The following is a 144,179-nucleotide window of genomic DNA, read 5'->3' as shown; positions in this document are numbered from 1 at the left end:
GAAAAGGACAAAAACATATGATTTCACTCAAATGTAGAATATACAACAAAAAAGTAATGAACAAAGAAAACAAAACAAAAAGAAACCCATAGACACAGACAACAAACAGGATGGTGGTTAGCAGAGGGGAAGGAGGACATGGGAAAGGGAGTCAAACACATGGTAACGGATAGAAACTAGACTCACGTGGTGGGCACACAGTAGAGTATAAGGATATCACATTCTAGTGTTGTACTCCTGAAAGGGATATGGTGTTACTAACCAATGTTACCTCAATTTAAAAAATAAATTTGAAATGCAAACCTCTCCTGCTGTAGTGCAAAAGAAGTCATAGATAATAAGTAAATGATGGATGTGGCTGTTTACCAACAAAACTTATTTTACCAAAGCAGGTGGCAGGTAGAATTTGGCCCACAGGCTATAGACAGCCAACCCCAGCTTTACAATGAGCAAAGTGAAAACAAATGCAGGTGTCAACTGGAATTTTTTTTTAAGGAACTAGGTTGGGTGGGGTGGGATGGAATGGGATAGACTAGAATAGAACATACAGAGTTAATTGAATAAAGAAATAGGTACACTTTTGTGAATATTTTGTTACAAATGTTTTATCCAAACACACATATAGGTATGTGACTGTGTTCTAAATAATGATAATGATTTTCTTAATCTGAGTCAGGACCAGAAAAATTTGAAACGCACTAGTATAGTGGGTAGACTCTTCAACAGGAAGCCAGGGGCCCTGGATTAAAGTTTCTATTCTGCCGTCAGTTCACACTTTGATCTTCCAGAGGTCACTTCCCCTCAACTGGGCCTCAGTTTCCTCATCTGCCAACTGAGAGATTTAGAAGTAAGGCCCGAGTTAACTTCCGATCCTGAGATTCTGTGGAGCATTGTTACCATGTCGTACATGTAATCAGGGACACCTGCAAACTAGCTGCTCCAGCTCAGACACTTCCATGAAGTTCAGTTTCATCCCCAGAGTCTCTGCCCCTCCCAGGCCTATCTCTTTTTAGCTGAGAAATATTTGCTTCATTTCATAGCTTGAGGCCACATTTAACAAATCAGCCCCCGTGTGTGGATGAGACCAAAGCCTAGAGATGAGGGATTTGCCCAAAGACACTCATAAGTGGCTGAAACAAACTCAAACATTGCTTTGTTTGCTATATCTAAAGCCCCTGCCTTTTTCTCCCTGCCATGGTCCTCTTTGGAGAGATTAGTTTGCTGCAGCCTCAAACCCCAGCTATAGCTCATCCTCTGTACCTATGTGGAAATACTGCCTAATCAATTCCTAAACACTTAAAAATGAAGAAGTACCAGGAACCAGTGCAGGTTTACCAAGAGCAGGTAATGTCAATGCAAGATAATGCAGGTAATTCTTTCCTTTTTTCATGGGTTATTAGATCTACAGACCAGGGAAATTAAGTAGAGAGCATGTATCTGAGCTTCCAGAAGGTCTGACAAGGTGTCTTGTAGGGCCCTGTGGAGTAGCTAATGAGATAAAGGCTGGAGAATGAGTGAGTGAAGCAGGTTCATAGTTGGCAGATCAACTATAACCAAGAAGCATCATTTAATGGAGCAAAGAGTTTCAGGAAAGGGGACTCAGATGCCTATGAATGAGCAGAGGGAGGGGTGATGTTACTTGACTAAAGGTGTCCATTCACCTGCCCAGTCAAACATAAACAGGAGTTTGCAGGAAAGAAAGCAGAGGTTGATTAGTTTAGGAAATGCTGCCAAGCCCATAGTCACAGGTGAGCTAGTGCTAAAAGACCTGGCTCACCCATGGCTTCCAGGGGATAGGTGACATGGGGGAAATTATTAACTGTGAGGCTAAAGGAGATGGGTCATGAGCTCTACTGATTGTTTGGGGGCAGGATAAGGAGTAGCTGATCATTATATCAGGTCCTAATGTCAGCTATGGCACTTTTTGTCTGTTTTCATAAGGGTATAGTCCCTAGGGTGGTCTGCTTTCATGGGTCTGGGACTGAAACACAACTGAAGTCAAGATGTTACCTTTAGCTTGACCAAAACTCTCTTTGTGTGGTCAAAGGACCTGAGGCTTTGTTCCTAAAACAGTTTAATACTGACCAGAATTTGATGACCTAAGGGCTTACTGATTAAGAATGGGAGTGGACAGACAGAAAGGAGAAAGGGTCATGTTAAAGAAATGGAGTTTCTGCACCGTCAAAGTGAGGACTCTGGCAAATGAAAACTGTTACAATCAGTGTAACAGGAGCAGCTTCTATAGTAAAAAACAGTAAGGGCTTTGGCATCAGACAAACCAGGGCTCAAATCTCAGTTCGACCACTCATTAGCTGCTTAACCTTGGGAAAGGTGCTTGATTTGCCTAAGGCCCTCCCTTTCCTTATCTTCCCATTCTGAGAATTACAGGAGATAATGTATGTAAAGCCCTTAGCACAGTGCCTGGCATGTAATAGGTTAGTTTATCTTCTTCTCAATCATTTCCTCATTCATTTATTCAACAAGCCTTTATCAAGGCACTGAGGCACCGGTGGTGAATGTTGGAGTTGCAAATATGCATGACAAATAGCTCCTGGTCTGAGAATGCAAATTAGTAGGAGTGAAATAAATGTTTAAAAAGAAATTCTAATGCAGCATGATAAGTACAACAATAGAATCATGTACAATACACAGAGGAGAAAGTGATTAGCTCTGAAGCAGAAGCAGCCAAATAGACTTCCCAGAGAAGGTGATGTCTACAATGTGTTCGGAACATAAATAAGAGCTTTCCTGGCACTCAAGGAGGGAGAAAATAAAACAGTATGCTAGGCCTTGATGGAGTCTAAAGAGCAAATGGATCAGGGAGGACTTGAAGCTCAGCTTTTCCCTACCCTTCCCACCTGAACCCTAAGCTGCTCTGATGATCAGCAGGTGAACAGAAAAAGAAAAGTGGCAAAATGAGCCAGAAGCCCACAGGGGACTATGCCTGGCCACAGAGAAGGGAAGAACAAAGAGAACCTTCTTGCTTGTGGAAAAGGACAGCCCTACATCCAGTCCCTCATTCAGGAACAGCATTACCCCAGGCCTCTGGCTCAGGAAATTTGGAACTGACATTTGTAAAAAGATAAGGAATCTGCCAGAACCAAGATATTCACACATTCCACTAATGGTCAGGTACATCCCAAAGTGTGACTAACATGTTACACTCATTTCCATGAAGACCGAGGTTGGTCTCACTCACCACCAAACGCTCAGTGTATAGAATGTCTGGCGTGCAGTAGGAGCTCAGTGAATATTTACTGAGTCAACAAATGTATGGATTCACAGGAAGTCTACAGAGAAATCTGATAATATTCCAGAGTTCTGTGTCCTCAGCTCATCATCATTAATAATTTAATGAAAACATAAAGGGATTTCTGGAAAAAAATATATAAAATAAGAGTGGAGCTGAAAAATTTTTTGAATATATTGGTGAATCAACTCAGGATTCAAAATATCTGAAGAAGGCAAAGCAATAATGTGTATAATGATAAGAGATTTGAACAGACTTGCCATACCAGTTGAGAGATGTGATTTAGCAGCAATGCACTTGGAAAAGAATCATGGGACTTAATTGACCATACACTCAGTTGGAATTTGAAGTACAAGAAAGCTGCCAGGAAAGTAAGAGTGCTCTGAGGTACAGAATCCAGAAGTGGGGGAGGTGATGGTGCCAGAACAAGGTGTGCTGCTCAGACCACCTCTCCAGCAACTGGCTTGGTACCCGAAATATGCTCAAAGGAGGGAAACCAAGGACAGGGTGGAGATTGTACCATGAGAAACAATTGAAGGAGCTGGACGTGTTCAGCTCCAGGAAGTCTCAGAAGGTGTATTGGTTTCCTGAGCTGCCAAAACAAAGTACTACACACCCAGTGGCTTAAAACTACTGCAATCTGTCCCTTCACAGTGCTGGAGGCAGGGTCCAGGAACAAGGTCTTCACAGGGCTATGCTTCCTCGGAAGTCTCTAAGGAAAGACCCTTCCTTGCCTCCTCCAGCATCTCATAGCCTGAGGGGTTCCTTGACTCCTGGCTGCCTCATTCCCATCTCTGCCTCCATCATCACATGGTGTTCTCCCTGTGTGTGTGTGTGTGTGTGTGTGTGTGTGTGTGTGTATGCTCACGCACACGCACGCTCATAAGGGCTTCAGTCATCTCTGATTAAGGGCCCCTCCTGCTCCAGGGTGACCTCATTTTAATTTTAAATGCATGTACAATGACCCTATTTCCAAATAAGGTACCGGGGTTTGGGACTTCAACATATATTCAAAGAGCTCTCTTGTAGTGGATTTGATCTGCGTGTCTCAAATGGAAGAGCAAAGAACAGGGAGTGGAAGTTACAGGGATGCTAATTATAGCTACTTATAAAGAACTTTCTAAAAGTTAAAGCTGCTCCCCGATGACTGAGGAAGAGGCAAGACACCCATTAGGTGGCATTGGGTAAGTTCTGTCTGAGGAAGGGGATTGAGCAGCATGGCTTTATGTCACTCTCAGTCGACTTGATTCCATGTGACACTGCCCTCTGGGACCCTGGCATGAGAGAACCATTTGTAACCAAGCTATGATTTAAGTGGCTGTTTCCAAGAGGCAATGTAAGTAGATGAGCTCCATGATAATGCAGGCGGCTTATGAGAAATGGAGCATGAACTGCAGGCCCCTAAAATGAATATAAATTCAGCAGCTATTTTAATTTTTAATTGGGAAAAAAAAGCCTATCCCAGCCAGAAAGAATAGGGAAAGAATGTACTTCACACAACACTGTAGGAAGCATTTGTTAGCGCTGCCAAGATGAATGGTGAAACCCTGTCTCCTCTGCTACCCTTGCAATAGGGATGGGAAAGATTTCTACAGGGACTGCCACTGCTGGCCGCCTCCACGGATAATGAAGGTCATGGTTTGTGAGCACAGACTATTCCGCTCCAGACGCAGCGTCATTGGTATGCAGGCATGGAAACCCAGCAGCCAGCCCGTGCACTGATTAGATTTTGGAATTTAGTAATAATATACTCCCTCTTTAAGTCCCTCTCAATTTGGGGGACATTTTTGCACACACAAAGTAGGAACAGCTGGAAGACAGAAAGTGGTCAGGGGAAGAGAAGTGATATTTATTAGGTACCTACTTTGTGCCAGGCACTGGTATCATCAAATTATGGAGGCCTTAACTCTGTGGGTGTGTCAATGGATGTGTGTGTACATGCTTGCACATTTGTGATCTACATGGAGAACAGGAAGGAAAGGGAAAAGGTGCAATGTGTTTAGAAGATGGGAATATTATGGATCAAAAGATGTGTAAAGGATCCAGGACCAGCCTCATGGGGACAATGAATTGGCCAGCTTTTTAGAGAAGTTCCTGTCTCCAACAGGGGTATCCAGCCAGCACGGGATTCACAGGGTTAGCTCCAAGCAGTCATAGGGGTGCCTGGAATCAAGGTTTGAGACAGAAGAACACTGAAGGATCTGAGAGGATGGAAGGTCTTCCAACCCAGATAGATCCCTGAAGGACATGCAGGTATCTGTTCAGGATCCTGATGCATCCAGAGCCCTAACATCTGTCATTTTTTGTTCACTTTACCTGTGTTTATTTGCTTGATTACCTTTGGAACCTAAGTAAAATTATCCCCTTTAAAGTTCTGTGGTTCTTAGAGTTTAAATGCAAATGGATCATTGGGAGATTGTTTATAAAGCAGATTCCCAAATTTCACCCCCACAGAGAGCCAGTCAGTAGATTTAACCTGTACTTTTAACAAGCACCTCAGGTAAACAGAGGGCCATGCTTTGAGGAATGCTGCTTCAGATAATTTATGGCTTTGTCAGAAGAAAGAGAATGGGTCCATACCTGCCTAAAAGAGAAAAGAAGGGAGAGTGCCCCTAGTGGCCACCTGTGCTGCTGCCACAGTACCGGAGCCTCCGAGCTTCACAGGCCGCCCCTCCCAAAAGTTTGGAGACTCTTGATTGTGCCTAAAAACTCACCACTGCTCTCTTCCTCAGGGTAAGGGAAATTTCAGCTTTGTCCGCTATTAATACCTTAGCATGAAGTAGACCATCCTCAGCCAAATCCTTTCCCAGAAAAACACACAGAGAAACTAACTCCTGTGGAATGTTCCCATGGGTGCTGGCACTGCATTCACACTTGACGGTGAAGATCACCAAGTGGGTGATGCTCACACTGACCCTCTGAGATGGTGTTTTCTGCATTTGACACATGGTGAAATTAAGCTGAGAGAGATTAAGTATACTGTTCAAGGTCACTCGGCTGATGAGAACAGACCTCAGATGTAATCCAAAGTCTATCTGCCTCTAAAACCCCTCCTGTCCCAGCTGACCACTTTCCAACCACAACTCTAACAAGAGGAAGGAAGAAGGGGAAACCTACTGGGATGAGTAGACCTTCTGTGTGGGCTGCTACAGAAAGAGGGAGAGGGTAACCATGACAGGACACTGGCATGGAGGTAGAGGGTCCAAAGACAACTTGTACTTTTCTACATTACCCTTGATCTTACTCTCAAAGTGAAGTATCCATCAGTCTAAATAAGCACTGGTCTCTACCAAGAAAAGGCTAAGGACAGGAAACTCCTCTTTCTCTGGGGGGTTGGTACTACAAGAAAGAGAGGAAGACCTAGGGGGTGAGCAGCTGGTCCCACCTGGGACTGATGACAAGAATTGAGTGTGGACTGTTGAGAGAGTGTAGTGGGGACAAGTCACTCCATGGGCCAGCTCCCAGGGCAGGCTGGAAACCAGACTCAGCCTCACCTGGAAACATCCATCTGGCAGCACCAATGGCTGCACGTCATCCATCTCTGCTGAATGTCTTACCATTCCCCTAACCTTCACCTAGATTAAACTAAGCCCTGCCTGTCTCCAAACTCAGTGTTTACTGTTAATTTACTAATATCATCAGAGCACCAACATTCCTGGAGGTTCAACAGCTAGACCATCTCTATGGATTCCCTCTCCCCCAGATCCAGTCACTTTCCCAATCCTACTGATGGCTTCTGTATAGCATCTCCCCACCTTTGCATTCTCACTGCCATGTCCCTAGCCAAGGCCCAATCCACATATCCCTCAATTATAGAAACTCCAAAGTTGGCTGTTCAAAGCCTTTTACGATCTAGACCCAACCTAACTCATATACTAACTGCCCACTCTTCCCTTGTTCACTCAAAGGAGCCACCCCCTCCCATCAAAATGGCCTGCCGTGTGCCAGCCTCCATTCCTTTGCTCAGGACGTTTCTCCCATCTGGGTTTCCTTTTCCCCTGTGTATGTGCTCACCCCCACCCCCACCCATTTCTTCAACAAGCAATAATGAGTGTTACTATGTGCCAACAACATTCTAGGTGCTGGGAATCCAGTGATGATCAGGACAAAGTCCTCTGCTCTTGAGCTTTCTTCTGGTAGGGAAACTGCAAAATCAAGCATGTTAAAGGGGTAAAGAATGGTACTGGGTGTGTTCGTTTTAGACCCAGTAGTAAGGAAAGGCGTCTCCAGGGAGATGAGCTTGGATCAAGACATGAATGAAATGACAGTTAATCATGTGAAAACTGAAGTAAAAGGTCTTCTCCTTCTTGGAAGATCAAAATAAGCTATTTAGAAATCACTCTCGTCCCTGAATTCTAGGACTTGCTGCCTGAGACATTCATGCACCCCTGACCATGTCCTGCCCTAAATTGCTTTTAACTTTCTTGTGTCTAACCAATGGTAAGCCCTTTGAGGGCAGGAGCTGGACACCACTTCATAAAAGACACAGGTTAATGGGGCATTATTGAGAACGAGGATTCCCCAACTAAGGCAAAATAAAGGGGAAATCATTCCACTGTGCTTCTGAAAGTTTAGTGAGAAAAATACTTCTTCCTTGTGATTTGAGGAACCACTTTACAAGTGTCACTTATTCTGTTGTGGAGGTGTTTCTAACTGGAAACCAGGGAGGCAGCTAAGGCCACTCTGTCTGATTTTATTCCATTAGCAAATGATAAATTCTTTGTGACCGAGGCAGAAAATGCCACCGGCAGCTCTAGGATAGAAGGACATCTATTGTCAAGCTATCTTGAAATCACTGAGCTGAAGTCCCACAGAAAATGCCACCCTGAGGACGCTTCTGACTTTAAGATAATGATTCCAGGATAAATCAGTAAGAAATGTTTTCATGATGAGTAGCAGTTAAGAATCAATGGACAGGACACTGAGTTGCCTCTAGAGTTTATTGACTCGAACGTTGCTTTGTAAATACTTTTAAAGTATACATTGTTAATATTTCTAAGTGTGTAGTGTGTTTTTACTTTAATGCATTTAGCTGCTCTGAAAAAGAATTATATTTTTGCCAGTTAGAGGACACAGTGACTGAGCTCTTCTAATTGCTGTGAGGCAGGTACATTAGTGACTAAACAGATATAGTCCCTGTGCCGAAGGAACTACAATCTAGCAGAGAAGTGAGATGCTAAATAAATTAATATTAGTAATTCAGTGATTACAAGCAAGCAAAACACTACCTAGAGAAACGTGGGGGCCACTGCAGCATAGGGGAAGGGAGGATCAGAGCAAATTCTCTGAGGAAGCGACATTTCATGTAAGACAATGGCTGGCTGTGAAGAAAGGTAGCACAGAAGAATGTTTCAGCCACAGGAAACAGCATGTACCCAAGATCGCTGGTATGAGAGGAACATGATGCTTGAAGAACATCGAGGTCAGTGGTGCTGGGGTGAATCCTAGGGCTGGTGGTACGAGGAGGGGGATGCAAAACCACAGTAGGGCTTTGTAGGATTCTGACCTTACCCTATGAGATGTGGAAGGCCATTTCACATTTAAATATTGGAGAAGCATACTAACATCTGCAAAAACAAACAAACAAATGAAAAAAACAGAATCATATAAGCCCCCTTATCAAGGAAGAAAAATTTGAGATGAGAAATGAGTCACCTTTTAGGACGGGAATCAGCTTTAATTAAAGGGAACTGGAGAAAAATCACTTGGACTTGAAAGTACTTTTGTTTATCTAGGCATTAGGCTGTAAATTGCTTCCCTTGGCTGATAAGAGAAGCAGGAAGATAAAGATTATTTACAACCCAGGTAGTTAAAGAATCTATTTGCTTACAAATCAGACTGAGACAAGGTCCCCAGTAAAATCAAGATCATGCTCTACTAAGAGACAAATTTTTCAACCACCATTCTGTTGAGGTCCACCCTGCCTGGTTTTAGGAATCTGTAACCACCTGCAACTATGGCTGAGTAAGAGGCCTCTGAACCAGAAGACGCTAAGGAGACAAAAACTTATTTCCCTGGCATGAACGCTGCCTGTTCTAATGCCTGGCTCCCTTTGCATGATCAGCAGTCAATGACAGGTAACAATTCTCTAGGAAAGAGAATGAATCTAAGACAGACTCAATCACATGGGAATGCCCTAAGGGAAGAGACTCAGGGGGCTGTGGAAATGACAGGGTGATCGACATTGACCCCTGCCCCCTCGGCTTTGCCAAAGCCTGAGTCCTTGAGAAATCCAAGTCTCCCAGCTGCCTTTGTCTCCTCTGCCCGACTCAGGCCTGTGGAAATAACAGGAATAACAGGGGCAGTGCAGTCCAGACCAGAGTTGGTGGACCCCTAGGGTAATCAGTCCTGAGACATAGAATATGAAAGACCCTGTGAGATCTGCCTGCTGGAAGATGCTCTTTAATTAAAATATGAAGGCACAGGGAGGAAACAAAACTAAGTTTTTAAGTCCTGTAGTCTTTTTAAATGGTAAAACCCCAAAATCTCTGGCTTAGGATCCCAGCAGGAGATCTGCCAGTGCCTTTCAAAGCTAACTACTTGTAATATGCAAACGGTATTTGTATTCAAGAATAAAAGCCTGCTTGGGCAAAAAGACAAGGCGCTCCCCACTTGAGAGAATGGCCATTTTCGTCCCTATTTCTCCACAGGACTTGGTTGTCCGTGTGTATGTTTTTCTCACGTTTTGACGAGCCACCTGCAGCGTTCTGCAGTCACTGCCAGTTGGTGGCTGCAACACCATTCTATAGGAAGACATAAAAACTGCCAAGTTGTTTTGACATGCCTGTTTTTACCCATCTGATATGCAAACCCTTAATGTTTATATATGAATATCAAGAACTGGGAAACATGCACTAGATAGTCATGGGCAGTCCTAAACAGAACGAGGGGTTGTAGTAGCTGGAAATTTGGAATTATTATAGTAACTTCAGATATAATGAAACATAAAATTAATTCCATTTTTTCTGTTTTTCTTTTTCTTTTTCTTTTTTTTGCCTAAACCCCATTGTTGACCAACAATATAAAATCTCAGTGTACTATTTTGGGAGTTTGAAACAGCAGCTATCAGTCTTTCTTTTGAAGCTGTTAAAATAAAAATGAGAGCTTTGCTTGTACTTCATTCCCTCCAATTAACCTGTCTGTGTCTGTCTTCGCCACTCCTTCCCGAGCACCAGCTTCCACACCTTTGCTTGTGTCCTTGTCCCTGCCTTCCCTTCTCACTTGCAGCTCCAGAGCCTGCTATTTCATGCCAAATGACTAAGAAGACACTGCTACTTATGTGTAAGAAACTCATATGGCAAACTCTGACCTTCCAAGTGATGAGTAAGCTTAAAAGTTGCAATGTCAAATCAAATTTGCTACTATTTGCTGATTTCCTTCATTATGCAGGGAACAATAATGAAGAAAGGAACAGACTGAGACCACACAGTCAAATGACATGCCAAAGAAGCACTCACCGACCCACCCTTAATAAAACATGTGGTTTATGCTGCCCCTAGTGGCGGAGGAGACAGGGGCAGTGAGCTGCCTTCACTGCCCTTCAGTTCCCAAAGATCAAAGACAACCACTGGCGTGGCCCAGGTCATAGATGTGTTTGTAGCTAGAGTAAGACTGCCTGGCTCACATGTGAATTGCACCTGTTCATCTTGGCCTCAATTAATGCCAAGCCAAAAGGTAACGCAGGATTTGAGAATGGGACAATTCTGTGTATATGTCCTTTGGTCAATCTTGTAGTATTATTAATACCAATGCCCAGATCATTTAAGATAAAACACTTGTACCTCTTCAAAGTTTCTCTCTGAGAAATGGGAAGGTGGCAGGACCAGCCTTGACTTGTCAGAAGACAGAGGTCAGATGAAGAGCAATACTCCTCATGCTGCAGGCGAGAGGATGAAGCCAAAGTGAGTGACTTCTGGGTCACTTTGCAGTACAGTCTTTTCAAGCATCGTCCCAAAGCTATATATGTTAACCACAGATCAAAATGGCACCTTGGAAATCTTCTGCTGTTTGATCTGGGTGGACATTACAGTCACATCAGATCATTCAAGTCAAGAACTTTCAAGTTTAATAATCCATGAGTCTTCATGGATCCTTCTTACTGGTTCAGAATATGTCCCATAGAGACAGACCCCAGGACTCCAACAGTTGGATGATGCCAACTTTGTCATTCCAAACCGCCACTGTGCAGGCCAGCTGCTACTCTCCAAGCTTTCCTAATTAGTAGCATGGCACTCATTAACAGCTGCTGCATGTTTAAATGTTCTCCCCCACATGGAGCAGAGCCTATAAAACCTCCCCAAAATACATTCTCCTGTGAAAGCAGAGCCCAAAGCATGCCATGGCAGCAGATGTGTGCTGACAATGGGCCTGATGACTCACTCTGCCAGGATTTAAGGCTCTCCCCCAAAGCCAGTCAGGACATTGTAGAATACCCCAGAGAGAACACCTCTCACACAGATTCTCGGTGCTTAGCTGAGCACCTGGCACACAGTAGGCACCCAATTAATGTTAGCTACCAGTAAGGCTTATATGCTGTTAATATGCACGAAGACAGCATAACAGTTGTCAAAATGTGGAAAACTTCCACATGGATGGTAAATATCAGCTTCACCAACTGCAATCCACTTAATGTACACAACTACCATCATGACCACCATCACAACCACCACCACCATCACCACCACCACTGTCACCACCACCACCATCACCACCACCATTGCCACCACCACCACCATCACCACCACCACCACCCCCACCACCACCACATGGTGGTGTGATAACCTTTCCTTAGGACTCCTGGAACCTCCTCATAGTCCATCATCCATTCTGATTGGTCAGTGCCATAGTTACCAGTCATTAAGTTCAATATCATATCTGGTTATCATCATCCTCATTGTCATTGTTATTACCTATGGACCCACATTCTCACAATTTATATATACCCAGAACCTCAGCCCTGCTTCCTACAGGTTCTCTCTGACTGCTCCTTTTCATTCTCTACAGTAGATTCCTATCCTCTGCCTATCTTTTCAATGATGATATTTTGCAACTCAACACAATCCCAGAGTCATCTCATCTATAGCCATGACTTCACTTACATTGCATGAAGATTTGTCATTCCCCATTGCTAGGGGTTTGCCATGTACACAGGATCTCAGTTTCCCATAATTCCTTTCCTTGCATAGTTTGGGTAGCATGGGACACAAGAGACATTTTACATGAGACTTGGAAAGTGCAAGTGAAGCAGAGATAATTTTTGTTTTATTCTCAGAAAGCCACTGCAGGGTGACAGGTGCTGGTACCACTTACTGCTGGCCCTCCTCACCTGTGTGGGCAGCAGCTCCTCCACCTCCTGCTGGATCTCTCCCTTCAGCATCTCACTCTGATGGGCTAGGTGCATATTAGCTCTCTGATGAAGATAACCAGCTTCTTCTGCAATGAGAGGGAAAGGAGGTAAGAGGTCAATGAAAGTTCCAGGGCTGTCTCATGAGTTCTGGCTCATCCTTGCAGATTCCCTTTTGTCTTGCACTCCCAGTGTCACATCCATCTTCCTTTCCTGACTGCCTGCCCTGCAGACACAAAGTAACAGCTGTACATGACTGTCGCCCTGGTTCCTGTATATAATGTCAAACCCCTACACAAAATCTATATCTATGTCTATGTCTGTATGTTTACCTATAGATAGATAGATAGATAGATAGATAGATAGATAGATGATAGATGTGGAAAAATAGATCTCTTAATGGTTCTGCTTCTCTGATTGAACTCCAGTTAATATAAACATCCACCGGTCACCTAAGCCATAAATCAAGCATCATCCCCACGTTGATGTCTCCATCATTCCCAACATCTAAGCATCTACCCAGAGAGCCATTCCACCTTCAGGCCTGTTTTGTTCTCCAGATACAAGGATCTTTTTTGCTTTGTTTTGTTTTATGTTGAGATTTGACAATGAAACTGTTTGTTTTATAAACAGCAAGTAGAATATTATGGAAAAGGAAATACGGAACAAAAGCAGAAGAAAATACATGAGTGACTCGACATCCTAAGTTCAGGCCAGCTTTCCCTTTCATCCCCTTGTGACTGCAGGAACGTGAAGCCACCAGACATGATCCCTGCAGAGGGCACAGCCCTAGAAAGGGTGCCCACATGTGCAGATCAGAGCATTTCATACAGAGCATCTGTGAGAACCAGTGACAAACACCGCACGACTGGGGGCTTGGCAGCAGCTTGAATATTAAGAGCACTTGTTACAGAAATGTGTCAGTATTTATTTATCATAAAGGTGACAGGAGTTGCTAAGCAAATTCATAATGCAAAAAACAGCAGAAATGTTAGTCTACTTCAGAGCAAGGAGCTTAAGCACCAGACTTTACGTTCACATAATAAATACGCTCATTACACGTCTTCCTACCTCTTTAATAACGTCCTGGCATGGATCCCTAACACATCCTTCCTATTCCCTTTCAACATTTGTCCTGTGCGTGCCTGATTGTAATGGAAATGCATTTCCTTACAAGTGGTCTGTTTCTCTAGCCTATCATTCATCATCCACTTGCAAAACATTTATTAAGTGCTTGCTGTTTGCCAGGTGCTGGGTATATGACAGCTTATTAGTACAGGATTTGTATTCATGGAGTTTTCATTCTAATAGATTATCTATCAAGAAGTAATCAAATAAGTTTCATTTAGTGATAGATGCCCATATATATATACACATACATGTATACACACACATACATATATTTGGATAAGGGAGAGTGAGTGTGAACACCCGTCAAAGAGGGCCTCTTGGAGGAGGTGACAATTAAGCAAAGACATGAACAATTGGAAGGAACTGGCCACGTGACCATTTGAGAAAGAGCTTCTCAGACAGAGGGAACCTCGGGGTTAAAGGCCCTGAGGTGGGAAATGTCCTGTCATGGATGCATTCTGTGACAAAAAATGGTAATAATGAGAACTGAACGTCTCTTCCTTCAGTTTCCGGAACAGTCAAAGCTCTTTTCTGCTTTTGCACATTCTGTTCCTGTGCTGGATCACCCTGTCCCTTACTCTCATCTGAATGCCTCTCTATTTTTTCAGGTTTCAGTCCAAATCCCTTCTTCAGAGAAGTGTTCCCTAACTATCCAGTCTCAGGTAGGGCCTCCTAACTCTAAGATTTTCTCTGATAACTCCTGCTCTTACCATCACAAAATATAACAGTGTGTGTTGTATTAGGCAGGTTCCTCCAGAGGAACAGAACCAATAGAAGAGATATAGATACAGGTACAGGTGCAGGTGCAGGTATGGGTACAAGTACAAGTACAGATACAGGTATAGGAGCAGGAACAGAAACAGGTACAAGAACAGGTATAGATATAAATACAAGTACAGATACAGGTAAAGGTACAGGTACAAACACAGGTATAGGCACAGCTACAGGTACAGATATAGGTCCAGGTGCAGATATGGGCACAGATACCGGTACACACTCTGCAGTCTGCACACTGGAGAACAGGAAAGCTATGATATAATTCCATTCAAGTCCAAAGGTCTAAGAAGTGCGAGGCCTGTTGTGTGAGTCCTGGTCCGAGTGGGAAGGCCTGAGAACCAGGAGTGCCAATGTCCAGGGACGTGGGAAGATGGATGTCCCAGCTCAGGAAAAGAGCAAACTCTGCCTTTTCCTCTGCCTTTTTATTCTACTCAGGCCCTCCGCAGATTGGGTGATGCCCACCCTTGTCAGCGAGATTGATCTTTACTCAGTCTTCCAGAAAGACAGAGACTCCCAGAAATAACCTTTTACCAACTATCTGGGCAACACTTAGTGTGGTCAAATCAGTACACAAAATTACACACGTATGTAGTTATTTAAGACAGAGAAAGAATTTAGAATAATTGCTGAATGAATGAACCAATGAATGGAGCATAAAAGAGTCATCCACAGAGCATTCACACCAGAGAGGTTAAGCAGAGAGGAAAACAGTGGGGTGGAATACAAAGTAAAGAAAGTTATTGAGACAAACTAGGATTTAAAGAAGAAGGAAAGAAGGTGGAAGGGAAGACTCTTAAGAGAAGCCAAGCAAAGGGGCTAGGCTAGAGGAAACAAGGCAGAGAGCAAGCCCAGCAGGACAGTGGATAGCAGGGGTGGAGAAAGCCTCACAGCAAAACAACAGCTGGACTGCAGGCCAAGTGCCAGCAAAGGTTTCAGCACCATTCAAAGGGGCAGTGTCATTCAACCCTGAGATGCAAGGCCTAAGGGACCTGCTACCTACCCCAAAATCCTCCTCTGCCCGAACACTTCTGGCAATGGACAGGTTGCTTACTCCCAGCCCCAGTTACCCATGAACCCCTACAGAGTGAGTCTTTTCTTCTCAAAGCATTCAGAGCCCCTTAGTCATTCTTCATGGGACAGTAGCTAAACCACCCGCCCTCTGGGTACCCACATACATGGCAGCTTCCATGCAGGGTGTTGCCCACAACAGCACCCACTGAACCACATGTGGCTTAAGCCGTAGGCAAAGGGACAACAGTGACATTTAGCATCGTAATGGCATGACCTTCTCAAGGCCTTTGTAACTGACAAGCTCGCTGCCTGAGAAAAGGCCTGAGATGACTTTGATCCCCTGCCTGCTTTGACAGGAGAGGTTACAGCAAATACTGTTGTATTTTATTGTGTGGCAAATTAATGCAATGTGAGAGGAGAGGAAAACAGAACCAGGGCAAGGGCATGAGCCTTTCTGGAGGGCCCAACAGATGGGGCCGTGCATAACGAGATAACGCAGGTTCCAATCTCAGGGCCAGCTGCTGAGGCGTGACTTTTTCCTTAACAGAAAAAACAGAAATTCTCCTTGAAATGAGAAATACAAGGCAGACAAATGTGCCCAAGGAGAGCTTGAGAATTGAATGCCCCCACAGGGCTCTTTGGGGAACCAGCAAGTTCGATTGAAAATGCCACCACAGGTGGAGGCAGATTCCTTTTTACCTGCTTAGACTGGATGAAAAACAGACCCTGAGCATCCTGTGTGCACCTTTTGTAGACACGGGGGCGTCTGCATCTCTGATTGATGTCGTGTCAGACAGCTTTCTCCTCGGAGTTATTATTTCCCCAATATTCTTATGCCAGAAAAATAACTAGAGAGCTCTTGTACCCTCCTTCCCTGGGACATTGTTTTTAACGTACCCATAAAAGTATATCTTTAAAAGGAGTTGCTCAGTTTTTGACATGTGGATAATTGACTTGTTACAACTCACAAAAGAGCATTTGTCATTTCAAAACAACCAGGACCAATGTTCTTCTTCCTCCCGAGATGAGCGTGGAGGCACTTGACTTATTGCTGCCATTAAATTGAAGTGTTCAGCTGATTATTTGGTATTTGAGAATTCCTTATAAATCACCACCTTATTTTAGTGATTACAATTTTAAGAAAAGACATTTGATTCATAGGTGACATCAGGGAAGAGGAAGGAGGAAGAAGGAGGGGCCAGGGGGGCAGACGAGACAAGAGGCTCGATGAAAATACAATTGGAACCATCTGTTTGATACATCACCCTCTTCTCCACAAATTGCAGCCCTGGAATGCGCCTATGCCCAGGAGATTTTCATTACCTGAGCTTTGGCAGATAAATATAGGATGAGTGGGGGTGCAGGGGTGCAGGGCTCTTTGCAGATTGGGATGTATCATTCCATGCAGGAGTCTGGTTTCTCCCCAGTTGGGGGCAGATGAAAGTGGAGCTTCAAAGTGAAATTTACCCTGTGATGCATGGGCAAGCCATGAGACCAGAGTCCATGTTCACAGAGGAAAACGGGCAAGTGGAGGGCTGGCTCCACCTGGACACAGCTGGATTCTGAGATGCAACAGAGTGGAAAACAACTTCTTAGGCCCCAGTGAGTCCATAAACCACCCGAATGTATTGGCAGTTGAAGGGAGGCAGACCAGTGCAGCAGGTTCTTAGGAAGGGCCGAGGAATGATCAAAAGTGCTGCCCACTTTGCATACACTTACAGCCTAACAGGGAAGACCTAAGTGACATGCTGACTGTCCCCATCAGGTTAAAGAGCATATAAAATGTGTCATGGATAGCTATGCATAAATGGCAGACAACCGGTTCATAGTGCCTGTCCCAGCTAGAAGTCAGCATCTGAAATTTTTTCCTCAGGGAACAAAGACCTCTCCACTCTATCAGTGACAGGTCAGGCTTGAGTTTCAAATGCCCCAGGAGAAGAGAGGACCCCGCCTAGTCCTTCTGTATCTTTAAAATTAGAGCATGTACAGACACCCTGGAGGCCAGGATAGTGAGAGCATTCAAAACAAGTCCTATGGGGGACATATCAAGAAAATAGGGCATTCAGCCTGGAAAAGAGAAGGGATACAAGAGATCGTGCTTATCTGAAAGGTTGTCACGGAAAGGGGGAAAGAGACTTATTTTGTAATCACTCCAGAGAGAAGAGTAAGGATTGCTGGTGGAAAGCTGCAGAAAGGCAGATTTGAATTCAACATAATCTAGCAATTAGAGCTCTGTGGGTGTAGAGAAATGGCAGACAGTGAGCTCCCTGACACGGGAGGTGTTAATAGATAGTCTGGGTGGTCATGTTAGAGGAAGTTCTGCATTTGATAGGAAGTAAATCTAGATGCAATTTAAAGTCCCATGTCATTGTAAGATTATATGATTCTGTGACTTCAATTCAGGTTCTTTCTAGAAAGCATGTTGTATTAAAAGCAAAGGAAATCTTATGAAAAGTGATGGGTATGTTAATGGATATATTATGTGCTCCCAACAGGAGAAATTGACTTAGAAATGTGTAGTGACTATGGGTGTCCATCCCAGTGATGAACTTGGGTCTGTCCAGAAGGTATCCAGCCATTTAATATGAAAAAGAGAGATTTATTGAAGAAGATCTGAGATACAAGAAACATTGTACACAGGACAATGATGCTTCAGTCCCCTTCAAAGTAGGCACCTTGGGAACTCACACAATTCTCCCAATTGCCATCAGCTGCCCCACCGTGTTTTCCTGAAATTCATCAATGATCTGAAATCTCTGATTTTAGTTTTGAGAAAAGCCAGAAGTCACAGGGTGCCAAATCTGGGCTGTAGGGGGCACTGAGGCACTTGGGTGATTTGATGTTTTGCAAAAAACTCGGCACAAGATGTGATACACGAGTGGGTATGTTGTCATGATGAAGCCGCCAATCGTCAGTTGCCCATAGCTGCGGCCTTCTGAATCATCCAAATAGTTTCTATGGAGGAATGCTCAAGCTTAATGCAAAATCTGATGCAGATTCGCTGCTCTACTCTCTCAGTCATTTTGAATGTGACGGCCACACAATACACATGCTCACTCAATGGCATCTACCACCCCCACTAATACAGTCAAGTCATCATTGTTCATGCATGTGCATTTCAGTCCACTCTCCTTGGCTACCAGGTTACATCAATGTCAATGTTACACAAACCATTCTCGTTATATTAACAATCATTGCACTTTTTCCAGACAGACCTCGTAGTATCCTAAATTGGAGTGGCAATAATGCAGAAGGATTAAGAACAAATACACTGGTATCAGCAAGTGATAATAAGTTCTGGTTCTATCACTTACTAGCTGTGTGGCCTTGGAAAAGTTACTAAAACTTTCTGAGCTTCGTTTTTCTCATTGGGCAAGTGAGGACCCTAATAATGCCATTCTCGTGCACATATTGTGAAGATTCAATCATACAATTCATACAAAGAATTTCACACAGTGCCTGGCACATAGCAAGCATTCAATCACTATAAGCTATTAAGAGTAATATAGCATTTTCTTAATTTTAGATGTGTAATTTTCTTTATTTTAATGTTTCTGAAATCAGAACATGTCTTGTAATAAATATTCACATGTATTATTTTTCTCCCCCCATGACACACACACTATTATTTCTAAATGCACAGCACACTTTGCAAATGGCAGCATCTTAGAATCGAGGTCTGCATCCTCCTCTACACAGCCTTTAATAGTTATCAACCTGAACTCCTATGGGGAGAATAAGAAATGAAATCTGCTAAACCAAGCATGCAGCTACATTTGTTTCTTCCATACCCCATGCAGGATCCCATTCAGAACCTGGTGAACAATATAAGCTACTGACTACTCCGCTCCTTTTGTGTGCCTGGTTGTGGTTCCATATTAAGTGACTGCACATACATCATCTCATTTAATGCTCATGTCAACCACGTGAAGGCAGCATTATTATTCCCATCTGGACACTGAGGCTCAGCGTGTCTAAGAAGCTGGCACAAAAGCATGTAGCTAGAATATAGTGCATCCAGTTTATAAACCAGGTCTATTTGACTTCATTGCCCAGGCTATTTCCCAGGATGCTATTAGAAAGGTGGGAATTAGAGCTCTTCTAACTTCCAGGTTATTAACTCCCAGGCTGAGACCTCATAAGTGGCTTTCAACAAAGAGTGGTTCTCTGGGGGCTGCCAAGAGGTGTGTAGGGAATGGGACTGGTGCCGGCTCCAGTGTCCCATCAACCTTTTATACACCCCCTGAAGGGGCCCATGTGTGCACACAGGCACACATACACACACATGTGTGTTCACATACCATGCACACATGCACAGACATGTACGCATATGGCAGCCGTCTGCAAGAAAGGCTGGGCGGAAGGGCGGGCCTCATTGGAGCAAGGATGCTGCTTGTTTCCCAACAGCCTGCCAGAACAGCAGCCACTACCGTAGCACAGTTCTGTTCTAGACTGCAGTTCTAGACTGTAGACCTCATATGCCGAGAACCAGGATTCTGTCTGTCCCCAGAGGACAAGGACTCAGGAAACCTGACTCAGACCAACACTCACAGAGGACTGACATCAAAACCAGTTGTCAGTATATTAATTTGCAGTGAGAGCTCTGAGTGACAAGTGTCCCGCACATGTGGGCCTGACAGGGCTCTGTGTCCCTGGAGACAACTTCTTACAAAGCAAATTACCAGCCAGTAGCTTAGTGAGCATGGAGTCAGGGCAGGGTGACAGGGAAGGCCTGATGCCTTGACCCCAGGAGGGGTGGCCTGCAAAAGCACCAGACTCCAGGGCAGCCCTCACCCTGCTCCCTCCCCCTGAATAAGCCCTGCCTCCTTTTCCCCTGTGGCTCCTACAAGGTGGTTCCTGAGGCTGACCAGCCCTGCTTCTCCTGACAGTCCCCACCTTTCCCAGAGGTGACAGCCTCAATGGGATGGCCTCTCTGAGCTCTGAGTGATCTCCACTCAACCCCTTACATGCTGATCACTGCCCAGGCCCAACAACCAGTGTGCACTACGCCCCCTACCCCCACCTTGTCTAGAGTGCCTGCAGTCAGAGGAAGAGGTGTTCGGCCTAGTTCCCGCTGCTGCTACACTGCTGAGTGAGCCCAAATGCAAGTTCCCCTCACCCTGTCCCACCAGGGTGGATCTCAGTAATTGTAGCTCCATCATCCTGAGCCTGCAAGGAAGTTCTTTTGCCCCAGACCTGACAAGGCAAACGTAGAGGATGAGCCTTGAGGAAGGACCCCTCTAAGCCCAGTTCACAGACTCTGCATTGCTTGTCCCAGAGGCTCCTCTCTCAACCCTCAGCCTGTAGTCAGCCATAATCCTGCCAAGTATCCCAACCTCTCTCCAACCCTGAGCCCAACCCTGAGGGACACCCACCACATTTCTGCAGCCACTCCCCCACAATGATCACCCTCCCTGGGGCTCCTCATGGCTTCCCGGTGCTGCCCGAGATCCCCGAGATCCCTGAGAACGGGAAATTCATCTGGATAGTAACAATAAACATTGATAATAGCATCTATTATACACATAAGAAATATGTACCATATGCCAGATACTCTGCTAAAATCTTTACATGTGTTAGAATCTCATTTAATCCAACAAACAACCCCAAGAGATGGGTGGTGTTCATATTTCATGGATGAGGAAACCAAGAAGCCAAGAGTAGAATCCTCAATGTCACCCAGCTAATAGGTGGCAGGGCCAGGCCTTGATCTCAGGCCTGGTGCCAGAGCTCATGCTTATAAGCACTACTCTATCTTGCCACCCACCCAGCAGTGACATCTGTCTAGTGGTGCTGTTAAGTGTCCTATGGTGGAAGGAATAGTATGAGGCTTTATCTTTTCCATAACTTATTCAGAAGGCTTAGGAAGCAAACAAACATAGTTCATTGGATAAGAGTAATGGGAGGTGCTATTTAGATGGGGTAATGAGTTTAACTCCATCAGCATCCCCATACTTTAATATGGGTTACTAAATTCTCTCTCTCCATTTATTTATTTATTTTTATTTTTATTTATATGTACAAAAGCAGTTTGAATCTCATTTCAATCAATTGTCACCCCCCTAAAGTCTTGCAACATGAAAATTCCTCCATTAATATCCAGGGCTAGGGCCACTCCCAGGTAAGCCTGCTCACCTGGTTATCTTCCTGGTACCAACATCTGTCTTCCCTAGGACTATCTTCTGTGTCCAGGACAGCTTCCACCAGACTGTGCCTCATGCCCTGGCTAGTGGCGCTATTCCAGGTCCCCCTAGTTCCCAGCCCATGAGCTGTGGGAACCTTCTGCACCCACCCTACCCTTTGTAGAGCTATCCCCATTCTGCATCCCGAAGCTCCTTCTTTCTCTTGGTTCATTGGCATTACATCAAAAAAGAAGAAAACTATAGTGAGAAAAAATAAAACTATGGTTTTAAGATTTCCTGGCATAACTCAAAGGAAGATTATACTAATTTGGGGCTGGGGGGAATCTTTATCTAAGGGACATTATAAAAATTTTCTACATCATTTAAACCTCTGTTATGATTTAAACCAGTGAATTTGTAAATATAATAATAATAATGTAATAATAACAACAACAATACCATTTAAAAAGCAACATGAAATGTACTTAAGCAAATGCCTGGAAAGCTATTCAGAATGTCTTTGCATGGGTCTTTCTTCTTTTCCAATATCAATAGAAACTGGTAATCATGGCTTTCTAAATAACCAGCATGAAAAGGAAATAGGCCTGAAAACCTTTCCTAGGACTATGGTGTACTCAGAAGGGAAATAGGAGGAACCACAATAAGATGAGGAGAAGATGGCATGTAGTTTCAGCATATATATATATATTTTTAATATTTTAGTTTACTTACTATTAGAGAAGGGAGGGAGGGAGAAAGAGAAACATCAATGTGTGGCTGCCTTTTGTGCACCCCCTACTGGGGAAGACTAGCCTCAGGCAGTTCCTAGTCTAATGGGGAGTGACACACTGGTACCCTGGCAACTATCATGTGATGAAAGCACAGGGGGCCCTTAACATACACAGGCAACAACTCTAGAGATCAACTGCCAACTCTTTGACTCAGTTGGGAAAGTCAGTGAACCCCTCTGTGCCTCCCTTTCCTCATTTAGATAGTGAGGAAAGTAATAATGAGCTAAAGGATGTAAATGCCCCAGAATAGTGCCTGCTACATGCTGTATGTTCCAGCCCTTATTGTTGTTGTTGTTATAACAGAGGGAACATAATCTACTCCACAACCCCTCACCCACCACCACCAACAGCAAGGTTTGGGGAAGGCTTGCTGAGCTTTGCTACCAAGGTTGGGGGAGTTGGCCAAGTGGAGAAAGTGGAAGAGGAAATAGCATGGGTGAAGAAGAGGCTTATTAAAGTGTATGCTGTGTGTGAGGAACTTTATCACAAGCATGATGAATACTGAGATTTAGAGAGAGGAGTAGTAGCAGATAAGGCAGAGAGGTACAAAGGGGAATCTTTCTTTATCATGCTAAAGACCTTGAGTGGTTTTGTTTGTGCATTGGAAGGTGTTGAAGAGTTTTAAACTGAAGAGCAAGGTAATCAGATTTGCAGCCTAGAAAAGGACATTGCATGGGAGAGCCTAGAAGAAGGGTCATCTGATAGAAGGTGACCAATTTCCCTCCTAAGAAATGATGAGGACTCAAAGTGGCATGGATCAAGAGATGAAATCAAAAGACATTTAGGATTTTCAGCCCAAGGTGGTGAACTAAATATGTGCATTTTTATCTCTGCTCCCTCCTAAAACCCTACTAAAGCAACAGTAATTTTTTTTAAGTATAAAGCCCAAAGACAAAAGAGAACGAAGAATCAATAGCAGGAGCTCCAGCAGCACAATCAGTTAGCGTGCGGTACTTATAAGAATCAATAGCAATAAATTTTGGGAAACTGAAAGCAAACAACTAGTTGGTAATTGACAAGGAAACCCAAGGAAACTGGACTCTAGCCAGACAATGAGCAAAACCAAGAACTGCCTGATCTGCACCGCAGAAGCCTATAGGCCCAGACCCGGGCAGCCTGGGGAACTCTGCAACCTCTGCAAGTGAGCGGGGGCAGGGCTCAGGTGGGAGGAGTGAAAGCATGTCTATTTAAGGAGCACTTAGAGAGTCAGTTCCAAGCTAAATTTAAAATTTTCTAGTAGTCTCATTTTTAAAAAGTAAAAAGAAATGTCGCTAATTTAACCCAATATATCCAAAAACATTATCATTATAAAAAAATTTAATGAAGTCTTTGATATTCTTATTTTTCAAAAAACAATGTGTAGTTTTTATACTCACATCAATTTTGACACTAAGTTTTCATCAGAAATACTTGATTTATATTTGGATTTCATAAAATCTACAGTAAAATGGACAACAGGGTGGGGACTGACTGTGGGAGCAGGGATTGAGTTGGGCAGGGGAGAGCAGCAGAGGGAAATTAGGACAACCATAATAGAACAACAATGAAAACAAAGATTTATGTACATCAAAAGATAATAAAACTTTTTAAAAATCTACAGTTAAAAAAGGTCATTCAAATTGTTATGAAATTTGTAAAAGTTTGCCTAATATCAAATAGAGTATACATTTTTAAAATAAATCAATTAAATTTTAAAATTTAGTTCCTTATTTACATTAGCCATGTTTTAAGCACTAAGAGCTTTTTGAGGCTGAGTGCTGCTATATTGAACAGCACAGGTTGTAGGATCTCTGGACTAAGGAACAAGTCCAGTTGAAACCAGAAACACCACACTAAAAACAGAGTGTTTGTCTACATAGTGGATGTTGAAACTCCAGCCTTCTTCTCAAAATGGACTCCGTGATTGCTGTTAAGCCAGGCTCAGACCTTCCAACTAGGAGACAGGAAGATTCTTCTCCAGGAAATCTGACCAGTCCAAGAGGAAGGCACAAACCTGTGACAGCAAGGGATCCAACTGAACAATCTAGCAAAAGCACCTTATGTTGAGGCCCAGGGTTGGTGAGGCCCAACCAGGAATAGGCAGACAGGGATCACCAAACAGGGAAGGAATGCCTCTTCCCAGAGACAGAATAAAACAAATGGGGAAAGCAATTCAAGAGAAAGAGACTATGCAGGAAAAAGAAAACATCCAATATTCATTGATAATTACCTTAGAGAGGTAGGTGAAGATTTTGAATCCACTGAATTAGAACAGGAAGTTATTTAAAAGTAATATTCAGAAAACAATAACACACGCAAAAAAAAAAAAAAGAGCTCTTGGAAATTAACAGAAACCTGTGAGTAGAAAAGAAAGATTCAGTACAAGGGCTGTAAGATAAAATTGAGTAAATCTCCCAGAAAATACAGCAAAAAGGTAAGGGGATGGAAAATGAAAGAGAGAAGATTTTAAAATTAGAGAGTTAGCTCAGAAAATCCAGTAGGTAAAAAATAGGAATTCTAGTATAAAGGAGAGAAAATGGTAGGGAAACATTTAAGAAAAAGTTCTTTTCAAGAAAATACCCCAGAGATTAAAGACATGAGTTTCAATAATGAAAGGGCTCATTGAGCACCCAGAACAATGAATAAAAATAGAGTCACTGTAAAGCATAGAAGGGAAATTTCAGAACCCTTGGACCAAATAAAATACCCTCAAAACTCGAAGAGAAGAGGGGAAAAATTATTTAAAAATTAATCAAAATATGATTGACATGAGACTTCTCACTGGCAACTCTAAAATCTAAAAAGAAAGAAAGAGAGAGAGAGCGAGAGAGAGAAAGAGAGAAAGAAAGAACAAAAGAAAGAAAGAAAGAAAGAAAGAAAGAAAGAAAGAAAGAAAGAAAGAAAGAGAAAGAAAGAAAAAGCAATGCCATCAAAATACTGAGGGAAAACAATGTTCAACTCAGAATTCTCTACTAATTCAAAATACCAAATAAATGTGACAATTGAATAAAAACATTGAAAGATTTTCCAAGTCAAGAAAAAAATCACCTCCTATGAACCCTTTCTCAGGAAGTTACTGGAGGATAGGACACACAAAAATGAGGAAGTAAATGAAGACGATGACGTGAGATCGAGGCAACAGGGGGCATGATACAAGTGTGGCAGGCATCAAGGTCAGTAGGGCAGCTCAAAGTTGGTCATAAGAAATTTGTTCAAGAAAACATTGATAATCTATCTTATATGTTTAAATATACTGAGAGAAAATTTAGACATCTGGAAAAATGCTTAGGGGATGAATTAGTAGTGAATACAATGAACACAATGGGAAAATATTAATAGAAGGTAATTATAAATTCCACAAAGAACAAAGAGTTGTGCAGAAAAAGGACAAGTGATAACTAAACCGAAAATAAAATTTAGTAGTAGTCATATAAATACAAATCTTGATCAAACTGAAATTATCATATGAATAGGAAGGGAGAATGAGGGAGTTAGAGAAATGTGTGGAGTGTGTACCTGAGGAGACAGGAGTGAAAAGCTAGGTGTCCAGCCACCATAAATGAAGTCAACAGATGAGGCTAAAAGTGAACTACCAAGAAGTAATAGTATCAACATATAATTCAGAACTGGAAGGAAAGGGGACTTCATTGGGTAGAATGACCTGAGGCAGGAACTTAAGTATTTTTGTAAAGAACTTGTAGAATTATTTGATTGTTTAAAGTACAGTCACTTTGGGCTTTGCTAAAAAATTAAAAATCTAAACAGGGAATTATTGAGGATTGACAGAATTTTCTCATTGTGGAGAGAAAAAAAAGAAAGAGTATCAGTCAGCTTGGACTGCCATAACAAACTATCATAATCTGGGTGGCAGAACCAATAGGAATTCATTTTCCCAGTTCTGGAGACTGGAAGTCCAAAACCAAGGTCCAGCAGGGTAGGTTCCTGGTGAGAGTTCTCTTCCTGGATTGCAGAGAGCCAATTTGCTGCTGTTTCCTCACATGTCCTCTTCTTATAAAGCCATAGTCCTAACAGATTGCTACCCTTATAATCTCATTTAACCTAAAGATCCTATCTCCAAATGTTATGGTATTAAAGGCTTGGGCTTCATCATTTGAATTGGACAGGGCATGGTTTGGGGGAAGGGACATGATTCAGTCCATAGCAAGGAGTCAGGACTGATTATGTATTTCTAGCTTGAACAATGGAATGAATGGGGATGTCACAACATAGATACAGAGCCTAGGCAGGAGGGCAGGGAGCCAGTCAATCGGCAATGACAGGTTCCTGTTTAGGCTAAGTATGCAATACCAGTGGGACAGCTAAGAGGAGCCATCCAGTTGATGATTGTACTTAAGAGTTCAGAGGTCAAGGTCTAGGTCAGAGCTAGAGACAGTCATTACAGTTAAAGCCACAGACATTCTGAGAATGGAGTGGGGTGAAAGGAAAGGCAAATACAGATGCCTAACAATCACCAAGGCTTAAGGGTCAATGGGTTTCACGAAGAGAAGGAGACCCCAAGGAAGTTGAGGAAGTAATCAATAGTTTAATGCTCCAGGGAGACTCAAGGATATAAGGATTGGAAATTGTCCGCTTGGTCTGATGGTGAGGAGGACACTTACCCAGACCAGGTTGGTGGGGACAGATGCACACTACCCTAAGTTGAGGAGCAAATGGGAAACAAGTGGATGGGGCATGAATAGACAGTACAGTGCTCTTTCCAGATGTTCGGCTGTGAAGGAAGAGAGATACAATGATATGTTCAATGATTATGTGTTTAGAGGAAAAAACATGACAAAGAGAAGCTACAGAAGAGACAAGTAATAACTGAAAACTGTGAGGCCATGGTAGATATGAAAGGGGATAGGATACAAAGCCATGGTGATGGGTTGTCTTAAGAAAAGCATGCTTCCATAGACATGGAAGAGAGTAGGAGCAAAGGGGTGGGGGGAAATAGGAGAAAAGGATACAATATAGAGGCTGGATCACCCCCATAATTTAATCTCTTTTGAGTTATGCTCCTAGGAGTTGCTGCATGAGAACACTTGGTCACCACACTCTGGTTTGTTTTGGCTCCTGTCTTATCCATCCTTCCCTCATCTTGTTCCTCTGAGTGCCAGCCTCTTGTCCTTTTCCTTTTCCCTGCCCTACTTGCCCATCATTGACATGGTTTTGCTGGGCCTCCACTGCCACTAATGACCAGCCTCACTGCACAAAAGCAACCGGGGAGAATTGGGACAAAGGCGTTGAGGTCCAAGTATCCAATACACAGCTAATGAGCACACCAGGGGGTACAGGGGGAAACAGCTGAAGGCATAGCTGGATCATAGTTGTCCTTCAGAGATATGCCCCTCTGACAGGTAGAGAAGACACTGCCACCTTCCTCAACATCTGCCTGATAGATTGAAGACATGGAAGAGTGCAAAGAAGGTCAGCCCACCAACATTTGAGTCCTTTGTCAGGTCCCTGGTCATTTCTGACCCTTGCAAATGAAAATGAAAAATTCTCAGACCCATAACTACACACAGTGGCTGTACTTTTAGTATTCATTGAGTGAGAAAACCTAATTCCAAAGGTTCCTCTGAATCTACTACTGCCTTTAAGTATTTTCTTTTTTACAAGTGCATTTACATATTTGCACCATAAGTGAATACATAATTTCAAGACATACCTGTCTATAAGCAATGCTTGGTGAGTGTGTGCATCTGTGGAACTCTTTGCAGTAAATCTACTTTTTCCCAGTCATCAGGGTCCAATTTCCACTCATAGGAAAAGACCACTCCAGACTTTGCCAGAGTTTGGGGTGGGAGGAGCACTCTGCTGTGGCAGAGAGCTACCTTCATGAGGTCAAACCAGATATCAGCAAGATCATAGAAAAAAAAAAAACTCCTACATGAAGATTGCCACCCATGTCTGCAGGCACCAAAGAATATCTTAATAAGCACATGATTCCCCATCTCTAAATAAATGTGTCAAGATCACTGGAGTGAATAAATGTTTCAATTAGGAACTGTGTCAGATATTGTTTGTATCAAAGCTCTCTTCAGTCTTAAGAAAATTGTCCTCATCCCTCCATCTCCACCCACTCAATTTTGCAATCCATTATGTGCCAGTCTAGGTCTGTATACATCATATACACAATCTCATTTAATCTTGACACCTTCATGGAGCAGGTATTATTACCCTCATTTTATAGATGGGAAAACTGAGGATCAGAGAGGTCAATTGTGCTGCTCAAGGTCATATAGCCAATAAATGATGGAGTTAGGATTCAAACTCAGATTCTTATGGTACAAAATCTCTTTTCACTACCATACATAGTCTTTTTTTACTCTGAAATTAGAGATTTTGTTGAGAGATAAAGTAGAGGTAAGGGGTGGGTGGTAGTCATTCTTTAAGCTGGTTCTAGGCAGAAGGAACTCCTCCTAATGGCATTTCCATAATTAGAATGCATTTTTTTCTGATAGTTATAATTCAGGCAATAGCAGCAACATTCAGCTGAAACCTGGCATGCAAGATGTTCATTTCTCCTAAAGTTCACTTGTAATTGGTCCCAGTTCTTTCCAAGTTTGAAAGAAGTGCACAATGGGTACTTCTGATGTTTCCAATGTTGAAGTCTGACAGTACTCAATCGCTGGAGCTCATTCTGAATTCCCTGATAAGAGACAGGGAGGACTGAGTGCAAGAGGCAGACAAAGAGGAAAGTAGCAGGGTGGGAGGAAGTTTGTCAGACAAGAGAACTGGCCCCAAAGGGACTCTAGAATCCAGAGTCCATTCTGTGAACCATATGGGGTAGGAAAACAGCCTGCAGAGGAGCTGGCACTCCCTCACTCCCCACAGATCTCCAGGGACCCATGGGCTGTAACCATGATTTTTCACTTCATCAGTCTGAACAGTCCTTGAGGCTTCCACCATAATTACAGTGGATACCCTCAAGGGAAGTTGGATTGTGTCTGGTCACATAAGGCTCTTCAAGAATTCTCAGGTCTCTGGACTTAAGAAATAGCGCAAATCCCCAAGAGTTCTACAGCTTGCATTAAATGAAGAGAGAAAACCAGGGAGCCAGAATAGCATGGTGGGGAGAACAGAGGATAAAGTAGGACCAGAGATGTAGATTTAAATCTACTGCTTGCTATCTAAGTAAATTCCTTGGGCCTCAATTTCCTGAGCCAAAGAGAAATTGAGTTAATAATCACATCTAGTGAAGACTAGATGTGGCATTATATCTAGCCTTGCTCAAACTACCGTTTCTTATTATAGCAGACTGGATGTTCTGACAAACCCTCTGACTGCAAAATAAAGTATGAGAATAAATGAGTTATGAAGAAATTAAAATTCTCAGAGTCCAAAAATTAGGTAAAGATGTTCAGAACCTGATGGAACACTAAAACCAACTTTCTCTTGGGGGCATTTGGCAAACCCAGGTGACAAGCTTCAGTATTCATGGCCCAGAAGCTTATAGGAAACAAGAGACAAACTCTATGGCCCACCCAAAGTGGAAAGTCTATATAGTAGAACCACCACCCCCTGCATAAAACCAGGAACTCAAAGCACTGTGTCCCTAATGGGTGAAGTAGAAATAAATATAAGACTCAGACTAAGAGTAGGGCAAACTATAAACATGACCAAACAGACTTAAAATAAAACAAAAGAAAGTATAATAATGGAAATCATAATAGATGTAACATGTTTAGACATATTTAATGAGAGATTTCATCAATTCTAAAGCAAATCTGAAAAACATTACCCAAAATGCAGCATAAAGTAAAAAAAATTGAATATATGAAAGAGAGGTTAAGAGATATGGAGGCTAAAGTGAGAAGGTCTAACAAACTTAACCAGTTTCTAGAGGAGAGATAGAGAAAAGCATTATTTCAAGAACTGATGGCTGAGACTTTTTCAAGACTTAAAAGACCTTAATCTTCAGATTCAGCAAATTTCAAGCAGAATAATTAACACTAAGTTCACTTCTAAACACAGTGAATCTACAAAACACCAAAGGCAAAGAAAGGACCTTTAAAATGACTAGGGGGAGAAAAACAAACAATCAAACTGACAGGTGACTTCTCAGTGAAAGCCAAAAGACAGTGGAATGACATCTTCAGATGCTGAGAAAAGAAATAAATTGCACACCCAACAAAAATGTCCAATAAGAATGGGGGTGGGGAGGGTGAAACTTCCAGACAAAAACTGAGACAGTCGTCAGCACAAGACCCTCACTGTGCCAGTTATCTACCTATCGTCTCTCAGCTCCAAATTTGTTCTGCTGATCCCCAAAAGAGGAGATGGACTGTTTAAATACTTTTTCTTTGCCAGCTGGCATCACATTATGTTTTGTCAATAAAGTACACTAGAAAGCTATTGCAGAGGGGTTTTCCTTCGAGGTTCTTGACCTCTCAGCCCAGCTTCTCAAGCACCTGACTCCTGTACAGCAGGGCAACCAGCAGTGCCTAGCAGCCAACACCTTCCCCCGGCAGCTTCCCCCAGCAGCTCCCCAGGTGGTGTCATAGCAGAGTGCCTCTGACGAGACAACTCCTGATGAACAGTGTTCCCTGGTAACCTGGAGGACAGATTTCCACAAGCTCCACCATTCTCTGCTGCTGAGTGAGCCACGGCCACACTCTCTCCAAAGAGGTCTGCATCTCAGGGTGCTTACTCTTAAACTTTCTAGAAGTGCTGGGTGCTCCCTAAACCCTATATTCCTTAAAATTCTCTTTGCTACTTATTACCTAATCTCTTATTTCTCCAATCCTCATTATAATTAATAATTCTTTATTATAAAATTCCCCTGCTCAAGTGACTGTGTGGCTTCTCTCTTCTGATTGGATCTTGCCCAATACATCCATTAAGGGGCATATTTAATTCAGAAGAACTGGAATCACAAATAGAAGGTCTAAGATGCAATAAGGAATGATAACCAAAGAAATCAGTAAATATGGACAAATTTTAAAAATACACATTCATTTCTTTCTTGCATCTTTGTAAATCTGGTGCCTTTAAAGCAAAACTCAAAAAATTTGTCCCATTGGTCTTCCCCTTCTAGGCAAGATAGAATGGTGGCACAATGAAAGTATGTGCTTTGGAATCAGACAGACCTCTTTAAGCCTGTTTCCTCATCCGAAAACTGAGATAACAATGGCTAAGTCACCCATGTGCCATGAGACTTAACTCAGATAATCTATTTGTAATTGCCTAGAACATGTCGTACCTTCTCTCTTTTAAGAAACCATTTCGAAAAAATTATTTTCCCCCAGAGAGCATAGAGTTTTCTTTTCTCCATGCTCTTGAAAGGAATTCTCCAATGTCCTTGTCCTAATGGGTTTATTTCATTAGCTGATGTCTGTACAGAGCTCAGAAAAAGTCAAATGTTGAGCCAGCTCTTTCTACCATCTGGTTCTCTTCCCTCCCTAATGGATTTCTAAATCTTAAATCTGAGCCCTGGATATTTGGCCCTCATGCTATAATCAGATCTGGGAGAGACCAGCTGTCCTGAGCCAAGAGTGAAGTGAAAAGGCAAGGTAAATGCTTGCACATTCTTTAAAGATATTTGTTATGCTGTGAGTTTTAAGCCAGTTTATCTTTGCTGGCACTAGCTGAGCCAAGCCATTATGTAACATACAGGGATGGCGGGGGTGGGAGGGAAGTTTGACATCAAGACTTCCCCAAATCCACAGAATAGTCTGTGTATCAACCAAATGTGCTCACCCACAGTATGATGAGTTTGAGTCTGGCTGGTTTGAATGGATGCCAACTAGACCTTGTACTACTCAGTCTTTTAGCTAGTTGGTCATCACCCTGTTAGTGACATAAACAGCATTCTGTGGGTGAAGCCTAGCATGAAGACCAAGGTGAAGCAAATGTAAAACTATACATGGCCTGTCTCCCCTGAGAGCTCATCCAAAAAAGAGCAAGTGAACTCACAGCTTCACAATTTCAGAAGTTGTCTAGTGCCTACTCCTCCCCAACCCAGGACTTTCAGCATCTGGTGGAATATTTCCAGAGATGGAGAGGTCACATTCTCCAGGGAAGAGTCTCCCATGAGAGAAGAGCTGAGCATTAGAAAGTTCTTCTGGGCTTGCAGCTGAAAATTTCCTTCCCTAAATAAAAGAGCATAACATACAATACCAACCTCCAAAGCAAACAGCAGGGTTAGTCTCTGAACTACAGATATTATATTCAAAAATAAATATGTGGGATGACTGGAGTATCTCATGACTGACAATCAGAGAGTATTCAGTGAGTGCTTCATGGCAGAAGTGACTACTTCTCTATTCACTTGAGTTGGGACCCTCCACTGATGTCTTCTGAATTAAAAAGTCTCTGCCCAGAGACTCACTGGAGTGGCATCAGAGGAAGTCTGGTGGAGAGTGAGGATTTTCACCACCTCTCAGTAACAATGAGGCCACCCCTAGGGTGTCAAAAGAGACGGGGTGAGGAATCTGCACTTCTACTTTCACCTGGCTGTAATAAGGCAGCAACCCTCCTACCCTGCCAGAGCTTTGTCAGAGAAAACCAATTAAAAGAAAAGGTTTGAGCAAGATCCACAGTCTCATAATATTATGCATGCAAATACATCCAGATTTCAAGTGAACAACTCTTATCATAACAAGAACCAGAAAAATCTCAAAATGTATGGAAAATAGAATCGAAAGTTGCCAACCTCAAAATGAAAGAAATGTTAGAATGATCTGACAAAAATCTCAAAGTAGTCAAGCTTTAAATTTTTAAAAATGCTTCAATGAGCAATTACAAACATGCTTGAAACAGCTGAAAAAAATGAAAAGCCTCAGGAAAGATATAGAAGACATAAAAGAGAAACAAGTGGAAATTTTAGAACTAAAAAAATGCAATAATGAAAATAGAAAGCTCAGTGGATGACTTCAATAGCAGAATGGAGGAGACAGAGGAAAAAAATAGTGAACTGTAAGATAGAACAATAAAAGTTACTCAACCTGAAAAACAGAGAGAAAATAGACTAAAAAAAGGAACAAAGTCTCAGATGCCTGAGAGACCATGACAAAGCATCTAACATGCCTTCTATTGGAGTCCCAGAGGAAAAAGAAAAAGAGGACAGATATCAAATAGAATTCAAAAAAATAATAGCTGAAAACTTCCTCAATTTGGCAAAATACATAAGCCTACAGATTCAAAAAGCTAAGGGAACCCCAGACAAGATAAACCCAAGGAATTTGTCTAAATGCTTTGTCTATATTGAAAAAAATTAGCACCCATTCATGATTTTAGAAAGCTTCTTGGAAAATAGAAAGAGGGGAACTTTCCCCACTTAATAAAAAGTATCTACAAAAAGGTCTACAGTAATATTATAATGATGGAAAACTGAATGCTTTCCCCCTAATACTGGGAACAAGTCAAGGATGTTTACCCTCACCAATTTTATTTAACATAAGAGCATGAAAGGCAGTGCTAGAAGATCTTGTCAGTGCAATAAAGCAAGAAAAAGAAAAGGCGTACAGGAAGGAAAGAAGGAAGGAAGGAAGGAAGGAAGGGATGGAGGGAGGGAGGGAGGGAGGGGAGGAAAAGAAAGAGAGAGAGAGAGAGAGAGAGAGAAAGGGAGAGAGGAAGAGGCAGGGAGAGAGGAAGGGAGGGAGGAAGAAAACTGCCCTTATTTGCAGGTGACATGATTGTCTATGTAGAAAATCCCAAGGCATCTACAATATAACTCCTAGCACTAGTAAGTGAGTTTAGCAAGAAAGATGACCATTAAGAAATCATTATATTTCTATGTACTAGACTGAATTCTCATATGTTACACAAAAATTAACTCAAAATGAATCATGCACATGAATGTAAAACAAAACTACAAAACTTTTGGAAAAAAACATAGGGGAAAATCTTGGGGATCTAGGTCTAAACAATGAGTTCTTAAGCTTAAAACCCAAAGTACAGGCCACAAGAGTAAAACTTGGTAAGTTGGTCTTCATCAAACAAATAAACAAACAAACAAAAAAAAAAACCTTTTGCCCTGTGAAAATTCCTGATTTAAAAAAAAAAAACTAAGCCACAGACCAGGAGAAAACATTTCCCAACCCCTTACCCAACAAAGGACTGTATTCAGAGCATATAGAGAACTCTCAAAACTCAATAATATAAAAACAAACAACCCAATTAGACAATGGACAAAAGCAAAAGCAATGAAGAGATATGTCACCAAAGAGAATATACAGATGGCAAATAAGTGTATAAAAACATGTTCAATCAACATCACTGGTCACTACAGAAATACAAATTAAAACCACCAAAATATATTACTGGGTAATATATTTTGTAAAGTAAAGTAAACGATCATGGCAATACCAAATGTTGGTGAGGATGCAAAGGAACTGAATCATGAATGGAAAGATAAAACAGTACAGCTACTCTGGTAGTTTTTTCCTTTTTAAAATATTTTTAACAGAGAGAAAGAAGGAGCTGTTACCCTTTGTGACAGTATGGATGGAACTGGAGAGCATTATGCTAACTGAAATAAGCCAGGTGGTGAGGGACAAATACCATATGATCTCCCCTTTAACTGGAACATAATCAACAAAAGAAAAAAGCAAACAAAATGTAACCAGAGACATTGAAATTAAGAACAATCTAACAGTAGCCAGAGGGGAGGGGGGAGGGGACAGAAGGGAGAAGGGTTTTTAGGAACTACTATAGAGGACACACGGACAAAACCAAGGGAGAGGGTGGAAGCAAGGGAGGGAGGTGGGTTTGGCTGGGATAGGGGGAGTGATGGAGAGAAAATGCAGACAACTGTAACTGAACAACAATAAAGTAATTCATAAAAAATAATAAAACATTTTAACTCATTTTTATTTTCAATTACAATTACAATATGGTAGTTTCTTTAAAAAGTCAACATTTAATCACCATAAAAGCTTCCCTCCTCTATACTTATTCCAAAGAAATGACTTATATTCACACAAAAACCTATGCATGGATGTTTGTAGCAGCTTTATTTACAACAGTCAAAAACTGAAAACTTGGATGTCCTTTAATGCATGAATGCTTAAGCAATCTGTGGTATGTGTGTACCGTGGAATATTACACAGTGATAAAAAGGAATAAACTATTGATACACACAATGACTTGGATGGATCTCCATAGAATTATGCTGAGTAAAAATAAAAATCAATCACAAAAGTTTACATACTGTGTGATCTCACTTCCATAACATCCTTAAAATGACAAAGTTATGTAAACAAGTGTTTGCCATGAGTAAAGAGGAGATGAGGAAGGAGTGAGGGAACTGTGGTTGTATAAGAACAGCGTGAGGGACCCTTGCAGTCACGGTTGCCATCTTCAGAAATCTGAGGGCTGTCGTGGAGAGGAGATATGTTCTGTGTTATTCCCTGAGTAATGGCTGCGATAGCCTGAAAGAAACTACAGAAAAACATATTTTTTTCTAAAGTTTCACAGCAGTGGAATGGGTTGTCTAGGGCCATAACAAGCTCTCAAAGCTAATGGAGTTGTTAGGGCTGATGGTCCTTTGAACAGAATGTTGGGGGCTACAGTCTTAGATAACTTACAGACTTTCAGAAGAAGTGTTGTAAGCCCTGGCTGGCGTAGCTCAGTGGATTGAGCATGGGCTGCACACCAAAGCATTGCAGGTTCGATTCCCAGTCAGGTCACATGCCTAGGTTGCAGACCACGGCCCCCAGCAACCGCACATTGATGTTTCTCTCTCTCTCTTTCTCCCTCCCTTCCCTCTCTAAAAATAAATAAATAAAATTAAAAAAAAAAAAAGAAGAAGTGTTGAACCACAGTAGGTAACTATGGGCCCTTAAAGCACTAATTCTGACTATAAGAAGCTAGCCAGGCTAGAGGTCAGGCCTGGTAGGCAGGCAGGATCCATGATCATGACAACCTTTAGTGGCCAAGCCCAGAAAACTTTGGGGCCAAGCCCCTGTCTTCCTCAGACCCAGACACCTTGTTGAAAACTCCTAAAGGAAGAGGAAACCTCACCTGATGAGAGCCCAAGGAGCTCTCCACCAAGGACACAGGTCCCTAGGAAGCAATAAAGTGTCCTGAGTAAAAGGCTTCTGTCATCCTAGTGTCATCAGTGCAAAGCTCTCTGGAGCTCCTTCACGTAGCATCAACAGACCAGCTAAAGCCAGCCAAGGTGACCCAAGCCTAGCCTGAACCACACAGGCCTCAGCAGAGGTGACCTTATAAACACACCTACAAGACACATGTGCTGCCCTGCCTGGCCCGGCCTTCCAGCTGGTGTTTGTATAAACCTGAAGTCCGCAAAGATTTTCTATAAAGGGCCCGATAGCAAATATTTTAGACTTTGTGAACCAAATAATCTCTGTTGTTGCAAACACGGAGTTTGTAGCATACAAGCAGCCATGGAAGCAAGTAAATGAACATGACTATACCCAATAAACCTTTATGTACAAAAACAGGTGGTGGGCCCATGAGTCACAGTTTGTCAACCCTGATATAAATTCATGACCATCTCAGGCTAACAGGCTGGATTCTCCCTGATTCTGAGTTAATTTCATCAAAGAGCTCTTCTCCTCTGTGCCTGGCCAGGACTTTTGACCATCTTGGGGCTAGTCAGGCCCAGAGAACCCATCCTTGGATATTTCCAACCTCCTCATCCCTGCCATTCCACTCCTTGCCTCTTGCTGTATTCTTTAAGGCACCACATAACTTGTGGTTGTCCCAAGTTTCCCTCCATCCCTTTTGTCATGCTGTCCCTTCTGCCTGGACTGCCCTTCCCCCTTCCCTTCACCAGCTGTTTCTTCAACCTTTAAGAAGCAGCTCAGCCATGTCAACCATTCAATCTTCTAGAAGGCCTTCTCTGTACCACCCCCGATCCCTCTGCACCTCAGGCTGAACCAGAGCCCCTCCTTTCCACTTTCGTAATACTCCATGATCTCCCCACTGTTTGAAAATTATTCATTTATTGGTCTAACTCTCTAATTAGATTGTGGGTTTTGGGAGGGAAAGATTAGTTTCTTACTCATTTATGTGTCCCTAGTACCCAACTATGGCTCAGAGTAGGTATCCAGTAATGGCTGAGAGAACTATCAGCTGGACAAATGAATTACCATGCCTTTTGCAGGGAGTCTCCGTGCTCTGCATACACATTTCCTCATCTCCTCGCATGTTGCCCTGGAGCTTCCTACAATCATTTCCCATGTCTGACTCTCATTTCCATCACTACCCTTTCTGCATGGCTAATGTTTTCACACTCATTTCTCTCCTTAGAGGATGAAGCCTACCTTCTGTTTCCCTTTTTCTCTAGACTCCAGGAGAACCTCACAACACTGCCACCGTAGCAACTCTTCAGAGGCGAGCATTTCAATAGCAGGCAGGATCAGGGGCTAGAGGTGTTTTATACCTTGGAATAAATAGGAACTTTTCAAACCTGAGAACATCATCACCATTAGAAGATGCCCTGTTATCTAATAACCAGTGGAGAGTGTGGGTGCATAAAGGTTGGCAATGTAAGAAGAAAGAAAACTGCCCTGGCCAGGTTACTCAGTTATAGTGTTTTCCTGATATGTTAAGGTTGTGGGTTCAATCTCCAGTCAGGGCACATACAAGAAGCAACCAAGGAATGCATAAATGAATGGAACAACAAATCAATGCTTCTCTCTCTCATTCTGTCCCTCTCCCTTCCTCTCCCTCTCCCTAAAAAATCAATTAAAAGAAGAAGAAAAAGAAAGAGAACACAAGGCCAGATCCCAGACAGAGAAACAGTTTTTAGGGGATAGTGGGGAAAGAAAAAATGGTGAGTTTTAGCCAGCAGAAAAGCAGAAGACTCTGCCTTTGCCAGCTCCTTGTAGCTGTTCACATTCAAGCCAAACATTTGTACATTCACCCATGACCAGTCCTTAAAGTTTCCCGAACCCAGATGGGGAGAAGGTTGGGAGTCTCAGGTCTGTTAGCAGGCCTTGCCCAGGAGAGCTCTGGACCTCCAGACCTCCATGTTATTATAGACTCATCAACTCCCCCGAGACCTTATCATACTGACTCAGGCTATAGACTTGGTTTCTCTCTCCATTTCCCTCCCAGTATGTCAGTTCTCTACCAGGACTGCCTGTGCCCTGAGCCCAACTTCCAAGGCTATAGTATGGCTCCTGACCTAGCACTCACCATCACTTCTCTGGGGTCTAGGGTCCTCCTCCTGTACTCTCTGCCATTACCACCCACCTGACAATAGCTATACCAACACACAGGAGGGGCTCATTACATGTCCATTCTGATCCTCTCTGATTCTCACATCTTCCATGAGTAGCATCTGTGGCCAAGTGTTTGGGGCCCCGGAGTGCCCAAAGAAGCAGCTTCCATTCCTCTCCCATGAGCTATCTCCTCTAGAAGAATGTTCTCCCCCTCCCTTCCTGGTGCTTCGAGTTTCCCGGACCATAACCCAGACTCTGCAGCATCAGTTTTGGCAGGATTTTGCCAATTAATCTTTCATCTACATTGATCCTCTGAAAAATGACTTCCTCATTACCCATCTTGCAGTTTCCACTTGGCAGTCTGAATGGCAAAGCACCTGTCAAACTCCAATGCTCTCTGCTGCAGGGAGAGAGCGAGGGCTTTCGAATCCAACAGACCTGAGGGAGAGGCCCAGCTCTGCCACACTCCAGCTGCGTGACCTCAGGTGAGTCACTTGGTCTCTCTGAACCTTAGTTTCCCCATTTGTAAAACAGGTTAAAAGAATCCCGTTGAGGATGGTCATGGAGAAGATATGACCACCGGTCTGATCTGTAAGCTGGACCCGGGCACCCAGAAGCTCTCCACCTTCTTCCCAGTGCTTGGAATGCACTCTCGGCTTGCCTTCTCAGTGCAGAAGCTGTCCAAGGATACAGCTTTGAGACAGTAATGTGATGATGAAACCATCTAGACTGGGTACATGCCTAAACCAAGTTAAGGCCGCCCAGGAATGTGATTTAACCCAGTTAGGGCCTCTAGATAAACTTTTAAGATGACAGGCTGGTGCTGAGAACTACTCATCTTGAGGCAACCCAAGACAAGTCTCGTGAGTAAGTTCCCTTGTTTATTAAATGTGCCACCTACCAATCTGAAATGGTCTGCCTCTTTCTTTGTGGTTATTGAGAAGACAGAATAACTCAGTTCATCTGAGATTTTACAAACTGCTTATTTTCATTATGATTGTTTTTCACTGGTTCCCAGGCAGACTGAGGCTGACCTTCAGCTTCTAGGCCTCAGAGAGGCAAAGTTAAGGACACAGGCTTGAGTGTCCCTAAATGCTTCCCATCACTCCACTGGCCAAAGCCACAGCTTACCTCGCAAGGCAAGAGCCCAGATGTAATGGAAGCTCGAAGTGAAAACCAAGATATGGGGTCTTAATTCAGTTGCAGAAGTAAAGACATGGGGTGGTGTGACCAAAAACTCATTGATGACCCTGGCTCAAACTGGCCTGATTCCTGGGAATGGTTGCTTGGTACCATCTCAGAAGTTCAGTATGCAGCTTTCCCCAGGGGTGGGGAGCAGTACCCAGAAGCCACGTGGAACCCTGGCTTCCTTTTCCCAGGCACAAAAGAAAAGAGGTTGAAACCCCACAGCACAGAAGTCATCGTGGGCCCAGCCCCTCTTTTCTCCTCCCTGTTCCCCTCATGTCATAGTGGTCGGGATGGACATGGCTTTGATGTCAGGTACATAGTGTCAAGTCCTACCTCCAGTACCTGCTCATCTCTCTGGGCTTCAGATTCTTCTTAAAGAGTGGAGGTGATGGTACCTACTTGTCAGGTTTCTGGGAAGATCAAATGTTTATAAAAGTGTTTTGTAAATCATGAAGTGCTACATGTTATTACTGCATTCCTTCCTGTTTGAATCCCTTCAGTCAGGCCCAGTTTCTTCTGCTTTCTACCTCCCACCTCCACCTTCAAGGCAGGAGTGGATCAGATCAGATGCACTGAAACCGAAAATAAATTACAACAATGTGTTTCTCTCCCAAATGGTGTGAGTTCAAAGTTTTCTCTGTGCAGAGAGAAGAGACAGAGCCCTTCTGTTACAGGATTTCCGGCAAAATAAGCAGGTGAATGAATTGTTTGTAAGTTACTGGGTTCCTTGCCTCTGGGTCTTACTAGAGCTGCAGCTGATCCTTGGGGAAAATTGTTGCAAGGTGCTTGGAAATTGAATCAGGAAATAAAGCAGAATCTGGGCAGACCCTTCCATTCTCCTTTCACCACTCTCCTTTATCCTTCACCTGGTCTCAGACTCCCAGAGCTGGAGACCAGAACTGATCTTCCCCATGAAACTCCCTGTTTGCAGTTCTAACCCTTGTTGTCTAAAGGGATCTCTCCCACCAATGTGGAGGCTGAAGACAGCTCACACATAGGACCTAGAAACAGCCCAATCATAGAGAGTTAAGAACTTTTTAATGTCCATCTGAATGACTCTTTATCATTTGGGCAAGAAGCAGCCATGGTTTAAAGACCAGATTGCCCAGATTCAAAACCTTAGCTCAACTCATTAGCTTGAGCTCGTTGCCTTTCCTATGGGCCCCAGTGTTCTCATCTCAAAGAGGAACATAAGAATAATATATTCTTTAAAAGATTAAATTAGTTAATGTAATCTAAGTCCTTAAAATAGTGCCTGGTATGAAGTAAACGCCATATGTGTTTGCAGCAGCTGTTGTTGTTAGTGTTGCTATTGTTGCTTTACGCCTGTTGTGTTACTGCTGTTAAGGTGGTAGACAGAAGCGCAAACTGCACTTAAAGTGCCCGGCACCCCCAGCATCTGTGCTTCGCTGAGCCCCCCAGGCAGTCCTGATGTGCACTGAAGCTTTCACCCACTGGGCCAGTGGGGTGAACAGTGCCCAGAGAAAAAAATGTGCATACTCTCAACTAGATTCTTTTAAATGTGCCACCTCACTTATTATTAGAGAAATAAACATTAAAATCATATTGAGATATCATTTCTCATCATCCGATTGGCAAAAGTCCAAAAGTTTGACCACAAATTCTGTTGGTGAATCTGCAGGGCCACAGGAATTCTTGTATATCACTAGTAGGAATGCCAAAGGTTACATTTGGCAATATCTAGCAAAATTACAATTTATTTACCATAAGCCCACATCTAGGAGTCTATTCTAAAGGAACACTGGCAAAATATGCCAGGGAGGCAAAATATGAAAGGGAGAAAAATGAGTGAGTGAAACTATTAATTGTAGCAGTATCTATGAAAGCAAATGACTAGAAACCACTCAGACACAGAGGGGGCTGGTTGAATACACTATAGTGCCATCTGTATGAAAGAGCCCTGGGCACCTAGGAAAAGCAAGGAAGATCTCTATCTACTAATTCCAGGTTAAGTGGAAAACAAAAGATGGAATAAAGTGTATATAGTATTATTTTATCATTTGTCTAAAAAAAGAGTGTGTATGTGTGTGCACACACATACACACAAATGAACCTTGAACAGCACAGGTTTGAACTTCACAGGTCCACTTACATGTAGATTTTTTCCAACAAACACACAGTAAGCCCTCATATTTCCAGGTTTTGCATGCATGGTTGGGAATCTGTGGATGTAGAGGGACTACTGGATGCATTGTTCTACACCATTTTTATATAAGGGATTTGAACATCCATAAAGTTTTATATCCACAGGGGGTCCTGGAACCAATCTCCAGGGATACAAAGGGACAACTGTAGTTAAGTTTCTGGGGAGTCAAAAATTATATGCAGATTTTCAACTGCATCCCTAACCCTGCATTGTTCAAAGGTCAACTGTGTGTATGTATACATATATGTCCTCATATATGTATGTGTATGTATATATGTATATGTAGAGTCCAAATATGTATCCTTTAAAAAAAATACACAGTGAGCCCTGGCTAGTGTGGATCAGTGGATTGAGCACCAGCCTGTGAACTGAAAGGTCAATATTTCAATTCCCAATCAGAGCACATGCCTGAGTTGCAGGACAGGTCCCCAGTAAGGGGCGTGTGAGAGGCAACCATGTATCTCTCACACATTGATGTTTCTCTTCCTCTCTTTCTCTCTCCCTTCCCCTCTCTCTGAAAAAGTAAATAAATAAAATCTTTTAAAAATAAAATAAAAATACACAATGTGAAGACATGTTGGACTCTTTCTGCCTTATCTTGCCTTTTCGCAGTCCATGTGTTAGCTCCATATGGCCATGGCTGCAGCAACCAGCTGTGTACAACTGCAATCGGTCACAGCCTTTGCACCACAGATCTCTTACATTTCCTTCTGAGATGTGCTGGCCACTGCTGGCAATCTCTTTGGTTCATGTGCACATCTGAAAGTTTGAGGAAGTTAACACTCTAGGAGTTGGTTAACACTCCCTTAACCAACAGGGAACAAGAACACAGGAGCCATAGATCAATACTCCCATTTTCCATGTGTTGAGCAGATAGTGCTGAGGCACAGGGTTTCTCAGATGGTCCTCTGTGGCCTCAGCTCCAGTTTCCCATTGTAGTTATCAGCTCAGTAGCACGTTTTTAGATCTATCTTCCTTCCTCCTGTTTCCCTCCTCCTCTAGCTCTCATTACTGTCCCCTGGGGTCATCTCCAAAACTTAATTACTTGTGCACACTCATTGTCTCATAGTCTGCTTTGTGGGAAAATCCCAGACTAAGGCAAAGGATAAACCAATGTTTTGAAAGTTAATGATCATAGCCCTGGCTGGTGTAGATCAGTGGATTGAGTGCCAGCCTTTGAACCAAAAGGTTGCTGGTTCAATTCCCACTCAGGGAATCTGCCTGGGTTGTGGGCCAAGGCCCTGGTTGTAGGTGTGTAAGAGGGAACCAATCAATGTTTCTCTCACACATTAATATTTCTCTCCCTTTCTTTCTCCCTTTCTTCCCCTCTCTCTAAAAATAAATAAAATCTTCTTTTAAAAAAGTTAATGATTACTTCCTGGCTGGCATAGCTCAGCAGATTGAGCACGGGCTGTGAACCAAAGTGTCGCAGGTTCGATTCCCAGTCAGAGTATATGCCTGGGTTGCAGGCCACGACCCCTAGCAACCACGCTTTGATGTTTCTCTCTCTCTATGTCCCTCCCTTCCCTCTCTAAAAATAAATACATATATTTTTTTAAAAAGTTAATGATTACTTATAGGAATGGGAGAGAATAATGTTGAGAGAATAGAAATAGACACTAGACTGTATGAATATAGCTTAGATTTTAGACTTGATTTTTGATACATGTAAATATTTTATATGACTATAAAACAAAATTAAGTTTCACAAAATAATCCCTAAAATTGGAAGCTAAATGAAACAAACCTAAATGTGTATAATATTGGAGGCATAATCATGGAGAGAACTACTCCAAGTGACCTTAAAACACAATTTAATGTACTTTCCTAGTGCAATCATCCCTAAAAACTAAAGGAATGGAAAAACAACCTTCAACTGTTTTCAGTAGTCAGAGGTAGGGTTGTCTTTGCTCCTCTCAGACTGTTGTATGTATAGTACAGGATAAAGCAATAAGAATTATATTGTTGTCATTGAGAACCTATATTTTCAACATGAGTGAGAAGAGATACAGATATAAGATTGATGAGATTTTTTTCTAATCTATAATGTCACATTTGAGTTAGAATTATCAGTAAAAACAACTCAGTGTATATTTAATGTTTAAAAATAAGTATATATTTTCCAGCTTCATCCCTTTGTAAGGCCTAGAAGCAATGATTAATGTAATTAGAAATAATAATTAGAAACAGAATAATAATAATTAGAAACAGAAAAAGAAAGGACCTGGACTTCCAGCAAGATGGAGGCATAGGTGGACACACCGTACCTCCACGCACAACCAAGATTAGAACAACAATAATTTAGAGATAGGATAACACCCAGAACTGATAGAGAATTTATTTGAATGGAAGTCGGACAGCCAAGAAGTTGAAGTAGACCCGTTCATCCAGACGGGTAGGAGGGGCAGAAAGGAGCAGCCGGGCACGGGTCACGGCACGTGGAGAACAGGGAGAACTGGGCACATAAGGCAACCGGGAGTGTGTAAGGCATCTGGGGCGCACAAGATTGCAGCAGGTGAACCCTGAGTACACAAGTGGCAGCTGGTGGACCCAGTGAGGCGGCGATTGTGGACCAGGGCAGAGCGCACAACCCTGGATCCCAGAGAAAGGACTGAGGTCCCAGGAGAATGGAGCTACCGCCATTGTTCCCTCCCACCCCCACCCCCACCCCTACCCCCACATACAATGTCACAATCTAGCAACTGGGGTGCCCAGCCCCGGTGAACACCTAAGGCTTTGACCCTCACCATAACAGGAATGACCAGACCAAAAAAAAAAAGGAGAGAGAGAGAGGCATGTCTCAAACAGAAGAACAGATCAATGCCCCAGGACTCATCCTTTTGAGCAACCAAGAGATAGCCAATCTATCAGATGCACAGTTCAAAACACTGGTGATCAGGAAGCTCACAGAATTGGTTGGTTTTGGGCACAAATTAGATGAAAAAATGCAGGTTACCATAAAAGAGATGAAGGAAGATGCATGGAGAACCAATAGTGATGGGAAGGAAACTGGGACTCAAAACAATAGAGTGGACCAGAAGGAAGAAAAAAAACAACCAAACAGGAAAGAATGGAGAAATAAGAATTCAAAAAAACAAGGAGAAGCTTAGGAACCTCCAGGACATCTTTAAACATTCCAACATCCGAATTATAGGGGGTACCAGAAGGGAGAACAGGAAGAACAACAGATTGGAAACACTGTATTTGAACAAATAATAAAGGAGAACTTCCCAATTCTGGCAAAGGAAATAGACTTCCAGGAAATCCAGGAAGCTCAGAGAGCCCCAAAGAAGTTGGCCCCAAGAAGAAACACACCAAGGCACATCATAATTACATTAGCCAAGGTAAAAATGAAGGAGAGAATCCTAGAAGAAGCAAGAGATAAGGGGACAGTCACCTACAAAGGAGTTCCCATCAGACTGTCAGCTGATTTCTCAAGAGACCTTACAGGCAAGAAGGGGCTGGAAAGAAATATTCCAAGTCATGAAAGACAAGGACCTATATCCCAGATTACTCTATCCAGCAAAGCTTTCATTTAGAATGGAAGGGCAGATCAAGTGCTTCTCAGATAAGGTCAAGTTAAAGGAGTTCATCATCACCAAGCCCTTATTTTATGAAATGTTAAAGGGACTTATCTAAGAAAAGAAGATAAAGAAAAAACATGTATAATAAAAGGACAGCAAACTCACAATTATTACCAACCACACCTAAAGCAAAGCCAAAAGAAACTAAGCAAATAACTAGAACAGGAACAGAACCACAGAAATGGAAATCACATGGAGGGTTAGCAACAGGGGAGTGGGAGGAGGAGAGAGGGGAAAAGGTGCAGAGAATAAGTAGCATAGAAGATAGGTACAAAATAGACAGGGGGAGGGCAAGAATAGTATGGGAAATGTAGAAGCTAAAGAACTTATAAGTATGACACATGGACATGACTAAAGTGGGGGATATGGGTGGGAGAGGGTGTACAGGGTGGAGGGGAGTGAAGGGGGGAAAATGGGACAACTGTAATAGCATAATCAATAAAATATATTAAAAATAATAATAATTAGAAACAGTATTAATGAAAACTCCAGCAAATTGTGGCCAATTAGAAACATTTCCCACTTTTAAAAAAATCAAGGCTCCTTGGAGAAATGGCTGGTTCCAGTTTGGGGTAAACAAATGTACAAGATGAGCCTGGAGTGTTTTGTAACACAAGGAAGGAAAGAAGTTATCATAGACCACTAGGCGTGTGTCAGAAAGTCTTGAAAAGCCACTTGAATAAGTTCCTCCTAGCTGGCCAATGATTGGGTGATATGGGCATCAATAAGGATAAACACCACAATGGATTGAAATGCATCAAATATAACTGCAAATTGGTAAGTCAAGGGAAAGAATCTAGTATTTTCCTATCTTCTCAATATGACTATATGTCAGGATAATTAAACAGTTCATGAAGAGAAATTTCTATAGAACTATTCTAATTTAATGAATAAAGAAGAAACGACAGGAGTAGAATATCACCATTTTGCAACCCTTTTTGAAAAAAATACTTTTGATTTTTATTGTTGTTCAAGTACAGTTTTCTGCCTTTTCTCCCTACCCCTCCCCACTACCCCAGCCCTTCCCACCTCCCTCCCCTGTTTCTACCTCCCTTGTTATTGTCATTGTGTCCTTTATAGTTACCATTTTGCAACCCTTGATGAAGGAATGGATCCAGTTCATAGTTATCAATAGCTCCAGCATCACAAAGCAAGAGATAATTAGATATCAGGTACCTCCTGATGTACCACCTATAAATATTCTTGTCAAAAATCAAACCTGAATCTACCAAGCCTCTACTTCTATCTATCAAGAAGACAGAGGAAACATGTTAGACACCAAAGAGGCAACAGCAAAATTCAGATTGGAAAATTATAGGGCAACAGGCTCAGCTTCTTCAACAAGTACTTTAAAAAAAATAAGGTATCCTGACTGGCATAGTGTGAATAAGTGGGTTGGGTATCGTACTGCAAAGCGAAAGGTCAGTGGTTGGATTCCTGGCCAGGGCATGTGCCTGGGTTGCGGGCCCGGTCCCCGGTTGGGGGTGTGTGAGAGGCAGCCTAATGATGTTTCTCTCTCACATTGATGTTTCTCTCCCTCTCTTTCTACCTTCCTTCCCCCTCTCTAAATAAATACATAAATAAACACATAAATAAAATCTTTTTTTAAAAAAGCAAGAGATTCTACACATAGAAAGAGACTTAAGAGACATATTGAGCAATTGCAATTAGAGGCCTTATTTAGACAGGCCTCTGCCTTGACCACACCCCATGCTCCACTGAGACCAGGACTTTCCCAGGCTGGGGGATCAGTGGAGGTCTATTGGAGGGGTATCCTGAAACAAGAGCCCTGGCCAGTATAAATGTTCCCAGACATTTAATCTGCCATCTCTCCTCTCTATCACACTCTCTGGCCCTCCTCCCACTGTTCATGGCATCAGTGCTGAACTGTGTCTTGTTCCTTGACCTTTGTTTCACCCTGTTCTTCACTCCCCTGCTTACCAACCCCATTGTTCATCGTCCTGTTTCTGACCTTATTCATCCCTCCAAAGGCGATGCTCAACACCACTCTTCCACTGAGTCCTAAGCTGTCCCTCCCTCCCCCACCCAGGCTCTCCCTCTAACCATGCTGCCATACACCACCTCAAGTACTTGGCACTCCACACAGTCTCCAAACTCCACGTTTCACTACTCAGCTCCCTGTGCCCATCAGTGCCACCCAGACTGTCCATACATTCCCCTGACTGCACCCATCTACTCTCTGCCCGGCCACATTTCAGGGACTCAGAGAAGGTCCAAGGGAGAAGTGGTCTGCTTTTACTGATGGGTATTAAACATGGGCTTCCAAGGGAGCCTCATTCCAAGGAATCTGACAGATAAAGGCTCCACACTGGGCCCGCTGGGGTGGGCTGACAGAGGCGAGGCCTGGCCTGGCAGAAGTAGGAACTGAGCTGGACAATGAGTTTCCACTCACACACTCACAGAGTGCTGGACAGAGTGCTGACAACTCCCCTGAGTCATCTTGCAATTGAGTTAGCTCTCTCAGCGGCGTCAGAGTAGCAGCTTTGTCCTCTAAACTTTTGCAGGACTCAGGACAGAGGCTGAGGTGGCAACCTCATATAAACCTCAGAGGGATGGGGTGGCAACCCCATATAAAGGCGTTAAGATCAAGTCATCCAGCTCCAAAACAAGAAGTCCATCCTAAGACTTAAAAAGGCCTCTTAGAACTACTAACCAAAGGGACAACCAGCCTGTGACTGAATATAATTAACTGTAAAAACTAGATAACTTCTAGTATGCATTCTCTTTCTCCCTTTTAAAGAGTGAAAGATAAAAAGTAGCTAAATAATTAATATCAGGAAATATAAGACAGTCAAAAGGAAAGGGAATAAGAGTGAAAGCATTCTTCTAGGAGAAAAACACAAATGTAAACAAAGCAACAGAAAAAGCAAGTCACCTCTCAAAGTCAGCTGTGGTTGTTACTTTGCTCTTGCCCTGGGTTCACACCCTTCCCACTGCAATTATACTCTTTGCAAAGTGTCTGTCTTCTGAATGGTATATAATACTGGCAAAACTAAGAAGGAAGCATTTCCTTCCCCATTTTACCAGTAAAGTACTGAAGTTTGAGGAGATCACATGGTTTACTTAAACCACCCAGGAAAATACGAAGGATTCAATATGTGAACTCAAGTCTGTCTGGCTCCAAAGTTTGTGCTCTTTACCCACCTAATTGTTGCCTCCAGTCCAAGTCAGAATGCCTCAGTTTCTCTCCCCACAGGAGCCCTTCACAGTTTCAAAATCATCCTTCGACCTCCACCTCTGCCCTGCCCCAGACAACACTCTGCAGCCCAACACTCCTGGTCCCTCCATCAGTCAGTGTGACGTGGTTTCACATCTTTGCATCTTTCCTCCCTGAATGTTCCAATTTGCCCAAATCCCCTCAGACAGGTGAGTCCCACAAAAGGACACGGGTATTTAGATGTGGACTGATGGGATGACCACAGCCAAACCTGAGGGGATGCCCCTCACTTTGATCTGGAATCCACAATGACAGCAGCGCATAGCTGGCTCATAATGAGCGCTCACTCAGCCAAAGGTCCCTGCAGTGTCTCGCCCTGGCCTCTGCTACGCCAGTATCCTCTTCTACACTTAAACAATGTGCTGTTTTGAATCTCAATTCAGGATTCTCCCATTACTGATCTCAGTTCCATTCAACAAACGCCCACTGAGCTAGGCACAGCACTCGCTGCTGGGCAGCACTATCGAGCTCCATGCTGCTCTTTTCCAGACCCAGCTCCCCTCCAAGCTCCCCTCTAGGCACCCCCCACCCAATGTCTCCCCTCAGGAGGGCCTGGAACACACTGCACCCTCCTCCCATCAGCTGCCCAGACCTTCCTCAAGAGCAGAGCCACACCCTGAAAACTGCCAGGGCCCTGGAGTGGTTCTCAGTTGACTATCGCTATGCCAAGCAGGGCATTTTTGTTTGTGAGCGAACAGCTGCCAAGAACATTTCAAGAGATGATTTACTGCTTCTCTGAGGGTTGTTTACATCAGAGCTCTCTGTTCCTGTCACAGCCTGTGCCTCCCATGAAAAACCTGTCACAATTTGTGATCTAAGGGGAGCCTGTTTGCCTGAAGGAACAAACCAGGTGTATTTTTTCCTCACACAGGAAGTCACGCAATGTTTTCTCACTTGTCCTGGTCACGTTCCCCTGGCCTAGAAATAGGCACAGAAGCGCAGGGCCGGGTAGGGGCGGGGGATGAGCTGACCCAGGCCTAGACCCTGCCCTGGTCAGAGGTTATCTGTAGTCAGAGGTGTTACTTCATGTGATCTTCATCCTCTATAAGCTAACAGTGCCTGAACTGAGTATATTATACCCCATAAGGCCAGAAAACCATGATATAATTCTAGTCCTTTCCAATTTAGCTGAAACTTGAGTTTTAGCTAAAATGACTTGAGACATGGTGTGGTGTGAATGGTGGCCACTGTAACAAGAGCTCTAAGCTAGGACACAGGACACCTGAGTCTGGGTTCAAACTCTACCACTTGACTTACTCTGTGACTTTGGGCAAGTTGTTCATACTCTCAGGGCCTCAGTTTCCTCACCTGCCACAGTGAGAGAGTTAACACACAGGCTCTTCGAAGGCACTTCAGATTGTGATGGTCATGAGTTATGGGTTATGTGCGTGGCTATGGAGCCAGCGTGCCAGGGCCTATACCCCAGCTCTGCCACTGACCAGCTACATGACCTTCAGCAAGTTACCTAAGTTCTTTACACCTCAGTTTCCTCTTCTGTAAAATGGAGATAATACTAGTATTTATAAGATTCTTAAGGGGATTAAATGTGTACACAAAGTGCTGAGAACACGGCCAGGCACACAGTAAAGTCTCAACAATTGGTGAAACACCACCACCAGTTATTATCTTATTGCTGTTTTTGTTATAATGACCAATCAGAGCTTAGCATTAACTATCAATATTAAAATAAACTGCTTTTGAGAAGTCAATGAAATTGCAGGTTTTATGCCTTGACATGTTCCTCTCACAGAGGTTTCCTGCAGTTTGAGATCCCTCAGAACAAGGATGGGGAAGGCACCATGGCTCCCTGAGGCCCCAGAAGGGACAGGGAACCTTGATTCCAAGCGGAGCTTTTTGGCCCCAGCAGTTTGCATGATCACCTGAAATGTTTCATAGGCAGGACCCAGGGTGGCTCTCTCTGAGGTAGCACAGACCTCGCTCCCAGGCTCCTCTTAGTAATCAAGCAGGGGCAAGGAAAGAGGCCAGGAGGCTGAGGCACTTACAGGGGTTCCTCCCAGGGTACCCTATCAGTGCCAGAGGCGCAGTTGGGGGTGTGTGGCCTCTCTTTGTTTCTGCCACCCCAGGCTCTGTGCCTGAACATGAGTCATCTCAGTGAAAGGCCTCTCTTTCCCTAGAAAAAGCCCATGAAGAGCTTTGTTCAAAGAGTGAAGAGCTATAATGTCTATACTTTGCTGACCAACTGGACTCTGACCACGAAAGGAAGAGATGGAAGTTCCTGATAGCCTCTTCCTGAGTCTTAACACTGACCTTGGGGAGGTTTCAGGACTAGGCTTACATGACTTCCAGGCACAGCTTCTTTGCTCTTGCTAATTTACCTTGTGCCTAAAATAGCTTGAGGGGTGGGGCATAGAAGGCAATGCCAGTTTTCCCTACTGAGACCTCTTACTGAGTGGTAAGACAAGCTGGAACTTGATGACTGAAAAGGCGGATGCAGGAGTGTATGGCTTAGGTGTACAGAAAAGGGCTTCCTGGGACTAAAGCCCAGGACCAATGGACTTGCCATCCCAGTCAACTGCAGATGGCCACAGGCTCCCACGCAGAGTCCTGCACCCCAGAAAACGTACTGCCTCATTCACCCTTCCTGGAGTCAGCCCTCCGCAGGAGGAGTGGGCTGAGCGGCACACGCCCGTGTCCTTGTCCCAAACCACCTGTCAGGGAAGAAGCCAGAGGGTCGTGCTCACTTGTCCTCTACATGGAAGGAAACATCAGAAGCGGGGAATAAGTGACTCCCCCCACACTTCCTGCCTACTTTGCCAATCCCCACTCAGCCATCTACACTCAGCTCTGGGCCTCCCTTTGTGACCCTGGTCCACGTCAGTGGCTTACACTCCACTGAAGTATATGATCTTCAAGGGCCTTCATCTACACAGTAGCTCAGAGTATAGCTTGTGGCTTTGTACAAGTTACTTTACCTTTGTCAGCTTCAGTGTCCTTTTCTGTAAATGGTGTAGGACTAATGCCTACCTCTTTGGGTACTGCAATATTATTTGAAATAATTCTTGGAACACTGCCAGAGCTATAGTTAGTGATGATGATGATGATGATGATGATGCTCTGTGTTGTCAATATCTGGCAAAGGCCTATTTATGGAAGGGGATGAAGTGGGGGGAAAGAGAGTACCCCGGCCTGTCTCCCCAGCTTAAGCAGCCTGGCTCCCACAGGTGCTCTGGCACTGCCCACCCTCATCTGCCTGGGCCTCCTGTAATCAGAGTCCAGACAGCCATGGCACATAAAGATGAGAGCTTCTCAAAGGGTATTGCCCCGGACCAGAATATGTAACTCAAACAAACAAAACAAGAGATAAGGCTTTCAAGATCCCTGTGACCTCTGAATGATGAGGTTACCCAAGACAGAGATCCAGAACACTTGTCCCTCAAGTCCCAAAGCCTGCTTCCCATTGATAAGCCCCAGGGTCCCAGAGTGGGGATAGCTTAAAATGGATCTCCCCACTGAGCTGGAGGGATGGGACCTTGGGGAGCTTCCTGTAGAAACAGATGTACTGACAGCACCACATCTTCCTGACAGTCTTGGAAGTTGATTTCAACAACAGGAAAGCTAATAACCTACACACCAAAGTTAAAACCCATGCTGGCCCAGCCCCACCCTCAATGTAGCCTAGGCCTGCTGTTTCTCAAGTGGGCCCAGCACCATACTCCCTTCTTCCGTGGCTCAGGCAGACTCCTGGGCCTGAGGGACGGTCTCACACATCTGGGCCCCACAAGCCCAGAATCATCAGGCGATTAAAATTGCCTTTTATTGTGGCCCTGAGGGTTATAAAAAAGTAAGCCTGACATATGGGTCATTCCTGAGACTCTTGCTCCATTGGTTTTAAGGGCCCCTTGGCGATAAAGAATTTCGAAGCTGCTAACTTCACAGTATATTAAAGTGGAATATATTCCCCTGAATGGTCCTCAGGTGAGAACCAGTGTTTAACAAATGCCTCTTGGCTTCCTTTTGAAGAACTCAAGACTGACCTCTGCTGGTCTCTAAGACCAAGAGAAGCCCAGCCTTTCCTGTATTCATCAGGGAGAATCTTCCCTGCTTGAATCTGGCTCTCTCTTCTCTCTGTTCTCTCTCTTTTCTCTTCTCTCTCTCTCTCTCCCTCTCTTTTAATCTTTCCATCCCTATCTTTCTAAATGTCTCCATATATTTGCATCTTTCTCTCTGTTCATCTCTTTCTTCTCCCATGAGATGCCCAATCCCCTGGAAATATAGGCATAATAGTATGTTAGAATGAGAGTCTTCTTACCTTAATTTCAATCAAGGCACCAATATGTCAGAGAACAAACAGGGAGATAAGATACCAAAATGAGTGTAAAATAGGACTCACCCAAATATGCAAATTTACCAAGGAAATAGTCCCCAGCACTTGTTGCTAACCTTCCCAGTTTTGTCTCCACTACATGCCCACCTGCACTCCCTATGTTGTATTAATGCTGATTGGCTCGAGTTATGCACCTCTGTACCCCAGCAGGCCAGAGGTTTTCAGGGTTCCCTGCCTTGGTGTATGCTGCTCTTTCTTCCTGGAATACTTTCCCCCATCTTGCCTCTCATACTCTTTTTCATCCTTCCAGGCCAAACTAAAACGTCTCTCCTTCCTAGAACCAGCCGTGGCCACCCAGGGATGAATTATACCCTCCTCTGTGCTCCCACCTGGCATCAGAGAGTGTGTGCACACACCTATCTCCCTCACCAGCCTCTAAGTTCCTTGGGACATGGGTTGCAGCTGTGTCATGCCTGGCAGAAGGCATACACGTTGGTCATTGCTTGATGAGTGAGTTAATGAGTGGATCCTATCAGCAGCAATGCCTAGGAAAGTTTTCTCTGTTCTGAATATCAAAGAAAAGTCAGAATGAAGTTAGTTCCTTGGAGGTGAGAGTGGAGTTTGAAGGAAAGCTCCAAAGCCAGTGCTCAGAGCAAATAGTAGCTCAGAGACACCACCCTGCCTTGACCTTCTGTACAGACATCAAAGTCCCTCCCTGGACCATGTCTGGGTGCCTGTCACCAGGCTGATGCTGCACAATCTGCCTTAAGGCCAGGACTGAAGAGTTTGTCACAGGTTGTGTCTATACGATCCATGCCTTCAGGGCCAGTGTCTACACTACACAATCTGCATCTAAATAACCCTAACTGCATCATGTGATTCTGTAACTCCTGTCGGCAAAGGCCATGTTGCCACAATGCAATATTTGTGCGATCTATGTCTCCTCACTCCTTCCCTCTTCAATAGGTCTGTCTACCCCACGTCTGTCAGTCTTCCCTGGTTTGTGGTTCCGTCTGGGCAGCCCACACCGTGCAGGCCCATGCCCACACTGTCACGATGGGCCCATGCTGTCACGATGGGTTTCTGCACATAAGATGTCTGGGAAAGGAATGAATTATCACACAGGAGCCGTTTTGTTTGTGGATGTTTTGAAAGGAACATCTTCCTGCTCAACCCAGACACTAAGACATTGACTACAAAAGCCATCTGGACTGTTTCCTCTGGAAAGGGTTCCTTTATCTGGGGACTTTATAAAGACAGAAAAAGAGTAAATGAAGCTGAAACCTTAGGGAGAAAAAGCATTTTTTAAATTTTCTATTAAAATTTTCAAAGTAATCAGATTCACTATATTATACTTGTAAAATAAATTTTAAAATGAGGCATATCATAAAAACAGACACGTTTACCAATGAAACAGAATCAGGAGCCCAGAAATAAACTTGTATGCACACAGTCAACAAGTCTTTGACAAGGGAGCTAAGAATACTCAGTGGACAAAAGACAGTCTCTTCACTAAATGGTTCTGAAAAATTGGGTATTCACATGTAAAAGAATGAAACTAGATCCCTGTCTTACACAACTCTCAAAAATTGACTCAAAGTGGATGAAAGACTTACATATAAGACTTGAAACCATAAAACTCGTAAAAGAGAACACAGGAAAAAAGGCTCCTTGACACAGGTCTTGGTCATGACTTTTCAGATGTGGTGCCTAAAGCACAAGCAGCAAAATCAAACATGAACAAGTGGGACTCCGTCAAACTAAAAAGCTTCTGCACAACAAAAGGAACAATCAATACAAGGAAAAGACAACCTACAAAATGTAGAAAAACATTTGCAAATTATATATGATAATGGGCTAATATCCAAAATATAGAAAGAGCTCAGACAACTCAATAGCCAAAAACAAATAATCTAATTTTAAAATGGGCAAAGGACCTGAATAGACATTTTTTTCAAAGAAAACATTCAAATAATCAATAAGTACATGAAAAGATGCTTAACATCACTAATCATCAGGGGAATGCAAATCAAAACCACACTGAGATGTCCCCTCACACCTGTCAGAGTGGCAGTCCTCAGACAGAGGCGACAAGTGTTATCAGGATGTGGAGAAAAGGGAACTGTGCAGTGTTGGTGGGAATGCAAATCGGAGAGGTTGCTATGGAAAACAGTCTAAGGGTTCCTCAAAACACTAAAAGTAGAACTGAGAAAATTAAAAAGTAGTATCTATGAGTTTTTTGCCCCCAAAACCAACTTTCACCCCCCTGGAATTTTCACTCTCACTGAAAATCACTAGTCTAGACAAAAGTTCATTGCTTCCCCTACTTTGAGTATATAGTTTTGTTTTGCAAAACTATAATATGGTATGACAACCAGTATGTTGACATTGATACAACCAATCCATCTTATTCTGATTTCCCCAGTGTTATTTGTACTCATTTGTGTGTGTGTATTAAGTTACCTGTAATTGTATCCCTTATGTAGGATCGTGCATCCACCACCAGATTCAAGACATTCAAGACTTCGAACAACACAAAGATTCCTCATTTGCCCTTTTATAACCACACTCACCTCCCTGCTATACCTCCTCCTTTCCCCTCATCCTAACCCCCAGAAACTGCTAATCTGTCCTCCATTTCTATAATGTTCTCATTTCAGGAGTGTTGTGTGAATGGAATCATACAGTATGTAATCTTTTGGGATTGGCTATTTCTACTCAGCAAAATTTCTTGCAGATTCATTCAAGTTGTTGCATATGTCAACAACCTGCTTCTTTTACTGCTGAGTAGTAGTCCCTGATAGCTATGAGCCACAATTTGTCTAACCTTTCACCTACTGAAGGACATCTGGGCTGATTCCAGCTTTTGGCTATTGCAAATAAAGGTATAAATACTTGTGTACTGGCTTTTGTGTGAATGTGAGTCTTCATTTCTCTGGGATAAATGCCCGAGAGTGCAATTGCTGGGTTTTATGGTAGATGCATTTTATTTTTAAGAACCATAAAACTGTTTTCCAGAATTGTTGACCACTATTTTGGCATTGTATATATTTTATCCATTTTCTAATTGGATAGTTTGATTTTTTTACTGTTGAGTTTTGAGAGTTCTTTATACTCTAGATACCAGCCATTTGTCAAATGTGTGGTTTGCAAATATTTTTCCCAGTCCATACATTTTTTAGTCCTCTTTACAAAGGCTTTCACAGAGAAAAAGTTTATAATTTTGATGAGTTCTAGTTTACCCATTTTCAAATTATGCTTTGATGTTGGTCCAAAAATTCTTTGCCTACCCCAGAACCCAAAGATTTAATCCTATGTTTCTTTCTAAAAGTTTTATAGCTTTATGCTCTAGTTTTGAAGTAATTTTTTCCACTTTGAGTTAATTTTTGTATAAAGTGTAAGACTCAGGTCGGGTTTCTTTTTTTTTTCTTTTTCTTTTTTCTTGCCTATGGTTGTCCAAATGCTCCAATAGAATTTGTCAAAAGGGCTCTTTAACTTCCATTGTAATCTAAGCTAAACTGAAGATATTTGAGGTTTATAATAATCCCTACCCTGCAGCCACACACACACACACACACACACCAGAGTAAACAGCACAGTTTGTAAACAGTCAACACAAAAATATATGTTTACAGTTGGGTACTAACCATCTAAAATAGTGATATTAAATAAACCTATTTTCAAAAAAGATTTACCAGATTTATCCCAATTAAAGATCTAATATCCATAATATATAAAGAAGTCTTAAAAATTGAGAAAACAGGACCTCCAGGATAACTTTAAGCACTACAATATCCAAATCAAAAAGTGCCAAAAGGAGAAGAGGAAGAGCAAGAAGTTGAAAACTTGTTTGAATAAATAATGAAGGAAAAATTCCCCAATCTGGCAAAGGAAATAGACTTCCAGGAAGTCCAGAAAGCCCAGAGAGTCCCAAAGAAGTTGGACCCAAGGAGGAATACACCAAGACACATCACCACTTAGTTACCTAAGAGTAAAGATGAGGAGAGAATCTTAAAAGCAGTAAGAGAAAAGGAGACAGTTACCTACAAAGGGGTTCCCACAAGACTATCAGCTGATTTCTCAAAAGAAACCTTACAGGCAAGGAGGGCTGGAAAGAAGTATTTGAAGTCATGAAAGGCAAGGACCTACATCCAAGATTGCTCTATCCAGCAAAGCTAACATTTAGAATGGAAGGGCAGATCAAGTGCTTCCCAGACAATGTAAAGTTAAAGGAGTTCATCACCACCAAGCCCTTATTATATGAAATGTTAAAAGGACTTATCTAAGAAACAGATGAAGATCAAAAACTATGAACAGTAAAACGACAACAAACTCATAACTATCAACAACTGAACCTAAAAAACAAAAACAAAAACTAAGCCAACAACTAGAACTAAATCACAGAAATGGAGATCATATGGAGGGTTATCAGTGGGGAGGGGGAAGGTGAGAATGGGAGGAAAAGTACAGAGAATAAGAAGTATAATTGGTAGGCATAAATAGACAGGGGGAAGTTAAGAATAGTATAGGAAACAGAGAAGCCAAAGAACTTATATGTACAACCCATGAACATGAACTAGGAGTGGGAGGAGAATGCTGGAGGGTAGGGGGGTGCAGGGAGGAGAGGAGATAAAGGGGAGAAATAAACTGAGACAATTGTAATAGCATAATCAATAAAAGATACTTAAACATTGATTTTTTTTAAAAAAATTGAGAAAACAGGAGCCAAACAACATAGAAAAATAAGCAAAATTCATGAACAGAAAATTTAGCAAAATATAATAAAAATAGTCCTTAAACTTATGAGAAGTTGATAAATGCAGCCCTGACTGGTGTGGCTCAGTGGATTGAGTGCCAGTTTGTGAACCAATGGGTCACCAGTTTGATTCCCAGTCAGGGCATATGTCTCTGTTGTGGGCCAGGTCCCCAGTAGTGGGTGCGTGAGAGGTAACCATACATTGATGTTTCTCTCCCTCCTTTCCCCTCTCTCTAAAAATAAAATCTTAAAAAAATAAATAAATAAAAATCATTAAAAATTTAAGAAAGATAAATGCAAGCTTAAACCATACTCAATTATCATTTATTAACTATCAAATTAGCAAGAAATTTAAATCTTGGCACCAGATTGTGCTGACAAAGCCTGGCAGAGAAATAGGCACTCTCATACATTATTGATAGGGATACAAAATAGTACAGTCTTGTGGAGGGAATTGGTGGAATTTAACACAACTATATGTGCATTTACATTTAGTTCCAGAAATCCACTTCTAGGAACTTATGCTGAAAATACACCTGCAGCCATACAAGATTATATGTGCACAAGTTTATTGGTTGCAGCATTATTTGTAATTGCAAAATAGTGAAACAATGTATGTGTTCATACATAGGAGATGTTTTGAATAAACTAAATTCTATCCACAGAATGGAACATTATTCAGTGCTAAAAGAAATTGGGACGATCTCTATGAAGCTACATAGAGGGATTCCCGGGACATAGTTTGTACGTGAAAAAAGAGACTATAAAAAGCTCTATCTAGTATTATACCTTTTGTGTGGGAAGAAGAAACAAGAAAATTATGTAAATTATGTATATAATTATGTAATATATATAAATTTTATGTATGTGTGTGTGTATTCCCTTGCTGAGTCACAAAGGGAAATTGAAAAAAAAGAGAAACTGGAAACTAAGGTGAATGGTTCCCTATAGGGGTGGGTGGGTGGGAACCAAGTGAGTAAGGGAGGGATGCTTCAGGGATAGTAACTTTTGACATAGTTTGAAGTATGGGATCATGTTAATATTTTAAATACATTTTTTAAAAAGATTAAATCTTTTTAATGTGGATATGAGTTTCAAAACTCTGAAATAAACAGAAAAAAATTAACCTAATCATAATTTAAAAGAGTAATACACCACTATGGTGGAGGAGTAAAAGCAAGAGAGCAAACCCAAGTAATTTTTGAGCACAGAACTTTAACTATGTACCTTTGATCTAAAGACAAGAACTGTAAGTAAATAATTCTACTCATAGGCTCCTTGCTTTCAGTGGTATGGGTTAGCCATTTGAAATGACTTTCTGTGAAAAATAGGGTTGAGTAAATAGTAAATAAATTGAAATGCTGGGAGCCAGGTTTCTCACTGGGAGTGATAGCTGCTACAAATACGGAATGGGAGAAGCTTAGGATGAACCCTGGTTTGAAAGATTGGAATCAGATATATGGGATAGATTGGTGTGTGTGTGTGTGTGTGTGTGTGTGTGTGTGTGTGTGTTGTCTATATCTGCAAGCTTAAAGGGCCTAGAAGCGATGATATGCTAGTAACAATGAACACACCTGCTACCCAGATCTTCTAAATACTATTCCTTACAACAATGAGGATTACTGGGAGAAATAAATGGCTGACTCCAAGTTTGAGGCAAGAAAGGCCTAAAATATGTTGTCACAGAAAGTAAAGAAGTACTCAAAAAATTATAGGAACAAATCAAAAAACATAGAAGCCAACTTGATGGAGCTCCCATTAGCCAAATCTGGGTCCATGTGTGCATCAAAATAAATAGTCATAGTAGTGACTTATAACCCATTGAGTAAATAAGATCTATGAGTTTATACTAATAATAAATAAATACATAGGAGGTAAAGGAAAGAACTGTCTTATAGAATTATGGTGACTAATTAATGCAGAATGAATAAAGGAGTAAGGAAAACTATTTTGATGCTAAAACTAATGAGTAATAGTTTGATAAGAAACAGGATATTTACATAGTTTGAAAGTACCCACAAATTACTTTATTACAAAGGGGAAATGAGAACTTTCAGTGGAGAGAGAAACTTGGAGGATACCACCTTTACCATGGAATCAAGATTACAATCCTTTAACAAAGCAATCTTGCATCCTTTCCAATACAATGTTTTGAAAAGGACACAATATCCTTTCTGCAGTAGGCAAACTAAAATTGCAGGTTCTGACTCCTGTCATGAGGAAACATTACACACACCCAGATGGAGGAATGATTTACAAAATAACTGACCTGCACTCTGCAAAAAAATGTCAAGGCTATAAATAGAAGCTGAGGAAATATTCCCAATTAAAGAAGATTGGAGAGACATTAAGCCTAAATGCAGTGTGTGAACCTGGATCAGGTCCTGGACTGGGGGAAAATAGCTATAAAGACAGTTGGCAAAATTAGAATTTGAACTATGGATGATAGCATTTTGTCAATGTTAATTTTCCCAATTTTGATAATTGTGCTGTAATACAAATTACAAATTATCCTTATTCTTATAAAATACACACTGACATATTTAGGGATAAATGGATTTAATGCCTACTTACTCTAAAATGATTCAGATGTTTAGCCCTGGCTGGTGTGGCTTAGTGGATAGAGTACCAGCCTGTGAATCAAAGAGTCTCTGATTTGATTCTCAGGGCACATGCCTGGGTTGCGGGCCAGGTCCCCAGTAGGGGGTGCATGAGAGGCAACCACAAAATGATGTTTCTCTCCCCCTTTCTTGCACCCTTCCCCTCTAAGAATAAATAAATAGGGAGAACTTCTGGCCAAGATGGAGGCATAGGTAAATACACTTTGCCTCCTCACACAACCAAAAGGACAACAACAAATTTAAAAACAAAAAGTGACCAGAACTGCCAGAAAATTGAACTGTTAGGGAGGTCCGACAACCAAGGAGTTAAAGAAGACATATTCATTCAGACTGGTGGGGTGTGCAGGGGTGGGCAGCTGGGGTGGAGAGAACATGCGGCAAGGTGGTACTGGAGGACCAGGCAGTCCCATATTTGCATGCAAATAAACCAGGAGGAACGACTGGAGAGCAAAACAGACCACGCAACCCAGGGTTCCAGCACAGGGAAAAAAAGCCTCAAAACCTCTGGCTATAAAAACCTATGGGGTTGCAGCAGTAGGAGAAACTCCAAGCCTCCAGGAGAGTTTATTGGAGAGACCCACAGGGTCCTACAATGTATACAAACCCATCCACCTGGGAATCAGCACCAAAAGGGCCCAATTTGCTTGTGGATTGCAAGGTAAGTGACTGAAAGCCTACTGAGAGCTGAGCATTGTTCCCTCCCAGAGCCCTCCCCCACATAAAGTGCCACAATGCAGCAAAGAGGGTTGCCCCACCCTGGCAAATACCTAAGGCTCCATTCCTTACAATGTAACAGGTGTGCCAAGACAAAGAAATACAACCCAAATGAAAGAACAGACCAAAGCTCCCAAAATAGAACTAAGTGATGAGGAGATAGCGAACATATTAGATGCAGAGTTCAAAACATTGGTAATCAGGATGCTCACAGAATTGGTTGAGTATGATCACAAAGTAGAGGAAAAAGTAAAGGCTATGAAAAGTGAAATAAAGAAAAATATACAGGGAACCAACAGTGAAGGGAAGGAAATCAGGACTCAGATCAATGATTTGGAGCTAAAGGAAGAAATAAGCATTCAACCAGAACAGAATGAAGAAACAAGAATTCAAAAAAATGAAGAGAGGCTTGGGAACCTCTGGGACAACTTTCAACATTCCCACATCTGAATCACAGGTGTGCCAGAAGAAGAGGAAGAGCAAGAAATGGAAAACTGATTTGAAAATATAATGAAGGAGAATTTCCCCAGTCTGGCAAAAGAAATAGACTTCCAGGAAGTTCAGGAAGCTCAGAGAGTCTCAAAGAAGTTGGACCTAAGGAAGCACACACCAAGGCACATCATAACTACATTACCCAAGATTAAAAATAAGGAGAGAATCTTAAAAACAGCAAGAGAAAACAAGACAGTTACCTACATAGGAGTTCCCATAAGACTATCAGCTGATTTCTCAAAAGAAACCCTGCAGGCAAGAAGGAGCTGGAAAGAACTATTCCAAGTCATGAAAAGACAAGGACCTAAATCCAAGATTACTCTATCCAGCAAAGTTCACATTTAGAATGGAAGGGCAGATAAAGTGCTTCCCAGATAAGATCAAGTTAATGGAGTTCATCATCACCAAGCCCTTATTATATGAAATGTTAAAGGGACTTATCTAAGAAAAAGAAGATGACCAAAATTAGGAACAGTAAAATGACAATAAACTCACAACTATCAACAACTAAACCCAAAAAAACAAAAACAAACTAAGCAAACAAATAGAACAGGAATAGAATCAGAAATGGAAATCAATTGGAGGGTTATCAGCAAGCAGGGAGAGAGGGGAGAAGGGGGAAAAAAGGTACAGGGAATAGGTAGCATAAATGGTAGGTACAAAATAGACAGGGGGAGGTAAAGAATAGTACAGGAAATGAAGAAACCAAAGAAGTTAATATGTATGACTTGTGGTCATGAACTAAGAGGGGAGAATGCTACTGGGGCGGGTGCAGGGTAGAGGGGAATAAAGGGGAAGGGAAAATGGGACAACTGTAATAGCACAATCAGTAAAATATACTTTAAAAAAATAAAAATAGCCCTAGCTGGTGTGGCTCAGTGGATTGAGCACGGGTCTGTGAACCAAAGGCCACTAGTTCAATTGCCAGTCTAGGGCACATGCCTGGGTTGTGGACCAGGTCCCTGTAGGGGGCACATGAGAGGCAACCACACATTCTGTCCCTCCCTTCCCCTCTCTAAAATACATAAATAAAATCTTTAAAAATAAGTAAATAAAAAAATAGAAATAAATAAATCTTTTTTTTAAATTAAATAAAATGTCAGATGTTTATATTTAGAAAGAGAATGGTTGATTGTGAAAATGGGCAAAATGCTAACTCTTGGTGACTTTGGATGAAGGGTATTTTGTACCATTACCATTTTCTGTGCATTTAAACTTACATCAAAATAAAAAGTTACAAAAGAATTCTTTTTTCACCAGTGGAATATTTTTTGAAATGACATCCCACCTGGAAGTTTGGCATGTCCATCATAAAAACTCAGAGTTATTCTGAATAAAATGGAAATGGTGGATCCAGAATGGTCCACACTCAGATCCCATCTGCCCCCATAGTGACACGTCAAGGGCAAGACCACAGAGGCTGGGCTGCTCACTGCCAAACCCTCCCCACAGGAGCACTGAATGTGCCTAAGGCAGCACTTCTGGCTTCATCCCTGTCCGGATTCTTTTTCTAGTCATCTCTGCTCTCCAATTTCTTATGACCTATGCTCTCTGTGCTTATTTGACCTTTTCTTAATTTATGCAAATACACCAATTGCTGAGAATTCTCAGCCTCTCTGTCTACTATTGCCTGCTGTCCGTGATGCTCAAACATGTTCTGCCCCAACCACACAGAGCTCACAGCTGCTCTTCAATTCGCAGTTCTGCTTCCAGCTGCAGTGGCCCATACCTGTACCAAGCAGAAACTTCCTGCGGAAGTGAGTGTGCTGTGCATACCCCCTTGGGCTCTCCTGGCCCTTGTAAAACACCTCTGACTTCTGGAGTGGCTGTCTTTGGCATTAGGCAAGGGAAAATTGCTTGTGCTCCTTTCCTCTGGCTGCTGTCACAAATTACCCCTAAAGTGAAGCTAAAAACAATACAAAGTTATTCTTTTACAGTTCTGGTAGTCAGAAATCCAAAATCAGTTTCACGGGACCAAAGTCAAGGGGTTGCCAGTGCTGGTTCTCTCTGAAAACTGAGAAGAGAATTCATTTCCCTGCTTTTTCAGCTGCTAGTTTCTGCCTGACTTCCTTGGCTCGTGGCCCTTTCCTCCATTTTCAAAGGGAATCACTCTGATCTCTGTTTCCATCATCGCCTTGCCATCTGTTCTTCTGTCTAATCTCGCTCTGCCTCCCTCCTATAAGGACACTTGTGATTACATTTAGACCCACACAAGGAATGCAGGATACTGTCCCCATCACAAGAGCTTTAACTTAATAACATCTGCCAAGTCCCTTTTGCCACATAAAGTCACATTCACAAGTTCAAAAGATTAGAAGTTGGGTACCTTTCAAGGCCATTGTTCAGCCTATCACAAATACCTAGATTAATTGGTACTGTCCAACAGCCTTTCCCTATTATAAATACCCCCAATCTTTAGGCTTATTTGCTGTCTTTTACTTAATTGTTCCCCTAAGTGATTCAAGTTAAAAACTGTCCATTTATTACAAGACACTGCTTTCCATCTGCTGTTGTGCTCCATTATGACCCCCTCCCTGTAGATGAAGTTACAGCTTATGTCTTCACAGCTTTTCCTACACAAGTTCTTTATCAAGTGAACTGATGAACTGTCTTGATCTCGCGTAGCCCTAGCCAAGGATGGAAGCTCCTGGAAGCAACAGAAAAGGAGTTGCGCTAGAAGATCCTCTGCTAATTTTCCAAACTATGGCTGGGGTGGGTGGAGGTCTCCCCAGGGGCTCTCTCCAACAACCAACACACATAAATCAAGAAGGAGCTGAGCCACAGTGCTCCTGGAGAACCAGGGGATAAAGGAACACTGGCTCACGTTTGGGCTGGTTCTAAAATACACGGGCATGAAAGCCTTAGGGGTGATGGATTTCCTTTTAATGCTGTCACATCTGCAGTCCTGGAGGTTTAACCTCTGATTTTTGGCTGTAAAACCAACATTATTTCCACAAACTTGACACCAGATGCTGCCAGGGAGATATAGCTGAAGTGATAAAGATCTATTTAACAGATTTAGTGAAGCAAATACAAACTAATTAACAATTTTGGAATTGGAATTAAACACTAATTCTTTTGAACCATAAAAACTGAGACGAATAAAAGGGAAAAAAATGTTCTCCCTCTGAATAACTCACAGGAGCCATCTGTTTGTCATTGAGAAAATAGCCCAATCAATATATTTTGAACAAATTCTGATGTATTTTTATCTGGATTTGAATGCATTATGGACAGCCATCCCAGAAAGGAGGCACATTACTTCGAGCTAACATGTCAATCTGGGCTTCCCTGAAGCTCGAGAAAACAAGCTATTTGTGTACTGACTCAGAAATAAGGAGACAAAGAATAAAATATCTTATAAATTATGCTTCCATCCACTAGGAAGGAAAGATGGCCTGAGGTTCCCTCTCACGTTGCTGTGCAGTAGCCATTGGTAGGACACAGCTCTTGCACTGTGTCCTCAATGCCATCTCCTGTGAGACTAGACGGTCCTCAGCTGCTACCATTTCAGACTTTCCAAATTAAGTGAAGTCTAAGCTGTGAAATAGTGAAATTGAATTTGTCCTCCCATCTCCCCGCCTGGACACTCTTGGCCTTGATACGTAGTTGAATTCTAGAACACAGGCTCTAGAATTCGTTCCTCCTTAATCAGGCATGGGTGATGTGGAAGAATTCTGTTTGCTCTGGCCCCAAATTCAGTTGATTTGGCATCAAATCATTCAGACAATTAATCCCATTCTGTGCAGCTCCTGAAAAGACCTCTAATCTGTAATAAGCTACTTGAGGAGGGAGAGAATTTGGTTTCCCTTGTGCCTAGACCAAAGATCTGCATATATGTGCATATACAAGGGACCCCCTAAAACCTGGAATTATCTTCAGAGGGGCGGGCCCCATGTAGTACAGGCTTCCCCACTAGGTGAGTGTTCTAGGAACCCACTATATCAATGTACGAGCTGGTATTTTTGTAAGAGTCTATGCTTGGCTTTAGCAAATTTTTTTGAAGACTCTTTCAACGTGTTTGCCCATTTCATGATGGGTGATTTACAAGAGCACCTGCCCACACTGTGTGGAGTGCTCAGTAGTTTTTGAACAAAAATGGCATGACCCCCGTACCCCATCCTCCCCATTCACCTGATCTCACCCTGAATGACATTTTTTTATTCCCCTGGATGAAAAAAGTCCTCAAAGGGAAACGTTTTGCTGATTTGAAAGAAGTGAAAGAATAAAAAACAATAGAAGCACTAAAAGGCATTGAAATCAACAAGTTCAAACACTGTTTTGAGCAGGGGGGAAAATGTCTCAAATGGAGAGTACTTTGAAGGTGACTAAAGTTTAAACATGTTAGAATAAATGCACAATTTTTTATAAATAAATTCTGAGTTTTATGTCCTGCCTTGTACATGTATGTTCAATGAATAATAATGATGATGATGATGATGATGATATTACAACTTATTGAGTGCCCATTGTGTATCAGACACTGCTATTTCACTTAGTCCTCTCAATAGCATTATAAAATAGATATTATTATGATCCTTATTTTACAGAAAAAAAAAAACTAAGTCCTAGAAAGGTCAAGCAATTTGTCAAAGGCCATGCAGCTCCTAAGTGGTGAGACAAAGTTAAAACTCAGCCCTATCTGATTCCAGAACTGTCCTCTAACTACAACACAGGCCTCCCGTTTGTGTACATGGTCATTCATTCAGCACAACATGGGCCTCCTGTGTGTGTGTACATGGTCATTCATTCAGCACAACACAGGCCTCCTATGTATGTGTACATGGTCATTCATTCAGCACAACATAGGCCTCCTATGTGTGTGAACATGGGCATCCCACTTCTCAGATGTATTTTATAATATTTCTGAGATTACTTTATAAGCATATAACCTGTACAACTTAATTGGGAGTATTGAGTTTTAGGAAAAATAAGGTTGGGAAGGTCAAATTAATAAAGCATCATCAGTTCAAATGAGGTTAGTAGCAGCACTTGGGGAGGAGTTTGAAACATTCTTTGAGATTTGGTACTTGGACTCCTGGGCAGGTGGGGCTATGAGCAAATGGCAACAGAAAGCATAAGACAGTCCATTCTGGGCTATGATAACCACTGATAGGCTGGCCAAAGGCCGTGAAGGGTGAGCTACAGGTCAATCAAGCCTATCGATAACACTTTGGGGACAGGCCCCATGGATCAAGTGTTATGCAGCCTCAGTTTCCCCCATGTGGATAAATATTTGGAGGCCGAAAACATGTTTCAGTAATGACTCAGAATGCTTTACTGGGTTTGGGGGTCCCCACTGCCTATCACAGGGCAGTCTAAATACTCCTTTTATCCGCCCAGCTGGAAAAAGGCAACCAAGCCCATGGGTTCCTGTAGTTGTTAAACATGTCCTTGGTCAGAATCCTTCCTTCCTTTGAAAATCCTTCACAACGAGACCTATGCCGTTCCCTTGGGCCTTCTCAATGGCTATTACCTAAAATATCCTGATGGTAAATATATACATTCAAACATAGAAACAGGTGAACATGTTTCAGACTACAGTATCCAATCTGTCTTTCTGGACAATGAGTGACCAGATTCCTCTGCATAAACCCCCAACTCCTATGCCGAGCCCTGGGCATGATGACAAGGGGTCACTGGCAGAGACATACAGCCACACAAAGCCAAACCCAGAATGACAGTCAAGGATCAGAACCCAGATGAGTACTTGAGCTGCTTTGGTCTCCCCAGTAAGTCTGAGAACAGACCAGCTCTAAGGGAACATAGATCGGAACAGTCAGAAAATGACCAGCCCCCTCGGACAGTTTGAGGCCCTCATTCTGACGCCACTTCCCAGCCCAGGGAGACAGTGACACCCGGGGCTCTCCATGCCATTGTCTTTCAAACCAGGGCCCAGGGATACTTCCTCTGGGTTCCTGAGTTTTTGACATTGTTTTTTAATTTTGTGTTTTTCTTTTGAGGAAACTCTAAAAGTAATTAACATAAATATCTGTGGATCAACTGGCTGACCACTCAAGCCACAAACTTTCTACAGCCACGTGTAGATTTGTGTCTATGCAGGGCCAAACCAGATGCTTTCACTGCTCCCAGCTGGCGAAACATGAGTGGCTGGGCTTCAACACTAACCATGTGGTCATTGTCAAGTGGAATAAACAATCTCACAGTGCCTGGGAAAATAAGTGGCCATGGTGTTTATAATAGAAGCTATATAAAGTAGTAGAATTTTGTTAGCTTTGTGGAATTATTTATATTTTACAAATGTATCAAAGTGTATCTGAATGTCATTTATATTTAAATGTATACATTTGTTTTGGTTTTAAGGAGATAACTTATGTTAATATCTGCACACATACAAAAATTAACTAAGATAATAAAATAATTTGTCATCATTTTTCCTTTAAAAGGGTATATATATTAAATTATATACATAATTATATATACCTTTTCTACATATATAAAATTGTATATATATATATATATATATATATATAATTTAGGCTTAAAGCACTATTATTTTCTGAACATTACACCTTCAATTTCTCTAATACAGAGGAGTTTGCCCCCTACTGGCCAGTGGGTGTGGCAAATATTTTTAGTTGGTCAAAATAACTTTAGTTTTGTTTTGGCCTCCTTGTTCATAATCCTTTCCCCTGAAGAATGCTAAGAGAACCAGTAACTTGAGTGAAAAAATAAAAATAAAAACCTGTCTATCTGACCATATTAACTGCTCTTATCAGGAACAGAAGGGTCTGGAAGGGTCTAGAAGGTCCTGAAGGAACGTCCTCAAGAGCTAGCATTTGGTCAGAGGGACAAAGCAGAGACCCAGCACCAGACGTGTGCAAGAGTCAGATCCACCCAGGCAGCAGGCCAGCCCTCATGCTCGCCCCCAGAATTTCTTTATTTCCTCCTGCCCCCACTGCTGAAGACAGGACTAGCTCCAGAGCCTGGAGGACAGCTGTGGAGGACAGAAACCGAAGTTGAAATCCATTTACCCCCGCTGAGAAGTGGTCAGGGCTGGGAGGCAGGAGTCAGACTAGCGAACTCACAAATCAATTGCTGGCCACAGAGAAAACAAATTACTTTAGACATAATTAACTGTAGACAATGAAACACCAAGGCCATCCCAATAAAATATCCCATTACGTCTGACTTGAGTTGCACTAAAGAAGAAAACCAAGGTTCCATGAGAAGAAATTGTTGACACATTAAGGTTTTGCCCTTAAGTCCCAGCCATGACCCCTTAACTGTGGTCAGCCTGCTTGTAGACGGTGCTGGGGTTGGGGGAGAGGTGCTACAAGAGAGGGAGTGACAGTCAAGGTCAAGAACGCCAGCTCTGGGACACTGTGCAGGGCTGCTCCTGCTTACCCTGAAGCAAATACAAAGTCTAAGGAAATGGTATGATTGAAAGAAAAGGACAAGCAGTGTCCCAGGTTCGATTCCCAGCCAGGGTACATTCCTGGGTTGCAGGCCATAAACCCCAGCAACCGCACATCGATGTTTCTCTCTCTCTCTCTCTCTATCGCCCTCCCTTCCCTCTCTAAAAATAAATAAATAAATAAATAAATAAATAAATAAATAAATAAATAAATAAAAAGAATTTTAAAAAAAAAAAAAGAAAGAAAAGGACAAGCTGTAAGACACAGAAGCAGCTGCTTTATATATCAAATGCATATGAATATTTTTTAATTCCACAAAGGAATATGCTTTCCACCATTTTTCACAAAATACACAACTCCTTTTTTCGCCTACCTTTCATTAGTATTACTAGAGAACATGGGTATAGAAAAATGGTACTTCTCTATCGTAAGGAGAACAATAGCACAAAGGCAATGCAAAAGATAATGGACAGCTTAAAGTCACTAGATGATTGGGAATGGTGGGGACTGTACTGGACCAGAGAGCACTCATTCTGTCTGAAGATACCAGACCCTCCTCAGGCCTGCCGGGGCTACCGTACACTTTGCTAAAGCAGGTGCCAGTTCTGCTCAGCAGTAATCCCAGGGGCCTGCAAAGGACATGGAGGATGGTTGTTACAGGGCCATCCATCCTTCAGCTGCAGGCCAAACACTGACCAGTTCAATCATTTGCTGCTGGGCCTTTTTTCTATAATACCTTTATCAGTTAACAACCTGTAACAGATAACAGAGGTGAATTCCTAGTGCAGAACACCATTACGTGTCCGGCCGCATGTAATGAGGCTGTCCCCACATCTTAGCAAATAGCCCACACCATAACAGCTCTGCTGGTGTGGGTATAACAGATTATATTTGATGAAAACCCAACATAATGACAACTATTAACCCCTTCTAATATTAATAGGTAGCATTCATCTTACATAATAAAATCTGTTCACTTTATCAGGCACTTCATTTCACGGATCTTCTTCAGTTTCTTTCAATGCCAACTCACTACACTGACCATGCCTCCTGGATACTTCCCAATTGACATCACTCCTAAGGTGGGTCTAGAAGCCCAGCAATGGACAATACAGCGCAGAAAAGGTAGCCCCAGTCAGCGTTCTACGGCTTCCCTCTCCTCTCACCTAGAACCACCCCAAAGGGGAATGAATACAGGACACATCCCTTTTAGTCTAGCACACTCTTCTTCATCCTTCAGATCTCAGCTTAGGTGCCACTTCCATTAGGAAGCCTTCCCTGATTGTTTTCTTTACCTCAACAACAAGAACTGGATTAAGTGCCCTCAATCTAGATCCCCAGCTCTGTTGGTTTGCCCATATCTACCATTACCCTCTGTGGGCTCCTTCAAGCAGGGTCCAGTATCTCCCAGACAAAAGCATAGAAAGCATTCAACAAATGAACAAATGGTTGAATGGGTTATTAGATGGATGCATGAGTGGATGGATGGATGGATGGATGGACGGACTGACAAATACTGTCAGCCTTCTAAGAGGTTCTGCATAAGGAAAGAATATTCTCTAATGATATCTTAATAGAGATCTTACCACAAGATGGCGCTCATAATTTTTCTAATTTATAGCTTCCATGGAAAAATTTCAAATTTCAAATTTTAAGCTGTCTTACATGCATTATGTATTTTTCACAGTTAATGTAACTTGTTTGCCATACTGTCCCTGTTGCATGTCCCACCACATTTCTCCTAATTACAAACGTGTTCTTTGTCCTGGGACATCAAGAGCCGACCCTGTGGGATTTGCTCTGGCTTTGGGCGAGCTGCTGTGGGGTTTGTCTGGTTGTTACAGAGTAGGAGGAACAATGGCAGTCCCTAGGTAGCCCAGGAAATGAGGGCATCGTTCTTCCGCCACTCCATCCCCAGCCACAGAGAGTCAGCAGAAAAGCGAAACCTTGGCTTGAAACAGCCATTAACCTTTGGAACCATGAATTTTGCCTTAATAAAATAACATCTTCCAGTGTACAGTGCTTGGTGCCATACAAAGCAATTTCCCATCACAATAATGGTTTCTGAGCTCCTAAAAAATCTGCCAGGCACTTTAGATTTATGGTCCCCTTGTAACCCTCAGACCAACCCTGTGAGTTAGGTCTTAATACTTCCCACTCCACAGATAATAAAATGGGGTTTCAGAGAAGGAATGTAATTTGCCAAAATCATATGGATGGTAAGTGCTAGAGCTATAGGTGGAATCCAGATTATCTCTACTCTCCATTAATTTGCCTTCTATTATTCCCTGTGGTAGAACCCATTTCAATATCAAAGACAGGGTATTAAGCAGTAAAGGGGAAGGGAACTGCCAGGTATATGACCCTGCTGTGTGCCTGTCACCTTCCCGTGGGTGTGTGACACACCCACACCTCACAGAAGCTCTACAAGGAGAGTAACATTTACTATGTTCATGCTCCCACGACATGCCAGGCACACCGTCCAGTGCTTTCTTACACATCATTTCATCTCATCGCTACCTACTTCTGTGAGGGAGATATTGCTATCCCCATTTTACAGGTGAGGAAACTACAGGTCAAAGAGATTAAATGGCTTCTTTTATGTCACAGAGGACCCCAGTGCCAGAGCTAACATGCAAACTCAGTTCCATCTGACTTCAAAGCTCTGCATCACCAGGTGAGGTTGGAAAAGGCCACCTGAGGAAGAGTAACTTGGGAATTCTGGGCAGGATTCCCAAAGCTGCCTTGTTATCTGCTCTCATCAAACTACCCTCATTTCTCAAACATTCCTCTGGGCCTTTGCATTTTTCTATTCCTGGGTGGCAGTGGGGGGATGCCCTTCCCTACAGGGTCTGCCTGAAAAGCTCCTACTCAGCTTTCAAGACCCAGTCTAAAGAACATACGTGAAGGACTCATGGACACGGACAACGGTGAGGGGACTGATCATGAAAGTGGGGGCAGGCTGGGTGGGGGGAGGTGCAGGGGTGGAGTGGGACAACTGTAACACTATAAGCAATAAAATAGTTAAAAATCTTTTAATAAAACTGTTTTTGCTTAAAAAAAACCCAGCTTCAATGCCATTTCTGCCACAGTGCCCCCTCTAGTGCCTGTCTCATTAAACACATGCACGTATCCTCATAGCATGTCTGTCGTCCTTCCTCGAAGTCCCACCGCCCCCCCCACACACACACACACTCACTCATCTTGTGGTTCCTTATAGACTAACACACAGCTACGAAGCAAAGATTACTGGCATACAGGTGTGGAAGTGAGGAAGGAAAGGCCAGTGAAGAGAAAGGCATGCACAGTGACAGCAGACAGAGCCTGTGGAGACTGGGAGGTTCCTACCCACAGGCCAGTTAGAGGGCCGTTGTGTGTTTCTAAGTACTGAAGTCTCCAGCTAGAAAACTCAGAAATCCCAGTCTGTTTTTTTAACAAATACATGGAACACTTATTCTGTGCCGAGCACGGGTGTGAGGACCTTTGTGCATGCTCACTATGTTCATTTTCATAGCCTCCGTGACTGCCACAGAGAACTGAGTTGAAGTAGCAGGAGTGACACTCCACGACCTCAGAGGCTGTGTGAGGCTGTCTTCCTCACCATGTGGGAAGACAACCAGGAGAGAGAGAGAGATGCCTGAAGAGTCCCTGTTTTTTCCCAGACTCAAACATTCCTGGGGTGTTTGAGGAAGCCTTCAATGTGACCCCAGCTCCCTACCACCACAAGAACCTGGATCATCTAGCTGAATCTTGTATATTCTCACATTCTGGAACAAAATAAATCATTGTTACTGTTTTGTAAATCACTTTACTGAGATATAATTGATATACAAAAAGCTGTACATATTCGATGTACCATATACAACTTGGTAAGTTTGGAGACAAGTACACATCCATGAAACCATCTCCACAATCTATGCTGTAAACATACCCATCACTTCCAAAAGTTTCCTTCCATACTCTTTGTTATTATTATTAATTATTCTTTATAATTAATTATATTATCATTCATGTATTATAAGGAAACAATCAACAAAATGAAAAGGAAACATGAAATGGGAGAAAATATTTGCAAACTACAATATATTGTGATAATAGGGCATTCCTCCACCCGGCATTCCTCTCCACTTAGCATAGAATCAACCTGAACAAGTTTTTAAGTGTACAGTGCAGTGCTGTTAACTACAGGCTCCATGCTGCACAGCAGACCTCTGGCACATGCGCACCTTGCATACTGAAACTCCATGCCCTTTCACTGTTTCCCCCTCCCTCCAGCCCCAGACAACCATTATTCTACAGGCAGGCTAACATGAAGCCTGGAGAAACCACTAACGTCCACAGCAAAACAAAGATGAAGACAGATGAGAGCCCACTGTTCAGCCATTAACCTTGACTGGTGGTGAGGAGCGTCTGGATGACAACATGCTGTCAGTCAGTGTGTAGCATTGCAAGCTGGGAGCTTCCCACAGAGCCTCATTTAAAGCACATTCTTGGGGAAAGACACACGCCTGGTAAGTAAGTTCTCTCTATCAGGGGTCAGCAAACGAGGGCCTATGGATCAAATCCCACTGGCCACCTGTTTTTGTAAATAAAGCTTTATTAGAACTCAACCAACCTATTCATTTGAATATTGCCTATGGCTGTGTTTGAGCTACAATTCTAGAATTGAGTAGTTATGAGAAACTGGCTTGCCCTTTAAAGCACATCAAATTCTGCTCCAGATAAGTGATATTTAGCTCTCTCTTTTTACATTCTAAACATCTCTCAAATCATTTCAGACATTCTTTCATTGTTGTTTTTAAATTTCTAATTATAAGATATTTCACACCTACATTAACATTGACTCAATAGTAAATAACTCATTCACATGCCAGAGGTTAAGCAGATGTTACCATTTTCCCATATTTGTTTCAGTTTGACTTAGACATGAGAAAAAAGTACAAATACAGCTAAAGTACTCCTATCTCTTTCTCTTCCCTCCTTTCCAGACATTACCATTATCCTGATGTTGGAGTGTATCCTTCCTATTCACATTTTTGTACTATTACTACAAACATACAATTTGCTACAGGCTTGAATAATTTTTACCTAAGTATGAACACTATCATATCATATGTATCTTTCAGTAATATTTTCCACTCAACATGATCATTCTGAGATTTATATATATTGATACAAGTGTATCTAGTTCATTCACTTTAATTGCATCAGGGAATTTCATTTTATGAATAAACCACACTTTATATGACAACCTATTGAGGGACAATTTGGTCATTTCTACATTTTCTCTATTCTTAATAGTGCCACTGTAAACAACTTTGCATACATCTCTTTGTGTGTGATGCATGAATTTCTCCAGCGTATATTCCTAGGAGTGCAATAGCTGGTCAAAGGGCAGAAGTGTGAGTAATTACCTTCTGTTCACCCTTTCAGATAACACCCCCCACCCTTTTCTTTCCTGCTGTGGATTCCAGGAAGCAGAGCTATGTGGACTAATCAGCAGGCTTCCTCGTTTCTGCTTCCCATTGTGTTTGGCCCATGAAGAGGACCCACAGGAAATTGGAAGCGGAAGGAAAGCAAGGTTGGGGTGTTTACTTTCCCAGACCCCCTTCTGTGGGACTGCAGCAGGCTGAATAAGTGCCCCCATGAAAGGTCACAGGCTGCCTTCTCCACACAGCCATCTCTGACTTGGGCTTCCGATAACTGTACACTGCTTTCTCCTTGAGGTCTAAGGTGGTAACATCTCACTAACAATCGTTCCTAGGGACGACACTACTCTTGTGCATTTGCTGCACCGTGTCCATAATTTTCTAAATAGTCCCATTATTAAAATCTCTTCAAATTATCAAATTTGAGCATGCCACCTTTTTGCAGCTAGAGCAATGACTGATAAAATATACATCTTCATCTTTATAGAATTTATAAACTGCTCCCCAAAGTAGCTGGATTTACTTGCACTCCCAGATTTGTTTATGAGTTCCCACTTCAAATTCTGTCCAAAAACTTGACGTGATTTGCTTCATAATTTTTGCCAGTAGGATAAGCATAACTATCTTTCTATATGTTTCTTGGTCATTTGGGCTTCTTCATCTGTAAGTTGCCTGTTTGCATTCTTTTCCTGATTTTCTGGCTTTTTTCTTCTTACTGATTTAAATAAGACTTTTAGATATTCTGAATGCTATTTTTTTCTTGAACCAAAAATCTTCATTCAATTTAGATCTTGTCATTTTATTTGATTTATAGCATGGCTTTTCATTTTAAGGTGGCCCACAGTGTCCATATTTTTCTGGTTTTGCTTTGTATAACTTACTTAAGAAATTCTCTCCTAACCATAAAGCCATAAAAATATTTTCTTATATATTCTTCCAAAATGTACACACCCATATTTTTCTGTGTATAATATGTACTTCTTTGCCCAAATTTTTGAGGAAAAAAGAAGTATGTGCATTAGACCTGGTATAATGACCACATACCATGGGTATAATAATCCCATGTATAATGCACATAAAAACATGGGTGCACATTATACACAGCAAAATACAGTAGTTTTGGTTTCCCATTTATATCTTTAGCATACCTGGAATATGTTTATGCATTTGGTGAAATTTCATTTTTTTGTATAAATAAAAATAAGTTTACTGATGCCACATCTACCATATTCCAAGACCCCATGTGCACACAGAGCTGTTTCTCAGCTCTCCTACTGGTCTATTTGTCCATCCCTCTCTAGTAATACAGTTTTTATAAAAAGTCCAGATACATGGTGGAGAATTATCCTACCATCTCCTCCCAAACTGTCTCTTCTTTAAAATTACCTTAGGTCTGCTTTCCCATGTGTATTTTAGGGTTTTGATACTTTATATCAGACCATGATCACTTTTTCTATTAGTAATTTTAAATAATTTAATAAGTGACAATAATATATTGATATTATAAATCATATACAATATATTATATGATGTATAAAGAAATTTAGAGAATGATTTTTTTGCATCAAGAAAATCAAAGGACTTTTAATTTGTGAGTGAGGTATATTACACCAGCACATCCTCTAACACTGAACTGTCATTCAATTCCAGAGACAAGTCCTACTTAGGTGTATTATGTTTCTTAATGCAACTAATTTACCTAGGATTTTTGCATCCATGTTAATGACATTACTCTATAATCTATATCTTGTGTTATCTGTATTCATTTTGTTGTTAAGTGCTAATAAGTGGTGGCTTCCTCTCTTTTTGTATTATCTAAATTAATTTAAGAGGGATTGTCTGATTTTCGAAGATTTCCTAGAACTCTCCTGTAAAAACACCTATGCCTGGTAGCTTTTGAACTAGATGATTAGTTATTGTTCTAGTTCATTTAATAGTTACAGGTCTAGTCAAGTTTCCTGATTCTTATTGAGTCATTTTTTGTATGATACATTTTTCTAAGTCATTTGCTATCTCACCAAAGTTTTCTGATGCTCGATGCAGAGGAGCAGCTCTGCCATGACCTTGCACGTTTCCACAGAGGCCCAAAAGCAAGACTTCTCCGCTGTCTGACCTGTATCTTTACAGAACACCTGTCATCTTCCCCAAAGCATGGTTATGACAAGGAGTGTCTTATGGGGAACTCTCACAAGGCTGTTTACTATCCACTTCTGTATCTTGCAGAATACTCCCTATTTTTAGAGAGTTTTCATGAAACAATGAAGTTCTGCTAAATGAATAAAACTCACACCTGCTGTCTCCAAGTCCAGTAGGCTTCCCTCCATCCCACTACCTCCTGGTTATTACAGAAGACTGAGCCCACCTGGCATAGCCCCACACCCAAGTGCTTCTGAATCCATGCTTTTCCTCCAAGGTCAGGATCCAGCTGAAGCTTTTGCCCTGGGTAGCAGAGGCTAAAGCCACGTTCATTGCGGTGTCCCTCTCTAGGCTTGGTACAGTATCTGGCATAGGGCCGGGCACATTTCAGGGGCTCAGAAAGCCTGAGCAATTGAAATGGATTGGCTTTTTGATCTGAGGAGCCTCAGACACAGAACAGTGCTGACTCAGGGCATCACAACTCCCGAAACAACTCATACATTAAGGCCTCTTTAATGGGGAATTATGAAAACGCGCTGCCTGGAGCTGTCCTAATTAAGAACAACTTGGTCTTGACTGCAGCCTCTGAGCAGACTCTTTTCTTCATCCTTCCCTCCTCTTTTCTCCTGTGACATCTAGTGAATCCGGCTGCCTTTGACAAGGCTTTCCTTCTCCCAATAACATTGCTGACAGTCTTGGTTTGGAAACAGTTGAGGTAGTTAGGGATGGCAGCCCTTTAGCCAGCGTGAAGCTCCCTAACAGGCAACCTAAATCAGTGAGTAATAGAGATGTCGCCACACCTGTGCTGCCCCAGCTCTCGGGAAAGGCTGGGGCTGAGTTTGGAAACAGGCAAAAGCTAATCCAGTGGCGCATTCCTCTCAGCACCCACTCTCCCCCACCCTCTCCCAAATTAGCTTATCCCGGTCAGAGAATAGAGATGAGCTCCCTCCACCTGCACCACGTCTCAGCTCCAATCCCCAGCCCTAGGGCAGGCTGGGCCTGAGCCCCGAGGGGAAGAAGGGTGCCGCCATTCTCTCTCCTACCAAAGAATATCTTATGTTTGCTCAGGGACCACAAAAGAGGACTGGGCTCCAGAAGGTCTGTTTTCCCGAGCCAAGATTCCAAACCCTAGCCCAGAGCCAGACACCCACTAACAGCTCTGTCAGCCCAGAGTCCCTCCCTCAGACTGTCCCTGGTTCTCCATCACCGTGCTCGGGCACTTGTCGCCTCTTCATTCAGCGAACATTGACCATTGTGTGTGAGGTCTTGATGCTCTGTGGTTCCATGCCCTTCTTTTCCCCTCCCCCTCTCCAAACACACACTATTTTGAAGTATTTATGAAACTAGTAAAAAAAAGTTTTCAAAGAAGCGTTATCATTAGGTATGACTCATCTTATAGTGGGTGGCTTTATGTTTCTCTGGTCCCCAGCTTCTCTGGGGAGTAATTAATATAGTGTAAACAAATATGTAAATCATATGAGAGCCCACTATTTAAGATCTCTAGACATGAGCTCCTTGTAATGTTACAGCCCAACCACTCCATCTGTGGGTAAAACCTCCTTAAATAGAGGGACCATTGGATAAAACTCCTACTTGAATGAATACAGCCATTAAACTTCACCTGACAGGACCAGATGAGGAATATTGTGTGTCACTGTCCTTGATTTTACATAGACAGCTGTCCTAGCTGATCATAAGGAATATGGGAAATTCCAACCCAAGAAGAAAGGTATTTCTTACTTAGAGCTCTGGTTCTGCTTCTGCTTCCTAACCCTTTCCAATGGCTTCCTATTTCCCAGATCAGTAAATCTAAGAGTGTGTTTCTGATCCAGCAATATCAGCAGCACTTGAAAAATATAAATGCAAATGTGCAGGCCTTACCCCAGACCTACTAAATCAGAAACCCTAATGGTGGGGCCTAGCTATCGCTGTTTTAGCAAGCCCTTCAGGTGATTCTTTCTGAAGCACAAAGTCCAGGAACCACTGCCCTAGATAGAGGTGAACCCTCAGCCAAGGTCTGCAAGGCCCTCCATAGAGACACTGCTGGCCCATAGCCTTGTGTGAATTATAAATAGAGCTTCCTCTGGAAGGATGTAGCTGCAAGCACGTGCTTTCTAGGTGAAGCCAGAGCTCTACTTCAGCACCCCACCCACCTCGGCAGGGTGCCCTCGTGAAGCCAACAGCCTGCACGATCATATATGGACACCCTGGCCCCAGGACCAGACCTTGCAGCCTCATATTCCACATTTGCCTCCTCGTCCCTATGCTGCAGCCACTCGCAATGTTTTACAGTTTTCTGAACACATCGTGGCACTTCAGGCTTCCTTCACACCTTTACCCAGGCTGTTCTCTCTACCTGGAATGCCTTTCTCCCATTTTCCACCTAGAAAACTCCTACAGTCTTTAAAACTCAGCTTGGTCATCTCTTCTTCCAAGAAATATTTGCTGACTACAGGATAGTCGGATTACACTCCTCAAGGCTCCCTTATCACTTTGTGTTCACCTCTGACATAGCCCTCACCTTACTGCTCCTCAGTTGTTGGTTTCTTGTCTTCCATCCTCCTCCAGGCAGGATCTATGTCTGATTCATCTTTGTATCACAGTGTCAGTGCAGTACCTGGCACAGTCACACACTGATAAAACACCGAATGTCAGTGCTGTGCCAGGCCCTCGGCACCCAGAGACACTGTGAAGATCACGTCAGACAGATCAGCCTCGTGGAGCTAGCTCATAATTAAGTGAATGGAACAAAGGGAGAAGAGGAGAGGAGGAAGAAGCAAAGCCCTTGCCAAAGTAGTGGCAGGCAATTGCTTCTGAATGATCTAGAAGCTGCCTGGAAAACAGGGTGATGTTCTGCTCTGAAAGGTTGAATGCTTGTCCTCTCTAGATGCATTTGTGAAGCCAAGAAAGCCAGTCCCAAGCAGAAAAAAATCTCCCATGGGACACCTGTCCTCCCACGGAGCTTGGTTAAGCCCCAGCCACAGAAGAACCGCCTTGCTGTCCATAGGGTAGTGCCTTCTCCACAGCAGCTGCACCCAGGGGTACAAACAGGGATGAGACCAGAGTCCTGAGGCCTCTCCTCCACAAAAGTAAGGCTCTAATCACTGTGTCAAGACTCAAATCAGGTTGGGATGCTGCTCCTCAATAAGCAGTTTATCTAATTATAAGACATGAATTGCAAGTTTCTGCTCACTGCAGTAATGCAATAATGATCTCCCTGTGGAAGCTATTTGACTTCTGGAATAATTTCTACACCCAGTGAGCTGGGGAGGAATAAAATGGGGGTTCAGTTTATATGGGGAACACATGAACTTGCTCAATGTAAAGGAATAGTTTTGAAGGTAGAAGGGAGGTGATGCTGAAGAGGCAGTTGCAGTCAACAAGAGGGGAAATGCACTAGGGCAAGGCAGTAGGGATAGAGACATCATTCTAGACAGACAGACAGACAGACAGACAAGAGATCTGAAATAGAACAGGACATGGGAGAGAGAGCAAGAGGAATCAGGAGGGAGATGAAGAGGTTTGTCCTAGATTCTGCGGGTGCTGCAGGAATAGCTAGGGCAAACTTTCCGAGAGACAGACTTTATTAGCACCATCCCCAGCCTGGGCCCAGGTTTGTGTGCACACATGTGTGCAAATGCACACTCACACACCAACTGAGCCCAGCTCCACCTCCTCTGACTGATGCGACTGTGTTATCAGAACGTCCCCTTTAGATAGCTCAACCAAACTAAGTGAATGACCCTCTCTGTAGTCCTAGCTTCTTCGATTTTCACAGTAGTGACAAATTGTGACCCTTTTTTCCTGGTGTCTAAGAGCCACTTCTGGGGCAAGAAAACAGATAGTGTGGCCAAAAGAAAGGAAATAAAAGAAACACAAGTGTGGTGCTTACCCAGTGTGCTGAGAAAGGGCAATTCTCACATCCTTACTAGAATTTGGAGTGGACACACGCAAATGTGAACAGAGATTCATGAATATATGTAGCAGTATATGGAGACACTCCAGCATGTGGCGTGCGCGCGCGCACACACACACACACACACACACACACACAGCAGGGGACAGAGAGAGGCTTGCTCACTCATAGACTCACACAGAGAACACAGAGAAAACAAAATGGCACCCACAAAACCATCCCACAATAAATAGATACTCTCTGACAAATGCACATAAATATATTAACTTACTTAAAGCAAGAGTTTTGAAATAACATTCAGAAAATTAAAGCAAAAAAGTGTCAGTTATCTGAATGTTTTTAGAAAAATGCATTATTTCATTGAAACATCCTGCTTATGGTTCTGAACTCTCTCCAGCTATAAAATACCTTGTATTTATTTGCATGGCTGATTTTTCTTGTCGAAAAAAAGTCATGAGTGTGTTCTCCTTAACACCTCACAGGCCTTTTTTAGTTTCTGTGATTTTTCTAATTTCCAAATGCATCTTGTGCTGGATGCTGGCTGTTAGCATTCAACATATCCCAGCCCTTCTGAGCTCCTCCTGAGTCACCAGGAGCTAGAAACCAAAAGACTACATTTCCCAGATTCCCATGCCGGCAGGGTTCTGGTTTTAATTCCACCAAAAGAGACATTCCTGTGAGATTTGGAAGGTGGAAGAGAAACAGAAGCCATTGTTGCTCCCCAGACACCAGCAGGCGGGTGAGCTGCTTCGGCAGGTGCAAGCAGGAAGTGTCGCAGGGGCTCCCACACAGCCCCCCCACCCAGAATCATCCACGTCCACATCTCAGGCACCTGAGATCATTGGTACTGGGTTTGGAGTTCTTTTTATAACTAATATAAAGCTCTGAGTCTATAAAAATTTAAGCCAAAAGTAAGAGCCCATTACCAGATCAGCTCACAGAATTGATAAAGATAAAGAAGTAGGGGAAAAAGAAGTAAGCAGTGTCAGGAGCCACACGGATGCTGAGGCCTGAGTTTCCCAGGAAGCAGACTCAAAGATGAATGTCAGCAGGGAGGAAGTTTGTTAGGGAGGGCTGTGGAAGGGGAGGGGAAAGGACTGGATTGAAAGAGAACTTGAATGTGAACTTGCCATACTTGACAGAAGTATGGCATGCCATACTTTTCCAGGGAGTTGTGAAGCTGAATTGAGGGAATGGTGAGGCTGGGTGAGCCTTCCATGCTGGGTGAGGATGCCAAGCCTGTATCACTACATGCTTATTAGTTGTCCTGAGTTGAGGCAAAGCCAGGCATGATAACCCACAAAGCAGCTCTCTTCAGCTGATGCAACCCCAGTAGGAGGCAGGCAGCTCAGGGCCTTCAGCCAGCAGCTCTCAGCAGATTGAGGTAGACAGTCCTTCACTCCTGTTATGGACTAGAATTGTGTACTCCCCACAAAATGTATATGCTGGAGCCCTAACCTCCAATGTGATTGTATTTGGAGACAGGATCTGAGAGGAAGTAATTAAGGTTAAATGAGGTCAAGACTGGAGTAGTAATCCAATGGGGCTGGTGCCTCTTGTGAAGAGTCAGAGCCACCAGAGTTCTCTCTCTCTCTCTCTCTCTCTCTCTCTCTGTGAGGACACAGCAAGAAGGTGGTTTTTGCAAGCCAAGGAGAGTCTTCAGCAGGACCTGATCATGCTGCCATCTTGAGCTTGCACTTTTCAGTCTCCAGAACTGAGAAAATTAATTCTGTTGTTCAAGCCACCCAGTCTGTGGTATTTTTATGGCAGACCAAGCTGATACTATAATTTTTGAAGGAGAGCGTGGCCAGTACATGGCTGGATCTAGCACAGGAGCTGGACCAGGTACCCAGTTGCCATCAGTTCATTCTTACTCTATCTCTCCACTCTCCTCGCCTCGGCTCTTTTCCCCTAAGTTGTGAGAGAAAACATGACGATCAACACTAGCCTCCCACCCTTCCAAAGCTATGATCCAATAAAGAAGAGAGCTCTCCCTCGGGTTTTGCTTTGGAAAACTTCAAGAAAGGACTCTGGTTCACCCAGCCACACCAAAGGCCACCTCCTGGGCCAATTCTGAGGCCAGCTGCATGGGGTACTGGGATAGATTTTGCCATTAGGCCATATTTACTATCAAATGCAGAAGGGGGAAATACTCAGCAAGAAAAGGAACTAGATATGACGTCCTTTATTTTCCCAATTATTTGCTCAATTTCTAGCAACTCCCCAACAATGTAGCATTAGGCAACTCACTCCACCTTTCTGAACTTTGCTCTCTTCATCTGCCCATTAGATGGCAGTACTTGTAGAATAAAGGAGGCAATGCCTGTGATCAGCCTATCTAGCACAGGACTGGTGCACAGACACAGTAAGTGTCCAGTAAAAGATAGCTTTCATTGCTCTTATTACCTGGACACTACTGTAAGAAAATATAATTTTTCACTGCAAACTTCTGAGCCAATTTTCAAAACATGGAAGAAAAGCAAAATATCATCCAGGGCAATTATATTTGCCCCAGGTCCAAAAACTCATGAAGTTACCTAGAATATACATTTTTCAGATAAAGAAACAAGCCCCAAGAAATTAGTAACTGGCCTAAGATCCCACAAGGGGAAGAGATAAGGCTGGGAAAGAAGAAGAAGAAGGAGAAGGAGAAGGAGAAGGAGAAGGAGAAGGAGAAGGAGAAGAAGAAGAAGAAGAAGAAGAAGAAGAAGAAGAAGAAGGAGGAGGAGGAGGAGGAGGAGGAGGAGGAGGAGGAAGAGGAGAAGAAGGAGAAGAAGGAGAAGAAGAAGGGGGGAGGGGGAGGAGGAGGGGAGGGAGAGAAGAAAAACTTTAATAACATGACCAGGTGCCTCCCCCAACCAGCTGCCACTCCACCCTGCCATTGCCTTCACTTACACCCTCAACCAGCCCCCTAACTCATCCCATCTCAGGGTTCCAGCCTCTCTTTCCTCCCAGACACTCAACCTGTATGGTCATGCCCAAGGCTTCTCAGTGAGCATTGCTGGGATGGAATTGAAACCCAATGAGATATCTGGAAAGCAAGTGGGATATCTGGAAGTAATAAACTCCCAACTGCTTGTTCATTTGGTACCAAGTGGGGTAGCACAGATTCCTCTCATCTCCCTTTTTTAAGACTCAATAAAAACCTAGTGATGTATTCAGCAGAGATCAGATAAATGAAATTAAGTTCCTTTTTAAACTTTTTATGGGGTTGATACTTTGGTCACATTCCTGAAACTCCCTTAGGGTAAATCTGCCCATCATCTGGTAATTACACTGCAAATTTTAAAAACTAAGTATTGGTGTAACTGTGAAGAAAAAGAAGAATTTGACTGACCAGCAGAGGTACATGCAAGAAGGAAAATGTGACATCCTTGGTTGAGCTTTGAAGGACAGATGACTAAGTTGGGGTGAGTATTCCAGGCAGGAAGAACCAGCATGAACAAGGACATGGACGTAAGAACCACAGGGTGTTTGGGACTGGTAGGACCCTGTAGGAGCTTGGAGATCCCTTTGGAAATGTAAGATCCCACTGCGGGCAGGATGAGGTTGATCACCATGGCCCCAGCACTGCCCACAGGCTAACACAGAAGTAGTGAAGGGGCAGAGGAAGTGAAACAGCAGAGGCAGGTCAGGAATGACCATCCCCATATCACAGATAAATGAAGCTGGGGGTTCCACTGGATAACTGGACTGTCCAGGCTCTGGGCACTTTCTGCTCGTATAGCAGCTCTCAGCAGCTCAAAGCTGCCTTCAGCTGCTGAAGGAATCAAATAATCTAAAGAGACTGCAAGTTGGGGCTAAGGACATGTTAAGAAACAATGGGGATAGAGAATGCTAGCCAACTGCTCTGATGGGGGCTCTCAGTAAGTGATAACCAACTTTGGCTGCCTTAAAACAATCTTTCACACCCATTAAAACCTGTGCCCTGGGACGCTGAAGCTGAACTAATAACATCGCCCAGATAGCATCCTTCTTCACTACGTGGCCTCAGGCCTTCCCACATCTCTGAGCCTCATTCATATTATGTGGGGTTCCACGGGCTCGTCTCTACGGCTCATGGTTCTGACATCACAGGATTCGTGAGGAATCTTGTGGGGCCTTCAACACTGATGTTGGCACAATAACACCACACCACTCACTCTCTAGTCTCTGATCTACAAGATCAATGCCCAACAGGAAACTGCAGGCAGTAATTTATTCTGAATCTTCCCACCATGGGACTTGCTTTACATACATTGCTACATGAACTCTAATAAAACATTAAACAGACAAAAAAGGTTTCTGTCAGCTTCCCCAGCCCCCTGACATATGCTCCCCTGTCTGCCAGACACCCCTGGAGAGGAGAACCCCTGGGGACTGTAGCTGTGATCAGGAGTAACTGCAGAAAGCCAGGTAGGAGGTTGGTTGCAAAACAACCAAGCCCATAAAATAAAATGAAATGACATAAAATGAAATAAACAGTATGAAATAGAACCTAGATTAATGTCAGAGGACCCTCTGTGCATTTGTAGATCCAAAACAGGAGGGCAACATATTGGAATATCTATCTGCCTAGCCCCACCCAGTTCACTTGGCCTCCCCAGAACCCAGGGCAATGGGGTCTCTCCGGCAACACAGTAAAATGAAGTGGGGTCTGCACTGACCTTAGTCAGTCCTGGTGCCTGGTCTGCTGGACTTGGCCCTGGGGGCCCACATGAGCACTGAGCTCACACTGCATTTTGGTAACAGCCATTATCACTTGACATGAGAGAATAGCAAACCTCCATCATTTCCCTATCACATCAATCTCTACAGTAGCACATAGGACCAGAAATAGCTAGAAGCCCAGAAACACAGTAATGAAAACTCAGTAATGTGAAGGCTAAATATTGATCTCCTGAAGCAAGAATGCCTGAGAGCTTTGGGAGAGTGGTGTGTCTTTTCCGAAACAAGGAAATGACCAGGGTGCAGCTGTGCAGGTCATGGGTGGGTAGGGGAAGCAGAAATTGTTCAGCAGAATATGCAGGATCAGGACAAGGCAGGCGACAGGGGAACTGGGTGGTACTTAAGTTGCTTGTGTCTAAACAGGTCAATGTCAGCCCAGGGAGCCGGCGTTAGCAGTTAGCACACAGCCCTCTCTGAAATGTCCTGTTGAGTGTGGCTGATGTAAGTACAATTATAATTAGGTTAACTGTTGAGTAAACGAAATGCAGTGGGCTTACTTCTTAGCTACTCTGTGTGTTGTCTTTACAAATTCCTATATTAAGGTGCCTGTCATTACCTGCAAGGCAGACTAACCAAACTGTGAAGGCAAAGGTGAGGTGCACGATAACCACTGGGAGGCTCAGCAGAGACTGATCAGGAAACAGGTCCTCTCTTCCTCCCTCCCCCAGAAAAAAAGAGGGAAGGCCTCTTCCTGCTCAAGTGTGCGAGCCTCTCCTCCCCTTTAAATTCCCTCTTACTCAAGATCAGGTTTCATATATCTTGACCCCTAGTCCAATGTTTTTTCCACTGGTCTGCAAAGAGGCAGAACTCAGAGCCTGGGTCCAGAAACAAACACCAACTGTCTATCAAGTGGAAGTGGAACATCAAACACCAGTAACTCCATTTCCTGACTTGAATCCACATTCTTCCTATTTCTTCCCACTCTAGGGCATCGCACACACAGGTGTGTACACACAAGCCCACCCACTGCTAGACATCAGCACCTCGGTGTAGACCATGGGGGAAGATGTGAGAACAGTGCTGTTAGACCAGCCCAGTTTCCAGGAAATACAGAGGTAGGAGTGCAGAGGGTATGAAGTGTGGGACTTGGCCTGGCCGCAGGCTGGCAGGTAAGTAGACACTTTGCCCCCTCTCAGTGATGCGCTATCCACCCGTACACACACCAGTTCCCTGCCAGCCCATATTGCCGCACAACCCGTAACAGACCTTGCTTATCACTAACCTGCCTCCTCTCTGATTTCATCCCATGTCACCACCCTCACCTCACCCCAGTCCCAGCTCCAGAGATGTTGCCTTTGTGTGACGACACTGGCACCAGAGTCTCACCTCCCCCTGTGAACTTAGTTCATCCTGAAGAGCCTAAGGCACCGAGTAGCTTCCTCCAGCTCCAGCTCTAGCTCTGAAGACACCCACCCAAAGTCCAGCCTCTTGGCCCTGTTGCCCCAGGTTCGGTGAAGACAGACTATTTCAACCCTGGACCTAGGGGACTAGGAGGCTGCAGTCTGAATAGTCATGTCTCCAAAGAAGACATGCTTATGGTCAATAGGCAAAAGAAAAGATGCTCAACATCATTAGTCATCAGGGAGATGCAGATCAGAACCACAAGAAGACACCACTTCACACGCCTTAGGATGACTACTATCCATAAAACAGAAAGTAACAAGTGTTGGGGAGGATGTGGAGAAGTTGGAATTCCCATGCATTGCTAGTGGGAATGTATAACAGTGCAGCTGCTAGGGAAAACAGTTTAGCAATTCTCCAAAAGGTTAAACATTGAGTTACCACATGATCTAGCAATTCCACTCCTAGGTATCTACTGAAAAGAATTGAAAGCAAGGACTCAAAAATATACTTGTACACCCATGTTCACAGCAGCATTATTCATATTAGCCAAAAAGTGGAAGCAACTCAAGTGTCCATCAACAAATAAATGAAAAAAAAACAAAATATGATATATACATATAATGGAATATTAGCTCCAAAAAGAAATGAAATTCTGATACATGGCACAACATGGATGAGCCTTGAATACATTATGTTAAGTCAAAAAAGCCAGTCACAAAAGGAGAAATATTGTCTGATTCCCCCTAAATGAGGCACCCAGAATAGGCAAATTCAGACACAGGAAGGAGAATAGTGCTTACTGGGGCTGGGGATTTGCAGCTTCACAGATACAGGGTCTCTGGCATGATAAAAATTTCTGGACATAGATAATAAGGATGATTACCCAACACTGTGAATATAGTTAATGCCACTGAATTGTACACTTAAAATGGTTAAATTGGCAAGTTTCATGTTACATCTACTTTGCCACAATTGAAATAGGAACAAAACAAAATTAACTAATGTACTTCACCATTTCAATGGCATATAGGGGGGAGCACAGGCTGACTTCGCCTTGATGCTCCTGCACTAAACGGTGTGAGGAAGAGAAACGTTGCAGGACACTCTGCTCCCAGGGCTGGGCCTGGGCACTTGTGGGATTAAACAGGGGCTCCCCCAGGGCCTCCCATGATAGGTGAGGGCTCTGGGGGAATCAGGGCCCAGTTGGTCGTTGCTTTCATCCAGGTGGTGACCAGGTTCCCCGTATGGCTTAGAGCCCTTCAAAATGATCCAAACTAGCCAACCTTAAAATGTTTCCTTTGCTTTACCTTGTGTTTTCCATGGAAAGCACAGTAAAGGCTCTGGCCTAATGCTTTCCCCTCACTCCTGTCTTCTGGCACTCCCCCTGCAACCTCGCATGTGCAATGATCCCCTCTCTACAACCTGTGAATATAATAAACTTTTTTTCTTGTGTCTTTCCAGTGTCCCCTCTTGTAGCCATACCTGACCACCCATCAACTAACAAAGCACAGAACAGCCAACCTCACAGGACTGATGAAAGGCTAATGATTGAACCCCTACTACCTGCCAAATAAAGTCCTCTCAACAACTCTGCAAAGTAGATTCTATTGGGCCCTATTTATTGATGAAGAAACTATGGTACAGACCATTAAAATAGTTTCATTATTCATTCATTAAACATTTTTTTAATGTCTTCCACAATTCCTGGCCCTGGAGAAATAGCAATGAATCTGATAGACACAGCCTGTCCCCAGGCAGCACCCATCCAAGCAGAGAAGACAAGCCAAGAGCCAGGTGATCTCAGCATGTTTTCTGAGTGTAAGGTTGGGGGCAAGGTGAGAGTTCTGGGAGCAGAAAGTGAGGGAAGGTCTTTCTAGTCTGGAACATCAGGAGAGTATCCCAGAGGCAATAGTAAGAAAGTTTAGGCCTGAAGATCAAGAGGAATTGGCCAGGGAAAAGTGAAGAGAGGAAGGGAACTCAGCAGGTCATGGGCTCGTACGCAGGTAAAGGTGGAATGAGGAGGCTCAGATTCAACACATGCTTGGCACTTAGCAGACACTCATGAGGGTTATCTCTGCCCTCCACCAAGTTATAGAGAGAACAAAGAACGCTGGGTTGGGATTCAAAGACGTGGTGTCTGGTCCCAGTTCTGTTGCTCATTTGCTGACTGGCCTTTGGGTAAGTCACAGCCCTATGCTGGATTGCAGTCTTTTACCTGCAAAGAATCAGATGGGTCCACCTTAGCAAGTGCTTTATATGTTCCACATACTTTCTGGAAGGTATAAATATGTCACTGAACAAGACAGATAACAACTCTGCCCAATGGAGTGTTCATTCTAATAGAGGGAGGAAGACTGGCAATAAATACAAATGTATAATAAATAATCAAATATAAAAATATAATATATATTTATAAAATGTATATTATAAATTTATATTTTTTATAAAATAGACAGGGTCCAGCAGAAGTAATGCTTTCCTGAGTGTGGTTGGTAGGGTAATAATATGAATGTAATAATTTATAGTTTTAATTTAAATATTTCACCTAAAATGTCATATGGTATGCTTGAGTGTGATATTATTACATTATAGAATTACATGCTTATGATTGTAATAAAAAATTTTGTAATAAAAGTGGAGCATTATATTCCAGATTCTGTATATTATAATAACCTTATATTTTTATAATGCTTTTTAATATTTTTATTTAAAAATATATTTTGATAATATACATTTTATTTAAAAATATATTTTTAAAGTGGAAGAAATAACATAGACTAGGGGGTTAGTTTTCATTATAAATAAGGTAATTAGAGTAGACATCATTGAGGAGGAATATTTGAGTGATAAAGTCTTAAGGGAGATAAGATTTCAAGCCATAGAAGTACCTGAACAAGGAGCAACTGGGACAAAGGAAATAAATACAGCAAAGCTCTAATCAGAGAGCATCTGCCATGTTAAAGGTACAGCAAGGAGGCCAGCATGTGTGTATCAGAGAAAAGGCAAAAACAACAGAAATGAGGCCAGGGAGGTAAGGGGGTGGCCAGGCAGTTCACAAAGGGCCTGGCAGGTGTTTGCTGAAAGCTCTTTTGTTTCTGTAAACTTGCCCCAAGGCTCCCTGCCACTGGTGGCACCTTTGACTTAATTGGGCCCTAGTGAAAACTTCAGGGCAGTGATTCCAGCCCAGCCTGCTCTGCCAGATGGGGATGGGGGCACTCTCTCAGGAATGGCTGTTACGTGTCCAGCACTGAACTTGTCAGCCTAGCCTCACACAGGCCACATGCCCAGGGCCTCTCATGCCCTGTGCCATCCCTCAGCAGGACTCAGTGTCTCCCTCTAGCTCAGCCTGTTCCCTCAGGGCTGGGCACAAAGGAGACAGGAAGGAAGGCACTAGCTGTGTTCCAGGTTGTAGATGTCTTGGTTCCCAGTCAACGTCATTATGGCTAATTGATCTCTATCGTTCCCTCCATCACGTGGAAACCCATTTCAACCTCCATTTCTCTTGGTGCCTCTGAAAAACAAAAGCTCACTTAGGCTTCTAACTGAACAATAATTATCTTGGCAGTATGGTACCCACCTGCCTTCTCACCCTAGCCCCTTACCTCCCACCTCTTTCCAACTTGGAAAAAAATATGAACCCACATAAGAAAGTCATTTATTCCCCATTGCATAGCCTGTACACCAAACTGTTTTTCAAGGCCTTTTACAAGCCACTGTCCTCATATGTTGCTCAGAAGGTGGCTTTGTCTTTTCCTTGGCCATTGATTTTCACATCTCGTTAGGACTGTTCTAAGTTCCTAAGGAATTAATAACAGATTTGCCAAAGTCTATGAGCTCCAGTTCAGCCAGCAGTGCTCACGGGGTGCACTTACCCCGTGCCAGGAGAACAGGGTGTCCCCAAGGATGGCACTGGACTGCAGCGCAGCCTTGGGGTTCCTGGTTTTAGTCTACATCGCCAAGGAGAGGGACTGCTCTGGGCTTCATCTTGGAGTCCTGAGGATTAAGTGTAGACCTCTGTAGATAACAGGGGAGGCCATAGAGAATGGTGAAAGGGTGTGGTTTGGGAGCCAAACAGACCCAAGTTTCAATTCAAACTTATCTACTCACTGGCTATGTGGCCTTACTTACACTTAACAGGCACGTGTCCTGGTGTTTAGGGTTATGGAGCATCCCAAGGGTGTTATAACCTGTAAGTACCCAGCTTCAGGTTATGCTGAGTCCTAGTGATAGGAAGGAGCTGAGGGGGTGATAAAGGAAGCTAAGGAAGAGCAAGTCTGGAGTGGGGGGTGAGCCTAATGAAAAAACAGCTCCCTGAACAGGAAAACCAGGAATCCAGATCTCAGTGTTCAAACTGGGATCACTGAGTTTCCAGAGTCAGTCTAGCCTGGTATCAGTGTCTAAGAAGTTCTACGGGGCCCTTGGGTTCAGAGAAGGACTCTAACTGGGTCGCTATACTACATGTAAAACAAGAAACAGCACATTAGCTAAGAGCAGGGACAGGGAGCTAGACTTCCGGATCCAAATCCTGACTCTGCCACTAGCTGCATATGCTTAGGCCAGTCTCTTAACCTTTAGTGCCCAGTTTCCTCATCTGTAAAATGGGGCTAATCATGTATCTCATGGAGCTATTATGAATATTAATGAGTTAATATATGTAAAGGGCTTAGAAAAGTGCCTGGCACCTTGCAAGTGCTATAGAAGGTCAACTTTTTAAAAATAAAAATAATGACGGCTCAGCTACCACAGAAAATATAACCACAATTTCCCCTTACTTTTCACTTATTGTATGAGTAAAAATTGACGGCTTTACAAACCCAGGCACCATTTCTAGTGCTTCCTTCTTTCCCACCCTGATTGATTGGTGACCCAATCAATCACCAAGTCTTTCTGCCCCTTGCACCACAGGCCCCTGCCACCATCAGTGCCCCTCTGGCCTAGTGCACTGCACCTCCTGACTGCTCTCCCGTCTCCCCAGCTCTAGTCTTACCTTCTCCAACCCATTTGTCACACTTCCTGCAAAGTGATCTTCATACATCACAAACCTGGTCAGATTGCCCATTTTAAACCATTCCATTGGGCTTTTCCCATTGTCTCAGGAGTCATTGAAATTCCTTGCACACAAGGTCCTACATGGTCCTCTATAAAATGTTTCGGCCTCATTTAATGCCCATGGCCCCACGCTTCATACTCCAGCAACACTAAACCTCTTATTGTCACCCACATCATACACACACATACACGCCTACACATACCACCCCTTCACACATTCACACACATGGAATGCTTCATTTGTTCTATTCCCCCTTCCTGAAACATTCTCCCAGCTTCCACAGGCCTCCCTTTATCCACCCCTCGTCTCAACACCACCTCAGTCCCCACACACTGTTTGGCTAAACCCAGGTAGCACTTTAAGACCCAGGTGTTCCTTCTTCCTAGGGTTCTTCCCTGGAGCTATCAGTTGGATTAGACATCTGTGTTCATTTCGATAATCCTAGATAATACATAAATTTCTCCATTGCAGTGGCTTAACCCCATCAGAGTCCTCACTCCAGGAGAGTCTAATGCAGATGTTCCTGGTCAGCAAGCAGCTTTCCTCCACATGGAAATTTAGGAATGCATCTTTTGGCTCCATAACCCCTGGGTTCTCAGCGTCTTCTGCATCCAGGTGATGAAAGGGTAAAAGGAACTAGAAGAGGCACACCTACTTCTTAAAATCCCTGGCCAGGAGTGGTACACCTCACTCCCACTCACTCCATTGTAAGAACTAGTCACTAGTCACAGGGTCATTCCTAGATGAAATATAGTTCCTGTGCCACCCAGGGGCCCTTGCAGCCTCAGGGTCACTTCTTGTTCGTCCTCTGGTGCCCTGTACCTACACCCACCTCAAAGTGGCTAAGTTCTACTTTCAGGTCCATCCTCGCCACCAGACTGTGAGGACAAAAGCCTTGTTTCTTTCACCTCTATACACACAGCAGCTGGCATCAGTGCTTATACCATTGTTAGATGAATGGATAACACAAGTTGGAACCAGCTCAATGACTGGATGGGCCTGAGCCTTGCAGAAGGTCCTTCCTGCAAGCAGCTCAGCTAGATGGGGGAAGGCAGGGGCTGCCAGGATGGAGCATGAAGGGGGATCTTCCCAGGAAAAAAAATAGAAGACAGGGAGAATGACTTGACCATTTGGAGAGGTTTGCTTCTTCATTTCCACAGTATTTCTCAGGCCAGAAAGAGCCCAAATTCTGAGAGCGCTGAAACACACATTTCAAAGCTAACACAGGTGGCACATACCATGTGCCAAGCACTGTTTCACGCACTATGTGTGCATTGATTCATCAGTCCTCACAATAAATCCATTTTGCAGATGAGGAAATGGAGGCTCGTCTCAGATATTCTCTCTACCCAGGATTTTTCTTCCTTTTCTTGGAGGCCCTAGAAGCTCTAGGACAAGGAGGGTTTTAGCCTAGCTTCCAGCATTGAAGATGCTTTCTGTCCGTGAGAAGTAGGCTTGGGGAAACAGCAGAGATTTGACTTCCTGAAGGCCGAAGCAGATATGTTAGAACTTTCTTATCCCAATCTGAACCTCAGGGCTCAGGTAACAGGCCAGCGGACTGAGAACATTTCCAAGATTATTCTTCAACATTATTTCAAGCTAAGAAAAACAGGACTTTCCACTGATGTTCATTCTTACAATATTCTTTGGTCAAATTAAAAAATAGTAGAGGTTGGAACCAAATAACAAATTGCAAGGCTCCAAGCCCATCTCAACATGACACTGTGCAGAATTAACAGTAATAATATTATGACAGGAGGCTGATCTCTCTGCGCAAAAAGTCAAGGCTGAATGAATACCCAGCAGCCAGCAGTGCAGAAATGCAGCTCCATGCAGCTCCACACAGCCATGTGTCACGTCTGCTACACCGAGCGTTTCCACAGACTTAACTGGATACAAACCATGATGGCCCCTCCTGGGAAATCACTGCCTTGGAACTGTTTCACACTGATGACAAGAGAAACAGCTGTAATTTGTCATTATAGAAATATCCAGTGATCAAGCTACTGAGTGATGACTGCAGCTCCTGTCCTCACCGCCATCAGTTTGGGCTCTGAGCTACATATCTGTCATGCCCCAGGACTGCCAGGTGACAATCTCAGAAGGGCCTAGCTTCCCTCCCTGTCACCTCGGGAGGGTCCAGCAGCTCTGGTGGAAGCAGGTGTCTCCAAAGCTTGGTCCTGATACAAGTGCAGGATTTTGAACAACAACATCCGGCTGGGCAGCCACCTCCTCCAAGATGGTCACAGCAGTCACTCCTCTTCCTCAGTTTTCCTACAAGAGGATGGAGTGGCCTGTGATAAGTTAAGGTGCTCAGACTTTGAAGCCAAGCAGGGCTAGCTTCAACCCCTATCTCAGAACATCCTAGCTATGTGACCTGTGAGGCACACTGGAGACAGAGTCTTCCATGGGTAGAGTGTACTAGGGAAAAGGCGAATGAACAAAAAACAGCTGAACCTGGCACAGTAAGAATAAGCCAACAGTTTGTAGGTGCTATTTTATATGTATTAACTCATTTTTATCCTCACAACAACCCTATACAATGGGGCTATTATTGTGCCTATTTTACAGTTAAGAAAACAAAGAAGAGTGAAGGAATTTAACCAAGGACACCTGGCTGGGAGGGGCAGACTTGGGGTTTGCACCCAGCAGTCTGGTTCAGGGACTGTGGTCCGAATGTCTTGCGTTCCGCTTAAGTATTACTGTTGCCTATGTCCAAGAACTGTGTTAAGTTCTTTATATACATTATGTCATTTAATCCCCATAGTACATTATCCCCAGTGTACAGATGAGTAGATGGAGGGACAGAAGGGCTAAGCAATTTGTTCAAGTTCACTAGCAAAGCCCAGACTCAAAGCCAGGCTTTCCAGCACAGTATGTGCACTGAGCCACTATCTATGCATACATACTAAGCTGTGGTTCTTTAATTACTTTGTATGTCCACTTGTATTTAATTAATCCTTCCAGCAACTTCAGAGAAAGGTACTATTATTAACTCCATTTTATAAATTGGGAAGGTGAAGATTTAGAATCTGAACAAATTAAAATCAGTAATTGAAAATCTGGGATTCAAATCCAGACATTGTCTGGAACCCTTTATTTAACCTTCTACAGAACCCTGTGCCACAGTAACTTCCTACCCTAACTAATGCCTGCTCATACACAGGAGTATGAATTTGAATTCAACTGAGCTGAAGCATGAATGACCTGCTCAATTCCTGGCTCAAATGCTACCTCCTCCAAGATGGCCTTCCCCAATCCCCTGGCAGAAGTTGTCTCTTTTTTCTCTGTTTAACCTCTGAGCTGGTTTTTGCACCCAGAATAGCTCTTGATCACTTGTATGGACAGTTCTGCTCTGGTCTGGCCCCAACTTCACTACTGTGACACTGGAGGGCAGGGTCAGTGAAAAGAGGGAAGGCTTTGTGAGAAACAAGAACCACAAGGACAGAAAAAAATAGAAAAGAGACCATAACAACAAAACATGGAGCATTGGTAAGCAGCTGGATCAGTGGACACCAACCTGGCAGAGCTGAAGAAGCTAAATCCTCAATTGACAGTGGGAGAGAGCTAAGCATTAATGTAGCACTAAAAGGCTCAGAAATTAGTAGCACTATGGGGTAGAGGGAATGAAACTAGTTAGACGGGTTTAGAATTATTTAATAAGCAGCTAAACCCATAGATCCCTCCACCAACTCTGTGCCCCCAGGTGACTGTCCTGCCCCAGTCTACAGAAGACTAGAGGTTTATTCCCTGAAGACAAAACAGAGGGTGTCTGGACTGAGGGACAACAGAGCCAGCTGACGGCCAAGGTACCATTTGGAATAAAGGGACCACAACATACAGAACGGTCCAGCTCCTCTATTGCTTCCTGCACTGAGCTCCCAGACATCCAGGCAGGAGCGTGGAGGAGTATATAAGAGGAATCTGGCTGATTCAAGAGGAAGCATTTTTTAAAAGTCGCATTGTGGTTGTCTCCAACAAATGGCACAGTTGGATTACCCTACAGAGAAGTTCCCAATTGACAAACGCCACCTACAGTCCCCCACTCCTAAACATGAGCAGATATCCGGAGATTACCAGGCACCTCAGGAAAGCTTCCAGCATGAAGGACAGAGACCAGAAGAAGCATGAGGACAGGGGAGAAACCTGAAGGAAATAGGTCATTCAAGGAGGATAACATTAAAGTAACATCAATATCTTCAGATATACAAAAGAGTACCTTACACCCATGAAACAATAGGGGTATGGGACATTCAGAGAACAGGGACAAGTTCTGGGGAATTAAAAGCATTAGAACAGTTATGAGAAACTCAATAGATAGGTTGAAGGTTGAAGAAATCTCCCAGAAATATGGAAAAAGAAGAAAATAAGGTAAGATAATTAAAGAACCAGTTTAGTGGATCCAACATGTGAGTAACATGAATTTCAGTAACAGAAATCTTTCTAACATCCATTCAAGATTTTCCAGATTTGTATGCCATGGGTTTCCAGATAAAAAGGGTCCAAGGAAATGCATAAAAACTCCTGAACCAAGGCACATCAAAGTGAAATTTCAAATTTCAGGGGACAAACAGAAGAGGCTACAAGTTTCCAGAGTGTGAAAAAAAAGGAAATAGTTTGCAGACATAGAATTAGGAGTTAGACTAGTCTCAGGGTTCTCAAAAATAACTTCTAATAATTAGAGCAATAAACTAATAAATAATCTCTCATTAAAGGTAATAAGTAGAGCCAATATACCACTTCTCAAAAATAACTGGTAGCTAGAAGGCAATGGAATAATGCTTTAAAAATTCTGAGGGAAAGTCATACAGATGGGCAAGGTCTCCAAGAATTTATATTCCATCTCTACACACCCCTCCCCCATTTCTCAGGAAGCTACTGACAATGTGCTCCACTCAAATTAGAGTGTAAACCAAAAAAGAGGAAGAATGGACTACAGGAAAGAGGAGACCTAACACAGGAGGGAAGTGAAGGCAATTAACTCCAGGGAAAACAAAAGACTGTTCAGGAAAGGAAAAGTAATGAAAGTTTACTATAAAGACCTGAGTAGCATATATGATCATAAAAACACTGAATATAGATTGAAGCAAAATTGTAATTATGTTGGGGGAATGGGAAGAGGGAAGGGTATGTGTGTTTGGTGGGACAAGAGAAAGAAAGGGAGCTGAGTAGCTTAATCTGTATTTTCCATAGCGGGAAGTCAGTTGATGATGCCCATTAATTTTTTTTTAATCAAGAAGGAGCAATGCAGACATATGGTTGGAGACAAGGTGATAAGGACCAAACTATTCCTGGAAAATGTGAAATTGTTCTCTGCGGAGAGGAGATGGCGGAAATGACTGCAGATGCTCTTTGTCTTAACAAACCTCGTAGAACCAGTTGAGTCTTCAAACCGTGATCGTGTATAATTCTGACAAAAATATAAAAACTTTTAAAAAAGAAGTTTTCCCTGGCTTCGGACTGAGGCCTGAGAGAACACGATGGTGTTCCGTTAAAAAACCCAGGCTATTTCATGCTTTGACAATGAAATAAATAGCTATGACCATACCACTACATTTTTGTACCACCTTAGTGATTATTCATTCATTTATTCAACAAATATTGATCAAGATCCCACTGTGTAAAGCAATCTCAAATCCATTAGCTCAGATGACCTGGCCTTTAGAAATTAGAGAGAAGTTATGTGGGCTTGTGCCTCCCTCTCTCGTCAAGTCTATGCAGAGGCCACTGCCCCCTGGGAGGGTGAAGGCAGGGTCTGGTCCTGTGACGCTGGCTGGGCCCCTCTGAGGGGCAATGGATGCTCCTCTGGTATGTCAACCATGAGGCCTCTCACTATCAGAGACTAAAACTAATTCTCACCCACAATATAAACGTATGTTTTCCCTCTTAATGGGGTATGTGAGGAAAGGAGGAGAGATGAGGAAATTGGTGTCTCTTCTCCCTTTTGTGGAATAGTTGTGATCTTGAAAAATATGTGCTTGAAGTTCTACCTCCTCTCTAATGAGCAGAGAGGGATCTACATAGCACACAGCTGGTCACATGAAATTTGCCCTCCCGGAGCATGTCCTGCCCACTGTAAAGCCACCAGAAATTCTGGACAGCTCTTCTATCTCTACCACAGAAAGCCCACATCACCTCCCCTGCTTGAGAAGCAGTTCTGGCTTCCTCAGCAATGTCATCTTCCACATGAGAGATGTCAAATCCATGTGTCAAGGTGCTACTGAGACTACCTGAGGATCAAGGTGCATGAAGGCAAGACCAATGACTCCACATGCTAAAGAGAAAGGGTCACCAGGTACCTACCTACTCAACAGGATCGTTTTCTCTACCGTGGAGGAAGGGAAAGAGGCAGGTTCGAAGCACACAGCTAGATCTCCCTCTTCAGGCTGTTTAATATCACACTTGGCTTTCAGTCATTTTTCTTCATCACAGACTCCCTGAATCACATCAGCACTGAGATTGTTTGTTGCATTTGCCCATTGTAAAAGTTACATTTCATAGCCAAAAGATGAGCTAATATTCTACTTCAATGTCAGTAGTAAAAAGCAAATAACTTTGGGCATGAGAACTAAGAAGTGAGAAGGGAGTTTTAATGCTTCCATAGAAAAGCAAATATTTGCACTTATTAATATCCTGAAACCCATGATAACCATGAATAGTTTCTTCTCTTTTTATCCCATGCCTTTTGTCTAACACAGTGATATATTGCCACCCTTTCAAAATCCTGACACAGATGACATTGAAGCAAATTATGTACCTTGGCCAGATTTCTCAGTTGAAATGGAGATAGCTGATGTGTACATTTTTCCATCTAATTAACTCCACAGTTTGAATAGCTGTTATCATGCCCTGAATCCCCTATGAATGGGCGAATAGATAGAAAGATCCATAAACAGCTTGGCTTGCATGGAATGAGATCTTTTTCCAGACAAAGAGAAGATGGAACGGGTTGTTGTCATCTGGATGGTAGCCAGCATCAGGGACTAGCACCAGCACGCTCTGCCCTCGGTGCAGAACACAAGTGGGCTGCCTGGCACCAGCAGCCACCCTGGAGGATCTTTGCCCACTCCCCGCTGCTGCATTTGGGCATGTAATTTTCTTCAACCAGGTCTTTGTTTACACTTTGTGTTAAACTTTGTGGTGGTTTCCAAAAATATGTTCCAAATTTTCTGATACCCCTCTACTCAAGAAGTATACATTAACTCGCCTTCCCCTTGTACTTAGTGATTCACTTCCAACAAAGAGAATATGGCAGAAGTGATGGTGTGTAGCTTCTGAAACAAAATTAAAAAATGCTTTGCTCTCTCTCCAATCACTCTGGAGAAAACCCATTGCTATATCAAGAGTCCTCTCATGTAGTTCCATAAAGAGAAACTGAGGCCCCTGCCAACAGCCACTAAAGTGAGCCATGCTGGAAGTGAAGCCCCAGCCCCTGACGAACCTTCAGATGAGACCACAGCCCAGGCTGGCATCATGACGGCAACCTCATGAGAGATCCTGAACCAGAACCACCCAGCTAAGCTGCTCCTGAGTTCCTGGCTCTCAGAAACTGTGTGACATAATAAACATTTGTTTTTTCCAAGCTGCTAAATATTGAGGTAATCTACTATACAGCAATAGGTAATTAATACACACTGTGAAGTCTCTTGACTCTCATCATCATATTTATGGGGGAAAATATTTTCCTCCCAAACATTCAAAAGTCAAGATGCCTCTCACCTCCACAGCAAGACTCCAGAGACACTTCAAAGAGTGTGAGGAGATCAGAAGCTTGCTCAGACCTTCAACAAGCAGCCAAATCTCTGGCAACTGCACAGCTTGCTGGAGAAGGAAAAAGTGACATGGAAGGAAACTGCCAACCCAGCCTCAAGCCACTCATTACTCCCTCCCTCCTTCCTCCATGCATCCTCCAAGCACTGTCTCACCTCCCACAGAACTGACCACATTCTGCGGCCTCTTTCATCGGCCACATGCAAACTCCTGGCCCCCTGCCTAGCACCCTGTACATTGATATTCTCCCAGAAACCCACAGCTGGCCACACTGGTGCTCACACCTGCCAGGTCCGTGCCAGGTCCTAGGCCAAGCCTGGCCAGACCAGATGGTGTCTGACGTTCCTTGGTGTTTTCAAATCAAGCTGAATGTGAAAACCTCTGAAAGTGGAATAACCAAGGTGGTAAAAGACCTGTATTTGGAAAGCTATAGGACACTGAAGAAAGCAACTGAGGGAGAAACAAAAACGTGCATCACCCACGGACGTAAACAACAGTGTGGGGATCAACTGAGGGAAGGGGAAGCTGGGAACAGGGGGGCAAAGGGGAAAAAATTAGGACAACTGTAATAGCATAAACAATATAAATAAACAAACAAACAAATACATAAATGATGGAGTGAAGACTAGGTGCAGAAGAGTCGATAACACAAAGCTGGAATCCCTTTTTAGCACCGTGCCGCTGCTTCATTCCATCTCATTGTATGTTCTGGCGACCCCTCATACCTAGTGTGGGTGGTCTGGTTTCCTTTGGTTAGTTTGGGGAGCGGTGCTATTGTGCCCATTCTTTCCTAGTTACTGTCAGCTGTGGCCCTTGCTGGTATCTGCCCATCTCCAGCCTTGAGCATCCCGTCCTCACCCCGGCCAGCCCCAGCTGCTCTGGGGGACACAAAGGAGAGCTCACCACTCCCACCACAGCATGTTTCTATGTGCCTTCAAAAAGTTTCCCATCTGTTTGTCTCTAGAAGGAAAGAGGGAATCTAGTTGCCTCCTTTTGTGCAGGGAACGGCCTATTCTGGGGAAAACCAGCTGAGGTAATTTATATACCCTGCTTAATTACTTCACTACCAGACTTCCAGCTAAGTTGCCTTAGCAACACCTAGCAACCAGCTATGGTTACCAGCTGCCTCTGTAAGAGAGCTCTTCTAACTGTTTTAATAAACTGTCTTTATTTGGTAGCCTTGGTGCAGAAAAGAGTAAGTCAAACAAGGCTCTGACCAGTAGGTATACCGGCTTCACGCCACCCACTTTGCTTGGCCTGGCCTCTGTTTTCCTGCGCGGGCATAGCGGAGTTCCTCCAGGGCGGAGCGTCCCAGTCAGAGGTGGGGAGAGACAGTAACAGGCAGTGTTTTGAGCTCATCTTCAGAGTCAGATGGACACTGTAGCTGTGTGACATTCGGAACATTATCTAACCCAGCAGTGCCTCAGTTTTATCATCTGTGAAATGAGGGTAATAATACCCCCCAAGATAATGCTCAGTACCTGGCATATAGTACATTTTCAACACTGATTGCTATAATTATACACAATGTCAGATGAGAAAACAACAGCCATCTTTCCAAATGGCACTGCAGCAGAGCCAGCTGGTCTGGTCATCCACGTGATTGTGAAACTTGCAGACTCTGCCTCTATGGTTATTCCAACTGTGCCCTTCACCCTCCCGGCTGGTCCCCTGCTTGCCCCCTACCCCTTGTGTTCTGCCCCCACCCCTGCCACAACTAAACTCCATGAAGGCAAGAATTTTTGTCTATTTTGTTCACTACATTATGCCACCACCTAGAACAGTGCTCAACATGTAACAGGTGTTCAATAAGTATTTGTTTGATGAATAAATATTTGTAGAGTGTTGTCTTATACATAAGGTTCCCTCAGGAATTTCATGTGCTGGGATGTGGGAATTCCTGAGCCCCTAGCCTTATACATCTTAGTTAACACACCAACCCCTAACAGCTTTGTCTATGTACAATATAAAGCCAAGTCTAAGCAAAACCCTAGATGTGACATCTAAGACCATCCTAAGTGGACATTTCATTGCCAAGACTATCCTATGTGATATATATCCCAAACCTGTTTCTTTAAAATTAAAGTCACCACAACAGGGAACGTAGATCCTCTGCACAGTGATGTCTGCCACTTTCCCTCTGCCTCCTTGGGGTGCTTCTGCACCTCCAGCTCCCCAGCCCCCGGGTGCCCTAGCCCTGCCCAATGTCCCCCTCCCCACCTTTGCTCCTTTTCTGACATGCAAGATCTCCTGGAATTTAGCTATTGTACATGCACCCTTTCTGAAAAAGAATCTGGAGGATATATTCCACCAAAACAGAATAAAACAAGAGAGAAGAAGATATTGAATTCTGGAAGCAACAAGCCAACATAGGAGAGAAGAAAGGAAATTCAGTGGGCCCTGAGGCCTAGAAAACCAGAACCACCAGTGCAAACTGGCGCCGGAGGTCGCAGGGCTGCGGGAGGGATGCACCCAGGGAAGGAAATGAAGTGCTGGATTCCCTGGTATACTTGCTTGACCTTCCTGAGAGGGCTTTTACAGATCTGTGGAAGAGTTTGGGGTACATTGGAGGGGAATTCACACATACACACACACAAATCCCTAGAAACTAAGAAAATAATATAATCACTTGCTCCAAAAATAATAGCAAAATGCAATGAAAGAGAGACAATGCGTTCATAGGTTACTTCTTGGCTAGCTGTAATATAACTAAATGGTCATAAGAAGGTAAATACTCAATGTTGATGGACCTAAAAATTATGGTGTGACTGTATTGGGAAGGATGAAGAAGAGAAGTTTATGGGGGAAGGAAGAAAAGGTATAAGAGAACTAAAAGATATCTTTATCATCAATAATGGGAAATTCATACAGAATATCTGAAACTGAAAGTTTAAGAAATTGCAATATAAGCATATTATTTAGAAATCTGAAGATAAATACCAGTAAAAACAGGGAAAGAGTTAAAAGTGTCTCTGGGCAACAGAAGCCAGGTGTGGGGGCAGGGCACGATGCTGCTGCTGTTTATTCTCATCTGTATAGTAAGTACTCTTTGACCTTTTAAACTATGTATTGGTGATACTTCTTACACATTAATTTTCAAAAAAGTAACAGACCATGGAAATTTGGGGTATGTCTCACTTCATACAGGCGAGATAGGTCCCAGTCACCCAAGGCAGGTTCTGGTGCCCAGACCAGGCTCTGTCTAGTTGGAATGCCAATGGTTTGGTGTTGGTGAATGCCAGTCAGTTTCACTTCAACTCCGTGAAACCATCAAATAATCAAAAGATGTTTAATGCCTAATTTCAAGATTGTTTTAATTACTAAAATGTTTTTTGCATGTACTCTTTATAACTGCTTCTGGTCCACTGCTTATTCTTTGTGTTTTCGTATCTGTCATCACCTTGTCTATCTCTTTCCACTCAAAATATTTTCTTTAAATTCTGAGCATGCATTTCAAATTGGACCCATGCTCCAAAGGCAGGATTTCCTTCTCAGCTTTCAGTATGATGCCAGTTTCTCAGAAATGGCCTAGGACATTTTAGCACTGTGAGTAAAAGTAAGAGAAAGTTCAAGCTTTTTCCTTAAAGCATGATAAAGGAAATCAGCATTATAGAGAGCAATAATCAATGGCAACTGAAATCTAGCACAAGAGAATTTCTACAGGGTACCTAGGTGGTATTTAGATATAGTAGATATAGATGTAGATATATAGAGACACAGACAGAGATAGGTATGGTCTGTCCAGAATGTATCCAGCCATGTAATATGAAAAATTGAGGCATTTATTGATACAGGAAGTATAAGCATATTATTTAGAAATCTGAAGATAAATATCAGTAGAAATAGCCAAAGAGTTAAAAGTGTATCTGGGCAACAGAAGCTAGGTATGGGCAGTTATAGATAAAACTGCCAATCACCAGTTGCCCATAGCTGCAGCCTTCTGAATCATCTGAATAGTTTCTGTGGAGGAATGTTCAAGCTTAACACAAAATTTGAGGCAGATTCCTTGCTCTACTTATTCAGTCATTTGGAATGTGACAGACACACAGTACACATGCTCACTCAACAGCATCCAGTGCCCCACTGACTAGTACAGTGACATCATCCTCGTTCACACGTGTGCTTTCAAGTCCACACCCCTTAGCTGCCAGGTTACATGGATGTCACACAGACCATTCTCAGTATATTAACAATGGCTGGACTTTTTCCGTACAGACCCCATGTGTGTGTGTGTGTGTGTGTGTGTGTGTGTGTGCGCGCGTGCACGTGTGTATGAGAGAGAGAGAGTGCGTGTGAGTGTGAACAAATTCTGAATTATTGTTTTCTGTACATTTAGTAACAATTCAATTATTTTAATGCAGGATTTTGAAGGAAAGAATGTAACTGACTAGACCAGTGCTTTCAATCCTCTGGAAGATTTTTAAAAGCACTGATGCCTGTGTGGGCCCCACTCCCCAATGTCCAAATTTAATTGGTCTGGGTAAAGCACGGTCATAGGAATTTTTTTACACCCCCCCCCCACTGTTATTCTGACATGCAGCAAAATTTGGGTAATGCTACATTGGATCATGTCCCAGGTACTTTCTGTCAGTTAAAACATCCAAGAAAATACCTAATTCAGTAACCATATCTGTGCACTAAACTTATCTCATGGTGAGTGCCCATTGGCATATGGATTCCTAGAGGAGAGAGCCAGTGGCTCTTGAGAAATTAAACCTCAAAGTGGCAACAACTATCACGCAGCCATCCCTAACCTCCTCCCCAGTTTGCAGGAGGTTCCCAAGATGGCGTGCCAGGGATAGCACGGCCGGCTGGTAGCGCTTCCTCATTGAGGTTTTCCTCTGCACATACAGGGCTCATTTCTTGTCAAGAGGCTTATTTGAACAACAACAGTGCTCATTTTAGAGGCTCCCTGATTGCCCAGACATCCAGCTTCTCTGTACTTTTTAATCAAAGAATTGAATGGTCCAATCATGGTTAATTCTGAGTCCTTTTGTTCTGGTCCCTGGTATATTGGATGAACCAAGGTTTTATGGACCCCATTTCCTAGATGCTCTGTGAGCGTAAGTGAAATGACTCTCCAACAACCGCAATGGCATCTGCCCCCCATGGGTAAGCATGTGTTTGGAGAGGATGAATCAAGTCCCACAGCTGAGACCCAAGAATGGTGATCACAGTCGGCAGTTGGTACCTATTAGTGAAGCAGGCAAGAGGGCTGTTGACAGGGGGCCCTGAACCAAAAGCCACAGTTCAGACTAGAGTAGGGAAAGCATTCTGAACTGCATACAGGCATGGGACGGGTGTCAGTGAGCTGATCTGGAGCCCATGTAGAAGCAGCCAGGCTGACATGGGGCCACACTGGCCTGACTCCCAGAACAGAATCACCTCGGCACCTTCTGGCCATGCAGGGCTGGGCTCAGGGAATAAGAGAAAGAATCAGAGAGGGAAGGAAGCCACAATCATCTTCCTACACAGGACTAGCACTCCAGTCTATTTGCTGGAGAAGTAGGGAAGGGAAAGAAGACCCAAGGAGCATCTCTGGGTCTACCATGTCTCAGGGCTGGTGGCCTCCAAGAGCAGGGTGGGAGCCCCTGTGAAATACCCCCATCCTAAACTCACACCATCAACCTACAGCTCCTGATGCTGCACATACCTGGCTGGCGTGTCCCCAGCTGTTCCATACACTATTTGAATGTAGTCAGGTCATTTTACTGGAGCTTGGGTCAGGCCCAAACAACAGGGAACACACTCAGCATGACACCCTGAGTCTGAGTCTGGCAGTGGCAGGAAACCACCAGCAGGTAAGGACTGCAATCAGAACTCAAGTGGAAACACAAGGACATATCTATTCAGCCCTATGAAAGCCAGAATAATTTCTAATTTTCCTTGTTATACTCAATACTGAAGAACCAACATTTTTGAGCTAATGTATAAGATGGGACATAGATGCAAACTCTATCTTAATTATTAATGAAAATGCAAAGTACCCTCCTCCTTAAGTGTTTAAAATAATCCTGATTAATTTCTTTGGGAAATCAAAGCCAGTTCCTTTAACCCTTAACCAGTACCATAAACTCTTTGAGGGCTTTAAGCTCCAGAAAAATACTGTCCTTTCTTCCTAGGTTTTATGTATTGCAAAATCTCTACAAATCTGCAACAAATACTATACAGAATCATTGAGCTATGGGCTATTAGACCTTAGTTCATCAAATGTTTACTGAGTACCTACTTTATAGTAGGAACTGAGGATACAGAAATAAATCAGACTCAGTGCCTACCTCCAGAAACTCTCAGAGAGAAAGGTGCAGAAACAGAACATTTTAATACAATATAATATATGCAAACCACAGAGGTATAAATAAGCAATGGGGATACTGGCTTTGCATGAAGAAGGATGAAGAGAATCAGCAAAGGCTTCATGGAGAAAGTAGCCCTTGAGCCTAACAATGAAGAAAAAGTAAAATAAAGGTTGAAATGTTAGCTTCATTATTTTATAAAATGAGAATAAGGTCATTCTTTTTAGAGTGTAATAGAAAATAATAAGTATTAGTTGGGAAATGAAACTTCCCCTTTCCCAGCTCAACAATTATTTGAGCAGAGAAAGAAGATGGTAAGAGGTTAAGAGGAAAGACAGTGACATCAGAAAGCATGCAAAAATGACTAGCTCATCCCTGGTGATGGCAGGAGGGGTGATATCAGCAGGGAGAAGAGATGGTTATGGGCCAAATGGGGCTAGCTCACATCTAAGGAACTGTTACCATAAAACCTCAGCTGCCATGGAGTGGGGATGTATAGCATCATTGGAAGCAGGAGGATGTAGGTGGCAGAGGAGCTCACATAAGTCTCCAGGACTCCACAAGGGAGGGGAGGTGTTTGGGGAAGAGCCAGTCATTTCACTGTGTCTGTGTGTTATGGGGTAGGGAGGAAGAAATGTGCTGGGAGCAAGCAAGTTTTATTACAACTGTGGTGGCTATGAATCTAAGGCCACAGCTCAGTACACAAAAAATAAGACTTTACTTTTCCATAACTCAGTTTCTTTTTAAAGACCCAGCCCACTGAGGTTCCCTTCTTTATACCAGAGTTACAGAGGACCAAGACACTGGAGTGGGGGTGGTGATCTAGTCTTCTGTTATTGCCTACTCACGCTGATATAAGCTCAGATGTTCTTTTGTCACCTGTCATTCCCAACTATAGTCCCTATTCATGTTCCACTTGTCTAGCCACTTCCATACTACTCTCTAGTCCCTAGGAATTAATTCTGCTCCTTCCAGAGCATACTGGGTCTCCACAGCTGTGGAGCCCACTCAAGACCCTGTGATATCCATGACAGGCTGGCCAAGGGAAACACATGACCAGAATACACAACCCAGCCATGGGGTTGTGTATCTCTGGGGCCCTGCCACTTCTCTGCAGCTCCCTGAATGAAATAAATACAATCGCCCCAGTGAAATGAACTGTATTAGATTCACTACTAGGCTTCGGTAACTATAGCTAGCAAAGTGTACCAGTTAGCATGCCTTCAGATAAGAGGAGGGAGGATCCAAAAAAACCTGGAATTATCTTCTGGAGAGCAGACCCCTTGTAGTATAGGCTTCCCCTGCTAGGTGAGTGTTCTAGGAACCCATCCGTATCAGTGTACCAGCTGGCATTGTTGTGAGAGGCTGTGTTCAGCTTCAGTGAATTTTTTTGAAGACTCTCTCAATGCGTTGGTCCATTTTATGATGGGTGATTTACAAGTGTACATACCCAAACTGTGCTGAGTGTTCAGCAGTTTTTGGCCAAAAAATGGCATGACCACTGTGCCCACCTTCCGTATTCACTCACTCTTGCCCTGAGCAACTCTTTTTTGTTTTCCTGTATGAAAAAGGTCCTCAATGGGAAACATTTGGTTGATATGGAAGAGGTGAAACAAAAAATGGCAGAAGCACTAAAAGACATCAAAATCAACAAATTTAAAAACTGTTTTGAGCAGTGGAAAAAATGCCTCGATTAAAAATGTCTCGATAGGTGTGTTGCATCAAATAGAAAGTACTTTGAAGATGACTGAAGTTTAAACATGTAAGAATAAATACATAATTTTTTATAAATAAGTCTGGGTTTTTTCCATCCCTCCTCATGTAAGTATAATAGTTATCTATCACTGCATAACAGATTAAACTGAGTAGCTTAAAACAATAAATATTTATTATCATGCAGTTTCTAAAAGTCCGGAATTTAGAGGAGTGGCTCAGCTTGGTGGTTGTGGCCCAGATGCTCTCATGAGGCTGCAGTCACGATGTCGGCTGGGGCGACGGTCATCTGAAAGCTCGACTGGAGCTGGAAAGCTCACTTCCAAGACAGCTCACTCCCATATCTGGTAAGTCAATGCCCGTTGTTAGCAGGAAGCCTTAGTTCCTCACCACGTGGACTCTCCATAGGGCTGCTTGAGTGCCCTCACAATGTGGCAGCTGGCTTCCCCCTGAATGAGTGACCCAACAGAGAAAACGGAGCAAGCCACAGTGCCCTTTATATCACACTCTTAGAAGTCACTCACTGTCATTTCCATCACATTCTCTGTTCATTAGAAACAAGTCAAGCCCACATTCAAGGGTAGGAGAATTAGATTTCACCTTCTGAAAGGAGTGCAAAGAAGCTGGGGTCACAGTTTAAAACCACACAATAACTAACAGAAAAGAAAAACCTGCCCTGGCTGGCGTAGCTCAGTGGATTGAGAGCGGGCTGCAAAACAAAGTGTCACAGGTTCGATTCCCAGTCAGGGTACATGCCTGGGTTGCAGGCCTTAGCCCCAGCAACCGCACATTGATGTTTCTCTCTCTCTCTCTATCTCCCTCCCTTCCCTCTCTAAAAATAAATAAGTAAAATCTTTTAAAACAATGCCTCAATTTAGCTTGAAAAATAAAGGGGCTATATTGACTAATTAACTAGAATCTAGAGACAGGACAGATTTCAGGATGTTGATTGATCCAGTGGTTCATTGAAGTCATCAGGGACCCAGTATCCTTCTGTCTCTTTGCTCTATTATCCAAAGCATCATTCTATAGCTGGCTGTCCTTGTCATAGGATCACAGGACAGCTGTCAACAGCATGGAGGGGATGTGCTTCCTTGTTCACATCTAGCCAGAGGAAGTCCCTTGTGTTCAGGGGAAACTCATGTGTTTATTGGCTAAGCTCTGGCCTCCTGAACCAATCACTGCAGGAAGGGGGTGGGACTACCTGACTGGTTTAGACCTGGAAAAATAGGATTCACCATTTCCTCTCATACTGAAAGTTTACACAAGGAGTGAGGAGGTTGTGAATGTTGGGGGGAAAGAACACAGTGCTCAGTACAGAAGGACTAGACAAGGGGTGAGCTGCCAAGCCAAGTGCTGGCTCCAGGAGAGCTAATGTTAGCAGCCAGGCTCAACCTCCTGAAGTGGCAGGGAAACTGAAAGTCCCTACTGTCATTAGGACTCCCTGCCTGGCCCACTCAAGACCAAACAGCGTATCAAGTGCAGACACAGCTATGTCAACATCTCCTTTAGGAAGCAAAGAGTGCATGAGTGTGAATACTTCAGTCACTTTGAGGCCCATCACTCGAATCCCAAGATTCTAAGAGCTCAGGTTCAAGTGGTTAGGGCTTAAATTGGGAGGGAGATGGGGTAAAGGAAAGGAAAAAGGAGAGGAGGACCTTCCCACAGCACATTCTCACCAACCCTTTTCCTCAGGCCCCGCACACAGCCTCCCTCTCTAATTGCATCAGGGCTGTGAGGGGACATCTCAACTTACAAGGGCCCCAAGTCCAGTGTCAGGCACATACAGAACAGAGGCTCACTATGTTGGGCACTATATTATTTCCTAGAGCTACTGTAACCAAGTATGGCAGACCGGGTGGCTTAAAACAACAGAAACTGGTTCTCTCACAGTTCTGGAGGCTAGAAATCCAAAATCAAGGTGTTGATAGGGATATGCTTCATCTGAGATTCTTGATAGAATCTATTCTTTCCTGACTCTTCCCAGCTTCTAATGGTGGTCAGCAATCCTTGGCATTATTTGGCTCACAACTGCATTACTCCAATCTCTACCTCTGGCATCTTATGGTGCTCTCACTGTTACATCTGTCTTCACATGGTATTTTCCTTTTGTTATAAGGACACCAATCATGTTGGACTAGGGTACACCCTAATGATCTCATCTTAACTTGATTATGTCTGCAAAGACCTTCTTTCCAAATAAAGTCACATTCACAGGTACCAGGAAAGCGCAGACTTTAATATTTCTTTTAGGAGTACAATTCAATGCAGAGCAGACCCCTTTCATTAATTTCTTCTCCAGTGTTTGAGGCAGTAACTAAGGAGCCACTGCAGTTCTTTACCTTAATGGATAAGCATGTATTTCCCAGTCTGGTCTCCCTCAAGGGATATGGAAGGCAAAGCAAGGAGACACCCTATCCTGTCTGCCGGTCCTTCAGGGATATAACTCGCTGGCTCACCATGGCTGCAGGGTTGGCAATTTCTCTGCTGAGTCAGCCTGGCTATGTGTGAACGTTCAGTCTGCTCAATGGCTTCCTGAACTAGGGAGTGGTACCAAAGCTGCAGGCAGGCCCTGGTAATAGAAACCTAGCCTCACTCTCCTCTCAGGGCCTCAGTTTCCTCATCTGTAAAGTCTAAAGAGACTTCTATCATCTGACAGTGACTATAGAGTGAGCACATCTAGCCCAAAGCAGCTCCATATCCAAGTTTGTAATTAATGTATGACCATTTGGTGGCTGTCCTCTGACCTCTGCAGACCTGCCAGAAGTCTCATTAGAGAGTTAAAGCACGCCCCTGTGGACAGTGTATTTTAATAAGCAGATTCTGAACTGAGATAACAAAGAAGCTACTGCTCATCTCTTCCCAGGAGCAAGTGCTTTGTATTCATATAGAATATCCTGACACCTACACCAACATCCCTTTACACAAATATAAGAAATTGTGCAGGGTGAGAGCAAAATGCAGGGCAAAGTGTCTGTATTACAGAAGAGTCAGATTCATTCACTCTGCAGACCACTCAGCAGCCAGAGTTTTCTTGGCTTTAGTTTGGCTGCATGAAAGCTAAATAGCTTCGCCTACAGAAGGAAGGAAAAGAAAGCATGGCCCATCAGGACACAGATGGGGAAAACACACAGTTCAGAGGCCTGCCAGGGGCAGCAAGGCCATCTGGAACCATATCCGAAGGCCACAGGGTCCTCTGGGGCAGCCAAGTAAAATTTAGCAATCAACAATGAGCCCATTCAGTAAGGCCATGCTGAGGGCTGTGGTCAAGAGAATAGGACCAAACTCTAAGGAAAGAGCCCTGAGAGGACTAGTCAGAGAATTGCGACCCAGTCATGTGGGCTGATTCTTGTCTCAGCAGGGCTCCCATCTCAGCTTGGGACATCTACACCCAGCAAAGAATCTGATGGGGTGAATGCTGAGTGAATGGAGGGGAGAGAGAGAAGGAGGAACTCAGTGATAAAGGACAAGCCATGTGGCATTGGGAAGAGATCCTTTGACTTGGTAGGCTCTGGAGTCTCAGGGCTTCCCCAGGGAATGTGAAATATCAGGCCTCTGAGTAGCAACTCCAGACCCACTCACTGGGTGGCCAAGGTCCACAGAGGACTCCTTGCCCCTGGGCTGGGTGGGCAGAGTCCAGGCAGGGCTGCAGGGCAGACACTGCATTGCACACAGGTGGGCCTGTTCCTTTCAAGGCTCAAGGGGAGGCACTCCTGCCCCACCCACTTCCAACCAATCTTCACCACACCCCATCTGTGGATAAAAGCCAGTGTAGTCAGAGAACAAGATCTGAACTCAGATGACTGGCCTTGAATAGTGACCCTGCCATTACCAGCTTTGAAATGCTGGTAAAATTATGTAACCAAAATAAGTCACAAAGTCTTCACCTGTAAAATGAGAAAATAGTAGTACCTGATTCCCAGGATCATTGTAAGGAAGAAGTGAGACAGTGCACATAAGCAACATAAGCGGTTAGCATAGTGTCCCCCACAGGAGACGAGCCCTGTATACATGCACATACTCTTGCTCCTGTGTGAAAATGAGGAGGGTCTATGGGTGAAAGTATTGTCTGCAGGACAGAACCCAGAGTCAGTCTCCAAATTCCTCAATTTGACAGTTAAAACTCTATGCAGCCTATGGCACTTGGAGCCCCCAAAAGAATTACTTCATGTCTAGAAACAAGAAAGTCAGAAAACAGGAGGCACAAAAGCCTTCTTTTTCCAGGTCAAAGGAAGCTGCCCATCCTAGTAACAATAGTTCTAGATAAAGGTACCCTCTCACAGCCCCACTCACTTGTTGCCAACTATCTGTTCTGGCTGCTGTCCCGAGAGACTGATTATTGTCTCTCCTCTTCCCTGGGAAATGAGGGGGCAGGAGTCATGTCTCAGGGCAGACTCTGCTTGCACCCCCTCACCACCCACCCCTCCCATTGGAAACTGGAGCAGATGCCAAAGGACGTGCATCCACCTTGCAGAGCCCAGATGGCTCCAGAAACTTGGTGCTCAGGGGCATAGCCTGGCCTCGTTGGAGGAAGCAGTGTCTGCTGGCACAAAGCAAACCCTCACGACTATCTTGTTAAACCCAGAGACCCTCAACCAGTTCCCAATGGACATTTTTTCTGGGTTAATACTGGAGCCAGAGAGCAGAGCAACAGGGAGAGGTAGCAGTCCCTGTCCTCAAATGAAGACCCCTAACCAAAACTTCTTGCCTTTGCCATCAGCTCATCCAGCTTTCAGAAGAAGCTAGGATCTTTTCCCAGGTTTCCCCCACAATGGCCTAGACTGGTGGTTTCTACTATATCAAGATCACCTGGGGAGTTTGGTCTAAGCAAGATGCCTGGGCTCCACCCCAGACTGACTGAACCTGAACCTCTCTGGTGCAGAACTCAGGAAATCCGCACTTTTTAAAAGCTCGTGTGGAGATTCTGATGCACAGTGAGGGATATGAACTCATGTTCTAGACACCTGCCCATAGGTTTGCTGGCCTTTCACAAGGAAAGGAGCAAGAGCTGCCACATAGAGTACTGCCCCCACCCTAACCCCTATGTTCTTGCAGGAGTGTGTGCATGTGCGTGCAGGCACACATAAAACACACACAAGTATAGGATGGTACAACTGAGTCAGGAGCACAAGCACCTCTTCCCAACCCACCCACTCAGGTGAGCTCAGGTCACAAGAGCAACAGGCGCCTGCCAGCTGTACCAGTCTGTGCTGCTGACCACACCCTCTTCCAAGAGGAGGGCCTTTGATCTCAGCTCCCTGTGAAGTAGTGATTATTAGTCCCATTTTGCAGAAAAGGAACTTGAGGACTATGGTTGGCAGAATAATGATGACTTTAGAGATGTCCAGATTCTAACCCTCTCAGAGCCTGGTGGTTTTTAAAACTCATATAAACCTTCTGAAAAATATTTGCTGTCAAAAGCCCTTGATACAATAATTCCACATCTGGGGATCTACCCCAAGGAAAAACTTGTAAATACAAACACAAAAATACTTATGTGCAAAAATAGTTGTCACAAAGTTACTTATATTAAATAATTAAAAACAACCCAAATTTCCAAAAATAAGGAAAGGCTTAAATAAAATGTTACATCTACTCAATGGAATATTATGTCATCAATAAAAACCTTTGCTCAGATTAACACAGAAAGTAGATTACAACATAATATCTGGTGAAAAACAAAGATTTTGAATTATGTATACAGTATGATTATAACTTACAAGGGTGCCCAACCCACGGCCCGAAGGCCGTATGCAGCCCAGGATGCCTATGAATGCAGCCAACACAAAATCGTAAACTTACTTAAGAAATCATGAGATTTTTTTGTTTTCATTAGTGTTTGTGTATTTAATGTGTGGCCCAGACAACACCTCTTCTTCCAACGTGGCCTAAAGATGCCAAAAGTTTAGACACCCCTGAAGGAAATATTCATTATGTTTATCTTTTAGTCAAGCCATGAGATATTTTTCTCCTTCCTATTTGTCTGAGCAAAATGTATCTCATTAATGCTTCATAAATGTTTATTCTGGTGAGCTGAAGAGTATAAATGGGTGTTATGGGAGGCTGCCCAAAGGTGTTCGTGTCCTAGTCCCCAGAACCTAGGAATGTTACCTTACATGATAAAAAGGACTTTGGAGACACGACTGAGTTAAGGATATGGATGAAGCAAAGTAGCCTGGGTTATTGGGTGGGCCCAATGTCATCACCAGGATCCTTATAAGAGAGGGCAGGAGGGTCAGAGTCAGAAAATATGTGATGATGCAAGCAGAGGTTAGAGCAATGTGCCTAGGAGTCAAGGAAGGAGAGCATTCCCCAAAAGCTGGAAAAGGCAAAGACTGGATTCTCCCCTGCAGCCTCCAGAAGGAACACAGCCTTGGATTTTAACCCCATGAGATCTGTTTCAGACCTCTGACCTCCCAAACTGTAAGATAATGAGTTTGTGCTGTTTTAAGCCGTGGGGGTTGTGGTATTCCATTACAGCAGTAATAGGAAAGTAATGTAAGAGGTAAAATACAACGTTCCACAGCTAGTACCTGGAGGAGCTGAGACCAGAGCTCATTCTCCTCCCACTCTAGCACTGGCATACCCAGAAGCCCAGAGCTCAGTCAAGGGGAGGAGGGACAGCTCCACCCTCTGTGTGCTCTCCTCCAGAGCTGTGGACTGGTTCTACCTACATCCATTTGTGCTGTTGAACTACCTCCTTTTCCTCCACAGCCTCCTTCCTAGGGGATTGCAGGGTGTTGTACAGGGAAAGTGGAGGGACCGATGTGAATAGAAGAGCATTTTCCTTTGGGATCCTCTGCTGCCCGACCACCAGTATCTTTATAGCAAACAAGGACTGAAATACTAAAACAGGTGAAAAGCTGACAAACTATAAATATCTAAAAAAACAGCGTGTGAGTTCTACCATTTTTAAAACTGCCTGCAATTACTGAGAGGACTGGATTTTTTTAAAGAGAAACATTAGTCATGGAAGTTTGGCATTTTAGGGCTGTAATTTAATTTAAATGCAGCTTGGCTTTTTTAATATATTTGAATGTCCTGCCATATTTCAGAAAGATTTAATACTGCAAATACCTCACACTGTACATACCTTTTTCAGCAGGGCTTTGTGCTGGATCAAAGGTAGAAGCTGTGCATGTAGAGTGAGAGCCCTTGCCTAGGAGACAGGAACTCAGGACTCCAGTTCTTAGCTCTGCTAAGTTGAGTGCAATCCAGGTTCACTCAGTTCCCTCCATGTCGCTGCAGTGGGAGGCAGTGCAGAGGAGAGGCTGAGTCAGACATTGGCTAGAAGCAACAGAAAGGACTCTGTCTGAATTAAGCAGAAGGGAATTTACTGTAAGATTATTGAAGGATCAGAATCAAGGGCAGTTGGAGCACCTGGCTCTGATTCAACCTGGTAGAAAAACTCCAGGTAGCCCAGCTACTGGAAGTCCAAGCAACACGCTGACACTCACAGCCCAATCAGCAGGAGGCCACTGCTGCCCCCATAACCTCCCACCAATTCAACTTAGCCTTGCCACATTAGCTCCCGATGCTAAAAACAATCAGCCCCATTGGCTGAGTGGAGATCACAGCCCATCCCCTGGCTACACCTAAGCACCAGGGGTAGGATTTTGGAGCCTGGCTTTTGGCTTTTCAAACAGAGGGTGCAATGGCAGACCATGTGAGGAAAGTAATTGCTTTGATGTAGTGGTTCTCAAAGTGTGGTCTCAGGACCACAGTATCTGCCTCATCTGAGAACCTTTTAGAAATGCACATTCTGAGGCCCCACCCAGACCTACTGAATCAGAAACTCTGTTCTAACAAGTCCTCCTGGTGATTGTGATACTAACCAGTTTGAGGGCCACTGCCCTACAGAAAATCCAAAGGCTACTAAAAAGGTCAAACACCACCAAACCAAAAAATAACAATTGCCCAGGATGTAGGTTAAAAATCAGAGTATGGATGTTACAGGGTGCAGCCAAGAGGGGGGACCCCAAATAGGCATTTGAAATGGGGTCCAGAACTCAAGGTGTCCAGGAGATTTTAAGGTGTCTTCACCCCTTCCCCCACAGGTGTGAGTTGGGGGAAGGGGCACACAGAGCAAGAACCATGCAGGGCAGCTTTGCAGCTAATCCATGGCATGGTCATTTAGCATACCTATAGCCTTTGGCTGGTCACTTAGATATGCTAAATAGCTATGGCCATGCTCAAGGCCAGGGGGGATGGAAAGGGACCTCCCCCCCAAGATGGGACCTGGGAGGCAGGTCCCCTGAGTTACAGCGCCTGCGTGGGAGCTGGGAGAAGATTGGCTCCATGACATGGGGTGACACCTGCCCAGACCCACGATGGCGACCAGAAAAGCTGGAGAAGACAGCAAGTGTGCCCAAGTGTAGGAGGAGTCGGAAATGGGGCTGCAGAAGAAGATTGGCACGGGGGATTTAAACCCAGCCATTGAGGGAGAACCACGTGGCTTTGGCAGAGTGGGGACTCTCCCTTCCCGCAGCCCTGAGAGAGGGAGAACCACGCGGCCTTGACAAAGTGGAGACTCCTGCAGCCCTGAGAGACAGAACCACGTGGCCTGGCAGAGTGGGGACTCCCGTGGCCCTGGGAGAGAGGACCACGTGCCTGTGCCAGAGTGGGGACCCCCACAGCTTTAGAAGGGGGAACCACCACCTGGTTTTAGCAGAGATCCTGGTGACTCAGCCGAGGGTGACGGGAACCCAGGGAGGTCTCCCAGTCGAGATGGAGTACTAACTAAGAACCAGAGGACTGCCTGAGCCATGGACTTCTCTTTCCTTTCCTGAGATACGGTACTCTGGACTGGGCAAAGGGGGAAGGAAGGAAGGACTGTGTGTTTGTGGGTGTTTTTAGGGACTTTAGGATTTTTGATAAAGACATTAGGTCACTACTTTAAGTTAGTATAGCATTAAATAAACATTTCCTTTCCTTTTCACGAATCTCTAGCATTGAGAGACGTCTTTCCTAGGGCGGTGGACATAACGGACCCGGGGCCTTCTTTCAATAATAGTATATCGTGCCAGGCCCCCCTTGTTGTGTTCTGTAACATGGAGCCAGACTGGCAAGAAAACTAAAGTAAAATATTGGGGGAAAGGGCCTCTTCAGACAACTTTTTTTCTTTCTGAAGTGTGACATAGGGTGCTTGTTGTGCAAACAGAACCTCAAAACAAACCTTTGACCCCTCCTTCCAACCACATTGCTGCCGCCCCTTAGTCCCTCCCAAAAAAAACTCTGGACCCTCCTGTTCCTCATCCCCCACTCTATCCTCCTTTCTGCCCTCCTTCCAGCTATTCAGTCCCCTGGGAACCAGCCCTCCTACTCTGCAAATCTAAAACCTTCTCATTCCCTTCCTTCAGAAAATCCTAAAGTCACCTCCAGAATGAAACTTCAGTGTCAGAACTGCCCTTTGCTTCCCTTGGAAGCAAACAAATCACCCTCTTCTGTTCTGAGAAACGTTCATCTGTCCCGCTACCCCCACAGCCATAGCACCTTCCGGCCCCTGCAGCTACAAGCTGGCTGGCTAGATGGCTTAGGGCCCTCTCAGCATCAAGTCGCCCAGGCCGCTCAGCCTTGCAGAAACTGGTGGAAGTCGAAAGCCTCAAGGTTTAGCCTGAGCTGGAGGGACACCATGTGGCCATACCTGGTATGACACATCAAGTCAGGAGGCTCCTGTTGCTCTTTATGGGATGATATTTTTGTAAAAACTAGGAGACAATGACATTAAGAATATTTTTTAGAATAAAAATAGAACTAAATTTCACCCAAAATTACGTAAACAGGATTCTTTTTGTTTCTGCTCTTAAATATTTTCTGACAATTACAACCATACCACCCGCTCCAGAGAGCATCCCTTTCTTTTCCATGGAAATCTGTTCATTAGCATTTTCCAGGCTCCTTCAATGCTAGTCAAGAGAAGACCCTCAATAAATGTTAGTGCAATGAAATGAAGTGAAAAGGCATTAAACTGGGGGGGAGGCATGTGGTTAAGAGCCCCATTTCTGGAGTGACACAGGCAGGGGTTCAAAACCCAGCTCTGCTGCTTAGTTGTGTGGTCGTAGGCATGTTTTTTAACCCTACTGTATCTCAGTTTCCTCATCTGTCAAAGGGAGGGAGGGAAGACATCACCCTCTGTACAGGACTGTTGTGAGAATGAAATAACAACATGTAAGGGGGCATGTAACACAGGCCTGGCCACAGCCCTGACATGAGCATCGTTACCACTTTTCAGTGCATCCCCTCTGGAGCCATCACAACTGATGCCAGCTGAAGGTCTCTCTTAGGTGGGATCCTCGAAACTGCAAAACTGTGAATTGACTCATGGCTGAAAAAACATAAAATAAGACAGTCTTAGACTTTACAGGCTAGGACCTTAGATCCAGCCAATCAAATTCCAGGCCAGATCCTGCTGTCCCCACTCCTCAGAGTTACTACCAAGCTATACAACCCTGGTCCCAGCTCCTCCCAGTTACTGCAAGCCTCAGCTTCCTCACCAGCAAAGGAGGAAAGAGATTACACACCACCACCACCTTCATCCAAAACAATGAGCTCAGAAATGGGGGGACAAGCTTAGGAGTCTCTCCAGAACAGATTACCCCACAAGATGCTCAAGATTCATTCAAGGAAAACTTGACATAAATCTGCCTGACATTGCTAATTTCTTTCTGTAGGAAATCATCTTGCTACCAAGTAAGCCCCTATGAACAAAATAAAACAGAGGGGGAAACCCGAACCCCCTAGAAGAGTACACAGGGGATTCTCTCTCACAGGCATCTTCCAGGGAGCCAGATAGTCATCCGGCGAGCAAGTCCTCATGAGATCCCCTCCTATGTGTCAGACCAGAGGCTAACAGGTAAATTAGGCTCTGCTTCTGCCCTCAAGGGCTCATCTTTTTGTAGGGCACAGGCCCTGGGAGAGATAGGCACATGTACTAACAACTCTAGTAGTTTTATAAGTGCTAGAATGCAGTGAAAATAGAGACATGAGCCATTTATTCTGCCCTGAGCCTTCAGAGAAGACTTCACAGAGGAGATGTCCTTTGAAGTATGATCGGATTCAAGGTAGTGACACCACAGCAGGGCTGGACCCATTAGAAAACTATTTATTATATGGAACATGATAAGACCTAAACTAGGTAGGTCAGGGCCCTGGGGTAGGATGGAGGAAAAGAGTGCATCAGGACAGTTCACATACAGATTCCCAGACCCTGCCCCGAGACCCTCATCTAGTTGGTCTGAGGAGGGGCCCAAGAATCTGAATACATATTTTGCAAATCCCTTCCCCAGGGTGATGCTACTGCAGGTAATCCACATGATCACCACTGTCACTAACTCCACAGTCCTCCTAGTCACCCCTCTTGCTCATGGCCTCTGTGACCTCTGCCTGGAAGCTTCCTCCCATTCTGCTCCCATTTGACAAATGCCTTCTTCTCCTCCAACACTCAGCAGCTCAAGCACTGGTACGTAAAGTCTCTCAGAGTATTGCTTTGTGTAAGGCACCAGGTTAGTATTTTATATAGATTATTTCATTTTAAACTCAAAACAACCCTATACAGTCAGTTTCCTAATAAATCCCATTTTACAGATAAGAAAACTGAGACACAGAGCAATTAAGTAACTGGCACGTTGTCATTCTTCTAGGCTGTGCATTTTGTCTGTATCCCCCACTACATTACTCACAACATGAGGCTGAAGTTGTTATGTTTATGTGGCCCTGGAGCCTGGGCCAGTACCCAGCACATTGTAGTTGCTTAGTAAATATTTGTCAAATAAATAAAAGAATAAACAAACATCAGAAGGGGCTCAGACTTCCAGTCAAGATAGAGGCATAGGTAGACACTCTTCCCCTCTTCAGGCAACCACAGAAAGAACTACAACCAGACCTCAAAACAAATAACACTCAGAACCATCAGAAAATCAAGCTGTATGGAAGTCCAACAACCAAGAATTTAAAGAAGCCACATTCATTCAGATAAGTAGGAGGGGCAGAGATGCAGGGACAGGCAGAGAGGCATGGAGACGCGGTGTGGCATGGAGAGGTGGTGGCAGTGGAACGGGTGGTCCCACAGTCAAGGGTGGTGGATAAAAATTGGGAGGGATACCTTGGGAGTGAGGGATCCCAGCCCCAGGCCAGACCGCACAGCCCAGGGTTCCAGTACCAGGAAGATAAATTCCCATAACTTCTGGTGGTGGAAGAAACGGTCAGATTTCAGGAGACTCTGCTTAAAGGACAATCATGGACTTAAGACACATGCAAACCCACCCCCTCTGGGATTCAGCACCAGAGCAACAGCTGGAAGGGCACCAGTCACACAGGGTGAGTGCGGGGCAAACCTCCAGAAGCCAGGCAGTGGCACTGTCCCCTCTCCAAGCCATCTCCTCACACAGAGCCACAAAGTGGTAGAGCGAAGCAGTTTACCCCACCCTGGCAATCACCTAAGGCTCTGCCCCACACAATTTGGAGGTGCTGGTTCTACAATAGGCCACACTACTAAGACAGGGGGTCAAAGCAACTCTATCTAATACACAGAAACAAACACAGGGAGGCTGCCAAATTAAGGAGACAAAGAAATATGGCCTAAATGAAAGAACAGAACAAAACCCTAGAAAAAGATCTAAACGAAATGGAGATAATCAACCTATCAGATGCAGAGTCCAAAACACTGGTGATCAGGATGCTCAGAGAACTCACTGAGTGCAGCAACAAAATAAAAAAGACTCAGGAAGAAATGAAGGTTACACTGAGTGAAATAAAGAAAAATCTACAGGGAACCAACAGTGGAGGGGATGAAGCTGGGATTCAAATCAATGATTTGGAACTTAAGGAAGAAAAAAAAGCATTCAATCAGAACAGCAAGAAGGAAAAAGAATTCAGAAAAATGAAGATAGTCTAAGGAGACTCTGGGACACCTCCAAATATACCAAAATCCAAATCACAGGGGTGCCAGAAGAAGAAGAGGAAGGGCAAGAAATTGAAAACTTATTTGAAAAAATAATGAAAGAAAACTTCCCTAATTTGGTGAAGGAAATAGACATGCAATTCCAAGAAACACAGAGAGTCCCAAACAAGTTGGGCCCAAAGAGGACCACACCAAGACACATCATAATTAAAATGCCAAAGTTTAAAGACAAAGAATTTTTAAAGCAGCAAAAGAAATGCAGAAAGTTATCTACATAGGAGTTCCCATAAAACTGTCAGTTTATTTCTCAAAAGAAACTTTGCAGGCAGGAAGGAACTGGCAAGAAATATTTAAAGTGATAAAAGCAAGGACCTACAACCTAGATTACTCTATCCACCAAAGCTATCATTTAGAATGGAAGGGCAGATAAAGTGCTTCCCAGACAAGGTAAAGTTAAAGGAGTTCATCATCACCAAGCTCTTATTATATGAAATGTTAAAGGGACTTATTTAAGAGAAAGAAGATCAAAACTATGAATACTAAAATGGCAAGAAATTCACAACTATCAACAACTGAATCTAAAAAAAACAAACTAAACAAAAAACCAGAACAGTAACAGAATCATAGATATGGAGATCATTTGGAGGGTTACCAGCTAGGAGAATGAAGGGGGAGAAAGTGGGGAAAGGTGCAGGGATTAAGAAGCATAACTGGTAGACACAAATAGATGATGGGGGTGGGGGTGTTAAGAATAGTATAGGAAATGGAGAAGTCAAGGAACTTATACGTACAACCCATGGACCCGAACTAAGGTGTGGGATTGCTGGAGGGAATGGAGGTACCAGGCAGAGGGAGGAAAAGGGAGAAATTGGGACAACTGTAATAGCATAATCAATAAAATAAATTTAAAAAAACAAACTAACTAACATCACCTTCTTCCCTCAGCCACTGTCCCGGCCACAAATGTGCTCTCTTTCTCTGCTCTCTTTTCTATCTTGCCCCCCACTGCCATCTCCCCTCCTGGGGAGCAGAAGGTGGACTCTGGAACCTCCAGGAAGTACAGCAGCTCCTCAAGTACAGCACAGCCCCCTACCCCTCAGCTCCCACCCCCCATTCCTCTGTCACTAACAGAGTGACAGGAGCACCAAGGAACATGCTTTCCCAGTTTATTAAACCTTTTTATTTGGTGATATCAGAAAGGGACCTCTCTCTCAGGTTTGCCTCCCTCAAAATTTCCTCTTTCTGGGGGCTTCTGGCCAAGCCTCTCCCTCACAGCTGCTCCCCACCCCTTCCCTCTGGCTCAGTGTCTTTATCATCCTGCCCTATCTCTGCTCCCATCCCTGCGTTCTCTCTACCTTTCCTCCACCCCTTCCCTTCCTTTTTTTCCCCTCAGTTCTCTCTAGATTGTCTTCCCTCTGTCTTTCTCTCTAACCCCCTCCCTCCCGCTTTCTCTTTCTCCCCTTGTCTCCACCCCTCCCATTTTCTTCCTCTTCTCTCCCCTCAATATCACTCCCTGTCTGCCTGCTCACTCTCTCTCCTGATGTCTGTGTGTGTGGTCTGTGGGTGTCTCTGTATATTTTTCTCTCCCTCTTTCTGTTGATCTATCTGTGTGTGTGCTGCCTTCTCTGTCTCTGTCTCTGTCTCTCCCTCTTCCCCCCTTCCCTTTCTCTTCCTGCTCTCTCTTCTCTTCTTTCCTATCCTCTTCCCCTTTCCCTTCCTCCTTTTTTTCTGCTCCCCTTCATCTCTGTGCCTCTCTCCTCTCTCCAAATTCAGCACTATTTCCTCCCTGGCCTCTCCTACACTCCCCAAAGGAGGTCAGTGAGATGCCCTGGCTCCGCTCCCTTCCCTCTGCGTCAGAACCTCCAGGCCTATGGGGCCTCTGGGCCCTTCCTGCCAGCCTTCTCAACTTGCATCCCCTGGCCCCCTTTCTCCTCTGAGTCCTCATTACTGCCGTCTCACTTCAAACTACCCTGTTCCACCTCCCTCCAGAGGGCACCTCCTGGCCCTGATGGGGACAGTTGTCCCCCAGCAGCCCCACAGCCCTGCCTCCCAGCTCCTTGACAATCTGGCCCAGGCCTTAGCCCCCACCCTCTCCTTGGCTGCCTCAGACAAACTGCAGAAATCCTGGAGCAGGAGCCGGAGGGGCCCCATCACATTTGGAAACCACCCAAGTGGAGGCGGAGGAGCCTCCTCATCCAAGTGCATCCACCCTGCCAGCGTTTCACTGACATAAGAGCAGGGCTCCGGAACAGTTCCTGAATCAATTAGCTGCAGCGCTAGGTCCCGGTTAGCTCCAGTGTCCCTGGGGCCCTTAGGGCCTAACTGGCTCACCAAGGCCCTGGGGTTTCACACTCCAGTCTTGGTCAGGCCTAGGAAGCACTCAGCATTCATGAGAAGGCCAGATCTGCAGGGAATTCGTTACTGTTCCTGCTGCGGCTGCTTCTCTGCAGGCCAAGGAGCTGCCTGCAGAAGCCTTTGTTCCCCTGGCCTGCAGGGCCACAGCTGACAATGAGATTCCAAACAGGCTTAGGGGTGATGGTGGGGCCCAGAGCAGGCTTAGCAAGTTAGTATAAAGAACCAGCTGTTGAGGGAAAGTAGAGATTTTAGAGCCTGTACCCTATACCTTCAAGTAGTTCATTCTGTTCCTTTCTTCAGTAAACACAACTGACAGCCTGATGGGCATGCCGGTACTGGGTGCCAGAGAGAAACAGAGCATTGTCCCTGTCCTCCAGGGGCTGGTGCAAAAGAAAAACAAGTAAGCAGCAAATGCAATGTGATAAATTGCAGCATAGAAATGGATCATTACAAAAGGAACCATTTACTGAGCACATATTAAATGCCATAAACTGGTCTAAGCATTTTATACACATTGTTTTATTTCGATCCTCCTCTGCTCAAAAGGTATGATAACCCCATTTTACAGATGAGAAAACTGAGGCTCAGTTAAATAACAATTGCACAGCTAACAAGTAGTCAACCTAGGGTTGCTAAACTGCCTAAGTGACTCCAAATTACTGCTTCCTATTGATATAAGATGTTAGGAGTAAACAAAGGTACCAACAAGTAAACTCTGTTGAAAGGTGGGATGTAGGTGAACAGAATGGATGGGGTAGGTTTCAAAGAGAAGGGAAAGCCTGCTCGGTCTGTGAAGGCTCAATAGGAGTTCCTTAGGGCACCAAAGGGCGCCCAGGCAATCTGGGCCAGGAGACGCTGCATGCGGTCTGCTTTGATTCATTGTGAATGTTCTCTCCGATGAACTTTTAAAAATCTGAGAAAGTTTATGGTTGCTCAAAATGATAAATAAGTTCATTAATATTCCATTCAGAAATTCCCTTAGGATCCCAACATGATTGGGAGTGGGAGCCGAAAGTTTCCATTAAAAAAAAAAAGTCAGTATTTAAGAGTAATATTAAAGTCAGCTTTAAAGAGAAAAACCAAATACCCTACAATGCCACCACCGTAACACAGCTTTTTTAGTCACTTTTGTTTGCCCCAGTTCTCGACAGTAAGTGCAGGAGAGCTTCAATGGGCAGTATGGCAGGTGGGTCCGTTAGCGCACTCCATCACTATGGCCAGGCTAATGTGCGCATCTTTGATAGGATTTACAAATGTGCTCTAAGAGGCTGTTTTTTCATTAGCACACTTTCTCTGTCTGGGGCACTACTTTATGTCGGAAAAAAAATGTAGTGTGTCTGGAAGTCATTCACTCTCCCTTCACAAAGACAATATACCCAGTATACGTGTATCTGCTTAAGAGAACTGTCTTCACAGGAGAGAAGGAATCTCTTGCTCCCCAAAACCTCTGCCAATGCCCAGCAGCCACACCTACCCAATGTTTTTAGAATGTACCAATCCTCCCATCTCTGAGTCTTTGCTCCTACTCTTCCTCCTTCCTCTTCTTTCTGCTTTCTTCAGATTTTTTCAGCCTCTGTTTCTTAGGATCCAAAGAAAGTCCCAATTTCTCCACTAAGCTTTTTCAGAATCCTCAGGGATGTTTTCTACCTCAGAGTCCCTCCACTTCTAACAGTCAATACAATTCATTGCTTTGTGCTGTTGTATCATATACAGACATGCTCTTTCTCCTACCTCGATTTGAAGATCTTAAACACAATGACTATATTCAGTTCCTCCACTTCTGCCTTCTGCTCACAGCTGACAGCAAATGTGTGTTGATTATAATGATGCTGGTCATATGTGATACAAAACACTAGAATTAGCCGTAAGAGAAAAACGTAGACTCAGAAGTCAGAGTGAGCCAGAGTAAATTGTAGTGCATCCATTTACTAATGATGTGACCTTGGAAAAGCCTCTGAACCTCACTGAGCCTTAGTTTTCTCATCTGTAAGATGGGGGCAATAATAAAGTTATTGGAAAGGTCTAGTGAGGTACAGCCATGCCTCGGTACTCATCAGCTTCAGAACTCATCAAACCCTGTACTTGTCACATTTTTGACAAGAAAAAAAGTGCTTCAGCACTCGGCGATTGCTCAGGACTCCTCACGCTTGCTAGAACTTGTGTGAGTCACAATGCCACCCCGCAAGAGAACACCCTTCATCGTTCGGTACTCGTGGGTCATCTCGAGTTCTGGAACAAATCAACGACGAGCACTGAGGTACCACTGTAATGCTTAACAGTGTGTAAAAAGTGCTTACTACATCATAAGCATTGAATACATAGTTGATGCTTTTATTTTTTACTAATACTAATGAAAAATATCAGAGATTAGAGTTTGCAAATATAAGCATACTTCATGGCACTGTGCTTCACTTGATTGCACTTTGCAGATATTGAATTTTTTACCAATTGAAGGTAAAACCCTCCACCGGCAAGAAGTTTATGGCTCTCTGAAGGCTAGGATTTCTAATCTTCAGGTGATGGTTAGCACTTTTTTTAGCAATAAAGTATTTTTTAATTAAGGTACATACATTGCTTTTTTAGACATAATGCTATTGACTACACTTAATAGACTGCTATACAGTGCGAACATAACTTATATGCACTGGGGAACCAAAAAATTTGTGACTCTATTTCAGTCCTCACTTGATTGCGGTAAGCTGGCACCAAAACTGCAATATCTTCAAAGTATCCCTGTAAATTTTAAAAAGCATTAGTTTAGTAAAAGTCACTATCCACCAACATAATGAAATTATCCATCAAAGAAATTTACATGATAAACTAGTGAAAATTAAGTAGCTCTAAGAGACTTGGTGATGGAATTCCATAGCCCTGAGATTTTGTTTACTTCCCAGCGCCCAGCATCTGTGACACCTGCTCGGAGTTACCAAGGATGCACCAGTCTGAACAGTCATTACATTGTTTCCAGATTTCTGAATGGCCCTCCAAGCTAATTCAGTCTCCTAGAATGTTGGAACTGGGAGTTAACTCTAGGGATTGCCTTTATCCTACATACAAACAAGCAGCAGCCCACGCAGAGTCACCTGGCAGGTAAGGGCTGTCACCTGGCAGAATTCTGAACCCCAATATTCCAACCTCCAGGTCAGAGCTCAGAATTCACCACATCTTGCTGATTCCTTGGAGAAAGAGCAGCTCTGGGAGACTTGTGCCCCATACACCAGGGATTTGATCTCAAAGTGTGTTTATTACTATGAGCTCCACTGGGTGGCCGTAGTTATAGACTACAGGAAAAGGAGGATGACGTGTTCAGTAGCTCTTAAATGTAAAACAATTGTCACTAAAATCTCTGGCCTCCTCCAGTGACTGATATCATAATGTTTCATTTTCTGGTAGTGGGAATAGTTAATGTGCAAAAAAGCTGACTCATAGCTATAATGTGTATTTCCTCTCAAGCGTTCATGCTCACTATTTGAATCCAGCCTCTATGCTGGAACTCAAGTAACCTCACTGCTTTCAAAGGTAGCACTGGGGAATATTAAAGAGCCACCAAGCCTCCTAGGATTCATAGGCAGAAACACTTTGGTATATGGAGGCAAGCAGGATAAAGAAGCCTGCACCAAAGCACACCAAGCTCCTGGCACACGACGGACTCAAATATGTGGTCTCTCACTGACACAGTTCCACCTAAGAGGAAAGCAAACAGCGAAATAAATTTTAGTTGACTGAGTGACTGATTACCAAAGGTGTAATTCAGTAATCACCCACAGCACCATCACTCATTTCTGAGCAATTAAAATTTCACTAACTGAATCATCACCCATGTGGCTTATGGGGCAAAGCTTGGCTCCTGTCTAGGTGTTGCAGGGCATTCTCAGATGACAGGCTGTGGGAGTTTCTGGCATGTGGAACTCTCAATAAAATTTGCCCCATGGTGCATCCTGCTGGAATCAAATTTAACAGTCATGATGGCTCCATAAATGCTTGGCAGGGAGGGTCCATCCCTGTTGAACAGATACATAGCCCAGTTGACAGGAAGCTCCATCAAATTTGAGACCTAGCCTAGACCCAGCTGAAGTTCCCTTCCATCTCTCATCTGCTATGAAATCAACCAGAACTCTTATCTTAAGAATCAAGCAGATATGTTTCTGGCTCAAGGTGACTTCATCACATGCCTCACCCTGAGCTCATCCCACCCATGTGACCTCAGAATTTTTACTCATGATTCATGGCCCACATACCTGATAGAATAATCCTGACACTGCAGGGTCCAGAATCCGCAAGCTGCCTCCTCTAGAAAGTGATGTGCGCTGCTCCTCCCAGGCTAACTGTGCCTATAGCATTGCATCTACAGCTGCACGGAGTCCCAGATGGGCCCATTTGTTAAGCTCTGACTATGTGCCAGGGACTTAACTAAACATTTTATAGGCATTATCTTATTTTATTCTTCCAAGAGTCAAAAAAGGAAGAGTTTATTATATGCATTTTATATGCAAGGATACAGAGGCTCAAAGATCAAGTCACTGATCTGAGGTCACACAACTAACAAGTGACAGAGCTAGGATCAGTTCCTGGATGTTTCTGACTCCAAATGCCAAGTGTATAGCTCTGTCTACAGCGAGTGGCCTCTGAGTTATCATTTCATTGCAGAGGTGCATACAGCCCTGCACACTCATGCCTGAAGGAAAACCCCGCAGGCAGGATGGAGGCAGCTGGACCTGGTCCTAGCCTAACCTCACTCATGCATCTGTTCTTGCCTCCAGCAGATGTTGATGACTACAGTGAGCCAGGTGCTGAGGCAAGAATAAACAGCACAGAGGTCCCACCCTGAGAACCCGGACTTTGAAGACAAACAAGGAAGTATTTTGGAGGCTGCTCAGTCTGTCACCCACGTGTGTTCATGTGTACCTCCAGGTGTCACCTTTACTGGGAGCTTCGTTGTTGGACCAAGTTGGCTCTTGAGATCCGGATTGTGCAGAAGTCCAGAGCACAGGGCCAAGAGCCACGGCTGTTGATCCCATGCTAGATATTTGTCCCAGGGAGTTTCAAACGGGGAGTAATTCAAAACCTCTCCTTACCACCTGTCTGGAATTGTTTTTGGCTACACCCTTGAATGACTCACTCATAGCAATATTTCTGGAGCCATTCCCTTTGGTGTTTTTTCAGTTACTGCCTTAACCTGATATAAAAGGGCTGGAAGGCCCTGGACAGGTTCTGTTTAATGGGCCCAGATGCGCCCTAATGCTCCCCATACAGTTAGCGATATTTTCTCCTTTCTCATGAGAAACCCACTGGTTTCCAAAGACCATTGTGACTGACCCTGTGCTTCTGTCATGTCAGGTTTGTGGGTACCCTCCCACAAGACTATGCCTCTTGCAACAAAGGAAACATGAAGTGGGTACAAGATTTCTGTAATAATTTCTGTGTCCAGAAATTATATTCACATGTACTTTAATATTCCTGTTAAGGACAGAGAAAGCCTGCCCGCTGGGACTGCCCACCTTGGGCAAAGGAACACTCTAATTTCTTCCCAGGGGAGATAATCAAAGGACTTTGATAGTGCTCACAGCACTCGCCGAAAAGCTGCAGGCAAATGACTTCTGTCTTCACTCACTAACGCTGAGTGGGCCCTTCCCAGCTAGGGCATGCTAGACTATGCAGACTTCTAGAACAACCCCACCTTTGGTAAAGAAAGAGCTGCAAAATCTAAATGTTGCTTGCCAATGCCTTTTATAGAGAATAAAAGTAAACAAAAAATGTTCCTTTGACTAGTCTCAGTTCTGATGTCCTGAAATGTCCATCTCATTCCTCAATAAAAGGAATATAGGTCCTGCTAGCCCCGAGAAGGTACATTCCTGATATTGGCAAGATCCTCAACAGAGGCCTCTTAATAGGGTAAACTCCTGTTGGTTAAGAGAGCATGATGTTGAAAGACTGGGAGATGGCATTATGGATGTTGGGGGGCAATAGGTTTTCAGTTTAACTAGTTTTATCCCCTTGTGTAGCAATGGTTTTCTACTGCACTGGTTTATGGCAAGGTGCCCCTACAAACTGTAGACAATCCGCTCATCCTCTGCCTACTTGATGTTACTCAAACACAGATCAGGCCCTACCTCAGGCTCCGCCTGTTCAGGAAGTCTTCTCTGATTGTGTCCTGAATATCTTCCCAGTTTTGACAGGGCACTCCCTCTAAACATCAGGCATACAGCATTACAGGCCTACTGTGATTCCAAAATAGGATAGCAGTAGTCATCTGGAAAAATATATGCCCTTCACTCATTAGATGAGAAAGCAGATGGGAAATTGGAACTGCCAAATGACTTTTCAGGGACAGCTCAACTGCCATATGACTGACCTTTCCCAGACAACTATGAAATGTATACAACCGTAGCTTAGTGTTCTTGTGCAAATGGCAGTGTACTACTGATATTTCTTTTATGTCTCTACCATCTATGGAAAAAATGGAGGTGGTGGTACAGCCTTTCCGGGAACAAGTTCACTTCTAAAATTATTCTAAGAAGTTGCCCTGGCTGGCGTAGCTCAGCGGATTGAGCGCGGGCTGCGAACCGAAGTGTCGCAGGTTTGATTCCCAGCCAGGGTACATTCCTGGGTTGCAGGCCATAACCCCCAGCAACCACACATTGATGTATCTCTCTCTCTCTCTCTCTCTCTCTCTCTCTCTATCTCCCTCCCTTCTCTCTCTAAAAATAAATAAATAAAAACTTTAAAAAATAGTTTAAAAAAATTTTTTAAAAAGAAATTAACTTCATCTGTACACAAAGATGTCCATTGCTGTATTTTATTTATATACTGGGAAAAAATGTAGGAACATGTGTAAGTAAATTGTGGTACATCCATTGGAGAAATACTAAGCAATCACTAAAAGTCATGTACAGTAACATCTGAAAATGTGCACAATATATTGTTAAATGAAAAAGGTTATGAGATAAACAACTGTATTAAGAATTTTGGAAGAGACATTTCTGTAATTGAACATTAATATGGCTTTAAGCTTTCTGACAGCTAAGGAAAAATGGAAAGTTTTCATGTTTCATAGTAATTATTGGATAAATGTTTATCTTCTGAAGAACACTTTTCTTTATCCTTACAGTAAACTTGGGAGTGAAGCTTTTATAACATGAAAACATGTTTACACTATAAACCTTTCTAAGGGGTATAGAAAAAGGGGCTGATTTGAAAGCACTGTTTGCACTGGGTATCAGTTGTTTTCACTCTGTGGTCTACCTTTAACTTTCTTCTGGCAACTGCACCCTTAATTACCTCTCTGGAGCCACTCCCACCCTCGTGCTCACAAAGTCCATGTGCAAAGGGAGAGGAGACACATCCCTAATTCCAAAGATGGCCGTTACCTCAGACCTGACCAATTATAGCATCACAGTCCCCAGCCCATGATGATTGCTTAAGGGATAGACAGACTTGGACTTAATCACAGCCAATGATATGTGACAAAACTTTTGGAGACTGCTATGAGACAATGATCTTTTCTATTGGACTTAAATCTGGGAGAACAAAAGACTGATGCTGCCAGAGCCTTCTTGCCAGAACTTAGAGTCTGAACTAGTGCCAAGAAACAGAGGGAGATTTGGACCTAGTATTAGCCCCTGGATCAAACTACATGTGTCTACCCTGTACTTTTTAGTTGCATAAGCCATTAAATTTCCTCTCTTGCTACTTATGCCAGAATTGGTTCCATATTCTGTCGCTTGCAGCCAAAAGAGTTCCAAATGATACGCTTTCAAGTTCAGTACTCATTTCCAAATCCTATAGGGATAGTCACACATTTTAGAAATTATAAATATCTTGCAGAGGCTAAAAAAACTCTCCATGAGAGTAATTAAGGGAAACCATGGTAAAGAAAGTGTTATTACCCCTATTCAGAAATCTAAGGCCAGATGTCTTTTTTTTTTTCATTATCCTCTTTGATTGAATAATTATACTCCTTAATAATAATTCATCCCTCGGAGTGTTCTTATAAAAAATAAATGAGGATAAAAATACATTAAAATGCTTAAAACCTGATACCAATGGATTTCCAAAAAATTTTAGTTTCCTTCCCCTAGAATATCATTATCCAAAAAACACATGGACACAGACAAGCTGCTTATAAATTATCAAAACCTTCACAGTTGTCCAAAACAATGTTCTTTGGACCTCTTGTGAAATGAAACATGACTAAAACATAGGATATTTGTTTAAAAAAATCCCCAAAGCAAAAACACTGCTATACTTACAAATGATGGGCCCAGGGAGGAGGACATCCCTGTGGGCATTGGTGCAGAACAGTTGCCACCACAGAACTGACTCTGAGCAGAGGCTGTCAGAAGGGAAGCATGCCTGCAACGAACTAGGCACCGTAATATGTTTGAGGTGCTGAGGAAGCAAGGAGTGTGAAAACAGCTTCAGAGAACCCGATGGACCCACATCTACACAGGACTACAGGGAAATATACATCCCTGTGAGATCACGGAAAATATGCATTGGCCTCTACCCCCACCCAGTTCCTGGCACAGGAATCCTTGTAATTTCCTTGGTGGTAGAAGTGTCTTTTGTTCTGATGCGTGACTTTGGGTGGGTTCCTGGAATGCTCCAAATGAAGGCGAGTAGCCAGAAAGATGAAGCCATGATTAGAAGCATGGAATTCTCAGCCCCACCCTTATTCTCTTGAAAAAGGAAAAGGGCTTTAAATGGAGTTAATAATTGATCATACCATCAGATATGATAAAAATCCTGGTAGTATGGTGTTCAGGGAGCTCCCAGGTTGGTGAACACATTCACATCCTAGGAGGGTGTGGAACTTCAACTCCATGAAGACAGACGCTCTTACACCTGGGACCCTCCCAGACCTTGCCCTGTGTATCTCTTCATCTGGCTGTTGATCTATATCCTTTATCATATTCTTTTTTTAGTAGTCTTTTTATTTTATATCTTTGAAGATTTTATTTATTTATTCTTATACAGAGGGGAAGGGTGAGGGGGGGAAGAGAGGGACAGATACATCAATGTGTGTTTGCCTCTTGTGTGTCCCCTACTGGGGACCTGGCCTGCCACCCAGGCATGTGCCCTGACTGGGAATCAAACCAACAACTTTGGTTCCCAGGCTACTGCTCAATCCACTGAGCCACACCAGCCAGGGTCCTTTATCATATTCTTTCATAAATGGATAAATGTGTTTCCCTGAGTTCTGTGAGCCTTTCTAGCAAATAACCAAACCCAAGGGGAGGAGGTCACAAGAATCTCAGATTTGGAGCCAAGATGGACAAAAGTTGTGGGTAACCTGCAGACCTACTACTTGCAACAGGCATCTGACATAGGGACAGATTTGTGGGACTGAGCCCTCAGCCTGTGGTATCTGATGCCATCTCCAGATAGATAGAGTCAGAACTGAGTTAAAGTGTAGGACACCAGGCTAGTGTAACCAAGAATTATTTGGTGTGGGAGAAAACCCCACACATGTGGTGACTACAGTAATGGGTTTTATGTGAGTAGCAAAAGAGGCTCATAGAAGAGGAAAAGCTAGGTGTTTTTCCAATACAGTCCCAAAACCTGGACTTCTTTTTTGGAAATGTTCAGATGCTCCTAAGAGGATAATGTGGTACAAAGAGTGTGTGTTTGAAGTTGTACTGGTCTAAATTACAATCCCAGCAATGCCTCTTACTGGCTAAGTGATCTTGAGCTACTTCTTACATTCCCTGGGTCTCCGTTTTCTTACCTGTGACATTTAGATAATAACATGTACCTGGGAGCAGCTCCTGTCCTCCAAGATGTGAGAGTCAGTAGGGAAGCTCACAGACAGTCTTGTTCTAACAAGTACACGGTCGGTCCGCACTAACCCTTTCCTAACCCTTGGAAGCTGGGTATGCATTGTGTTCTCGTGCTTCACTTTGGGAAATGAAATGTGAGCAAAAGTGCCTCATATATGTTGGGGTAAAAGCTTTAAGAATCAGAGCATGACTTGCTAGGTCCTCTTCTACCTGATGTGGTAATTCTAGAAACAATTGTCAAGACTAGACCTTTGTCAGTCTGAGACACCTTGTGTCCATAAGGAACAAAACCCCCCTTCTGAACTGCACTGGATAGAGATCATGAACAAGAAACAGACTGTGATTTGTCCCTTGCTTTAGCATAACCAGGCTCATCCTCTCTGATACACTCAGTTAGACCCTTTCACATACCTGAAGTCATGTATTTTCTTTCAACACATTGGCCCTTTCGTGATGGGTGATTTACAAATGCACCTGCCTATACCATGCTGAGCGGTCAGCAGTTTTTTACCAAAAACAGCATGACTCCTGTGCCCCACCCCCCTATTCACCCCATCTTGCCCCAAGGGACTTTATTTTGTTTCTCTGGATGAAAAGAGTCCTCAAAAGGAAACATTTGGTTGATGTGGAAGAGGTGAAACAAGAAAACGGTGGAAGCACTAAAAGGCATCAAAACCGAAAGATTCAGAAACTGTTTTAGCAGTGGAAAAAAACATCTCAATAGGAATAGGTGTATTGCATCAAATGAAGAGTACTTTGAAGGTGACTGGAGTTTAAACATGTAAGAATAAACACACAAATTTTTATAAGTAAATTATGGGTCTTCTCCCCAGAAGACCCATAATACGGAATACAGTGCAGCCACAAAGATCAATGAGGCCAATTCATATTTTTAATACAAATATATCCATGATATTTATAAAATGCAAAATAAAATAGTACACATTGTACGATTCTGTTTTCATATATGTATGTTTGGAATACGGAAAAAAGAGCTACCTCAATGTCACTAATGGTTATCTTTCTGTAATCAGCTACAATTGATCTTTCCTCTTTTTTTCCTTCTGAGTGTCTGATTCTTTTTTTTTACAATAAACATATATTATTACATTTTTAGTCAGAAAAAAGTAATAAAGCTGCTTTTACTCTGGAAATGGAAGAGGGTGTGTGGAAGGTGGGAAGAAAGAGTCAGGGAAACAGAGAGAGTGACCCAGAGGCTGCCTGGAAACCGTGGCTGCAGAGACTTAGGAAACACCCAAGTTCTGTTGCAAAGAGCTATATTTAAAATTATTATAACCAAACAATATCAAAAACTGATCAACTATATTAGGCCCTGAGAAAAGACTTTTAAAGGTTGTTTAGCATGGAGTATAGAAAAAAAAATGAATCAAACAGCCAAAATGTGTCACTGTGTCCAGAGCTGCCCTATCCAGTAGGACAGCGGCTAGCCCCATGAGCACTTGAAATGAGGCCAATCCCAAATGAGACACGCTGGAAGAGTAACGTAAACACTGGACCTCAAAGACTTAGCATGAAGAGAAGAGAATGTAAACTATCTCAATAACTGTAACATTGATTCTGTGCTGAAACTATAATCTTTTGGATATATGGAGTTAAGTAAAATATGCTTGTTTTGATTACTTTTTAGCTTCTTTAATGTTGCTACTAGAAAACTTAAAATCCCATATGGAGTTCACATTTTATTTCCATTGGACAGCGCTGGTCTAAATTATTGCCCAGACGAACATTGTCAGCTCTTGCTTAATTTACCTGAACCAATTCAAATAGAATTCAAATTATTCAAATGTGTGTTTTATATCTGGTAAAATGGTCTCCAATACTTTTTTAAAATTTTGAATTTTTTTCTATATAAGAGTATTTAAGCCAATTTATCAAAAACTACTTCTGTCTCAATTAGAAGCTGAAATGTTAATCAGAAGGTGAGAATATTTTCAGAAAGTTTGACATATTCAGAAAAGGGAAACTTTTTCTCTGTGACTAGAGAAATGACATAGCATTTCACACCTTTGTGTCACCTCTTTTATTTCTTTTCAGTGAAGAGGGAAAACTCGGTGCAGAAAACCCCCAAGTACAAATCAGGCCTCTCCTCTGGATAAAACTTAAGCAGTAGTCAGGTCTTCTCTGTGGATTTTATACCAACATAAATCTCAGATGAATTGAAGAGATGATTTTTAAACCACAAGAAATTGAAGAGTATTAAGTATACTATGCACTTAAGCATTGGGACAACTGGATTTTTAAAGAAGAAGAAGGAAAAAAATGGAATGATTAGATCATATACAAACTAAAACTTCTAGACATAAAAAATGCAGTAACAAAAGACTACAAAAAATAATGATAGCAAATATCACAAACATTAAATAAACTTTTCAAAATGTATATATCTTAGACAAATTGATTTTTAAAAATACTTTGACCTCTCTCCCCCAAAGTAAAGGCCAAAATTAATTACTCATCAAAGAAAAATTAGGACTAGCAAATACGTCCATGTAAAAATGTTAATCTCCCTTATAAATGAATGAAAATTAAAATAAAAGCAAGTTATCTATTCCAATTACATAACTGACAAAGATATTGTGATCGTTATTTTATTTGGTGATGGTGAGAATGTACCAAAATGCACATTAACGTACGTATATCTGGAGGTTCTGAAAATATGGATAAGTGTTTTGAAAAACGTTTGCTATAAAAAAACCTTGTTAAGTAATTCCACAAATGGAAATGGTACCCTAAGGAAAAACTTAATAAACACAAACACAAAAATCCTTATGAGCAAAAATATTTATCACTTAGTTATTTATAATATTTTAAAATTTTAGACAATTTAAATTTCAGAAAATAAAGGCTGAAGTAAAACATGGTATATTCCAGTGGAATATTATGTAGTCAATAAAATGTTTGCTCAAACTATGTACTAACAGAAAATAGTCTGTGATATAATATTTAGTGAAAAATCAGGATTTCAAATTGTGTACCCAATATAATTATAACTATGCAAAAAGCAATTTAAAAAGATAGAAGGAAATGTTCATTATGCTTATCTTTTAGTAGTTGAATTATCTTTCTTCTGTTTTTCCAAACTACATTTTATTAATGCTTTATGAATGACTATTACAGTAAGCTAAATTGTATAAAGAGTATTATTGTAGACTGCCCAAAGATATCCATATCCTAGTCCCCAGAACCTGTAAACATGTACTTTACATGATAATAGAGACTTTGCAGATATGGTAAGGATTTCATGACAGGGAGATTATCCTGCCTAATGTAATCACAAGGGCCCTTAGGAAGACAGCAGGAGGGTCAGAGAGAGAAGGCCGTGTGATAGCAGAAGCAGGGGTTGCAGCCCAAGAGATTTGGAGATGCTGTGCTGCTGGCTTTGAAGTGGAGGGAGGGACCAGTAGCTGAGGAATGAAGGTAGCTTCTAGAAGCTGGAAAAGGTAAGGAAACAGACTTTCTCTTAGAGCCTCCAGACAAAATGCAGCCCCACTAATACCTTGGTTTTAGGACTTCTGATCTCCAGCACTGTAAGATCATAAATTTGTGTTGTCCTACACCACTAAGTTGTAAATAGTTGCAGCAGGAAGAGGAAACAAATATAAATATATACCATGTTTATAGTGAAAACAAATTTTATTTGATTAAAAGTGGCTTTATTTGGTTAAAATGCTTTAAAAATAATGTGTGGGTTAGTATGTGTAGTCCAGTAGCACTTCATCATTTAGATGTCACAAAATATAAAACTGCGCTTGACTTTAATATGTTTCTGATGAACATGTCTCATCTTTTCACTCTCCCTGTCAACACATAAATGCCTCACTACAGAACAACAAACATTGGATTTAGGGTAATTTTCTTAATATTGAAATCCAGTGCACAAAATTCAAAAAGCAGATAATAAATCAGAGGAAAGAAAAGCTGGAAAAAAAAGAAACCCCTTGATAACCATAAATAAAACAGCCTCTGAATTGAGCAACACCAGACCTGTGCAAATTCAACATTGCACAGAATTTTCCAAAAGGCACATACTATGAATTTAAAGAAATAGAAATGTATAGGGTAGTTAATGGGCAGTGGAACTACAGAACAACTATTATCATCTCTTCACTTGCTTTCAGCCTGCTCCCCCTTCAATCCAGTGTCTTGTCCCATCCAGACTCCTATATTGATTTCAGGTTGACAATCCTGCTTCTGCTGCTTTGCTGTTGGTGTTAAAGTCACCTGGAGCCTTCAGGTCTCCCTCCGACATGCCCGCACACTGCAGTGGAGATTTGCTCTACCCATTTTCTCCACTGGGCACTATCTCTGCTCTCAGTTAGCTCATCTCTTAAGACCCAACCTCCAGTCTTGGGCTGTAAGAGGTGATAAGGGTTGGGCAGGGGGTGAGGGCAGGGGGCAATAAGGTGGGTGAAGGTGAGGAGGTTTACCTTAGACCAGTGAACAAAAATATAGAAGTCACCAGTCATTTTAGGACAAAATACTCAGAAATCTGTGAAAAACATTCCATCACACATAAACTGTTTTGACAAATACTAATTTTAGGTGATGGCTCATTAGCTGACTTGGCTCATAGGTGAACTGGTTTCACTGAGTTGGCCGCTTTTCCAGACACGCCTTCACACATGCACATATGTACACCACATGGCAGGTTCAACACATTCTGAAAGTGGAGGCAAGTGCCTCTGGCCACCCCAGCATGGAGACAGTACACTCAGGTCCCCTAATTACCTGGTTCTGTCTGCATTCATCAAGCTGCCTTCTCATTATAATTTGGCTTCCCACATAGATTTTCCTACTGGGAGAGAACAGGCTGACCTGTGAGCAGGAGTATTCTGGTCCCACTGGCAGTTACTCTGCATGGAATTTAATAAGTCAGCATTCTTTTGGGAACTTGATTTGCATGTTCATTCTCTATGGTCTAAAATTTTTTACTGCACTGAAAAAATAATGTTCTGTCAGAGTCTTAGTTAAGACCTTTGGAGTTACAAGTCAGTGAAACCCACTTCATCTAGCACTAACACAATGTAGAAAAAAGAAATTTAAAGACTTTATTTATTTTTAGACCGTGGGGAAAGGAGGGAGAAAAAGTGGGAGAGAAACATTAGTGTGTGGTTGCCTCTTGTACACCCTCAACTGGGGACCTGGCCTGCAACCCAAGCATGTGCCCTGACTGAGAATCAAACTAGCAATCCTTTGATTTGTAGGCCAGTACTCAATCCACTGAGCCACACCAGCCAGGCACAATGTAGAAATTTTGTGTAAGGTGGTAGTGGAGTGTTACAGAACTCAAAGGCAGAAAGGGTGGCTAGGACTAGAAGCAGAAAGTCACCAGATTAAAGCCTCTGCCCTCACTCTTGGTCTGCGTCTCACACTCCTGCTGCTGCTCCCCTCCTGCTCACACTGTAAGGCTGCACAGACACTCATGTCTGTTTCCCTCTTCACACCTGCTTCATTTTTCTCTCTTTGCACATCAGATTTCTCTGCTTCTCAGATGTGTAGCTGAAGGAAGCTGCCTCTTACCTGTCTCAGTCCAGCAACCAAGAAAGGCAAGCATCTGTGAATCCCATTCTATAATTCCCACAAAAGGAATCTGATTGGCCCAGTTTGGGGCAGGTATCCATCCTGATTAAATTCTCTATGTCTGGTCAGAGGGGAGGGTGGAGTGGGAGCAGGATGAGAGAGTCCAGCCCAGCTCAATGGAACTGAGAACAATTCCCAGGGGGAGAAGTAAGATTATGGATGGGGCAAGCATCCCACAAATTGCCACAGGTCCACAAACTCTGAGAGTCAGAGGTATTTTAGAATTCAGAAATTTTTATATGTTAGAACACAGTCATATACCTGTGGACTGTGAGGAAGCAGATACCTACAAAGAAGGGCTCTGGTGGCTAACTGGGATCAAACTTAAAACAGAGCCTAGCAGCCATTTCTGAAAAAGGGCCCCTAACACAAACTGTGTTGAACTGCATACCTTCCTGCACTTTGTTCCTGCCATCTGAGCCAGCCCCTACAAAGGAGTTCCTGGAATAGTATTTCAACAAATAGGACTCAAGTTTTCCCTGTCCAATCAGAGCTACATAGCAAAACCCTATCAGCATCGTCACCAACCAATCAGAGCAGCTCCATTCTGACCAATCAGGACAGTGCCTTTCAGACCAATCAAATTGTGAGGTTTTTGAGTCCTCATTTACATGAGGATGGACAATCAGTGACTGGATCAAGGACTTTTGTCTAAATGAGGTAGTTCACCTCTGGCTTAGGGAGTGCATTTTCCCTTTCCACTGAAGACAGAAGTCTATGTTCACCAGCTGGAGCAAAAACACTTCAGATATCTCACCAGAGTATAGCAGAGCAGACTGGCATGGGAGCAGAGTAGAGGAGACTGGAGCAGGGCAGACCAGAGCAGACCAGAGCAGACCAGACCAGAACAGGTGGAGCAGACCAGACCAGAACAGGTGGAACAGACCAGAGCACAGCAGAGATCCAGCCAAAGAGGGGCCTGGCCCCAGGGCCTTCTCACAGCCATGCTATTTCACAGCTGTGCTGCTTCATACTTGAGCTGTACCACTACTGAGCTATTCCACAGCCTTGCAGTATCACAATTGAGCTGTTTGTACTGAATCTAGCTCCTTCTTCACTGCACTCCAAACTGGGGATTTGTGTTATCATTGAAGTTCTGCCAATGACCATACCATGTTGACATACCTCACATAATATTACACCCCCAGGAGAGCCTAAAAAAGCTTCTTGTAACTAAATACATTGATATCTTACAATAAAAACATGAATATTTATGCAAAATAGGAAATAAGGGTTATAAATAGCATTACGCAAGTTCAGGCCTCATCTTCAAAGGAGTTACAAAAATACTTTTGGTTTTCAGAACTTCTAGACTTCAAAATTGCTGATAAGAGATTTATACCATACTACTCCTGGCTTACAAAGCTGAGGGCCAGGCCATGGTGGTATCAAAGCACTTCCTACTAAAGGCTCCCTTGGTCTTTGCCCTTTTAAAACATGGTTAGTAAACCAGCACCATCAATGTCAACTAGGAGCCTGTTAGAAATGCTGAATCTCGGGCCCCATCCCAAATATACTGAATCAGAATTTGGATTTTAAATATATGCCCAGTATCTTAATCCATCCAGGGCATGATAACAAAACACCATAAACTGGATGACTTATAAACAACAGGAGTTTATTTCTCATAGTTCTGGAGGCTGGGAAGTCCACAATCAAGGAAGCAGCAGATGTCAGTTGTCTGCTGAGGGCCTGATTCCTTCCTGTTCATAGATAGCTGTGTTTTTGCTGTATCCTCACATGTCCAAAGGGATTAAGGAGCTCTGTGGGGTCTTTGTTGCAAGGGCATTAATCCCATTGATGAGAGTTCCACTTGTGATCTAAACACCTCCCAAAGGCCCTCACCTTCTAATACTAAAACCTTGGCATTAGGATTTCAACATACAAATTTTGAGGGCACGAAACATTCAGTGCATAGCACCCAAGTACTTTGTATGCACATTAAAGTTTGAGAAGCACCTCTCCAAGGGGCAGTCAGCCTCCCTAACTCACCAATCTTTGCATTTGTGTACATGAACCACAACACACATTCATATCGTCATCTCTTCTTATGTGTTTTTAATACAGCTCCATAGAAAGTGTGCATCTATTTTCACAATTAACAAATCATAATTTTTACAACAAAGAAAAAACAACCTTCGCTCCAAATCTGTGCATATCACTTACCACTCTGCTTGACAGATGCACAGTCTCTCTTGCTGCCTCCCAGCATCACTTGATGAACGCTTCTTCCTGTAGTAACTGGTATTTAAGCTTGTACACCTGCGTGGGGGCTTCTTGTTATGAAATTATATCTATCAGAGAACATACATATAATACTTCATGAAAATGGGTCAAGGATGATATAAAGCAGCTGTAGCTATAATTAAGAAATTATTCAGTAAAGAGTACAAGCAAGTAAAACACCAAGTAATAGCCAAGGAAGTAGCTCTCTTTCTCTTTTGCATAAAGAATAGAATTTTCCAGGATATTCAATCCAGGGCCCATACCCAGAATTTTTTTTGCAATATGGTAAAATCTTTTTGATATAACACCTTTTATTTTGCACCCTGTTGTTTTTAGAATCCATAAGGGCAATAAGAAAGAAATAAATGGGGAGTATTTTCTCAAACAATACAGATTTATTGAATTTACTTTCAGGTTCTTTGAGAGTAGAAGGAATCTCCAAAATTCCAAAGGAAATAAAGTCATGAGAACAGAAGTACCTCCCAGAGGCAGCAAGAAGAAAATAATTAAAAGAACAAAATAGTGATATTGGCAGCTTTTAGAAAAACTCAGCCATGGTGGAAGAATCTCTGAGAATCTGCTAAAAGCAAGCGACTCCAGCAAACTACTATCAATAAATGATAACTCACCTGGCAACAACATCAGAAGACTCCTTCCCTACCCAGAGTCCCTCTTTGTAGAGTATGGTTTCTACCCACCACAAGGCCAAGATCACCATTGCTGCCCTCAGACCTGAGCCTCATTTGGCCCTTCATGCTAACTCCCCACGCCTCACATTTCCATCAGTCTTGCCACCTAGAATGTCCGTTAGTTCTTCCTTTCCCCTGTCTGCTGACCAGAGCCCCTACCCTCTCCCAGCCATTTCTCTCAGGTCTTTTGAAGCCTGTGGCAAATAAAACTCTCACTCCTCAATCTCTAAAGATTGTCCTTCTGTTTTCCTCTTGAGCTAAAAACTATATCCTCCCTGTTACAGGTGGAATTTTTCCCCTCAAAAAGATATGCTGAAGTCCTAATCTGCACTGCCTCAGAATGTGACCTTACTTCAACATAGGGTCATTAGAGATATAATCTGTCAAGATGAGGTCATACTGGAGTAGGGTGGACCCCTACTCCAATATGACTGGTGTCCTTATAAAAAGACAATTATGTGGAGACAGAGACTCAGGGAGAATGCCCTGTAATGCTGAGGGATTGAAGTGAAGCATCTACAAGCCAAGGATTGCTGACAAACCACTAAAAGCAAGGGTGAGACATGGAAAGATTCCTCTATAGTTTTCAGAGACCTTGATTTCAGATGTCTGGCCTCCAGAACTCAGATAATTTCTGTTGCTTGTAGCACCTAGTTTGTGGTAATTGACTATGGCATCCCCAGGAAACTAATACAGCCTGGAAGACATTGCCCCTCCATCAACTCTGGTATGAGAGCATCCTGATTATCCCCCTCCCACATTTCTCAGGCTTGAGAATGAGCATCAGGCCCCCTCACTGTCCAATTCAGCTTCTAAAAACACCTTTCCATGATCCTTTCCTCCTTTAAGGTCTATGAAATCTCCCATTACCCCTCCACGTCACCCCTATCTGTCACCTGGTCACCTCAAGTGACCTCAACATGACCAAAACGGAACTTTTTATTTCTCCCATCCCAAGACTGTCTATCACCCTTTTCCTAACCCAAACCTAATTCCCTACATCTCCTGTCTCAGTTAATAGCACCACCATCCAACCTGTCATCCAAAAAACTTAAAAGTTATTCTTAACATCTTCCTCTTCCTTCCTCTCAAATCCAATCATACAGCAACAATTACCAATTTTATCTCTTAAAGCTCTCCTAATGCCACTACTTCCTCCATCCCTGTGACCTTGCCCTTAGTGCAGGCTAAATCATTTGACCCAGATTATTTCTGCAACCTCTCAAGTGAACCCCCTGCCTCCAGTATTACCTCCCTTAAACCCACCCTTCACAATGCATCCAAAGTGATCTTATGTCATCACCCTGCATTACAATAAAACAAATATATGGTTTTAAAAACCTCAAAGATCCCAGTTCCCTATGACAGAGATTCTTAATGTGGATGGGGCTCAAAGACGTCGATATCCTCTAAAATCACCCATAAAATTTTGAGTGTAGTTTTATTTTACTAGGGAGAAGTTCCATGGCCTCCATTCATTTTTCAAAGTAGTCTATGACCCCCCAAAATGGCAGGGATCAATCTTTTGGAAAATCTGAACTATTTATCACTTCCCATACCTTTGTGTGTGTGCATGTGCTTATAACTTTCCCTCTGATAAGGTTTCTTTTATAAACTGACTGTATTAAATGTCTGCCATGTGCTAGATGCTGGGAATGCCACAATGAATAAGCCAACAGGGCTTCTCTCACCACTTGGCCTCTGGTTTTTGCTTATCCTTCCAGTCTTAGCTCAGCCTCACCTCTGCCAGGAAGGCTGATATACGCCCTCATTTCTGACCACTTGACACCTTGTACTTGTGACTAAATCCAAAAACAAGACTATAATAATGATTATTTCATTTATTCTCAAAGTCCCTGAGTTTCATAAACAAAAGTAAGAGGTCTATCGTGGTAATTTGTAGCTCTGTTTGAAACAAACTTTTTAAATTAAATGAGATTAATAAATTAGTAATCATCAGAATAAACCACATGAGAACTGTGTTATTAACAAGTCAAAACAAATTAACAAACCCAAAGGTTGCTGACCCTCACCAGCCAATAGGTACAACCAGGGTTACATTCAAATAAATATCTGTATCCTACTGGCCTGGCCTTCAATTCCAGTTTATCAAGAATTAGTCTCTTACAAAATTCTCCCCTAGGATTTTCCAAGAGTCACTGGGGGTGGGGGCTTACATGTGACTGTGAATGAGCTCAGATACCCCATGCTGCTGGCCTCTGTCCACACAAACCAGAGCTGCTAAAGTGCCCTCCACCAAGCCAGAGAGCTGGAATTCCCACTCACTTTACATTATCAAAGTGACTTCAAAGCCCACCTCTGTCACTGCACTGACTCTGCTGAGCTGGATGGAGACCCTCTCTCTGACACCAGACTGCTGAGCCATGATGCTCACAACAATGCTACTCCACTCTTCTGTCATTGCCACAGGGAAGAGGAGAATGGTTACCTTCATCCTGTTGTAACTGCCCTTGACAGATGTGCCAGGGTTTAGTCTAACAGGTATAATGTTTACACCTGGCCCTTCCTCCCAGGGGGCTCAGGGGTCTTGTTGCTGTACCATACAGGTGCTCAGGATCCACTGCTGGGTCCAGCTTCCCAGGGAAGCCAACATTTTTCCCTTCACTGAATTACCCATCAAGAGGCAAACAACCTCCCTGAAACTTTCCTTCAGTCTGAACTTCCCAAACTATCAGCTGCAACAATAGATGCTTGAAGTCCATTTGTGGATTTGGTGTAAAAGTCCTTTCTCAGGAGGTCTTCAGTCCCAGGTAAATCATCAGCTACAACTAAACACTTGGGAGGAAGAGTTTTTGCCCTATAACACATAGTAGGTGTTGAAATCTCACTCAACTCCTGCCCATCTGAGACTCAGGTACAGATACACAATGTATTTTATTTCTTTTTTAATAAAGTATATAGCTATAATGAGCACCTGTACACTTGAACTGTAACATCTATAACATTACAGCTACAACAGCACAAACAAAAAAGTAGATGTGTCCATTCAGTCTTCCCCTCCCTAACTTATAATAGTTTCTGCAAGAAAATAATGATTTTTTTTAAAAAAAGTATTGCTTAAAAGTTTCTGGGAATTTTACCTCTCTGAAAAGATGCTGACATGGATGATCCTTGAAGAAATTACACTAAGTGAAACAAGCCAGACACAAAAGGACCAATCCTGTGTGATTCCACCTACTTGAAGTACCTAGAGTAGTCACATTCATAAAGACAGAAAACAGAATGGGGCTAGAGCGGGGTGTTGGGAATTGCTGCTCAATGAGTGCGACATTTCATTCATGA

Source organism: Phyllostomus hastatus, unplaced genomic scaffold (genome assembly GCF_019186645.2).
Source record: "Phyllostomus hastatus isolate PE091 unplaced genomic scaffold, TTU_PhHast_1.1 phas_scaffold_585, whole genome shotgun sequence".
Taxonomy (NCBI): domain Eukaryota; kingdom Metazoa; phylum Chordata; class Mammalia; order Chiroptera; family Phyllostomidae; genus Phyllostomus; species Phyllostomus hastatus.
This window is presented reverse-complemented; position numbering follows the sequence as displayed.